Below are 144179 nucleotides of genomic sequence, written 5' to 3'. Positions count from 1 at the left end.
ACCAATTTATTACATTGTTGTTAAGTGTTTGTGCCAAAGCAGTTTGTGATATTAATTGTGCATCAACTGTCAATTTTGATATTAACTGTGCAATTTGAGAAAGCATACTGTTTTAGACAGCAATTTGACACTGCAATTTTGAATGGAAACAGCAATTTGACACAGCAATTTGATACAGCAATTTGACAGCAATTTAGAAAGCAACTGGTTGCAAAATAAAAGAGGCAACTCTTTATGTATTAAAGGAGCTGGCTGCAAAATATTTAGCATCACTCAAAATGAAGGAGCTGACTGTAACATATTTAGCACACCAGCAGCTTGCATAATTTACCAAACTTGTATAATATACATTTATTCATACATCATTACATCATTACACATTAATTCATACATCATACATCATTACACATTAAACTGGCTATTGCCCAGTACATTAAACTCCAATGCTCACCAAACCTGCATAATCACCAAACTGCCCAGCAAAGCTAAAAACCAGCAAATTTGAGTTTAAGCCTTTTAAAAACCAAAGCTAAAAACCAGCAAATCTGAATAATGGAAGCTGAATTATCATAAAAGTGGGAGAATAATTACAAAATATTTAACACCAATGATAGTTTTTGGTGTATCACAATAATTACAAAATATGGGACAAAGTCTACCAAGCACATTCATAAAAAAAAGGACTTGGTCAGCTCATAAACATATGCCAATTGTTCTAGCAGTTACATAAACATATGAAGAGTGCTTCAACATATAACACAACAAAAAAAAAAGGTCCTGCTTCAGTTTGTTATCTTTTAGCAGATCTCATTGCTGCCATATATCTTGCTGCATTCCCAGTTGCATTCAAGGTTTCAGTAGTGACTGCACTTCTCTTCCTCTGTCTTTTTAGTCTTGGATTGGACTGGTTATTAGTGGGGGGTGGAGGTGCACTTGTGGTCACATCATCATTAGAGCTTGGTTGTGCCCTATGTACTGTTGGCTGAGCATCCTTGGCTGCCTGCAAGCACAAGCACAATAACAATTAATAGTTTGCCAACTGAAAAACAAAACAATGAGGATATCTAAGTCAAAGTGTATATTTACCCTCCTAGTGGTCCTACTGGCTTGGGATGCACTCCCAGGCAAGGAGGAGTTCCCTCCTACTTCTCCCTTGCAGCTCCTCTTGTTGTGTCCTAATTTCCCACATAACTTGCATTGTTTTGAGATGCCTAGGCCTCTATTTTTTTTGTGACTTCTAGGTTCATCAGGCTCTAGTGCCCTCTTCTTTTTAGGCCTGCCAGGAGGTCTCCTCTTGATAGGGGGTTGTACAGGTGGCAGTCCACTAGGTCCCCACATATTCTGGCCATTGATGGGCTCTATAATGGGTTCATAGCAATCAATGTAGGTAGTCCTTTTGTAGCAAGCATTGACATACTTTTCAGCATCTTCTCTGTTGAAAAATATACAAGAAATGGCATGGCAACATGGTATGCCAACTATGTCCCACTTCCTACAGCTGCATTTCTTCTCTTCCAAGTCTACAATGAAACTCTCAAGCCCATTCTTCACTTCAAACTTCATACGACCAGCCCAACATGCTATCCACTTGCTGCATGCCAACTTCTCCTTGTACAGCCTCTTCCTTATCTTAGGACACAACTCAGATTCCACCTTCATAATCATTTCTTTGTTTGCTTGAAATCTAGTCATCGGATATAGCCTAATACACTCAAGCTACAAGCACATAGAGAGAAAGGGAGAATTAATCATTCATAAATTACATAGGTCTATGGATCATAATGCACATGAAAGGGAGAATTATGCATACCATGGTGATTATAAGTTTGCTCCTAAACTTAACTATCGTGCTGTTGAAGCTTTCACACATGTTGTTCAAGACTGTGTCACTCTGGCCATCACTTTTGAACATGTGCCTAGCCCAGATAGTTGGTGACTGAGATTGCAGCCATTTGAATGCATCTTCATCCACCTCCTTTAGCTCATTCATTGCCCTCTCAAATGCTTGCCGATAGGTAGCCTTGGCTGCTTTCCAAAAAAGGTCTCTAATAAGGACATCAGGATGATTTTTCCTCAAATTTTGGTATAAATGTCTGCAGTAGATCTTGTGCTCGTACTGTGGCCAATTGTCAACAAAAGTGTTCACCAACCCCTGCAAAGCACAATCATTTAATTCGGCAAGCAATGAAGCTACCATTAACTACAATTAATTCAACAAGCAATAAAGCTACCATCATACCTTCTGCTGGTCAGATATGAACACCCATATCTTGTCATCTCCTATGTCAGCAAGCAATAAATTAAGAAACCAGGTCCAAGTGTCCTTTGTTTCAGCCTTTACTACTGCATATGCGAATGGGAAGTATTCATCATTGGGATCTCTGCCAACAGCACACATCAGCTGACCACCAGTCTTGGTCTTCAGATGGCATGCATCTAGACCAATGATTGGCCTGCACCCTGCCAAGAAGCCCTTCTTGCAACCTTCAAGACAGATGTAGATCCTTTCAAAATATGGCAGCTCGGTTGCCAATCCATGCTCAGCTGCCAAATCACCATCATCATAAGTATGCACCTTCATCAATATTGTGCTCCCAGGACTGCACCTTCTCAACTCATCACAGTACTCCCATAGTTGGTTGAACTGTGCAGTGTGGGTCCCATCAACATCATCTTGAGCTTTCTCTCTAGCCCTACTTGCCTTGCCTACACTTATGTTAACCACATACTTCTCATGCACAGCATCCTGAATATCCTTAAGCTTTATGCCAAGTTGTCTCCTAACCCTCTTCACTAACTTCTTCCCAATGCATGATGCTGTGCACCTTGGATTTCTATAGCTTCTGCTGCATGTGTGTTCCATGTTCAGTGTTTTCAATCTAAAACTCTTCTCCCTTGGCACCTTTGCAAGGTAGGCAACAAACTTGCACCCTGGCTGGCATCGGACTCTCACTCTCACCAAGTCATTTTTCACAAATTTTATACCCCACCCACCATGGACTGCATAATCAGTTATAGCATCTTTAAATTGTTTAGCTGAGATAAACAACATATCCTTTTCAAACCTAAGGTTCTCAGCTTTGGCTACTGGCCTAAAGATTGGGTATTTGCTGCTCCTAATAGAATTGTCAACCTCAGCAACAGGGATGTCATCATCACTTGAATCATCACCACCCTCACTGCTTGATGATGATTCATCAAGGCTAAGCAACTCCTCACTCTCATAGTCAGAATTCATGACACCACCACTCATTTGTCCTGCTTCAACCTCAGCATCTTCAGCTTGATTGTCCCAACTATCAGGACTATCTTCACCAATATTCATTGGTTGCACTTCTGGCTCTTCTTCTAAGTTACTCTTCTCATCCTCACTACCCTCACTGCCCTCACTACTCTCACTACTCTCCTCAACTTGGTCATCAACAACTGGCGCTTTGCCAGCCCTCCTAGCACAAACTTGCTCATCATCTACCTCATATGGCTCACCATGGTCAACATTAACAAATTCAGAATTATCATGACCTCCAAATTGTGAAAAATTAGGTATGTACTCTTCATTATCATACTCACCTACACCTACACCTACACCTACACCTTCTACTTCACTACCAGGTACTCCAGCAGCTAAGGGATCAAAATCCTCCATTGGTAACTCAACTGGTTCATGCACTGGATGCTCCACAAAGACATGAATCTCCCCATATCCCTTCACCAAGTCAGTCATGAACATAGCAGCATCATCATCAACCACCTGATGGAAATTTGACTGCTCTGGGTTCACACCAGGCATTTTATACCATAGCTTATCTACTTTAGAGTAGCCAAAATTCCTACATATACTCTCAATCTCTACTTTTGACCACCTATCTGGGTCACAATTATCCACTATATCAACTGTCCCTCCCACATACACTTGAGGGTTCCACATGAAATGGCCACCATGGTGGACATGCAGAGTAAAAAGCTCATTCATCCTGCATGCAAGTCACGGGAAGAAAACAGAATGAAAATGAAAACAAATATTAATAATACTTTGTTAGGCTAATAAACAAATAAAAAAGTATATAATACCGACAAAGGGATCACATGGACCCAGCCACTTCTTGAAAAGCAAGACACAATACAGACAATCAATGCAAATACCAACACAAAGATTCCATGGTTTATCAAAGGTCAATATAGTGGTCCTTGATAAACAATAGTGACACATAATACAGACAAACAATGCAATTGCCAACAAAAATACAGTCAGTATTGTGGTCCCTGATAAACAAAAGTAAAACAAAAAGTAAAACAAACATAGCCGCAAATAACAAAAGCAACACACAATAGCCAAACAATGCAAATCCCAACAATATTCCACTATCACGGTCAGTATAATGTCCACTACAAAAGCTATAAAGGGAGAGAGGAAGAGAGAGAGTGAGAGTGAGACACAACGAGAGAGAAACAGAGATAGATTGAAATTCCAGAGCAATAACAAAACACAACATCTCAAAATTCCCAAATTCTCAAAACCCAACAACTGAGATTCAAACCCAGAACGATTACCCAGCACTTAAAATGGCATTCATAACATAACGAGAGAGAGAGAGAGAGAGTTGGAGAGAAATACAACCTTCGCAATCTGCTCAGTACAAACACACTAAAGCTTGCCGATTTGTGGGTTTTTTGTGCTTGCCGATTTGTGGGATTTTTGTGCTTGCCGATTTGTGGGTTTTTTGATCGGTCTTGTGATGAGCAATGGGTAAGGTAAGAGATTAGGGATTTTCAGCAAGTTTGCCGTTAGGTCTAATTGGGTGATTTGGGGTTTTGCTTGGGTTAGGGACCGTCACATGAGTGGCACGTGACTACTAAGGGCGGGAATAACTAACAGTAGCAAGTCAGGTTACTGTAGACATTATTTTATTATTGATTATCAATGTCGTTTGCCACATCAGCAATATCCGTTTATGATGTAATGGTAGGGACCAAAATGGAACCGTTTTTCAGGAGAGGGACTAAAAGCGGTAAAAAAAAAACTTAGGGACTAAAACGGGAATCGGCTGAAAATGTAGGGACCAAAATGTGTTTTTCGCCTAAAAATAATTATCTACTAACACATGTCTTTCACTTGTTAGTGGGATATTTATTTTTTGCATGCATATTTCTCACTTATTAGATTTTGATACTGTTAACGTGATATCATTTGATACCAAATACCTTCTCCCAAATTAATCCTTAAGTTATCATTCCACTAGTTTTTTTTAATGAAAATGAAATCGTGTGTCATGCATGTCATAGCATTTACTAAAACATTTTTAAATTAAAATTTACTACACCAATAATTATAATTTTTTTTTTCTTTTGGCCTTTTTACCTACTACTTCCTCGCCTCTTCTCTCCTCACCACCTCACCACAACAAGGGATGACGTGTACATCTATGGATTCCCACCTTGGGTGCATATCATCAAGCACCAAAAGGCAAGAATTACCTCATCGGCATTAACTATTAACTATTAACTATTAACTAGCCTAACTAGCTTTCGAATGACCCAAGGGAGACTATATCTGCCAAAAGGGCTAATTTAGTTACAATGAGACTCCTTGCAGTTGTTAATAAAATTAAGATCAATTTAGTATATGCTCGATGTGAGACTTATTACACACCTACACAATGTACACTTAATTGATATTCAATTAAATTGAGGACATCACAATCTCCACCATTTAAATCCCTAATATCCTTCTTAAGACCCACTTTGTGAGGGTAGTGTATCCTAGCCCACACGAGATTACTGATATAGCTCTAATACCATTTGTAACAACTCAAAGAAAAGTGCCACCACATTTACGCTATACCGATATCCCAAAAAGACTAGTATAGTTACAATAAGGGTCTGTTTGGATACTACTTATTTTGCTGAAAACTGAAAACTTATTACTGAAAACACTATAGCAAAATACTTTTTAAATTATGAATAGTGCCAGGGACCCGATTTACTGCTTATGCGCTTTTTTCACAAGCTTGGCTGGGTCGTGAACAGTGCCGTGGGACTCAGCCAAAAACACAAAACGCAAAATAATTTTTAGGCAAATGTACGCTAAGTCCATATCAACCCACTATATGCTCAATTTGGGACTCATCACACACTCACACAATATACACTTAATCAATATTCAACCAAATTGGGGATATCAAAAACTTACCCATGATTAAACCAACGAGAACAACAATTAAAAATCTCCTCTACAAACTCTAAAGAAAATTAACGTACAAAAAAATAAGGCAAAAAAGACCAGAATGGAAATACTTACGGTCAAAGAAATGTAAGAGGCCCAAATATTGTGAGAACCACGAGAAAAAAATCATAATAGGCCCACTAAGCCAATGTATAGCAAATCTACTTACCAAAAATTAACCCAAATTATAACAATCCAAGAAAAAACACCTTAGACTTTCCAAAGGCATCTTTTAGTGCTTGTTTGGATTAAGGGGGGAGTGAAGGGGAATATAGTAGAGTTGTCCAAAAATTAGGCTAATCTCCAACCAACTCTACTCTTCTTCCCCTTTGATAGGCTAAGAATTTATTGACCCCTTATGATGAATTAACAAATTAATTAGCCAAGTTAATTAATTAATTCAATTTGCATTCAATACACATGGTAGCACAAACAAATCACCAATTAATCTAAATGCAGTAGAAATTAAATTGACACGGTGATTTGTTTATGAATAGGGAAAACTTACACAGCAAAAACCCCACCGGGTGATTTTAAGGTCACTACTCTCGAGAATCTACTATTATCAAAACAAGTGGTTACAAGTAAAGGAATCCCAGTACCTTATACCAACCTACAGTTGAACTCTTATCCCAATACCCAATTGGACTTATTCTGTAGTGACAATCTCTCCTCTTCAATGCACGGCTCCTAGTACGTGACTAACCAATAGATGCACAGATCCCAGTACACGACTTAATCACCGACTTGAGAAAGATGTTGGCTGCAAAGTTCTTCAGTTCATCACACGATGAAAATCACGAAGCTCCTTAGTTATAAAACCCTAAGGTGTACAAACACAGCAGCTTCTTCAAGAGAAAGATGAACTAGAGCAAATTCTGTCTCTAGTCACAATTTGCATGAGCAAAACTTTGCTTCACACTTGTGCAACCTTTGATGGTCCATAAAATAATCCTTATATATGTTTACGGTTTTGAGAAAAGTAAGTCCAAACATATACACACGGATTGGATGAAAATCAGCTCTGAAAAATTGAATTTCATAAACCTCGACAGATAGGGTATCTATCAAGCTTCAGTAGCTTTTTAAACTTCGATATATGCTAGCTGTTGAGCTTTAAAATCCAACACTTCTTCAACTTGTATCTTGGACAGATTTGCATGGTTTTAACACTTGAACTTGAAACCTTATTTTTTGAAGTATTAAACACATTCTAGATCTACCCAATTACAAGTAAAGTGTGTTTTGTAAAAGGATTAACCAATTACATAAAATATTGACATATGTTTCTAACATGATTAACATATGTCCTAACAATCTCCCTTTTTGGCAATCCGTGACAAAACCACAACAGACAAATGAATATATGAGAGAAGTCATAAATCACTCAACTCATACGCACTTCTTGAATACAATAAAATCTATCATAACACAAACTCTTGAAAAACTTTGCAAGAAGAGAGTTTATGGCAAGAAGTGTGATGCCCCAATTTGATTGATTGTGTGATGTGTGTAGGTGTGTGATGAGTCCCACATCGGGTATTTACTAGGTAGATCTGGGCTTTATTAACAACTATAAGGAGCCTCAATTGTGACTAGTCCTTTTGAGGTATAGCGCAGATGTGGCTAGCGCTTTTCCTTGGGTCGTTACATATGGTATCAGAGCCGGCCTGGTAATCCCATGTGGGCTCAGAGACACTACCCCACAAAGTGAGCCCTAACGAGAACGTTAGGTATTTAAGTGGGGGAGATTGTGATACCCCAATTTGATTGATTGTGTGATGTGCGTGGGTGTGTAATGAGTCCCACATTGGGTATTTACTAGGTAGATTTGGGCTTTATTAACAACTAAAAAGAGCCTTAATTGTGACTAGTCCTTTTGAGGTATAGCGCAGATGTGGCTAGCGCTTTTCTTTGGGTTGTTACATATGGTATCAGAGCCGGCCTGGTAATCCCGTGTGGGCTCAGAGACACTACTCCACAAAGTGGGCCCTAACGAGGACGTTAGAGATTTAAGTGGGGGAGATTGTGATGCCCCAATTTGATTGATTGTGTGATGTGTGTGGGTGTGTGATGAGTCCCACATCGGGTATTTACTAGGTAGATCTGGGCTTTATTAACAACTATAAGGAGCCTCAATTGTGACTAATCCTTTTGAGGTATAGCGCAGATGTGGCTAGCGCAGATGTAGCTAGCGCTTTTCCTTGGGTCGTTAACACTGTCACGACCTAAATCCATGGAACATGAATTTTGATGCATGACTAACTTGTTGAACTAATATCACTCAATAAACATGATTAATTTAAACATAATTCAAAACTCCAAATAAACAATGCTATTGATAAATCTCTTACAAAAATCCAAACTCCTCAAATTTAGAATAATCTCCAAAATACAGTGCAATCTAAAGCGGAATAAAAAGAAATAATTAATAATCTTTTAAGGCTTCAAGTATTATTGACTTCGCCTAAAACTCCCACGCTCTACCTTGCACCTTACGAAGCAATCCAAAGGTTTTGTTACCCAACTAAACTTTAATCTGAAAAAAATTGTAATTGATGGGGTGAGCCACACATCCAGTAAGCAATTATACACAATATACAACAGAATAGGGTCAAGCAAAGCACGAGTTTGATTTCACAATTTCACTCAAAATATTCGATATAGTTTTCCAAACATATAAAGAACCACTAAACACATATATATAATCAAATCTTAAAGTTATTCGAAAACACATACAGATGATTGATCAGAGCACAGTATCACATATACACATCACATATTCTCACATACAATCCTGTGAGCGGATACCAACATCTAACCCCTGTTGGTGAAGGATCAACACATATTCTCACATACAATCCTGTGAGCGGATTTCCACACATATCTGATATATCTGATCAATTCTAAAAACACTTATTTAAGTCACATATCACAAAGTAAAGTTTATACAAAATAAAATAATTTACTTGATATTAACAATTTCCTTTCAAATACAGAGGCACATCAAAGATCACAATATTGAATAGAATATAAATCAAAGGATGCTTGACTCTCTTGGTAAACGAATAGTGACTGAGGAGTTTATGTAAATATATTACAATTCTTGAGTAAATATGAAAATTAAATTTTGCTAAAAGAAACATTTTAAATACCATTTGAGAATAGGAATATGACTAAAACTTACTTTGAAACTCGATTATTTTCGGAAAATAGTTTAGTTTAGAAATCATAATTTGAATGAGATTTGGAAATTCAAAACATTATTTCAAATTCGAAGTCTCTCTTTAAAACATTGTCTAAAAGTCGAAGTTTCTCTTTCAATAATGTAAAAATAATGCTTTCAATAAACTTTAGAAAACGTAAGCTTTAAAAACATAACTTTTGAAAACTTTTGACTTCTAAGAACCTAAAGAATAAAACTTGTGCATATTATGCATAATTACTTACCTCTCTTGCTAATACTTCTGAACACAGCTGAACACTTTAATCTTCCGTAAGCTCTAAACAAAAGAATGCTTTAATCAGTAAGCATGAAATCTAACCCTTACAAACCTTTTCTTTCCTACTATCCTACAAAATCAGGTATGAAAACTACTTTCGTATATACCATTGAATTAACCAATTTATTATTCCTTATCAAAGTCCCTCCGCAACAATATTTCCCCAAAACTGGTATGTACTAAAAGAGTTCAAACAAATTTCTATAACCACAATTGATATTCTAGGCCAATAATGCTTCCTTGCATTAGGTCAAATCTCATATTACCATTAGAGAAGCAGCAGCCGAAATACCATAGACCTTGGATTAATATTCCCATTGAAAACGTAAGGATACAAGGCCACCTTTAGGATTTAAGGTTATAATCATGGAATCTATATTCAAATGAAATCGGTGGGCAATTCAATGAAATTGTGTACTCACTTTTAGGAATTAATCTAATATATATAATCCTTCGTTAGACCCAAGGTCCTCAATTTCAACGAGTAACAAATACAAAATACAAAAGTACCATTAACTTATGAGTATTACAATTGGGTCTTTACGTAAATAACGCTTAGATATATAACCATCTTTCCATTGTAATCGATTACTCAAATAGTAGACATAACTGAATCTTATCATGCTGCCAAAATCGTAAATATATCTCAAAATTTATAAACAGTAAAGAAATATTGAGATGAGGTTCTCACCTTGATTTCGTAGCCCAAAACTTGTGCCCCTAAACAATTTTGCCTCCTAAGTGATGAAACCCTACTTATGAAAACCCTAATTTATCTTTTCCTCCTTATATTTTAACATCTCAAAGATATGGGCTTGGTGGGGTAGTGGGCTGGAGTTTAAAACCCACTTAAGCTTATCTCTTTAGTTTCCAAGAGGCCCATAAAACATCTTCGTCTTTTCTTTTTATTTATTTATTTATTTAATTGTCGCACTAAATTGTATGCACTAAAACTTTGATTTTTCTTGCCTATTTGTAGCACCACAAAAATTGTCTACTCCCATCTTGCTGTGCACACACATATACTACCTCAACTCTATAATAAAATTGAAAAGGTACAGTGATAATCATAAAAACAAAAATTGGGGTATTACAAGAAGACTTTGACAACATTGTTATAATGCAAATGAGATGCAATGCATGATGATTTTTAAACATTTTCACAAAAACCAACCCAAAAATTTTGTGAAAAACTCAACAATTTTGAAAACTCCCAAATTTTCAACAAAAAACCCAAAAAGTTAGGTAAAAAATGTGTAATGCATGATGAATGAGTGAAAAAGAGACATATCAGAAGAAAAAAAAGCACACAAAGGCCGAAGAACACTTAGGTTGGATGTTTGGAGTGAGAGAGAGAGGTTTTGGGAGGTGAAGAGACTAAAAGGATCGAGAGAGATCGAGAAAAGTGAATTTGAGATCGCCCTGACCCTTTAAATAGAATTTCATAATTCTCAATGGATCGAGAGCTATTGGGAGCTATCGAGAATTAAAAAGTGAGAAATAGCTATCAAGATAGCTAACGAAGATCTGTCGAGAGGTGTCCACAGCAAAAGGGGCTTGATGGATCTCGGTAGCTATCGAGCATCTAGAAGGTTTCTTGATGGATCGAAGTAGCTATCGAGAGCTATCGAGAATGCGATAAAAAGCAACTGAAGGGTCTCGATAGATAGCCTAGCTGTCGAGAGGTATCGAGAAGCTATCGAGATTGCTTAAAAACAATTTTTCAAGAAGAGAAAAACACAGACATGAATACAATCGAGCATGCTACACAACCAAAGATCCAAACAGCATTTTAAGCTCTCAAAAAGATCTCTCAACAAGAAAAATATTAAACACATAGATCCAAAACACACAAACACACACACACACACACACACTAAACAAGTCTAACCAATTTTATATTTCAAAAACAAGTTAAGACAGTTTAGTGAATATACATTAATACATGTATTTCTTGTGATGACCAAATTATATTGTACCTACACATGTATCAAAAGTAGCAAAGAATTTTGCGTGTTGTATGTGAAAAACATCGCAAGATTGCATAAGTATGTTCATGTTATGACGATTTGAGATATGAGAAAATCACTTTAACTCACACACAATCATAACTGTTTGATAGGGACTATCACCTTCGAGGTACATCCTATAACTCTCACATCTCCTAGAATACATGCTTGCAATCATGTATAAAGCATTTTGATTCTTTTTGCTTTTTGTTGTTCTTTGCATATTTTTCTTTTAAGCAAACCATGCATAGGCATATAAGAGATAGAAAAGAAATACCCAATGATATTAAGCATTTGACATTGCACTTTTGCTATGCCGAAGCATACAAATGTCATTTTATGATTGGCAGATAACAGTGGTGAGATGGTTATTTATGTTTTTTTCTTAGGATTTTCTAGTCATTCCCGTCAAAAAGAGTGATACGAGTGTTAAGCACAAGTGATTACTTAACCTTACTCATTACAAACACGAGCCACAAAACTCACTTGCTTAGTTGTGCATAGAGATGCTCATTTAAACTACAAATGATACAAAGTTTAGAAAACTTTGTTTCAATGGCCATCTAAGGTACACCAGTACCAATGTACATAAACACACACTGTTTTTGTATTTTTCTGATTTTTCAATTTTTTTTTTTAATTTTATATGAAAAAAAACATAAAGCAAAATTGAAAAGTAAACAAACAAAAACATGTTAAACAAAGCAATGTATAAAACTAGATTGACTCAAAACACGAAAGCAAAACACATAAGTAATACAAAAACAAAAACAAGAAGGTGACAGAGAGAAAAAGTGATAGAATCACTTGGAACCTTTTTCCTTCCACACTTTGGAAGAACCTTTCCATTTAGCAAACCCATGATCCGAGGGTGAGGGGGAAGAGTTGAAACCGTTCAAGTTCAAAAGGAACATGAGGGCTTTAAGAAGATCTCTAAAAGGAGCAAAAGAGAATGGAAATTGATTCTGGTTTCCTAACGAAATCATGCTATTGTTTTGTTGAGTGGCTAACCACTTATAGCAATTAAGTCGAGTATGTCTAGTTGCGCCACAGTGATGACAAAAATGCTGCTCTTTCTGTTTGGGCTTTTGAGTATTTCCCTTCTTAGCCTTAGGGTTCTTAATCTCTTTCTTATCAAGCTTAGGGGGTGCTCCCAAGATAGATTTACCCTTGTTTATGTTTTCACTAGCTAATTCATTTTTAACATCATTGTTCTCAGTTTCAATATTATTAGCAAGAGGAACAAAAACAGTAGTACTAGCGGAAGCAATACTAGGAGAAGAGAAATCATACCCTAACCCGGTTCAATCGGAAGCAGATTTCTGAAGACTGAGCATCTCATCAAGCTTTGCACTTGAAGTCCTTTCCAACTGGGCTCTAACTTGAAATAGTTCTGCCTCAAGCTTCTTGGTTTTCTCAGCCAAGAAATTATTCTCAAATCTCAATGCTTTAATGGTCTGATTTGCTTCATCAAACTTTGTAGAGATTTCTTCTTGTTCAAACTCCACTTCGCTAAGCTTCTTGGTGGCCAACCTTGTATAACTTTGCATAGGCTGTGTGGATGTCATCTTGCTCATTCATCTTTTCAAACTTAGACTCCACTAATTCCTCTTCTTCATCCACATCTTCAACAATCCCTTCAGTAGGATTTATCATGGCAGTGAAGGCATTTAAGATTCCATCATCCTCATTATTAGAATCATCCTCAGGCTCAGTGTCGCTCAACATAGTAGTAAGTTCCTTACTCTTCCAAATAGTCTTGAGATACGTAGGGCACTCTTGTTTCATATGACCAAAACCCTGACACCCAAATCATTTTTTTCCTAAGGAAATAGTGTACTGACCGCCATCCCTAGCATCCTTCTTCCCTTTGTCTTGGCTTTTAACCTGCAAAGAATTGGATTGCTTTCGGTCTGTGTCAAATCCTTTCGCGTTGGCATTCTTCATAAACTTCTTGAACTGCCTCGTGATATAGGATTTCATTTTAGAATCTTCATCGTTTGAAGTCTCATCAGTGTCACTGCACTTGGCCTTCAAATCCACGCTTGTGCTCTTGCTTGATTTCTCAATCCTTGTCAAACTCAACTCATAGGTTTGTAGATTGCCAACCAACTCTGTCAAAGGAATTTTGTCAATATCCTTTGATTCCTCAATTGCGGTGATCTTGGCATGAAATCTCTTGGGTAGAGATTTGAGCACATTTCTCACAATGTTGGGTTCAGGAATGGTTTTCCCAAGATTAACAATTGAGTTCACTATGTCCTTGAGCTTAGCATTTTTTAAAGTTGAATTGAAATAAACTTGAATATGATACTCTTAACAATACATTGGCCCTTATATATAAATAAATATATATATATATATATATATATAAACCAACAACAAATCAATTTAAAATAAAATCTAGAAAGAAAAAAAAAAGTAAGTCCAACAACAAAAGTAGATTTGTTTATCTTAAGCTTCAAAAAAAGTCCATTTAGATCTTAATAAATTTGAAAAAGATGTAGCTTATAAAATTGATAATGAAGCTATCCTGCAATGGTTTTAAAATTTTAAAAAGGAAATTGAAACATTTTACTTATTTGAGTTTTTTATACATTTTTTTTATGATGTCAATATATTCAAGTTCTCTTTTGTTTTGATTCTCCACAAAAAAGAAAAAAAATGTTCTCTTTTATTTTAGATTTTGTATAATTTATGTTTCTTACTGACTCCGAGAAAAGAATTCTGGAGTTACTAATAGCTATACACTTGTTTTTCTTGGATATGGATTTATTTTTTTTGAATTTCTTGGATATGCATTCCATCAAAGATAGATACTCACCATGAACGCATCACTTGTGAGGAACAAAAAGGATGAAGGGGAGGACTCGAAACCAATCCACTGTCCATCCTTTGTTTGTATCTCCAATCTAGGGACATGATTTCGATGAAGTATAGTTGTGAAGGACTTGTCAGTGTGTACTGGAAGACCTAGTTTAGTCTCTTTCTCATCCACTTCCCTATATTTGTGCAAAGGAAGACGAGAAATGGTGTCTTCCATGTGATGTGTATGTTTGAACTTTTGAGTTTCTTCCTAACTCGTTGCATTAACTATGCAAAGCCTTTTGTAGAGAGCAAAATTGAGGCCTAAAAGCTTAAAAATGTGTTAAAAACACAAGAGCTTGTTTAGACCCCCAATTAAAATTACGGCTTAGTTGCTTTTACTCTAATTGATCTAAGTGCTGAAACAAGAGTAAATGAAGTGCAATCAACCGATACTACTCTAGCGCATAAACATGAACAATAAGCAATAAAAGTAAGGCACAAGAGTAAGAGAAGAGAGATGCAAATACAAGATAACATGACGATGTGTTATCGAAGAGGAAACCGAAGAACTCGGCGAAAAACCTCTTCGCCACCCTCTAAGCGGTAAATTGATCCACTAGACAATAAGTTAGGATACACGAATAGCAAGAGACCCTCCAAGCCTAATCTACCCAATGTACCTAAGTCCTCCAAGCTCCTACTCCAACAAGGCTTCTCAGAAACGTGTCTTGTCTAACTTTTTGGATCCCGCAATACACTCGATTGCATCTACCAAGCCTTACCGACTTCTTTTGGCAAATCCCTAAAGCTTTCCAAGCTCCAAAACACTCTCTTCACTCTAAAAATGTGTGTTTTGTGTTTGGGAACAAATATCCTCTCAAGGTATGTCAATGGGAGAGGGAATGAGAAGAGGCTACAATGATTTCTCACTAAGAATGAGTAGCTCTCTCTCAAAAAGATAGGTGTGTGTACTGTAGAAAACTTATCTAGGGTTTTTCTCTCTAAATGGCCCCTTCTACATTTGTGGGTAATGAGAGTATATATAGTATGGGTGAAGGGTAAAAAAGTCACACTAAAAAATCCTCCAGGCAGAGAGTCTCGTGGGTATCTCGCAGGAAGGCCTTACCCACGAAATACTTGCAAAATTGACAGCTTGGCACGACTCTTCAGCTTCCAGTCATGTGCTTCTCACATGCCCTTTTCGTGGGAACCTTTCTCGCGAACTTCTTGCAAGCTAGTTACGAAATGCACTGATCTTCATTTAAGCTTGAGTCTTCACCAACTTAATACTAAACCCAATACAATAAAATCCCACAAAGTACAAGGAACAAAATTAAAGCAATTACAATACTTCTTGTTATGTAATAAAACCAACATAAAACATAATTGTAAATCACAACTTTACAAGGCCTTTGGCCCAAATATTTAGTAGGATTGAGGTCTTGCGTTTTGGTTTTTGTTGGAAGATCAAACAAATCCTTTAAGGGCCTAAGGATTTGGTTGTGGAGCTCTAAAGAAACATTGTCATACATGTGAGAGAGTGAAAAATAAAAATGAGACATTTTTCTTTGTTCAAGTTACACCAAGGAAGATAAATTGGTGGGGTTCTCATGGAGTTTTTGAGTGCTACAACCACAGAGAGTTGGAGTATTCAGAGGAAGATTTTGCTACTGGCTTTGTGGTGAGATTGTATTTACTCCTTGATAGGCCAGGAATATATTGACCGCTTGTGATAAATTAACCAATTAATTTAGCCAAGTGACACGGTGATCTGTTTACGAATGGGAAAATCTACACGACAAAAATCCCCATCGGGTGATTTTAAAGTCACCACTTCTGAAAATCCACTATTATCAAAACAAGCGTTAACAAGTAAAGGAATCCCAGTACCTTATACCAACCTACAGTTGAACGCTTACCCCAATACCTAATTAGACTTGTTCTGTAGTAACAATTTCTCCTTTTCAATGTACGGCTCCCAGTACGTGACTAACCAATAGATGTGTGGATCCCAGCATGCGACTTGATCACTAACTTAAGAAAGATGTTGACTATAAATTCTTCAGTTCATCACACGATGAAGATCACAAAGCTCATTGGTCAGAAAACCCTAAGGTGTACAAACACAGCAGCTTCTTCAAGAGAAAGATGAATTAGGGAAAATTCTGTTTCCGGTCACAATTTGCAAGAACACAACTTTGCTTCACACTTGTGCAACCTTTTACGGCCTCTAAAATAATATTTATATATATTTAGGATTGTGAGAAAAGAAAGTCTAAACACATACTCATGGATTGGAGTGAAATCAGCTCTAAAAAACTGAATTTCATAAACCTCGACAGATAGGGTATCTATTGAGCTAATTGTTGAGTTTCGAGCATCACAGCTTTTTAAACCTTGATAGATGCTAGCTATCGAGTTTTAAAATCCAGCACTTCTTCACTTGTTTTTTGAACAGTCTTGCATGGCTTTAACACTTGAACTTGAAACCTTATTCCTTAAAGCATTAAACACATCTTAGATCTACCCAATCACAAGTAAAGTACGTTTTGTCAAAGAATTAGCTAATTACATAAAATATTGACATATGTTCCTAACATCAAATAACATATGTCCTAACAATCTCCCCCTTTGGCAATCCGTGACAAAACCACGACAAAGATATGAACATATGAAGAAGTCATAAATCACTCAACTCATATTCACTTGTTGAATACAATAAAATCTATCCTAATACAAACTCTTGAAAAACTTTGCAAGAAGAGAGTTTACGGCAAGTAGACCTTGACAACCTGTATTTGTGAAACACTTTAAACAAAACTCATCAAGGCATCTTAGTGTGAAACAGAAATATAAGATTATAAACAAGAAATAAGAAACATGTGTGTTAGGTTCTAAATACATTAAATAATGTATTTAGAACTCTAATGTGTAATGTTGGCAAACCATTATCAAAACAGTTGTTAGTCTTGTTTAGACTTGCTCAAAGTGTGTGCGTTATATGTAAAGTTGGAATCGAGTGGCTGCAGAAGTATTAGTGACTTTTGGCTTGGCTCAATCGATCGAAGAACAGGCTTGATCAATCGAATCTCGGACAGAATGTTTTTTCTGCAGATTTTTCCAACTCAGCCCTAGCTTATTAAAACGTGTTAGGTTTTATGTTTTGCCCTAAGTATAAAAGGCAAACCCTAGTCACGTTTTTGAGTTAGCTTTATTTTGCTCTGTGTGTGAATCTCTTGTGAGATCTAGAGGTGGTTGCCTTCACACATGCTTAGGATTATCAAGAAGAAGATTCTATTGAGAGCTTGATGATCATTCAGTTGCTGCACTAAAAAGCTTAAAGAAACACAAGTGGGTGTGCTTGTACTTACTGGAGAATCCAAGAAAGAAGGAGTTCGTGGTCTCGGAGCTTGCACATGGTCGTGTCAGTAAGTTTCTAGTGGTCTAAGTCCTATTGTAAAACTTCGATTCTTTCATAGTGGATTCAAGTTTACCTTGAGGATAGCTAGGTTAAATCTTCCCCAGGTTTTTTCCAGTGTGGTTTCTTGGGTCATCATATCATTGTGTTATTTATATTTCCGCTGCTATGCATGATATGTTTGTTTGATTATGATAGATTTGGAATTTGGACTAAGTAAATAACTTGGTTAATTAACTAGGTTAATCCAATTGTGTTTTAAGGGGTCTAAAAACAAACAAGTGGTATCAAAGCGGGTAGCTCTTTTGTTTTAGATCTTTTGATTTGACAGCTGATCCTTGACCCCTGTTGTCATGGATAATTTGAAGTGTCTTTCTGATCATGTTTCTGCTCATGCTTTTGTTGATTTTATTGATGCCTGTGAAACTCTTTGTAAGGAATTATTGAAATCTATGAAAATTGCTAAGAAATTCAAGGAAGAGTTAAAATTGGCTAATCTTGAAAAAGATGAATTGATTGTTAGATTAGATGAATCAAATAAAAAGAATGAATTTTTGAGAAATCAAATTTCCTTTCAAGATGAGAAGATGAAAAGCTTGGAACAAGAGTTAGTTGAATCTAAAGCTGAAATTGAAAATTTGACTAGTACCAAGCCTGCTGTTGATAACAAAGTGTTTCTGTTTCTCTTAAACCTAAAGCTGAGAAAGTTTATATCCCTCCTTTTAAGAGGAATAATAAAGGAAAGGCTTATCTTGCTAGGTTAGACAAAGGTAAAAGTTCTGATGTAGACGCTGAAATTTCTAAACCTAAGTCTAAACCTACTGTTAGAGAGTATAATAAATCTATTTTTGTGCCTACCTGTCACCTTTGTGGTGTTGTTGGTCATATTAGACCAAATTGTTCTTTGTTGAGGCAAAAATTGAAATCTGAGACTAGATTTGTTGTTAGGAATATTGATATTCCTAAATTTGTTCATGTTTGTCACTTTTGTGGTGTCTCTGGTCACATTCGTCCTAATTGTCATAAACTGAAATTTAAGCATTTTGTGTTTTAGTCTAGGATTTGTGATGATATTTTTTTTGCCATAAGTCCATATAAATTGTTTCATATTCTTTTGAAAAATTTGAGCTTGTTGGCTTGTGAAAGGAATTTGCAGGATTTCAATCTTTCTCAGAAGATTGGTGTAATCCCTCAAATACACTTTGCTTCACATGGATTTTCACCTACAAAGCTGAAGACTCGTGCTATATGGGTGAGAAAAGATTCTTTAAGGTGAGTATTGTTTACTTGTCCCTAATTTAATTCTTTCAATTGTTTATGGACATGTTTTGTTTTTGTTTTTGGTTGTTTTGTTTTTTAAGTTTTTTTTTTTAAATAAAAAAATCCAAAAAACATTGCAATTTTCAAAAGGACAAAAATATTTTATTTTGAGTCTTGTTTTATTTTTCTTGAGGATTACATGAATTATGATATCTCTTTTGACTTAGAACATGCTTGACATTGTGGAGAAACTTGAATAGTATGTGTTATATAAATGCTAAGCTATTTATAATTTGGTATGAGTATGTACTAGTTTGTACATGTGCTCATGGGTTAATTAAGAAATTGATATTTCTTGTTTGTGTACCCTCTATAGCTTAGTTAAGCACTGTCATGCATTGCATTTGCATTGTTCATTTAGCATAATGTGTGCTTTTTAGTTTCGGTCATAAAATTTTTAAACCAAAAAGATTTTTATGTGTTTTGTATTACACATCATGGATTTGAAATCAAGGTTGGCCACTTTATCTTTACTTAACATGTCTATGTACCTTGTTTAGCTTGGATGAGCTTATTTATTGCACTTTACTAGTTTGAACTTTGTAGTGCATGTTGTGTGGGAGATGTTTATAGTTTTTGATTACTTTGTCTTGATCTTGAAGTCATATGTCTTTGACTGTCGGACTTGAACCTTTTGAGAAAGACATAAATAACCATTTTACCACTGTTTACTAGCCAATGATGAACACCTTAATGCATATCGTAAGATTTTGTGCTCAAGAAAGTGTAGCACATGCACAAAAAGAACATAAGGTGTAGTCTTGGTTTAAATGTTAAAATTGGTGTGTACATTATTGGACTTAAAGCTAAATCAAATAAATAAAATTGGTGTATACATTATCCTGACTTTTTAATAAGTTTCTGAACAATTAAAATTTGTGTGTACAATATGAGGCAAAATCAAGAATCTTACATGATTGCAAGCTTATGATCTAGGAGATGTGATAGTTATATGATGTAACTCTTTAGGTGATAGTCTCTTTCAAATCCTATGTGATGAATTTTGTAGACCTTGCAGTTGATTACTATTCACATATTACCTCACATGTATCTCAAACTTTTGCTAGTTGCACACACTACACAAGTTACTATTTGCTAAACATTGTACATGTTATTGTGTGTGTTTGGTCTGACCAACCAAGTTTGTAAATACTTTAAGTTTTTATGCAAAACAGATTTGATACTTGAGAATTTATGGAGAATGTTTGAAAATCTTAATTTTGGGAAAACTGGGTTTAAAATTGTTGTTTTTGAAAAACAATTCATCACATACTCATGCGTTTTGTTCATCAATTTCACTGCTTTGAGGTGTTTTCTAAAATGTGTTTTGTTTTGTTTTTTTTTTTTTTTTTTCTTTTTCAAAAAACTTGTTTTCTCAAAAATTTAGTGAGCCTCTGTCTGTTTCGATTAATCGAAACTGTTTTTCGATCAATCGAAATTTTTAAAAAAAATTTAAGGAAGCCTCTGTTTGTTTCGATCAATCGAAAATCGTGAATCAAGTTTTTTTTTTTTTTTTTTTTTTTTTTTTTTTTTTTTTTTAACTGAGTTTGACTTGTTCAAACTCACTTTTCAAAATTTTTTCAAACTTTTCTCTCTCTCTCCGAATCGGATAAGGCTTACCATCAATTTTTTGTCGTTTTCCTCCGTTCTTTTTGCAAGGTTTTCCTCTCCCAAGGCTGGTATGTCCTTTTTACCCTTCCTTTTGCATTTTATTTCATGTTTCATGCATTAATTCATGATTTATGGGTAAATTTTCGGACCTATGCAAAATTGAGATTTCTGATGATTCAAGCCAAATTTTCTAAAATTGATCAATGAGTTTTTGTTCTTGGATGTTATGAACTTGATCTTGATGGTTTAGTTTGATCAATCTGCTGAATTTTGAGAAATTGAAATTTCTAGGGCTTGTATGTATCCGAATTGGGGATTTTGTTCAATTAGGTCAAAATTGATAAAATTGGCTTGTTGGTTTGATGTATTTGATCATTATAAATTGTATTCTATTATATGTGATGATCAATTGATCAATTTTTTTTTTTTTAAAATTGAACAAGTGGTTCTCTAAAATTTTTGGGGTTTTTGTTAGAAACTCTATGCTCAAGCCAATTTTGTGAATTTGAACTTAATTTCACTGCATTAGAGCATGCATCATGACATTTAACTGTTCATGCATCATATAGATTTTTGTTCTATGTTTTTTTTTGTGCTAACTTGCAGTCTGCCCTTGGTTTTTCTTTCTCTTTTTTTGTTTTTTTGTTTTGTTTTGTTTTTTTTCTGCTTTGTGTCTTTGTCCTTATCCTAGCACCATGCATAGGAAGACTAGAGCCCATAGGACACCCTCCACTTCCTCTGAGTCTCCCTCTAGGAGCGAGTTGTTTCAGAATGACAAAAGCAGAGAGGTTTTTGAGAAGCTGAATAGTAAGAGAAAGATATGGGCTGAGCATTCTGTTGTGTTAGATGAGCTTGATCCTGCCATTAGGGCAAACTTTGAGAGTAGAGGCTGATTGTCTTTGTTGAAGGTAGATCATCCACCCCCAACCGCCCTGATTAGAGAGTTCTTCTTGAACCTCTCTTGCCACATCTATGATTCCAACACCCTTGTTCAGAATTAGATACGAGGTGTTGAGTTCACCATTACCCTTAGGATAATGGCTGAAGCTCTTAGGGTTCCGGTCGTTAGGGAGCTTGTCTATCCTTATGAGGAGTCTCCACCCCTTGATGACATTATGTCATACATCACTGGGTCTCTATCCAGTGGAGTTCTGATCCTCGGATCAAGTTCACTGAGCTTACTGAGACTACCTATCTTTTCTTTAGGATAGCGTGTCATTCTTTGTGACATATTTCTCATCTCCACACCATCCCTCTTGAACAATGTGTGTTTTTGTACGCCTTTGTTTCTGGTGTGTCTATTAGTTTTCCTCATCTGTTTCTTTGTTCTTTGAACGAAGTTCATAGGAGTTCAGCCGTCGCTCATGCTCTTATTCATCCTATTTTTATTCACAGGATTTTTTTGTTTCTTAGTTTAGTTTACTTCCCTGCTAGTGAGCCCGTACATGTTATAGCTCCCATAGGTGCTACCTTCCTTAGGCAAAGGGCTGCTCACTTGAGAGTTGGCTCTACGCATCCTAAAGGTGAGTCTTCTAGTGCTATACCCCCTCCTCCCTCTTCTACAGGTGCTACTACGGCTGAGGCGTCTGGTGCTGCTGCTGCTGATGTTGATGTTCCTCCACTGACTACTTCGGATGATTCAGACATTCGACGTACGTTGGATCATATCTTGACCGTTCAGGCGACTCATGGACAGATTTTGGTGTACGTGCTCAATGAGATCCGTGCCTTGCGAGCAGAGTTGGCACAGTTTTGATGATCCTCACCGCCACCTCCTTTTGATGATGGATTTTGATTGCCCTTTGGCATTCCGTCACAAAAAAGGGGAGTACATTTAGTACATTTGGGACACTTGTAGAGGTTTTTGTTTTCAGGGAGAGAGATTTTTGTTTGTTGGAGCTTGTGGAGATTAGATTGTATCTAGATGCTTCACTTTGTATTTACCTTTTTTAGCTCTTGATGTATTTTTGTTGGGCTATTAATGTTAGGGGGAGATACATTTATTGTTTTATATGTTTCTTGTTTCACTGCTTATTGATTTTATATTTATGAGTTATTCATTGATATATGTCTTTATTTTGTGTTGAGTGATATCAAGAATTTATTTTGTTTACTTGTATTTTCCACACATGTGTTTATGCGTTTTGTTTAGTGTTTCAGGAAATATACAGGTTGATTCAATTGAGCTGCTGTCTACACTTGCAACTAATGGATAGTATTTAGGATTGGATTTGTTATAATGGGCATTTTTTTGTAAAGGGTTTTTCTTTGTAAACTTTGAGCTTTTATATTGTGTTTTGTCACGGATTGCCAAAGAGGGAGTTTGTTAGGTTCTAAAGACTTAGGAACTAATGTATTTAGAACTCTAATGTGTAATGTTGGCAAACCATGATCAAAACAGTTGTTAGTCTTGTTTAAACTTGCTCAAAGTGTGTGCGTTGTATGTAAAGTTGGAATCGAGTGGTTGCAGAAGTATTAGTGACTTTCGGCCTGGCTCGATCGATTGAAGAACAGGCTTAATCGATCGAGTCTCGGGCAGAATGTTTTTTCTACAGATTTTTCCAACTCAGCCCTAGCTTATTAAAGCATGTTGAGTTTTATGTTTTGCCATAAGTATAAAAGGAAAACCCTAGCCACGTTTTTGAGTTAGCTCTATTTTGCTGTGTGTGTGAATCTCTTGTTAGATCTAGAGGTGGTTGCCTTCACACATGCTTAGGATTATCAAGGAGATTCTATTGAGAGCTTGATGATCATTCAGTTGCTACACTAAAAAGCTTAAAGAAAAACAAGCGGGTGTGCTTGTACTTGCTGGAGAATCCAAGAAAGAAGGAGTCCGTGGTCTTGGAGTTTGCACGTGGTCGTGTTAGTAAGTTTCTACTGGTGGGTAGCAATAGGATATTAGTGGTCTAAGTCCTATTGTAAAACTTCAATTCTTTCATAGTAGATTCAGGTTTACCTTGAGGGTAGCTAGGTTAAATCCTCCCCAGGTTTTTATCGGTGTGGTTTCTTGGGTCATCATATCATCATATTATTTATATTTCCGCTGCTATGCATGATATGTTTGTTTGATTGTGATAACTTAGATTTGGAATTTGGACTAAGTAAATAACTTGGCTAATTAACTAGGTTAATCCAATTGTATTTAAAGGGGTCTAAAAACAAACAATGTATATAAAGAGAGAAAAGAAACAACACATGGAAAGATAGGTGAATAACATACATCAATATATATATATATATATATATAAACCAAATATAAGTATAATGTATGTCAAGTGGTCACAAGACCAATGTACAGGAGATAATGTATCTAAAATAGAAAGAAAAGAAAAGATACAAGAATCCTCACTACATCCCTCATATACACACTCCCCCTATCACAAAAACTCCTATACTAACCCTCCCCCTCTGAGTATGACTACTCTCATCTCAAAACTACTCCCTCTTTTTGTCACGAGTGACAAAGGGCAAGTACATCAAGTAGACATCTCATCATCACTGGGTGAGCTAGCACCATCATCCTCACTACAAGAGCCATCGTCACTCTCATCTTTGGACGTCGGTGGAGAAGGAGAAGAATCAACAATGAAACCACCTATGGCAGCCTATCGTTGTGCGATACGATCGACACGGGTGTTCACCTGACACAACTCATCACTAAAAGTGTCAAAGCGAGCATTCATGCACACAAGCTATGCCATGATGGCCAAAGCGTCACTCCACCTGTAGATGACGAAGGGGCGGAGATGGATGGAGCGGTAGAAGCTGGAGGAGCTGTCGTCTGTGTGTGGGGCCGCCTCGATCTGAGTTGTGCCTCGCTTCGTCGAATGATAGCAGTGTCTATGGCACCCATCACGGAAAAATGAGGAGAGACGGGAAAGGGGACGGAAAAATGGCGAAGTATCTACGTGATAGCCAAATGAAACAATAAGCTTATCACAGTTGTATCCCTATAGACATTTATGAGGGATAGAATAAAGTGAGAAGAGAAGTTGATAGAGATATCCTTTAACAGGGACAACAAAAATCGAGCACAAGGCTCTGTAATGGAGTTATAGTGAGACAAAGGATGAAGAACGAATGTCATCACCATGTTAAGGAACCTCGGATCTTTTGTAAAACCCAAGCAAAGGGTGTTTTGACAGTCACCCCAAGAAGAAGGTGTCTCACAAAAGTGAGACGAGAGTTTGTCTTTGGACACTATCCTCAGACGCTCACAGCCAGGGTAGTCAGGATGCGCTACCTTAGGGACGTGTAGTACCTTGGAGACAATCTTCGGAGTAACTATGATGCGCGTACCTCGAACGCGAGAGAAGAAATGAGGTATTGAAGTATCAATTCCGTGCATATTGGATTAAAACTCCTGTATGATTACAGAGGGACAAGTGACCGGGACGCCACACAGTGAATTAATTAAGTTAATTAACATGCAAGGTATGTGGTAACACAAACAAATCACCAATAAACTAAAGTGCAATAAAAATTAAATTGACACGGTTATTTGTTTACGAATGGGGAAAACCTACACGGAAAAAACCCCACCGGGTGATTTTAAGGTCACCACTCCCGAGAATCCACTATTATCAAAACAAGCAGTTACAAGTAAAGGAATTTTAGTACCTTATACCAACCTACAGTTGAACTCTTACCCCAATACCTAATTGGACTTGTTTTGTAGTGACAATCTCTCATTTTTAATGTACGGCTCCAAGTACGTGACTAACCAATAAATGTGCGGATCCTAGTAGGTGACTTAATCACCAACTTGAGAAAGATGTTGGCTGCAAAGTTCTCCAGTTCATCATATGATGAATATCATGAAGCTCCTTGGTCACAAAACCCTAAGATGTACAAACGCAGCAACTTCTTCAAGAGAAAGATGAACTAGGACAAATTCTGTCTCCAATCACAATTTACATGAACACAATTTTACTTCACACTTGCGCAACCTTTTACGGCCCTTATATAATCTTTATATATGGTAAAGTCATCATTGGTCATTAGTCCTTACTGCTTTTTGTTTGAATCCACTTATAGCCTTCTCCCTCTTTATTATACAATGATGGGTAATTTTTGTTTGTTTCAAAATATCAGGTATTGTAGGAATGGTGGGGCTAAACCCCTTTGGCCCATGTCAAGTGGTCAGCCATCGAAAGCTGTTATTCCTAAATGCAATTACTGCGGTGGTCCTCTTTGTTTTGAGTTCCAGGTATGCACATTGCGCCTTTATAAAATTTCCATAAAATGTTTCTTTTACACGTTACAGTCTATCTTTTCACTCGGTCAATTTCTCCAATAAAACTAAATGAAACCTTTGGTTGTTGTCTATTTTGTTGGTGATTTCAGATCTTGCCTCAGCTGCCTTTTTTATTCAGTGTGATTAATGAAGTTGACTCTCTCGATGGGGCAACTATTGCTGCGTATACGTGTGAAGCCTCTTGTGAGGGGGGTGTTGCTTACAAAGAGGAATATGCTTGGGTTCAACTCTCTTCGCCATCTGCTACTGTACCTTGATAGTTATTTATCTTTTGATTTCCTTTTTTGGTTATTTATCTTTTTACAGTTTACCTATTCAGTTCTTTGTTCTTGATATGAGCTTTGAGAAGGGGAAAAAATCTACTTATTTGCTCATCAATACGCATAGATGAATAGTTGGTTAACTTGAGAATCATCATCATAATTCAGATAATTTAAACCGTGTGATTAATAGTTTATTCATGGGCTGCTGTCATGAGGTTAATTCCTGAATGTATTGCGAAATTAATTTCACTAAGTCCTGCCATTAGATCCTTTCTTCAAGTAACATAACATGCACAGTTCTTTCTAAATAATACATCCAGACAGAAAACGCATATAGATAACCGAGTAAAAGTTATTTGTCAACACTTAAAGTGTTTCAAATTATGCTCCACAAATTGTAGTATGTTATGCGTTTGAATTTTTTTTTTTTTTTTTTTTTTAATGTTAAACTTTGGTTACTTTATAGAGAGAGATAGAGATGTGATAGACAATTTTTATTTTTTATGATAGAGATGTGATAGACATTTTTTATTTTTTATTATAGAGATGTGATAGACATTGGTATGGTATAAAGTAAAATACATAAAGTGAGATAAGATTTTTATTTATGGATAATCTTGCTTGGCCTTACGATGAGTTCATAACAGGTACATCAACAAAATTATTCATAATACCACAAAAAGTGAATAATAACTCATTTGTCACACTTATAAACCAACTAGCTCTCAAGGATTCACTACACTACAGTTCTTCCTAATCTCTCCCGAACTTCCTGTAAGCACTTGAATGGCTCCCATCTTCATAATTGATTGAGCAAACTCCGTGAAAAAATTCTGAGAGTTAAGCAGCTCATTGACATTGCAGGTAGCTTCACTGTCAGTTAAAAGTGCAGCATCAGATTGGAAAAGGCCTTCATTTTGCTTCAAGATATTGAAATAATTGTTGTCAAAGGATAGTGGGCTTCCAGGATCCATTGGCACAGTAGTTACATTGTTTGAGAGGCTTTCGCATTGGGTTTTCAAGAAAGCAGCATAGGTTAAGTTTAGAGAAGGATCTTCATCATTTTCATCATTTTTTCCTGTGAAATTGTATAGCCTTGTGCTGAAGAGATTGCAATGCCCAACACCAATTGTATGTCCACCTAACCAAAATTAATTTATAAATCTTTTGGACACAGCTCAAGATATCATTTTGAAAGAAATAGATTGTTACTACTTAAGACTACTAGCAATAGGGCTTAAATTTTACATCTACATTTGTAATATAATAATACTTCGTGAACACAGAATTATTGAAACCATGTTATCATATTACAAGCTTATTATATAAACCTTCCCCCCCCCCCCCCCCCCCCCCCCAAAAAAAATAGAATATTTACCTGATAAAACAACAAGATCATGAACTGTGAGGCATTTGTTAGCAAAAGATTGTTTCAAGGTGGTGAAATTGAAGACTGGTGATGGGATGTTGGCAAGAGCCTCTGACTCGCGTGATATGATTCCATCCCTTCTACCGGTAAGTACATCCCAAATTGGTCTCTGAAACTGCAATCATTTCCACAAGCACTTGATTACCTAATGCTAAAATTCAGTATGTTATTTAAAAAAGAAGACGACAGAAAGAGCTTGAGGTATAGCATCTTGCTAGCAAAATTAATTTATAGAAACTAAAAAGGTAGATTTTCCCTTAAAAGATAACATAAACTAGGTGAACTGGTGCAAAACTCGAAAAGTATCCTCTTCATTTGAAACGGATCAATTTTGTAATTTTAAATAAATATCAGAAATCTATATATATATATATATATATACATGTAGCATCATATCATATAAAATTTTAAATGACATGACATTTTATACACTGTTAGATATATTAGAAATAAAATCTTAATCATGAATTTGGTTAAAAACATCAACTTCACCAGCTTGGCTTGGTTTTTCAAACCAAACACATCCCAGTTGTGCTACTCTTTTGTTTCCAAGTCCCACTAGAATATTTCCAGTACTTACTTGGTAGGAAACCGAGTCTCTAGCAGCCAAAGCAACGATATCTGCACAAGAAACTACTCCAGGACAGGTGTTCTCTAGCTCAGTCTTCACCTCATCTATTATGTCAAATCCTGCCAGAGATAGGTTTGGAACTGCTGCCTTCTCAGCCAAGTTATTTGGGGTAGAGTCTATCAGTACAGAACCATCACAACCCTGACACATTATAACCATTCAAGACATTAAATGTCTGGTAAACATATAACAATGCATGTGTTTCCTAGTATGAGAAATGAATGCTAGCTATGAATGTAACTAACATGACCCGTTATGATTTAAAAAATATCACTTCCACCTAAGTTTATTAGTGACAATACTTTTATCATGTGTCAATTATAAAAAGTCATGTTAATAGTTGTAAAAAATGTTGTATTCTTAGATTTATTATAATTTTAGGACGTGTATCATAAGGAGGGGCATAATTCATGAAAAGAGAGAGAAGGGAGAGAGATGAATTACCCTGACGAAACAATCATGAAAATGCAACCTCAGAAACTTGGCAGGCAAAGTTGAATTGCTTGCCACACGGTTCCATATGATTTCCTTCACAATTTCCTCAGCATGGGGACAGCTCTCCTCATAAAAATGCATTCTCAACTGTCCATGACAAACTCCTAGAAGCCCAAACACTGCTATAAAGATAAAGTAGGAACTCAAATTAGTATTCATCTCTCTCTCTCTCTCTCTCTCTCTCTTTGTTTCTTTGCTCTACTACATACTTTTCCAACACAAGCATTGCATCCTTAAATAGAGGTAATGGTCTTCTTTCTCCGAGTAAATGGTTTCGGTACAGGAAGGTAAAATTAATTTAAATAATGTTCAATCTGCACGTGGTTGATTTTGAGATTTGTGATAGAGAGATTGTTTGACTTGGCTGACCACTTTTTATATATTTCTTTCTTTGTATTAGTTAAAATTACCTAACATAGCAAATAGATTATTTAGGGGAACAACGTCAATTGGTTAGGGCAGTTTTATATATATATATATATATATATATTAATTTCAATCATCAATGTTGTGTATAGATCTACCTTAGACATTACAATGTCGATCTTTCTTTTCCTTATCAAGTATGATGGAAGAAGCTGATAATTTTTAATCAAGAAAGACACATGCCGAAAGACACATGCCGAGAGAAGTATTTTGACATGTTTTTCATGACAGACATGACCGATTCTAAAATTTGAGGACTTAATTGGCTGTTGTTATTGTTACATATGTTCTTACGTACTGTACGTAGTGTAGGGTCAGTGACTCAGTGATTCATTTCTTGGGTGACTTTGTATGCTTTTGGATTTTAATTATAAGCTAGTTTATTTCTTCTTCTTTTTTCTATTATATTTTATTAACAGTACAGCAACAAACTAAATAAATTATTCTCAAACAGTAGTGTGTTCTTCACTAAAAAAATACAATAGGAAGCATAGTCGAACATGCATGCTTTATTCTTGGAAATAAACACACACTAAGTTCTTGTGCATTAAATTAACAATCTGGCTGGTGGGAGCCGTTTAAACTAATTAACGCAAATTTAGTCGAGTTTGTTGCATCCTCTATCAAGGTTTCTTTGCTAGTTGTGCAAGGGATATAGCCTACAAGCCTTTTCTTTTTTCTATGATGTGAAAGTTTACAGAATCTTAGACTAGTGACTAGTCATAGACTACTGTCTCAAATAAGATATATTTCATTTCTTTTGTATCTTTTATTTGGGTTTTATTAATGTGTACCTTTAGAACATATATTAGCAAATTATTTTATGAAAATTTTTATAGAAAAATTTAAAAAAAATGACTAACTTTTTTGACAAATTTCTTAATTTGATGATAATTTTAATTTATTTTATATGGATTCGGTTAATATATGTCTTTAAAGCAAACATTAATAATTCATTTTAGAAACATTTTTTTATAGGGAATTGAAAAAGTTCTAAAAAAGAATTTGTAAACTTTTATTTTTTCCATAAAAAATTTCATAAAATACTTTACTATTGTATGCCTTAAGGGCACATGTTAGTAAAACTCATTTTATATAATCATATTTATAAAAATACTTGTATCATGTTATCTATTTCATACTACATTTATTAAAATATCATTTTTTTTATCAATTTATTTATTACTCTCTCTCTTCCTCTTTTTCTCTTTGCATATGAGTAAAAAAGTATTAAAAATTAGATTTGTATATTAATAATAATAGTGTATATTTACAAGATTATGTGGCAACAATTCAAATTTACAGAAGTTTACATAGATTGATATGGATGATTTTTTGGAGTTTGATGAGCATAATTTACCCTTTATAATATTATACATTAACTAATATGAGTGCTCTTATGCTTAATATGAAACTTTTTGATATTCAAATCTGACTATGGGTGAGTTTGGTTCAGCTTTTTGAAAAAGTGCATAATGAAAAAGTGGAGTTTTGTAAAAGTGCATAATGAAAAAGTGGAGTTTCAAAAAGCTGAGTATTTGGTAAAAACTGTTAAAAAGTGCATAATGAAAAAGCTAAGTGTTTGGCTAGCACTTATAAAAGTGGCTTTTTGAGGGGTAAATGACCAAAAAGGACAATGTATATATAAGGGAATTTATTTCATACTTTTTTTTTTTTTTTTTATGTGAGTTTGTTTCATACTTAAATCAATTACTTCATCATACTTAAATCAATTTTTCTCTTTCTAAAAAAATTATTTTTTTCTTACCAATATTAGCTAATAATAATCTACCACTTAAGATTTATTGTGAAAGTATTGTAAAAATATTGTGATAAAAATTGATACTAATTTTAATTTGAACGTACTATTAAAATTATTTTTTTCTCTTTCTAAAAAAATTATTTTTTCCGACAAGTGTTAGCTAATAATAACCTACTACTTAATATTTATTGTGAAAATATTGTGATAATATTTCATTCTTTTTCATTTTTTTTCTCCTCCACTCACTTACCGCATTTTCTTCTTTTTTTTCTTTTTCTTTTTCCCTCTTTTTTTCCAGTCCACACACGTACCCACTGGCCACTCTTTTCCTTTATTTCCTTCTTTCCTTTCTTTTTCCATTTCACTTCTCCAAGTTTCCAGAACGTCCCAGAGAGCTCTCCTACTTCCTCTCTTTTTTTTTTTTTTTTTCTTCTTAGCTCTTCGTCTGCATGATTCTTTCTCTTTTTTTTTTTTTTTTTTTTTTTTTTTTTTTCAATCCTTCTTTCCTCCTTTCTTTATTCCTTCCTTGCCATTTCTCCAAAACACCAGAACATCTTCTTCGTCTCTTTTTTTTTTTTTTTTTTTCTTTCTTCCTTTTTTAATCCTTCTTTCCTCCTTTCTTTATTCCTTCCCTGCCATTTCTCCAAACACCAAAACATTCTCCTTCTTCGTGGCTGAGAGGGAAGGGCTTGGAGATCGAAAATGGGGTCGGAGTCAAAGTCATCCGGGTTTGATTGGGTGGTGTTCGCCGATTTGATCGAACCCAGAGCTCGGTGTTTTTGACGCTTCGACTTCGATTTTGTCCTGTAATTCTCTATGCTATATTCTGATTTTTTTTTTTTTTTTCCATTTTGAGGAATCCTAATTTGCAAGGGATTGATTTTTTTTTTTTCCTTAACTGATTTGGGAATTTGTTATAGATTTTTTTGTGTTTGGATATGGAAATTTGTTGGGAGAGCAGAGAGATGAGATGAGAGCTGATGATTTATCAAGAGTAATTTGGTTATTTTTGGAAGAGCCCAACGGATCAATTTGAAAACGCGCATGAGCTTTTTGTTTATGGACCTCCTGAGCTCCATAAACTCAAACGCGCGTTTCTTCACAAATCTAAAACGCAACTTTTTCCAAAAAGTTGCGTTTATTACTTACCAAACACTATTTTTGGGCTGGCTTTTTTGAAAACGCGCGTTTTGGGTTTCAAACGCTGAACCAAACGGGCACTATTTCTCCCATGATGGGTCTTATATACTAATAAGAATTTTTTGACATGGTAGGAAGCATAGAACTTTTCAGATTAAAGCCAATACCTAACCTTGTTGATAAGCTTTTTAGACTTAATTTGCTATCTTTTATGATACATTATTCAAATAATTAGTTGTACAGCCGATGTGGACAATAGACACCTACAAAAAAATAAAATAAATAAATTATATATGGCCATTGATGTAATAGCGCTCATCATTGAACATCCGATGATTAAATCAATAAATATTATTTTGAAATAAAGAAATATTTTCTGGGATTCAAATATCACATCTATGTTGTTTTCTTTCGTTTATGTAAGATCTTTTTATGGCTATTTTTCTAAATCTTTGTCATCATGGACAGTTGTAATTATTGACCTGATTTTTTTTAATATATATGATTAATTAATTAGTTGATTGGTGTTTGGGTAGATTAAGATGAAATCATCACCGCTTTTGCTTGGTTGCTCAAGCTAGGTTGTCTGAGATGGATTGGTGACTGGACCGAGTAACCGTGTTAAGGTTGAATTCAGCTGATAAAAAAAATCAAATGTGACTAAATCTATATTATTTTGTATTGACTTTTTAGTTAATCCCCAAGATATATTCATGTTTACATGGTTTAATATATATGATTAATTAATGAGTTGATTGGTGTTTCCGTAGGTTAAGATGAAATCATCACCGCCTTTGCTTGGTTGCTCAAGCTGGGCTGTCTGAGATGGATTGGTGGCTAGACCGAGTAACTGTGTTAAGGTTGAATTCAGCTAATGAAAAAGATCAAATGTGACTTGAGAGCTCGAAAATTTGTTAAAACACAAGAGCTATTTAGACCCCTAAACTAAAAATTATGGCTTAATAGATTTTACTCTAACTTATACTAAGTGCGGAATAGAGTAAATGCAAGCAGATAAACAAAAAAACTACTCTAAGTCATATTCAATATAAAACAGCAATAATATGAAAGATAAAAGAGTAGAGAAGAAGAAAGTAAACATAAGATAACACGCCGATGTGTTATCGAAGAGGAAACCGAAGTACTCGGCGTAAAACCTCTTCGCTGCCCTCAAAGTGGTAGTCGATCCACTAGGCAATCAGTTGGGATACATGGGTTAACAAGAGACCCTCCAAGCCTAATCTACCTGATGCACCTAAGCCATCCAAGCTCCTACTCCAATAAGGCTTCTCGAAACCATGTGTTGTCTAACTCTCTAGATCCCACAATACGCCTGATTGCATCCGCCAAAGCTTGGCTTCTTCCAATGCTTCCTAGCAGCACCAAAACCTCACTGAACACTCTAAAATGGTGTGGTAAGTGTTTGGACTATCAACCTCTCAATGGTATGGAAATGGAGAGGTAGGAGTTGAGGAAAATCCACAAGTAATTGTGTAAAGAATTATGGGTATAACAATCTCTAACTCTCAAGGTTTGTGGCTAGAGTTTTCTCTCAGAAGCACTCCTTAACATCTGTGGGTAATGTGTGTATATATAGTGTGGGTACAGATAGTGTGTATCAGAAATGACAATCTAGCAAAACATAATGTTTCGCGGATGTCTCGTGGGAAAGCCTTACCAGCGAGACAATCGTGAAAACCAGTTGTCTCTATCCTATCCTAACTCTTCGTATTCCAGTCATGTGTAGGGCACATGCATTACTTCGCGGGAAGCTTACTCGCGAGATACCTGCGAAAACACTTCAATCTTCAATTTGCCTTGAGTCTTCACACACACACACTCTCTCTCTCACACACACATCCCTTACAAATAAAATCTCACAAATAATACATGGTACATAAGATTGAATATAATTACAATCAAATTTGGCACGGAATTAAAGCCAACAAAAATAGAGTTGTAAATTACAACTTTACAATCTTCCTCTTTGGCTATTTTGTGACAAAACTCCTAAAACAGACTTTAGACTTAAATGTGAGTTTGGGAATAGTGGCAAAACTCACTCACACCTAATCTAGAAGCTGTGAAGCACTTGCACGTATATACCTGTAACCTGAAACACTCGCACACAAACAAAACTTTCATTAAGCTTATGACAAGTTGAATACATGGTACGTACATGAGCAAGTAAAGTGCGATCAAGTTTGTAAACAATATAAAACATATAAGCGTATCTTGATCAAACAAGGTCAGTCATTAAAGAATGACTACAATGAACATTTAGCTAGTAAATGATCATCCAGACATGCAAATCAATAATGACTAATCACAATGATCAATTGCATGTCTAACACACAACCAATGCAAAATACACGAAGTATTTGCATTTAGGATACAAGATCCTACTAGGGTACAAGTGTGAGGTACTTAAGACATATTAGCAATATCTTAAAAGTACAAAAATTGCTACAAAGCAATGAAGTAAACACAAGTACAGAATATTAAGCTGAAATATAAAAACAGAGTACTTAAGCTTTAAAGAAAAGTAATAAAACAACTATCCAGGAGTTATAAAAACTAAAACAGTTTAAACTAAACAAAAATAATGCTAAACCGCCTAAAATGAACCAAAATCTGTGGTCTAAGCTATGCTCCCCCTCAACTGTGCAAGCTTCCCCTTAAAATTTTCTCCCCTTTTTTAATCGGAATGGTCAAAAAGGCTAGAACTGATCTGACTCTGAATCGAATCCTTGTGCCATCGACATGTCGTCAATCTGTGAGGATAATGCGGTAATCTGACCCTGGATGTATGAAAACTGGTCTGTGATGTGCTGCACATGAGAGTCAAGCATGCTAAACATCTGGTCTACTCTATTAATGAGGCGATCAAGTCTATTGGGTCCCCATGCTTGTGCTTGAGAGGATGGCTAAGCAGAATTCTCTAATGTAGAGGTGAATCTCTCAATCTCCTCCTCTATATCTCCACTCTCTTCCTCAACTCGATCCCTTGGTATTTGAGACACACCGGTTTTGGATCCTTTGATGTGAGCTGTGCTTTGAGTCATTGTGTGTGCTCCAATAGGGTAATCTCTATGTTCCACGGTGAGACCACTTGAAAGTTTGAGCCTCGCCTTTGCAATGAGGCCCATAATGAGAGAGGGGAATGGCATGATTGTCCTTGAGTTCCTTTTAGTGATGCTCTTGGTCAAGAGGTGGAAGAGGTGTCCACAAATGTCAATCTCCTTATGAGTGAAGAGATCGTACAAGAAGATTTTCCTTGGATGGATAATGTTGTCAGGTTGGTGACTAGATACAGATTGTGGATCATCACATAAGCTAAAGTCCTCACCTCCGGATTGAATGGAATTGTGTTCATGGAGGACTTCTTAAGTGTACCACCAAGAATGGTCACCATCTCCTCTATAGATTCCAAGCGATCATCATATTGCATAGTGATTGGCTATGAAGGAGGACGAATTGCCAAGAACTCTTGTATGCTTTCCCTTGTGATAACAAACTCTTTGTGTCTCACCCAGCAGTTTATATGATTTCCTTCCACACTAGCATTCGAGAAGAATTCTTTAATGATTTTAGAGTACATAACTCCACTCGGATTCAGCAGCTTTGTCCATGTCCTTTCCTTGAACACTTTAGGTATGCAAGTGTCCTCAAGGGTATCAAATTTAACAACCCTTTCCATAATAATCGTGGCTCACTTGTAGCAGTCATTATAAGCCATGTTTGCTTCAACAGACTTAAAGTTGTTAGAATCCGTGCAAGCACGCTTGGAGGATTTCCTGGACACTAAATGCTGGGTGGGAGACATCTGCACATGTACACAGAGAACAGAGAAAGGAAACAGGTGCACAAACACAAAAACAGAGCACAAACATGATTAGTTTCATGTTAGTCCAAAAGAAAAGTAAAAATACTCAAACAGAACACAAACAATGTTAAAACATCATGCTATAAGTGCTAAAACATGTAAACCTTAACAAAATGCAAGAAATAAGCAACTATGCATGTGTGTGCATCTAATGTGCATGAGGTGATGCATTGTGTGTGCCTAGTGTGTGCCTAGGTGGTGCATGGCATGGCATTATAAGGCACAAATTGGGCAAAGTGTGTAAAACACACACCCAATGATCAAAAATTGGAACTCATTTGAGTCCAAATCAATACAAAAATGTCACTTGAGCATTTTGACAAACACTTGGCATGCAACACTGCACTACATGAATGGGCAATGCATGAACACATAGAAAAATGCCTCAGTATAAGTTTAAAATGCCACAAGGGGCCAACATAGATACACACAGGTGAAATCGGACACAACCCAATCAAAATTTTGAAAACATTTTGCTTAAAAATCATGAACCCAACCCCTTTTTTGAAAATCCCCAATTTTAAAACCCTCAATTAATTTCTGCATAATCTAAGACAAAAATGAAACGAATGTTTAAGAAAACATACCTTGAAGTTGATTTTGCAGAAAATAAGCTTGAAAATAATGGGGTTTTGAGAGAAAAATAGATTTGGGTTAAGAGAGGTTTGAGAGAGGCAGTACGAGGGAAATAGAGAGTGTTTAAAAGACTGTCACATCAGCCTTATAAAACTGAAAACACGCGTTTCTCACGGGTTAAATAGTCGTGAAAAACATCACTGAAGCACAGAAGCTTTCACGAGAAGCTTTTAGTCACGAAACACTCGCGAGATAGTCACGATAGCCTCCGTATGAAACTTGCGTTTTTCCAGTTTTTGCCTAAAAATCATTTCGCAGGAAGTGCTTGGTCGTGAAATAGTCATGATACAGTCGCAATACTCTCTGTATGAAAATAAGATTTTTAGTTTTCCCTTAAACTCTTTTTGTAGGAAGCTCTTAGTCACGAGCTTCTCATGAAAATGCCTCTGAACAAGTTTTGAGGAACAACACAAAAATGCATTTTGAACAAAAACTTAAAGCACGAGAGTATAAAATCACTTTCAAAAACAAATAAAATACACAAAAATATTTTTGGGTTTGATCGGCAAGCAATTGAGCATACACATCACATTTGAACATGTACAATCACACAAATGAGACAAGCATTAATTGAACTAAGTCTTGTGTGTTGTGGGTGAGTATCAAATGTGGAATAGTCCTTAGACCAGAGTGAAGCTTCAATGATCAATTCAATCAAGTCGTACACAACTGGTACTAAGTCAAGTGGACTATCTCAATTATAGAAATGAGCATATATGACCTCTCATAAGAAAATGATTACAAATTTTAGAAACTTTTCATTTGGCTTTTGCACAAATCATAACATTTGATCATTTTTTGAACAATACATCTCATTTTTTGAGATCGGTGCTTGAAATTTTTTATATTTCAACATTGAGAGTTAGCCTTTAGCTTTTTGAGCACCATACATTTCAATTTAAAATGTCGCTTTCTCTTTTACCTAGTCAAATACTGTAAGGTTGAATTTATTCAACCATCTAATTGGCTTTATTCCGTGCCAAATTTGCTTGTAATTCAGCATTTAGTAACCCTGTATTTAGGTGGGATTGTTGTAAGGGTAGTGAGTGAGATAGAGTGAAGATTGCTTAAGAGTGTGCAAGAAAACAGAGTGTCGCGGCTGGGACTCGCGGGTGGACTCGCGGCTGCAAGTCGCCAGAAGCTGCACACGTGCCAAGCATGCTGGAAGATGAACAGTCATGCTAGCTGGCGCACTACAGGACAAAACAGGACAACTGGCCATACGGTTAACTCGCGACTGGATCTCGCGACTTGGTCAAGCCGCGAGGTCAAGCCGCGAGCCACCCCTGTTTTGGAAAAACCTGACGTTTCACATTCCTCTTCACTCCAGTATAAATACCCTTTTAACCCACGATTGAAAGAGAGCTTCCAGAGAGAATTTTGAGAGAGAAACCCTAAAGAAAAACCAGATTGTTTCACCCACAATCTCTACCTTAGAGTCTCATCAAATTCCCTCACTCTCTTCCTCTCCATTGTCAAATCCTTGAGAGGCATTATACCAAACCTGGTTCTCACCATTATCATCTCTGTGAGACAGTCGTTTGGAGTTCTGGGAAGCAGTTAGGAAGGAGCCAATCTTCATTGGTTGATGCTACGGTGTAGTAGCGAAATCCGGGAAGCTAGAAAAGAAAAAGGTTCAGCGCAACCTCGTTGGAGCAAGAAGCTTGGAGGGCTTAGGTGCATTGGGTAGATTAGGCTTGGAGGGTCTATTGCTGTCCTTGTATCCCAACTGTATTTTCTAGTGGATTGATTACCGCTTGGAGGGCGGCGGAGAGGTTTTTCGCCGAGGTCTTCGGTTTCCTCTTCGATAACACATCGGGTGTTATCTCTGTGTTTGCATCTTCCTTCCTCTCTATCTCTGCCTTTACATTATCTGCTGTGGTTTATTTTGTTATGGCTAAGATAGTTGTTTAACCAATTTCATATCATAGCATATGTTAAGTTTCCGCACACTTGTTGTTTGACATATTGCTTGTGTTGGTTAAGTTGGTTTTTGGGGGTCTAAACGTTCAAAAGTGTTTTTGTACACGTTTTTTAACTTTCAATTGGTATCAGAGCGGGTACACTGCTGTTTGGTTTCATTACCATTTGTGTGATCCTTGACTCCCTTTTTGAGATGGATAGGTCTCAATCCCTTAATGCACCTCCATATTTTGATGGAAGTAATTATGCATTTTGGAAGGTTCGTATGAGAGCTTTTCTATGCTCTATTGATGAATCCGTGTGGGATGCTGTTGAGATTGGTTGGACCAAACCTGAGGCAGCCAAATCCACATGGGATAAGGCAGCACTTGCTGCATCTAATGCTAACAGTAAAGCACTAAATGCTATTTTCTGTGGTGTGTCTCCAGATGAATTTCACAGGATTTCTCACATTACCATTGTCAAAGATGCATGGGAGATTCTGGAAACAACTTATGAAGGCACGAAGAAAGTGAAAGATACCAAGTTACAAATGCTGACCACTCGGTTGGAGGAGCTCAAGATGAGTGAGGATGAGTCTTTTGACTCTTTCTATGGGAAGCTAAATGAAGTGGTTGTCAGTAAGTTTAACTTGGGGGAGAAAATGGAGGACTCAAAGATTGTAAGGAAGATCCTTCGATCATTGCCGGAAAGTTTTCGTGCTAAAGTGACAGCCATTGAAGAGAGCAAGGATCTTGACGACATCAAGGTACAAGAGCTGGTTGGTTCACTACAGACTTATGAGATGTCGCTGCCAAATCAACGGAAGAGTAAATCCCTTACTCTAAAGACCATTAATGAGAAGGTGGAAGATCAAGGCTCATCGGGAGAAGATATGGTGGACAAAGATATAGCCTATCTTGTTAAAAATTTCAGAAAGTTTTTGAAATTCAAAAACAATGGAAAATTTGATGATAAGAGAAAATTCCAAAATTCTGGAAGGGAGAAGAGGGATTTCAAAAAGAAAGATGGAAAAGAATCCCAATCCACACAAGGTGTCACTTGTTTTGAATGTAACGGGCATGGACACTTTAAGAAGGAATGTCCTAATTATTTGGAATCGAAAGGCAAGGTGTATGCCACGACCCTGAGTGACTCAGATTCGTCTGACTCAGAATCTGAAGAAAGCTGTGATGGAGAGGGGAACTATTCAGCTTTCATGACTATTGCTCATGTTGAGTCGTCGGATGAGTTGAATTTGCTTGTACAAGACCTTGGAGAACATAGTGATGATGAATCACTAGGAATTGTTGAAGAATCAGAAGCTGAAGAAGAAGAAAGCACAGCAACTCTTCAAGAAAATTACAACTCACTCTTGGAGAAGTCGGGTGAATACACAAGGGTAGCCAAGGCTGCTGTGAGAAAAATGAAGAAGGCTGAGGAGGACTACAAAAGTCTCCTAATCCGGTATAGGGAGGCCAAATGCGAGATTGAAACTCTGAATGGTGAGCTGTCCGAAGCTTACACTAAAGTGAGATTTCTTGAGAATGAAGTGATGCAAGCAAATGCTAAAATAGAGAGGGTCACCACCAAGAAGCTAGATGATGTTATATCTTCTCAAAAGAGCTTTTCAGACAAATCCGGACTAGGATATACCGGAGGAAGTAGCTCAACTGGAAATGTCACTAAAGAAGTGAAGTTTGTAAAGGCCAAAGATCCAGTTGTAGCTGAACTTACTGGTGTGAAGCTCGAGGTGGAGGAGAAAAAGAATGTGGTGGACCAACGGATGCTGAATCATTGTAATCAGTCTGTGGGCAGGTCTGAATCTCGTGCCAAGTCACGTCCACGACCACAAAGAGGTCCTAGAGGAACGTATGTGTGCCATTATTGCGGACTTCAAGGGCACACTCGACCAAATTGCCAAAAGCTGAGAGCAAAGAACAGTGCAACTCCTCAAAGGTCAGGAGGACCAAGAGTTGATAGGAGAACTTGGGCAGGTGATCAATCTAGAGAGCAACATGGAGATCCCAGAATGATGAACGTGATGAAGATGATTGGTGCATTCACCAACTGCTTGGAAAGCTTCTCACGAAGGTTTGAAAGCCCTAACTCCCGTACCCAATCCTTTAAGGAAATCACCCCAAACGCAAGTGACGTGTGGGTGAAAAGGGGTACTCATGCATAAGCATTACAACATGTCCATGCATTAATACTTCCTATGCTCTGTGACTATGTTTGTGTGGTATGCTTGTTGTTTTTTATTTTGGTTGTTTGCTTGTCTTCTTGTGAATATTTCTTAATTGTGTTTTATCAATCTTTTTGTTTCTTGAGTCAAAAATCCAAAAATTACATAAAAATTTGAAAATCAAAAAGCTTGATTGACTTTGTTGAGTTTTGTCTTAAAACTCGTTTTGCCTTGTACCTTTGTGCTAATGGCTTTGTGCATTGTCGAGCATTACTTGTTTTCATGCACTCATATCACTATGGGAAAAATCTTGAAATCTATGTGATTGTTGTAAATAGATCTTCAAACTTGTCATGAATGATTAGTGAATGGTTATGTTGATCTTGAAACATGCATAGACTTGTGTCTATATATCTTCCCACTTTTTATTTTTTTTGCTAAAAAGAGCTCACCAAATGTAAATCTCCAAATGAAAAGAGATATTGAGCTGCAAAAGCCTGTCGCACATTCTAGTATTTGACTAGGAAAAAGGGTAAGCGACCTTATATTAAAAGTGAATGTCCATTCAAAAAGGCCAAAGGCCTGTTCTTCAAAGAGAAATGTTATATATCCCTCTCACAATGAGAGATGATTGCCTCAAAAGATCAAAAAGATCAAATGTTATGATTGTTAGTGGAGTCAAATGAAAAGCTCCAAGTTATGTTATCAAGATGTGTGGGAGGTCATATATTCATATTTCTATAATTGAGATTGGTCACATGATCTAGTGCTAATTGTGTATGCCTTGGTTGAATTGATCATTGAAGCTTCACATTAGACAAAGGACTATCTCATTGTTGATATCCACACACAACACACAAGTTTATGTTCAATTAATGCCATATTCATTTGTGTGATTGTACTTGATAAAATGTGTTTTCACATGCTCAATCTTTGTTAATTCAAGCACAAAAAGATTTTTGAGTGTTTTAGGTGTTTTTGGAAAGTGTTTTGTTGGAAAAATCTGAAAATTTCAAAAGTTCAGTTTTGCCCTGTTTTGGCAGCTCAGTCGCGGGTATGTCAAGTCGCGAGCTTCAGTCGCTTCTTCGCTGGTCATGTTTGGCGACTTGTTCGCGAGTGGAAGGTCCAGTCGCGAGGATCACTCAGAGATTTTCGCGGCTCAGCTCGCGACTCACTCGCGGGTAGACCTTCCAGTCGCGAAAAACACTTAGAAAAATTTTTCAAAATTTTGTTCTTGAGTGCTTTGGCGGCTTGAGCTGGCGACTGTGTGGCGACTTAATCCAGTCGCGAAAATCGCGTGTTTTGCAGAAACAGGAGCAGTTTTTAAACCTCTCTCAGTTTTCCCTCGAACTTTTGTAAACTGTTCATCTTCTCTTTAAACTGCTTTTCCATTCCAAACACTTCGTGAATCCATTTTTCAAACCCCTTTGTTGCTTCGTTTCTTATCCAAATCATCAAGAAAAGGTATGGGTTTTGCTTTCTCAATCTCATTTTTTTTTTCTTAGCATATTTCTGTTACTGTTTGGTCTGGTATTGTATTCGTTATACTTATCTCTTTGTATAATGGGTATGGAGTGTCGTGTTTGCTATTGTTCTCACCTGTTTTCATGCTGAGCAGTCACAATGTGTTTTTCATTGTTCTGATTTTTGCTTATTATTGAATCTGAGAATCTTTTCTGAAATGGGTTTGGTGTCTATGTGACTTACTCGTTACACTTGCCTGAATATTGATGTTGGTGTTTGGTTTTGGTCACTGAGTTGTTATGATGACATAATGTATGTCTCTCAACCACGTGCTCTAGTGTGGATGTTTGGTTTCTTCATGATTGAAATATTTTCCCCATGTTCATGTCTCTGATGGAGTGATTTATGTTATCTGCTCTAAATGTTCATATGCTGTATCTTATTGCATATCATGGTCATGTTAACCTATCTCAATGACAGTTTTGTCAGTTGTGTTGTCTATATTTGTCTTGGTGCACTTTCACCAAGTTTGATGCACGTATTAGTTTGTGCTTCTGAGTATTGTTGGTAGTTTTGGTTGGGTCTGCACTATCTTCAGTCTGGGTTTTTATATTGAAATATTGTTTACACTGAATCTTGTTGACAATCTTTTGTGGGGTATTGTTGCTTGGTTCTTTTCTGTTGGCCTGTTCTCTTGCAGATGTCTCGTCGATCTTCCAGGGGTAAAGACATTGTTGCTGACGAACCAACAACACCAGTTGCTAAAAGGACTCGTCTATCATCTCAAGCATCTCAAGATCCCAATGAGGATAGATTCAGAGTTCCCCTTAACTCACACGCCTACTCAAATGTGTTTGACAAGTCAACAACTATAGTGGAGCGGGTAGTAGAGTTCAACACCTTAGGGACTACTTTCATCCCTCGAATCTTTGAGAAACGAGACTAGGCAAACTTGTTCGGAAACTTTGATGATCCAATGGATGAGCTGGTCAAAGAATGCTTCTCCAATGCAACTGATCTTGGACCTATCCTCGTCTTCTGGGTCAGAGGAACAGAGTTTAGTGTTACCCCAGACTCCATCGCAAATCTTCTCGGCATCACCAGACCTCAGAATGTGAATTTAACTCCCTATGATGAACGAAATCCAGAGGTTGGAGAAATTTTACAAATCCTAGGACACGATCATGAGGTATCCAGTGCAGGAACTTCCATCAGCACCGCAAAGTTTGCACCTGAGCTGACCACACTGAAGTTGATCATGTTCACCAATCTCTACCCACTGTCCAACACTACATTCATCAATCTTGGGAGAGCTATATTTCTGTGTGATCTCATTACCGGAGCCCCCATTGATATATGTGCTCACATCTACTACAACTTGAGGAAGACCGCGTGTCGATCTACAGCTCGAGGAATCATTCCATTTTGCAGTCTCGTCATGAAACTTATTCTTAGTGCAGGCATTACTCCTCCTGCAGATGGTAAAATGTTGACTCGTCAACGTCCCATTTCTTTGTTCACTCTTCAAGCGAGCAGAAGTCACTCCTCCAAATCACCAAGAAGTGCTCACATCTCTCCGGTTACTTCATCTGCCCCTGACTCAGAGACACCTGCACATACTACATCTGCATCACGTGCTGTTCCTGAAGCTTCACCGGCTGGTATTCCGCAAGCACAAACTGCTTCTCATACTGACAGAGTTGGCAGTGTTCTTGAGCATATTCAGAAACGCGTTGATGAGCTTGTGGCACTTCTCTACTCCACAAACAACCATGTCCAAATGCGCCTCGAGACTATGGAGAATCAGCTAGATGAGATTCAACGAAAGTTGGACGAGAGTCTTTAGCTATTCGTGACAAAAAGGGGGAGAGCATTCAGTAAGGGGGAGAAAAGTTCAAAGGGAAGTGTGCATAGTGATAGGGGGAGTACACACATACTTTTGTCATACTTTTGTTTTTAGTCTTATCTTCTAAACTTATGGTTTTTATGGTTTTGATACACTGTGTTTTGGTGTATAGCTGTGTCTAACTCATTTCATATACTCTTGGTTTAAACTTTAATATATGTTGATGATGTTATTCAGGATATTCTGTGTTTGTACCCATGTGCTTTTGTAAGCTTTTAGGGTTAATGTTTTATGTATAGTTTGTAGGCTTTATGGTATGTACCTTGCTTAAGTGCAGCCTTTATGCTATGTTGAAATCAGTACTTTAATCTAAATGTTCTGCATTTTTGTTTATGTACTGTCACTCTTGTGCCCTTGTAGGATTGTTCCTAGATGCATATGTCTTGTGTGCTATGCATTGGTTAAGTGTTGAGCATACAAGTGTCTTGCCTTGTGCTTGTTAACTTGTATGTCCTTGTGTTCATTCCAAGTGTGAATGAGCACTGTGATCACTACCTTGTGGTGTTCACTTGGTTGATCAAGCCATGGTTTGTTTATTAACTCCATCTTTGCTTGATCTCATATTGCTTGCTTCATATGCATTTATAATTTTCTGCTTACAATGATCATGGTGTATTGTTGTGTTTCAGGAGTTTATGTTCATATGATTCAAGTGCTTCACAGCTTCTAGAGTTAGGTGTGAGTGAGTTTTGTTCAACTGTTCCTAACTCACATGTTAAGTCTAGAGTCTGTTTTAGGGTTTTGTCATGGAATAGCCAAAGGGGGAGATTGTAAGGTTGAATTTATTCAACCATCTAATTGGCTTTATTCCGTGCCAAATTTGCTTGTAATTCAGCATTTAGTAACCCTGTATTTAGGTGGGATTGTTGTAAGGGTAGTGAGTGAGATAGAGTGAAGATTGCTCAAGAGTGTGCAAGAAAACAGAGTGTCCCGGCTGGGACTCGCGGGTGGACTCGCGGCTGCAAGTCACCAGAAGCTGCACACGTGCCAAGCATGCTGGAAGATGAACAGTCATGCTAGCTGGCGCACTACAGGACAAAACAGGACAACTGGCCATACGATTAACTCGCGACTGGATCTCGCGACTTGGTCAAGCCGCGAGGTCAAGCCGCGAGCCACCCCTGTTTTGGAAAAACCTGACGTTTCACATTCCTCTTCACTCCAGTATAAATACCCTTTTAACCCACGATTGAAAGAGAGCTTCCAGAGAGAATTTTGAGAGAGAAACCCTAAAGAAAAACCAGATTGTTTCACCCATAATCTCTACCTTAAAGTCTCATCAAATTCCCTCACTCTCTTCCTCTCCATTGTCAAATCCTTGAGAGGCATTATACCAAACCTGGTTCTCACCATTATCATCTTTGTGAGACAGTCGTTTGGAGTTCTGGGAAGCAGTTAGGAAGGAGCCAATCTTCATTGGTTGATGCTACAGTGTAGTAGCGGAATCCGGGAAGCTAGAAAAGAAAAAGGTTTGGCGCAACCTCGTTGGAGCAAGAAGCTTGGAGGGCTTAGGTGCATTGGGTAGATTAGGCTTGGAGGGTTTATTGCTGTCCTTGTATCCCAACTGTATTTTCTAGTGGATTGATTACCGCTTGGAGGGCGGCGGAGAGGTTTTTCGCCGAGGTCTTCGGTTTCCTCTTCGATAACACATCGGGTGTTATCTCTATGTTTGCATCTTCTTTCCTCTCTATCTCTGCCTTTACATTATCTGCTGTGGTTTATTTTGTTATGGCTTAGATAGTTGTTTAACCAATTTCATATCATAGCATATGTTAAGTTTCCGCACACTTGTTGTTTGACATATTGCTTGTGTTGGTTAAGTTGGTTTTTGGGGGTCTAAACGTTCAAAAGTGTTTTTGTACACGTTTTTGAACTTTCAAATACTAGTATGTGCGACGGCTTTTGCAGCTCATAATCTCTTTTTCATTTTGAGATTTACATTTGATGAGCTCTAATGCAAAAACATAAAAATTAAGTGGGAAGAGATATAGGCACAAGTCTATGCAAGTATCAAGACCATCAAGACCATTGACCAATCATTCATGACAAACTTGAAGATCTATTTACAATAATCACACATAATTTTCAAGATTTCTCCCACAAAGATATATGTGCATACAGAACAAGCTAAGCTCGTAAATGCACTACGCCATTAGTATGAAGATACTAAGCCAAACTTACATGTGATATACACAACACAAGCGATTAAACTTTTTGGAGATTTTTCAATTTTTATGGGTTTTTGAATTTTTTTGAACACACTAAAAAACAGAACAAGTAAAGCAAGATCAACAAAAACAAGTAAAAAACAAAACTTGTAAAAGAAACATGAATTTAACATGTGAGACCTATACCATAAGAATGCAACAATGAACACACAAAGGTCACACAAGTGATGGAGTTCAAGGAATGATATCGACACCAATGGTCTTATGCAAATACTTAAACTTCGGACCATTAAGAGGTATAGTATAGTGAATATATCTGCCTTCTAGTTGTCAGTGTTGATGAACTCTAAACACACAATCTTGTCCACCACCAAGTCTCGAATAAAGTGGTACCGGATCTCGATTTGCTTTGATTTCGAGTGTTGAACTGGATTTTTTGACAGATTTATGGCACTCATGTTATCACAGAACACACACATAGTGTCTTAAGTAATTCCATAATCATGTAAGAGCTTCTTCATCCATAATAGTTATGCACAACAACTCGTCGTTGCAATGTATTCAGCTTCAGCTGTTGATAGAAAGACTGAATTTTGCTTTTTGTTCATCCATAACACCAAGTTATTTCCAAGATAGAAACAACCACCGGAAGTGCTCTTCCTATCGTCAATGCACCCGGCCCAATTAGCATCTGAATATCCAGCCAAGCACTCATTTGAGTTTCTTGAATACCAAATTCCATAGTCAGATGTTCCATTGATATAATGAATAATTTACTTGACTGCTGTCAAGTAGGACTCTTTGGGTGTTGCCAGTAATCGTGCACATACTCCTACACTGAAAGTGATGTCCAGTCTACTCGCAGTGAGATAGAGAAGACTACCGATCATGCTTTGATAAAGTGTTGGATCCACTTCTACACCGGCTGTATCACGGCTTAGTTTTGCTAAGGAACTCATTGGAATGGAAGTGTGTTTCTTAGAATCTAGGCCAAATTTCTTTACAAGATTCTTGGTGTATTTCTCTTGAGAAATAAATATCCCATCTTTTCGTTGTTTCACTTGAAGCCCTAGGAAGTAGTTTAGTTCCCCCACCATGCTCATCTCAAACTCCCCTTTTATTTCTTCCGAAAATTCATGAGATAGATGATCGATTGTGGATCTAAAGACGATGTTATCCACATATACTTGAGCAACAAGAAGAGATTTCACATCTCTTTTGACAAACAGTGTTCGATCAGCTTAACCTCTCTTGAAGCCAAGATCCAATAAGTATGTGGTGAGGCGATCATACCAAGCTCTCGATGCTTGCTTCAACCCATATAGTGCCTTCTTCAGCCTTAGCACATGATCTAGAAAGTGAGGGTCTTGAAACCCTTTTGGTTGCTCAACAAACACTTCTTTGTTTAGATATCCGTTCAAGAAAGCACGCTTCACATCCATTTGGTATAACTTGAAGTTCATAATACAAGCTATAGAGAGAAGAATTTGGATTGACTCTAGTCTTGCCACTGGAGCAAGTGATTCATCAAAGTCTATGCCTTCAACTTGAGTATATCCTTGAGCCACCAATCTAGACTTGTTTCGGACAACTTCACCATCTTCATCGATCTTATTCTTGAAGATCCACTTGGTGCTGATTACATGAGTATCCTTGGGCCTTGGTACCAACTCCCATACATCATTTCTAACAAATTGATGTAGCTCTTAGTGGATGGACTCTACCCAATTCTCATCTTTCAAAGCCTCCTTCACTTTCTTGGGTTCAAATTAAGCAAGATAACAGTTGTACGTTGCATGATTCACACTATAGCTCGGTCCTTTTCTCAAATGAAATCCCTCATTTAAATCACCAATTATATTGCTTGTGGCATGATTGAGAGTTACTCTTGACGATGGTCTCTTGGAAGTGGAAGGTTCCTCATCACGAGAGATTGGAGGTTCGATTTTCGGAAGAGTGAGTGGGCTTGAAGATCCTTGTGTTGATCTAGTCTCTCTTCTTGATATAGGAGGTGTAGACTCCTTTTCTGGTGATTCTTTCTCAGCATCATCACCTTGATACATATTATCATCACCCTCATTCTTCTTAAGGTTTAGTCCCTTACCATCATCATCAATATCCTTTTCTGAGATGGTGTCATCTATGACCACATTTATTGATTCTATCACTGTCTTAGTGCGTTTATTGTACACTCTATATGCTCGGCTATTTGTGAGTATCCTAGGAATATCCCTTCATCACTCTTAGCATCAAATTTTCCAAGATTCTCCCTATCATTGAGAATGTAACACTTACTTCCAAATATTCGGAAATATTTCACCTTCGGCTTCTTTTCTCTCCAAATTTCATATGATGTCTTTTTTGTCCCTGCTCAGAAAAAAATTCTATTCCCAATGTGACACGAAGTATTCACCGCTTCAGCCCAAAACTTCTGTGGAATGTTTTTATTGAGCAACATGACTCTTACCATCTCTTGGATCACCCGGTTCTTCCTTTCAACCACCCCATTCTGTTGTGGAATCTTTGGAGTTGAAAATTCCTTCTTGACACCGTGCTCATTGCAAAAAGCTCCAAATTTTGCATTTTCAAATTTCTTCCCATGATCACTTCTGATTTTGACTATGGGAACTCCCTTTTCATTTTGTAGCCTCTTGCATAACCTTTCCATCTTGTCACATGCTTCTGACTTCTCTCTAAGGTATTCTACCCAAGAGTACCTTGAGAAGTCATCAACTACCACCATAATATAGCGTTTTTTGCCCTTGCTTTTAGATCTCGTTAGACCCATTAGATCCACATGAAGTAACTTCAAAGGACGTGAAGTAGCAACTACATTTACTTTAGGATGGGTTGACTTTGTTTGTTTTCCCATTTGACACGAACCACAAACATTCTTCTCAATTTTTCCAAATTTTGGTAAACCAACCACTGCTTCAAGCTTTAAGACTTTTACCACTTGCTTGTAATTCGCATGCCCAAGTTGTTGATGCCATAACTCCAAAAGGTTCACTCGAGCACTTCGACATGCTATGCTAGGTTTGGGAATAACACCATAACAATTGTCAGTGGTCCTAAGTCCCTTCAAAACTTGTACACCTTCTTCATTTAGGATTAAACACCCTTTCTTTGAAAACTAGACTAAGAAGTCTTCATCGCATATTTGAGTGATACTCAGCAAGTTCACTTTCAATCCTTTAATGTACATCACATCAGTCAACAAAGGCAGTCCCGTCAACGGTTCCCTTTCCAAGAACTTGTGAGTGGCTACCATCTCCAAATGTCACAAAGCCATCTTCCTTCTCCCTAAGAGTTTTGAACAGAGATTTATCTCCAGTCATATGCCTTGAACAACCGCTGTCAAGATACCACAAACACAAATTAAACACTTTCAATGCAGTATGAACAAAAAGACTAGCATGTGATAGGCATTCTTAACCATCAAAGCAAGACTCATCTTTCTTAACTTCATTCATAGAGGAGTGAAGCTTTCTTTTCAAACAATCAAGTTTGTCACACAAATGTCTATTCCTTCTCTTATATTTAGTAATTAGGGAATTCGACTCACACAAGCTATTATGAATATCATGATTCTCATGTACTAAAGATTCTAGCAAGTGTATAAACATTCTAGCATGTTTCTTTGATTTGAATAACTCCAAAAGCTCATTACTAGGATAATCTCCAAATATGCTCATAGAGTCATTATCACAAACACCTTTACTATGCTTCATGCTAGCCTTTGCCATAGCAAGTTAAAGGGTTTAGGATCAGACTTAGGTAATAAAACCACAACAAGTGTGCCTGCTCTTATACCAATTGAGAGCTCGAAAATGTGTTAAAACACAAGAGTTGTTTAGACTCCCAAATTAAAAATTATAGTTTGATAGATTTTACTCTAACTTATACTAAGTGCGGAATAGAGTAAATGTGAGCGGATAAACAAATAAACTACTCTAAGCCATATTCAATATAACATAGTAGTTATATGAAAGCTAAAAGAGTAGGGAAGAAGAATGCAAACACAAGATAACACGCCGATATGTTATCGAAGAGGAAACCCAAGTACTTAACGTAAAACCTCACCGCCGTCCTCCAAGCGGTAATTGATCCACTAGATAATCAGTTGGGATACATAGGTTAGCTAGAGACCCTTAAAGCCTAATCTACCTGATGCACCTAAGCCCTCCAAGCTCCTACTCCAACAAGGCTTCTCAGAACCATGTGTTGTCTAGCTCTACGGATCTCGCAATATGCCCAATTGCATCCACCAAAGCCTGGTTTCTTCCAATACTTCCCAGCAACATCAAAACCTCACTGAACACTCTGAAAGGGTGTGGTAAGTGTTTGGGCTATCAACCTCTCAATGGTATGGAAATGAAGAGGTAGGAGTTAAGGAAAATCCACAGGTAATTATGTAGAAAATTGTGGGTATAACAATCTCTAACTCTCAAGGTTTGTGGCTAGAGTTTTCTCTCAGAAGCACTCTTTAATATCTGTGGGTAATGAGGGTATATATAGTGTGAGTACAGATAGTGTGTATCAGAAATGACAATCCAGCAAAACATAATGTTTCGCAGGTGTCTCGCGGGAAGGCCTTACCCGCGAGACACTCGCGAAAACTAGCTGTCTCCATCCTGTCCTGACTTTTCGCATTCCAATCATGTGCAGGGCACATGTATCACTTTGCGAGAAGCTTACTCGCGATATACCCATGAAAACACTTCACTCTTCAATCTACCTTGAGTCTTCACACTCTCTCTCTCTTTCGCACACAACCCTTACAAATAAAACCCCACAAATAATACAGGGTGATAGGCCAAAAATGAATTGACCCCTTGTGATAAATTAACCAATTAATTTAACCAAGTGAATTAATTAAGTTAATTAACATGCAAATGCATGGTAGCACAAACAAATCACCAACAAACTAATTATATAACGAAAAATAAATAACACGGTGATTTATTTACGAATAGGGAAAACCTAACGACAAAAACCCCACCGGGTGATTTTCATGTCACCACTCCCGAAACTCCACTATTATCACAACAAGCGGTTACAAGTAAAGGAATCTCAAGTACCTTACCAACTTATAGTTGAACCCTTACCCCAATACCCAATTGGACTTGTTCTATAGTGACAGTTTCCCCTTTTGATGCACGGCTCCCAAGTACGTGACTAACTAATTGCACAGATCCCAGTACGTGACTTCAATCACCAACTAAGAAGGTTATTGGCTGCAAAGTTCTTCAGTTCATCCACACGATGAAGATCAAGAAGATGCTTGGTTACAAAACCTTACGGTGCACATACACAGTAACTTCTTCAAGAGAAAGAGATGAACTAGGGAAAGAATTTCGTCTCTGGTCACAATTTGCTTGAACAGAGTTTTCTCAATGCTTGTACAACTTGTAAACTGTTTGACGGCCCTTAAAATAATCCTTTTATATGTCTAGGGTTAGGAGAAAAGAAGGCCCAAAGACACATTAACAGATTCCAAAAAAAAAATAAATAAATAAAACAGATCAGAAATTATATTTTTGTAAACCTCGACAGATAGAAGCTGTCGAGCATCTGTCGAGCTAGCAGTCGAGCCACGGGGCTGAAGTAGCTTCTTAAACCTCAACACATGCTAGTTGTCGAGCTTTAGTAACTCTGCAATTTCAGCTTGTTTTCTTGGACAGGCTTGAAGGCTTCAACACTTGATCTTGAAACATGGTTTTTTGAATTATTTAAACACATCCTAAATCTACCCAAATACAAGTAAAGTGTATTTTGTCAAAGGATAAGCCAATTACATAAAATAGTGACACATGTTCCTAACAAGTGAATCACATATGTCTTAACAATCTCCCCCTTTGGCAATCCGTGACAAAACCACAACAAACAAATAAACATATGAGAGAAGTCATAAATCACTCAACTCATATTCACTTGTTGAATACAATAAAATCCATCCTAACACAAACTCTTGAAAAACTTTGCAAGAAGAGAGTTTATGGCAAGTAGACTTTGACAACCTGTATTTCTAAAACACTTTAAACAAAATTCATCAAGGTATCTTTGTGTGAAACAGAAATAATAGATTGCATACACGTAATAAGAAGCATGTGCATAAAGAGAGAAAAGAAACAACACATGTAAGGGGTAGGTGAAAGAAAAACATACACCAACATATATAAAAAAGATAAGTACAATGTATGTCAAAAAATGATCACAAGACCTAAAGTACAAGAACAATGTATCTATAAAAGAAAGAAAAGAAAAGATACATAAAATCCTCACTACATCCTTCATATTAACACTCCCCCTAACAAAATGTCCTATACCAACTCTCCCCCTAAGAATGACTATTCTCAATATCCAAAACTACTTCCCCTTTTTGTCACGAGTGACAAAGGGTAAGAGTGTCAAGTAGACATCTTATCAGTAGAGCTAGCATCTCCATCATCATCATCCTCAGAAGCATCATCGTCATCACCATCATCATCATCAGAATCAGAATCAACAGAAGGTGGTGAAGGAGTAGCCTCGGGAGCAAATCCACCCATGGTCCCCTGCCGTCGAGCAATACGGCCAACATGAACATTCAACTGATACAACTCCGTAAAGAGAGTATCAAGGCGAGCAGCCATGCACTGCAGCTGCGCCATGATGTCTCCTAGTGACACATCACTCGTAGAAGAGGTGGGAGCGGATATGGATCGAGCAGATCAAGATGGAGTCGGATGGGTGGAAGGTGCTGAATCCGTCTATCGCGACCTAAACTGAGCCTTGCTATGTTTAATGGTAGTGTAATCTATGGCACACATGAAGGTGAAAGGGTCGAACGCTGGAAGAGGAAAGGAAAAATGGCGCAAGATCCTCGCAATAGTAGAAGGAAAGATGAGCTTATCACGAGACACTGAATCTAAATGAACATGATGGAAAGAATAAAATGAGAAGGGAAATCAATCGTAACATGCTCAAGAAGGAACAACAGAAATCAAGCACGATGCTCAGTGATAAAGTTATAATGAGAGAGAGGATGGAGTACAAAGGTCATCATCATGTTCAAAAACTACGGGCCTTTTGCAAAGGCCGAACAGTAAGTAAACTGGCGCTTACTGCACTTGGAAGGACACTAACAAAAAGCTGATTTAAGCTCATCCTTGGACGCAGTCTGCAGACGCTCACAACTAGGATATTCAAGAAACTCTACCCTAGAAACCCTAAGCGCATCCGCAACAAGCTGCGGTGTGACAAGAATGCGCGTACCTCGAATGCGAGTAAAGAAAAAAGGTACTGAATGATCAATCTCATGTATGTTGGAGTAAAACTACTGAATAAGCATGAGAGGACATATGACTGGGATGTCACACAGTGACTCCCATCCCCAACTGTGAATGACAGTGGGAAGGCTGGTGTCGGTAAAGTCCGCCAGAATGACTTGGCGTTCAGAATGAATGCCATGTCTAGAAATGTTCTCCGAGAATGCCTTGTGGGCATCATCATCACAGAACTGAAGAGAGAGAGGAGCAGAATCAAAAGACGAAGAGGCACTAGAACGAAGAGTGTACTGGGCCGGAGTGGACTTATGCTTAGGTGCCATAGACACAACTAACGTAAACAAAAATAGAGAGGGGGAAGAAAGAAACAATTAGAAAAGCTCCAAAACAGTACAAATATAACAAGTATATTGAAAAGTAGAGAACGTATGCATAGGAAATGCCTAAACATGTGACATGCAAAAGAAATTGCATCATGGGCTCAGCCCAATCTAATCCTAACAACACACAAACAAATTGCACACATCTAAATGCATGATAATACTGTTATAATGCAAATGTGATTCAATGCATGAAATTTTTAATATCAAATCTTCAAAACCTATTCCAAAATTTCAACAAAAAACTCAACAATTTTTGAAAAACCCTAAATCCTTAAAAAACCCCAAATCCTAGGTTTCAAAACATGAAATGCATGAATATGAGAGATTAGAAGCTTACCAAGTGAAGAAAGACTTGAAAAAGCTTGAAGAAACCTTGAGGAAGAAGATTGGAATGAGTGAGAGAGGTTTGGGAGATGAAAAGACAAAGGTATCAAGAGAGAGATAGACATAAATGAGCTGTGGATCACACGAGAAGAATATATAGGCCATTAATAAATCTCAACAGATGAAGGTGTCAAGAGGTATTGAGAAATCTATAGAGGTAGGTGTCGAGAAAAAGGTCGTCAACAGATGCAGGTGTCGAGCATGTGCCGAAGAACAAACCACGATATCAAGAATAGAAGCTTGATCGATTAACCTAGCTGTCGAGAAGCTATCAAGGAGATAGGAACATTCTCGATCGATCCACCAGGTGTCGAGGAGGTGTTGAGATTGCGATAAGAAAAAAACTTGGAAGCTCGACAGATAGCCAGGTGTCGAGGAGGTGTCTAGGAGGTGTCGAGCAAGATTTTAAAAATAGTTTTTCGAGTAGGGAAAAACACAGATATGAATGCAATCAAACATGCAACACAACCAATGATCCAAACACCATATAAACCTCTCAAAATCATCTCTCAACAGCAATTTTAAGCACGTGGATCCCAAAAACACACACACAAACACTAAACAAGTCTAACCAACTTTTATATTTCAAAAAACAAATCAAGACAATTTAGTGAACATACATTAACATATGTAAAACATTGTGATGGCCAAATCACATTGTACCTACACATGTATCAAGAGTAGCAAAGAATATTGTTTGTTGTGTGTGAAAAACATAGCAAAATTGCATAAGTGTATACATGTTATGATGATTTGAGATATGAGAAAATCATTTTAACTCACACACAATCATAACTGCTTGATAGGGACTATCACCTTCGAGGTACATCCTATAACTCCCACATCTCCTAGAATACACGCTTGCAATAATATTTAAAGTATTTTTGATCTTTTTGCTTTTTATTTTCTTTGCATATTTTTCTTTTAAGCAAATCATGCATGGGCATATAAGGGATAGAAAAGAAATACCTAATGATGTTAAGTATTTGATATTCCAATTTTGCTATGCTGAAGCACACAAATGTCATTGACACTGCACTTTTGCTATGCCAAAGTATATAGGTGTCATATTATGATTGGCGGGCAACAGTGGTGAGATGGTTATTTATGCATTTTTTTTAGGATTTTTTAATCCTTCCTGTCAAAAAGAGTGATACGAGTGTTAAGTATAAGAGATAACTTAATCTTACTCATCACAAATAACAGGCACAAAGCTCACTTGCTTAGTTGTGCATAGAGATGCTCATCTAAACTTTGTTTTAATGGCCATCCAAGATACACAAAACACACAATATTTTTGTATTTTTCTGATTTTTCAATTTTTTAAAAAAAAATTTTATATGAAAAACAAAACAAAGTAAAACTGAAAAATAACCAAACAAAAACATTTTAAGCTAAGCAAAGCATAAAAACTAGATTGACTTAAAACTTAAAAGCAAAACACACAAGTAATGCACACACAAAAACAAGAAGAGAGAAGAAGAATCACTTGGATCCCTTTTCCTTTCATACCCTGGAAAAACCTTTCCTTTTATTAAACCCTTGAACCGGCGATGAGGGAGAAGAATTAAAACCGTTCAAGTTCGAAAGGAACATAAGAGCTTTGAGAAGATCTCCAAAGGGAGCAAGAGAGGATTGAAGCTGATTCTGGCTTCCAGATGCTATCATGTTGTTGCTCTATTAAGTGGCAAGCCACTTATAGCAATTTGGTCGAGTATAACCGGCAATTCCATAATGATGACAAAAATGATGCTTCTTTTATTTAGGCTTTTGAGAGTTAGCCTTCTTAGCCCTAGGGTTCTTAGCTTCCTTCTTATCTTGCTTAGGGGGTGCTCCTAAGATGGATTTACCTTTGTCTAAATTCTCACTAGCTAAATCAGTTTTAACATCATTGTTCTCAATTTCAACATTATTGCTAGGAGAATCAAAAACAGTAGTACTAGTAGAAGCAGTATTAGAGGAAGAGAAATCATACCCTAAACCTATTTGATCAGAAGCAGATTTCTGAAGACTGAGCATCTCATCAAGCGTTGCACTTGAAGTCCTCTCCAATTGAGCTCTGACTTGAAACAGCTGCGCTTCAAGTTTCTTGGTCTTCTTAACCAAGAAATTGTTCTCGAACCTCAGTGCTCCAATAGTCTGATTAGCCTCATCAAACTTTGTGGAAAGCTCTTCACGATCAAGTTCCATTATCACTGAGCTTTTTGGTGGTCAGCCTATATAGTTTCTCATGCTTCTCAGAAAGTTTGTACAATTTCTCATAGGCTATATGGATGTCATTCTGATCATCCATCTTCTCAAACTTGGACTTCACCAATTCCTCTTCTTCAACCACATCTTCAATAATCCCATCAGTAGGATTAACAGTGGCAGTGAAGGCATTCAAGATTCCATCATCCTCATTGTCAGAATCATCCTTGCTCTTCCCAGTGCTCTTAAGATATGTAGGACACTCGTGTTTCATGTGACCGAAGTCTTGACACCCAAAGCACTTAGGTCTTGCGGGAATAGTGTACTGACCGCCATCCCTTGCATCCTTCTTCCCTTTATCTTAGTTATTGAATTGAGAAGAATTGGATTGCCTACAGTCCTTGTCAAAGCCCTTCCCATTGGCATTCTTCATGAATTTCTTGAATTGCCTGGTGATGTAGGACTTCATCTTAGAATCTTCATCATCTGAAGACTCATCTATCTCACTGCTCTTGCCTTTACCCATCTTGCCAATCCTTGATAACCCTAACTCGTAGGTCTGCCGATTACCAACCAACTCTATTAAAGGAATCTTGTCAATATCCTTTTATTCCTCAATTGCAGTGATCTTGGCATGGAATCTTTTGGGTAGAGTTCTGAGCACTTTTCTCACAAGCTTGAGTTCAAGAATGGTTTCCCCAAGATTGAAAGCAGAGTTCACTATGTCCTTCAGCTTGGCATAGAACTCATCAAACGACTCATCCTCCTCCATCTTAATCTCTTCAAAGCTTGTAATGAGCCTCTGTAGCTTTGAATCCTTGACAGCCTTGGTTCCTTCATAGGTTGTCTGGCGGATGGTCCATGCTTCCTTAGCAGTTTCAGTGGAGGATATCTTTTTGAACTCCTCATTGGTGACTACACTAAATAAGGTATTCAATGCTCTGCTTTTGAAGTTTGCCACCTTGATCTTGGCATCATCACAGTCGGCTAGTGCTTCCTTCAGCTTGGTCCAACCTATCTCAACAACTAGCCACACTTTCTCATCTAAAGACTACAAGAAAGCTCTCATGCGTACTTTCCAGTATGCATAGTTAGTGCCATTAAATAAAGGAGGTATGATTAAAGACTGTCCTCTATCCATGACAAACAGGATTCAATGGATCAACACAACAAAGATTAAAACCTAATCAGAGTGTGCCCGCTCTGATATCATTTGATAGGCCAAAAACGAATTGACCCCTTGTGATAAATTAATCAATTAATTTAACAAAGTGAATTAATTAAGTTAATTAACATGCAAATGCGTGGTAACACAAAAAAATCACCAATAAACTAATTACGCAATGGAAAATAAGTAACATGGTGATTTGTTTACGAATGGGGAAAACCTAACGGCAAAAACCCTACCGGGTGATTTTTAGGTCACCACTCCCGAAACTCCACTATTATCATAACAAGCAGTCACACGTAAAGGAATCCCAAGTACCTTACCAATCTACAGTTGAACCTTTACCCCAATACCCAATTGGACTTGTCCTGTAGTAACAGTTTCCCCTTTTGATGCATGGCTCCCAAGTACGTAACTAACCAATTGCGCGGATCCCAGTACGCGACTTCAATCACCAACTAAGAAGTTTGTTTGCTGCAAAATTCTTTAGTTCATCCACACGATGAAGATCAAGAAGATGCTTGGTTACAAAACATTATGATGCACATACACAGCAACTTTTTCAAGAGAAAGAGATGAACTAGGGCAAGAACTTCGTCTCCGGTCACAATTTGCTTGAACAGAGTTTGCTCAATGCTTGTGCAACTTGTGAACTATTTGACAGTCCTTAAAATAATCCTTTTATATGTCTAGGGTTAGGAGAAAAAAAGGCCCAAAGACACGTTCACGGATTCCAAAAAAAAAAAAAAAAAAAAAAAAACAGAACAGAAATTCTATTTTTGTAAACCTTGACAGATAGAAGCTGTCGAGCATCTGTCGAGCTAGCTGTCGAGCCACGGGGCTAAAACAGCTTCTCAAACCTTGACACGTGCTAGTTGTCAAGCTATAGTAACTCTGCACTTTCAGCTTGTTTTCTTGGACAGACTTGAAGGCTTCAACACTTGACATTGAAACATGGTTTCTTGATGTATTTAAACACATTCTAAATCTACCTAAATACAAGTAAAGTGTATTTTGTCAAAGAATAAGTCAATTACATAAAATAGTGACACATGTTCCTAACAAGTGAATCACATATGTCCTAACACAGGGTATATAAGATTGAATATAATTACAATCAAATTTGGCACAAAATTAAAGCCAACAAAAACATAGTTATAAATTACAACTTTACATGACTAAATCCATATTATTTTGTATTGACTTTTTAGTTAATGCCTAAGATATATTCATGCTTACACAGTTTAATATATATGATTAATTAATGAGTTGATTGGTTTTTGGGTAGGTTAAGATGAAATCATCACCACCTTTGTTTGGTTGCTTAAGCTAGCTGTCCAAGATGGATTAGTGGCTAATCCGAGTAACTGTGTTAAGGTTGAATTCCGCTGATGAAAAAAATCAAATGTGACTAAATCCATATTAATTCGTATTGACCATTTAGTTAATGCCCAAGATATATTCTTGCTTACACGGTTTAATATATATGATTAATTAATGAATTGTTGGTCTTTGGGTAGGTTAAGAAGAAATCATCATCGCCTTTGCTTGGTTGCTCAAGCTAGGCTGTCCAAGATGGATTGGTGGCTGGATCGAGTAATCGTGTTAAGGTTGAATTCAGTTGATGAAAAAGATCAAATGTGACTAAATCCATATTATTTTGTATTGACTTTTTAGTTAATCCCCAAGATATATTCATGCTTACACGGTTTAATATATATGATTAATTAATGAGTTGATTGGTGTTTGGGTAGGTTAAGAAGAAATCATCACTGCCTTTGCTTGGTTGCTCAAGCTGGGTTGTCCGAGATGGATTGGTGGCTGGACCAAGTAATCGTGTTAAGGTTGAATTTAGCTAATGAAAAAGATCAAATGTGACTAAATCCATACTATTTTGTATTGAATTTTTAGTTAATGCCTAAGATATATTCATGCTTACACAGTTTAATATATATGATTAATTAATGAGTTGATTGGTCTTTAGGTAGGTTAAGATGAAATCATGACCGCCTTTGCTTAGTTGCTCAAGCTGGGCTATCCGAGATGGATTGGTGGCTGGACCGAGTAATTGCGTTAAGGTTGAATTCAGCTGATTAAAAAGATCAAATGTGACTAAATCCATATTATTTTGTATTGACTTTTTAGTTAATGCCTAAGATATATTCATGCTTACACGGTTTAATATATATGATTAATTAATGAGTTGATTGGTCTTTAGGTAGGTTAAGAAGAAATCATCATCGCCTTTGCTTGGTTGCTCAAGCTAGGCTGTCCAAGATGGATTGGTGGCTGGATCGAGTAATCGTGTTAAGGTTGAATTCAGCTGATGAAAAAGATCAAATGTGACTAAATCCATATTATTTTGTATTGACTTTTTAGTTAATGCGCAAGATATATTCATGCTTACACGGTTTGATATATTTGACTAATTAATGAGTTGATTGGTCTTTAGGTAGATTAAGAAGAAATCATCACCACCTTTGCTTGGTTGCTTAAGCTGGGCTGTCCAAGATGGATTGGTGGCTGGACCGAGTAATTGCGTTAAGGTTGAATTCAACTAATGAAAAAGATCAAATGTGACTAAATCCATATTATTTTGTATTGACTTTTTAGTTAATGTCCATATTACACGGTTTCACCTCTATGTTTAATAGATTTAAATAGCTAAGAGCATCTCCAGCAACTTATCTAAATTTTTGTACTATTTGGACAATGAACAGTGACATTTAACTTTTACCTACATACTTTTTCAAATACGTTTTCCAACAGATTCTCTATCATTTTCTCCATCTCATTTAATTATTATTTTTTCATTCATTCTTTATTCTTTTTTTAATCAACATTTATTCTTCCTATGTTCATTCCCAACAACTATATTTTTAAAATTTTTAACAACTATATTTAAAAATTAAAAAAAAAAAAAAAAAAAAAAAAAAAAACTTCTTCAAAATTTTCAATAATCAAATTTCTCAAATGGTAATATTTCTTAAGGGATTTTTATTTTTATGAGTAATGCTACAGTTATAAATTATTTTAAAACATTTTTATAAACTATTGATGTGGCTAGCTTTTTATTGGTTTTCATCTAAACCTACCATTAACACCACATTTTTATTTACCAATAACTACTCTCTATTCCATTAAAATATTATTTCTTCATTATTTCTTTAATACTTTTTTTAATATTTCTTAATTCATCTATATTTTTCAAATTCCAAACAACATTAACGATTTTTTTTTAATGAGAAATGTTGTGTCTATAACATTTTTTCGCAATACTTTCACAACAAAATCTTATATGGTAAGTGTTACTAGTTCTAATTTGAACCCATTATTTAAATTATTTTTTTACTCAACCAATATCAACTAATAATAATCTGTCACTTAAACTTTGTTGTGAAAATATCGTAGTAATGTTACTCAATTTTGACTTCTTATTTCTTATATTATTTTTCATTTCTTTCTTTAGTTTTTTTTTTCATCCATACGTTTTTTCTTTCTTTTTTTCTCTTGTTTTTTCTCCTCCACACACTTACACCTACCCCTATATCTACCTTCACTCTTTTTTTGACTTTTTGTTTTTCTAGTTCTTGAGCTCCAGACTCCAGAACATAACCACTTCTCCCTCTCTCTTTCTTTCTCTCTCTTACACACACACACACACACACACACACAAATTTCTCTCCCTCTATCTCACACAAACAAATTCTCTCTCATACACACATAGATCACCGGCAGAGAAATGGAGATCGGTGTTCTACACAGATCGGTGTTCTACAATTTTTTTTTAAGTTTTGGTTTGATTAGTTTTATTTTATTGTTCAGATTTCATTAGGCTTATGAGAAAAATTGTTTTTGTGTTTCAAATCTTTCGATTGGGTTTTGTGTTTTTGTTTTGATTGTGGTATGTTTTAGTTTGTAACCGTTGAGATAGAGAAGCACAAGAGAGTGAAGAACAAAAGAGAAAAGGAATGAGAGAGAAAGAATTTTTATTTTATTCAATTGGGTATTATTTCAAGGGAGAATATTGTTTAGGGTTGCTACAGTGTTTTCTATATCTAGAGAAGCACTGTAGCAACTTTAAAAAATATTTGGAAAAATTTTACATTTAGAGAATCTATTGGAGTGTGAAAAGTGGGATTTTTTTCTCCAAAAAATAGATATAGATAAATTATTGGTGATACTCTAAGAACATGTACTATGACTTTCTCAAAAAAAAAAAATAAATAAAACAACATGTACTACAACTAACTTTTTGGTGCAATTAAATTGTTTGCTTAAATAAATAAATATATAATTTTTTAGTAATGCTAGAAATACAATTATTTTTTATAAAAAATTTTACAAGTTATGCTTGACAGCTTTACCCAACTTTTACTACTAAGAGCATTCACATCAGGAAATGCCATCCTATCCTATTTTACCATCCCAAAAAACTACTTTATCAATTATACAATACCATTTTACAATACACCCAGCATCCCAACTTTTATTTTACAATACCACACATTAAAATAATATAAATTATACAATCAAATAAAAAAAAAATTATATCCTCTCTAATTTCTATCTCTCTGCCACTCTCACCACACAGCAACCATCCTCTCAACCACACCACCTCCAAACATCCACCACCGTGATGCCAAAATCAATAGCAAAATCAAAACTCAAAATTCATAGCAAAATCAAAACCCGATCCACCGATCTCCGCCACGCCAATCTCTCCACCATGCCGATCTCCACCGTTGTCAACACCCACACCGATCTTGTCAAAACCCACGCCGATCTCCACTGTCGTCAAAACCCACAACCCACCATCAACAAAACCCACGACCCACCATCATCAAAACCCACGCCGACCCACGCCCACGTCAATCACAAACCCACCACCACCACCACAGAGAGAGATAGAGAAACCCACAACCACCAGATGAGAGAGAGAAAGGCTCATCGAAGAGAGCACGAGGTCTTGGGTTTGAAGAGAGCAAAGAGTAGATGAGAAAGAGAGAAGGAAGAGAGAGAAAAGAAGAGAAATAATGAGAGAGGAGAGAGAAATTTCGGGTTTAAAAAGGAGGAGAGAGAGTATTAAAAACTATTATTTTGTTTTAGAATTAAGCTACAGTGCAATTCTAAAGGTAGAATTGCACTATACCACTATTGCAAAAATTTTTACAATAGTTGATTTTTAGAAGTCCGGATGAAGCTTGGTTTTTGTGTGAAAATGGTAAAATTTTCCTACATATGAAAAACAACCCACTGTTTTTGTATATTTTTTTTTCTAATTTTTCAATTTTTTTTATATGAAAAACAAAATAAAGCAAAACTGAAAAAAAAAAAAAACAAAAAAAAAAAAAAAACATGTTAAACAAAGCAATGCATAAAACTAGATGCAAATACATGAAGAAGGAGGAGAAGAAAAGATCAATCTATGGAGATAACACCAATGTTTTGGTGAAGGAATTCAAACCATTTGCTATCAAGAGGTTTGGTGAACAAGTCATCCTTCTGATCATTAGTGTGAATGAATTCAAGAGTGAGCGTACCATCTTCAAAAAGTTCTCGAATGAAGTGATGTTGAATCTCTATGTGTTTGGTTCAAGAATGTTGAACCAAGTTCTTAGAGATGTTGATGGCACTGGTATTGTCACAGTAGATAGTAATATGTTCTTGACAAATACCATAATCATGGAAAAGTTTTTGTATCCATAGAAGTTGGGTGCAACAACTTTCAGCAACGATGTACTCAACCTCTGCAGTGGATAATGAGATGGAATTCTGCTTTTTTCTTATCCAGAAGACAAGATTATTACCCACATAGAAACAACCCCCGATGTACTCTTTCTATCATCAACATTCCCATCTCAGTCAACATTAGAATACCTAGCTAAGACATCATTTGTTTCCTTGCTGTAACACACCAAAGTCGGCAGTGGTTTTAACATACTTTATGATTCTTTTCAAAACAATCATATAAGACTCTTTGGGATTACCCTAATATCTAGCACACATTCCTACACTGTAACTAATGTCAAGTCTACTAGCAATAAGGTAAAGAAGACTACCTATCATGTTTTTATAAAGAGATGAATCTACAGTTTTACCTAACAAGTCAATAGTGAGTTTAACATTTGGGCTCATAGGGGTTCTAACAGAACTAGCAGATTCCAAACCAAACTTTTTCACAAGATTTCTTGCATATTTAGATTGAGATAGAAATATACCTGAATCTTGTTGATGAATCTGCAAGCCAAGGAAGTGAGTCAACTCTCTAAGTCAACTCTCTAATCATGCTCATCTCAAACTCTCCTTGCATAAGTTTTGAGAAACTATGAGCAAGTTCATCCTTAGTCAACCCAAAGATGATATCATCAACATACACTTGAGCAACTATCAACTCGCCATCTTCCCTTTTAATGAAGAGAGTTTGATCAGCCTTTCCTCTTGTGAACCCATGTGACACCAAATATTGTGTGAGCCAATCATACCAAGCTCTAGGGGCTTGTTTTAAACCATAAAGTGCCTTCTTGAGGTACAACACATGATCCGAAAAGTGTGAATCAATGAATCCTTTTGGTTTAGCCATAAAGACATCTTCTTTAAGGAACCCGTTTAAGAAAGTAGTCTTTACGTCCATTTGGTACAGCTTGAAGTTCAAGTGACATGCTAGGGCTAGGAGAATTCTGATGGACTCCATGCAGGCTACTAGGGCAAATGTCTCATTATAGTATACTTCTTCCATCTGATAATATTCTTGAGCTACAAGACGAGCCTTGTTGTGGATCACATTACCCTTCTCATCAGTCTTATTGCAGAATATCCACTTTGTGTTGATGATGTGCTCACCCTCCGATCTAGGTACTACAGTGCAAACATCATTCCTTTGAAACTGAAGCAGTTCATCATGCATAGTTTTAACCCAGCTTTCATCCTGAAGAGCTTCCTCAACTTTAGTGGGTTCAACCTGTGACAAGTAACAAGAATAAGACACAAAGTTAGCAACGCATTTATCAACTGTACACTTCCTTAGTGTAAGTTCATTCATGTTTCCCAGAATAACTTCAGGATGATGATTTAATTTAATCCTGGAGGAATGTCCTTTCTCTTCATGGGTTTCAAAATCGAGTGAAGTAGATATGTCTGTTGAATTTTCTACAACATTTGAAGTATGGGGAGTACTAGGGGACACGGGCTCTTGTTCAACGATTTCTTGAACTTCCCTGGGCTCGAGAGGAAGAATCTCTTTAGGGATTTCCTCACTAAATTTCTCAGAACTAGAATCCGAAGATTCATCAATAACAACATTTACTGTTTCCATTATCTTCATGGTTCTTTTGTTGTATACCTGATAAGCCTTGCTTGTAAAGGAGTATCCCAGAAATATTCCTTCATCGCTTTGTGAGTCAAATTTCCCCACATTCTCTCTATCCTTGAGAATGAAACAAGTACTTCCAAAAATTCTGAAATACTTCACATTTGGCTTTCTTCCTTTCCATAACTCATATGGAGTCTTCTTGGTGCCAGGTCTAAAATACACCTTATTTATCGTATGACATACAGTGTTAACGGCTTCTCCCCACAAGTTTCTAGCCACATCCTTGTTGTGCAACATAGCTCTAGCCATCTCTTGAATAACCCTGTTCTTCCTTTCTACTACACCATTCTATTGAGGAGTAATAAGAGCAAAGAATGCTTGAGATATACCTGAACTCATATATGGAGTCCTTTTGCATGAGATCAGGTATATATGAGTTCTCAAGTGTACCTAGTGAAGTCATCTACCAAAAAAATGATATATCTTTTTCCACCAAGAGACTCAGTTTTAGTTAGACCCATAAGATCTAGATGTAGTAGCTCCAATGGTCTAGATGTAGCAGATGTCTGAGTGCCTAGATGTTTAGCTTTCGTCTATTTCCCAAGCTGACATGGTCTGTATACCACATTGCTCACTCTACTGAGTTTTGGCATCCCCAAAAACTGACTCGTGCTTAGATACAATTGAAAGATGTTTATAACTAGTATGTCCCATCCTTTAGTGCCATAGATCTTCATTAGGTAAACGAATGCTATTGCACACAATATCAATATTAGGAACCAAGCCATAACAATTGTCTAGAGTGCGAACACCATTTATGAGTTTCTTTCTAGACTCATCCATGACAAGGAATTTTCCTTTTGAGAATAGTATCAGGAAGTCTTGATTGCATATCTGACTTATGCTTAACATGTTCACTTTCATACCTTCTACATATAGAACATTTGCAATGTCTGACAGTCCAGGTAGAGAGATGATTCCCTTTCCTTTAATATGTGATTTGCTCTCATCACCAAAAGTGACATTACCACCTTTCTTAGACTCAAAAACCTTGAAGAGAGATCAGTCTCCAGTCATGTATCTTGAGTAACTGCTATCAAGGTACCACAAACACATGTCCATAACCTTAAATGCGGACTTCATCATGAAGCACACTTCGTGCTTAGATAACTGATCAATGGGAATGGTGTTTTCTCTCATCTGCCTTTTATGAACTAAACCTCTAACTTTCACTCTTCTCAGATGAACTCCTTTGCACATTTTCATTCTGAGACAGTCTAGTTTCTTCTTTGTCAAGCTGAGATATTTTCCGATAGTCATCATAATAGAATGCAAATAACTTTTAGCCTTTCATTTTCTGATACACTAAAACAAGTAGAGATTAGAAAAACAAAATGTATTTGAAAGCAAAGATCTCTTCAAGCCAGTAGTAGCCATGACAACAGGCGTCAATAGATCACACAGAAAATATTAAAACTTAATCAGAGTGTGTCTGCTCTGATACCACTTGATAGGCCAAGAATGTATTGACCCCTTGTGATAAATTAACCAATTAATTTAGCCAAGTGAATTAATTAAGTTAATTAACATGCAATGCGCGTGGTAGCACAAACAAATCACCAATAAACTAAAGTGTAGCAGAAATTAAATTAACACGGTGATTTGTTTACAAATGGGGAAAACCAACACCGCAAAAAACCCACTAAGTGATTTTAAGGTTACCACTCCCAAGAATTCAATATTATCAAAACAAGCGGTTACAAGTGAAGGAATCCCAGTACCTTATACCAATCTACAGTTGAACCCTTATCCCAATACCCAATTGGACTTGTTCTATAGTGACAATCTCTCATTTTCAATACACGGCTCCCAGTACGTGACTAACCAATAGACGCGTAGATCTAGTAGACTTTATCACCAACTTGAGAAAGATGTTGGCTGCAAAGTTCTTCAGTTCATCACACAATGAAGATCACAAAACTCCTTGGTCACAAAACCCTAAGGTGTACAAATACAGCAACTTCTTCAAGAGAAAAATGAACTAGGGAAAATTGTCTCTGGTCACAATTTGTATGAACACAACTTTGCTTCACACTTACGCAACCTTTTACGGCCCTTAAAATAATCTTTATATATGTTTAGGGTTGTGATAAAAGAAAGCCTAAACGCATACTCACGTTTTGGAGTGAAATCAGCTCTGAAAAACTGAATTTCATAAACCTCGACAGATAGGGTATCTATCAAGCTAGCTGTCGAGTTTCGGGCTTCAAAGCTTTTTAAACCTCGATAGATACTAGCTGTCGAGTTTTAAAATCCAACACTTCTTCACTTATTTCTTGAACAGACTTGCATGGTTTTAGCACTTGAACTTGAAACCTTGTTCCTTGAAACATTAAACACATCCTAGATCTACCCAATTACAAGTAAAGTGCATATTGTCAAGTGATATGGTTCTGTCTCTTCTTTCAAGGAACACATTCCACAATGATTTCTTATACTACAATCATTTCCATTAACAGTTAAACATTAAGCTTAACTGAGTCTCAAGCAAAATATATAGAAAACCTTAAAAGTTGTTAGAAAAAGGAAAAAGAGCTCCACTAATACCAAAATAGTCATTAGTGTAAGTATCTAATTGATCAAGCCAACAATTCGTTGTTTGTGTTTTGAAGATTACTAAATTTTTTTTTCCAAAACTTACTTCGAATGAAACTGAGTCCCTAGCAGCTAAGGCAACAATGTCAGCACAAGATACAACTTCAGGGCAAACCCTCTCTACTGTAGCTTTGATATCTGCTATAACGTCGAATCCTTCAAGGATTAAGTTTGGAATTGCATCATTTTCATCAATATTATTTGCTGTGGAGACAATCAGTAAAGTGCATATTGTGATCAAGTGATATGGTTCTGTCTCTTCTTTCAAGGAACACATTCCACAATGATTTCTTATACTGCAATCATTTCCATTAACAGTTAAACATTAAGCTTAACTGAGTCTCAAGCAAAATAGAAAACCTTAAAAGTTGTTAGAAAAAGGAAAAAGAGCTCCACTAATACCAAAATAGTCATTAGTGTAAGTATCTAATTGATCAAGCCAACAATTCGTTGTTTGTGTTTTGAAGATTACTAAATTTTTTTTTCCAAAACTTACTTCGAATGAAACTGAGTCCCTAGCAGCTAAGGCAACAATGTCAGCACAAGATACAACTTCAGGGCAAACCCTCTCTACTGTAGCTTTGATATCTGCTATAACGTCGAATCCTTCAAGGATTAAGTTTGGAATTGCATCATTTTCATCAATATTATTTGCTGTGGAGACAATCAGTATCGAGGCATCACAACCCTAACATATAATTCACCAGATATATATACTTCAGAAACATAGAAGACATAAATGTGATATGAAAGATATTGCTACACATTTTGAATTTCAAAGCTCAAATACATTTATGTCGGAGGACCCATAATATATCTTTTGCAAATTCAAGAAAGAAAGAAAAAAAAAAAAAAAGTGGAAATTTATTCCATATGTCCTGTTGAATTGTAAGAAAGTTTTTTAGTTTTTTAGTTTATTTTATTTTATTTACAATGTAAGATAGTAAGACGAGTACATACTTGAATATATGTCAGCTTTTATCATACAGAAATATTAGAGCATGAATTATACATAAAAGAAAAAAATGAATTACCTAATGAAACAATCATGAAAATGCGGCCTCAGTAATGGGGCTGCCACAGTTAAATCCTGGGCAACATGTTTCCATGTAACCTCTCTCACAATGTCAAGGGCCTGAGGACAAGTGTCCACGTAATAGTCTACACTCAACTTTCCTCCATGGCTAACTCCTAGAAGTCCAAACAGGACTGCTATTGAGATCAGGAACTCTAGTAAGACGAGTACATACTTGAATATATGTCAGCTTTTATCATACAGAAATATTAGAGCATGAATTATACATAAAAGAAAAAAATGAATTACCTAATGAAACAATCATGAAAATGCGGCCTCAGTAATGGGGCTGCCACAGTTAAATCCTGGGCAACATGTTTCCATGTAACCTCTCTCACAATGTCAAGGGCCTGAGGACAAGTGTCCACGTAATAGTCTACACTCAACTTTCCTCCATGGCTAACTCCTAGAAGTCCAAACAGGACTGCTATTGAGATCAGGAACTCTCTCTCTCTCTCTCTCTCTCTCTCTCTCTCTCTCTCTCTCTCTCTCTCTCTCTCTCTCTCTCTCTCTCTCTCTCTCTCTCTCTCTCTGTGCTAATCATACATTGCATCCTTATTTATATATATAGAGAGAAAGCAAGGTATCTTACTTCCCTATGAACAGTTTAGCAAGCATTGTTTGAAGTAATCGTTGATTTTTTGTATTAGTTAGTACCATAAAAAAGAGGAGGAATAATCAGTGATTGTCCACAATCCATTACAATAGAGGTCAATGGATCACACAACAAATATTATAACCTAATTAGAGTGTACTTGCTCTAATACCATTTGTTGGGTTATAGATTGACTCTAGTTAATTAATTTAATTACCCGAGTTGATTATTTAGGTCAAATTATATGCAAATCGTGAAGGCACCAACAAATCACCATATAAAGTAAGTGTCGTGAAAATTAAATAACACTGTGATTTGTTGACGAATCAAATTACATGCAAAAAATTACATTATAATTTTATGCTACTTATCCTTCTAATTGCATTCTAATTCTAAGAAGTGTCTTAATATTTTAAATATACTCTAATTTCTGCCAAGTGTCCTTCTAATTACAATGAAATTTTGTGTCAAGTATATTTACATGTAAATTCATACATTTAAACATTAAATATATATCTATATATATATATATATATATAAAAGAAGATTCAATTAAAATTTATTGTACTTCAATCTAATACTATAAATGAGCAACCACTAAAGAACAAGAAAATTAATTTCTCAAATCACACTTACAAACGATAAGCCTTTATTTTCTCACAAATCCTATGGTTTCACTTTGTGCTCAAATAGACCACAATTCTTCACAATTCAATAAAACTAAAAATAGAAATCTCCATATAAATAAAACACACATTCTCTCATTATTAAATCAAACAACTCTTAAGAATTCAATTCACCACCCTACAATTTTTTCTTATCTATCCCTCAGTTCCTGTAAGCACTTGAATTTCTCCCATCTTCTTCATAGAGTAAGCAAACTTCTCTAAGAAATACTTGAAGGAAAGCAATTTTTTGACTTCTTCTAAAGATCCTTGGTCAGTTAGAAGTGCAGCACCTGATTGAAAAGGACCTTCATTTTCTAGCAAGATCTTGTAGTAATGAGTATCAAAAGATAGAGAGCTTGTAGGATCCATTGGTACTTTAGTTGTGTTGTCTGAGAGATTCTTGCATTTGGTTTCACTACAACAAAATGTAACTATAGTGACAAATTTTAGTGAGGAAAATTTTTTCGTCACAAAAAAGTACCATATAGTGACGAAATTTATATTTCGTCACTATATATATAAAAAAATAGTAACATTTAGTGATGAAATCTAAATTTCGTCACTATAGGGTGTGCTAAATTCAAGGCGCCAAACAAAAGTAGAGGTGGGAAACCAAATTGATCTACAGTGACGAATTATTTTGTCACTAAAAGTTTAAGTTTTTTGTGACGAAAACTTTCGTCACTAAAGGTGATGCTAAGAACACTATTAGTGACGAAAGACATTTCGTCACTGAATGTGACAAATAGTGACAAAAATAAGTCGTCACTACAAACAAAATGACAAGAATCAGTATTATTATCGGTGTATAAAAAAAAAAGTATTATTATCAGCGACGAATCTAATTTCCGTCGCTATAGGTAGCCAACAGTGACGACATATAAGTCGTCACTATAAGTTTGAGACTGAATAAGTTTTATTTTTTGTTACACTTCCTCACTCATCACATTTAGTTCTAAGTCTCTCCCTCACTCTCTCCATTTCTTAGACAAACCGTCGCCTGAGCTCGTCGACGCAGGAATCGACGTCACCTGAGCTCGCTGACGCAGGAATCGACGTCGCTTGAGCTTGCCGACACAGGAATCGACGTCGCTTGAGCTTGCGACGCAAGAATCAACGTCGCCTGAGCTCGCCGACGTCGCCTGAGCAAAACCCACACAAAATCCCAACGATTCAAATGGCGATAGTGACGATTCAGATGCCGTTCGCAACGATCTAGATGCCATTCGCAACGATTCAGACTCCGGTTGCGACGATTCAGGCGCCGATCGCGACACTTCAGACTTTGGTTGCGACGATTCAAACGTCGTTCTTTCGTGACGATTCAAACTCCGATTGCGACGATTCAAGCGCCGTTCGCGACGCTTCAGACGCCATTTGCAACGATTCAGACTCTGTTCGTTCGCGACAATTCAGACGCCGTTCGTTCGCAACGATTCAGACGCCATTCGCGACGCTTCAGTTCACCGATCGTTGGCAATGCTTCAGTTCCCAACGCTTCCAGCGATGTGTAATGGGTAATTTTTTTTTTTTTCCTTTTAAGTTAATTTTTTTGTTAATTTTTGTTTAATGATTCTAAATGATTGATGTTAATTTTTGTTTAATGATTCTAAATGCTTGATGTTAGTTTTTTTTTTTTTTTTTTTTTTTTTCTTGTTTGGGATTTGTTCTCTGTGGTGGGACGGTTTGTCTAAGTTGTGAATCCCATATAGAAACCGTTCTCATTTTGTATAGATTGTTTTGGGTGAGGGCTGTGTTGTTGTTGTTTGTGAACTGGAATTGTGGTTGTGGTTGTGGAATGGTGATTGTTATAGCATTTTGGAGACTTTGATGGTACCATTAAATTATATATAATGGAAAGAGATGTGACTAAACTTAATATTTTTCTATTATGATTTTGTTGTTTCCTCTAATCAGACAGGTTAATGCTAGTGTTAGTTTAAGACCTCGGTCTCAGGTCCCAAGTAGACTGATTCTTTATTACTTTTTATAAAAATAAAAATAAAATACTTTGATTCAAAAGAATCAAAACCCTTCTAGTGTTTGACATGGTTGTTGTTAAGCACATGTTAGCTTCGAATAATCAGTCTGCATGAAAATGATATCATTGGACTAATCTAACTTTTAGAGAAGCATTATCAGGTGGCTAGGTTATATACTTTTAAAAAAAAAAAAAAATCTGAATTATTATTAATGGGTTTCTTTTCCTACCAACTATATTGATTGGTAGTTTATTTAATTTTCATTTTGGTGCCTGAGAGTGGGATCTATGAATTTGGGTCCATGTAAAAAATGTACTTTATATGATTGCTTACGGTGGCTGTGTGAATGGGCTCACCATGTTAACCCTAAGGGGCTTGATTTGTTGTGGGCCATAACCATCTTGGGGATATAGTGAATACCATGATGGTATTGGTATGACATTATTTTTAACATAGAGTTGAATCACAACCAAACCAAACATAACCAAATTGATGTAGTTTGGTTAGTGTGATCTAAGTCTGGTTTGGGTGGGTTCTTATTTGGAAAGTTGAAAATGCTAGTTCAGGCTTTCTAATACAAACCATACAACATATAATGAGGGGAACCAAAGGTTTGGTGGCTAGAGAAATATCCCATTTGCTACAATGTCAAATGGCCAAAATCTTGAACTATTTCTATTTCTCTCTCTCTCTCTCTCTCTCTCTCTCTCTCTTCAGAAAGAAATTTGACTACAATCTAACTGCAGACATCTTTTATTGGATAACAAGCCTCCAAATCGATGAAGGTGAGCTGCTTTTCTAGCAACAATTATTAAGCCACCGCTGACCAAATAATTGATGGCCAACTAGATTAGTCATGATGTACACTTATACTTGCATTAGTGATAAATCATGCATGTATTTTTTTTTTTTTTTCCAGTAAGGTGTAATTATTAGAATGTACGTGGTATTCTAACAAGATAACTATTATTTTTGGGTTAGCTGAAATTGTTGTGAAATGTTTTTGGGTCTTAGTTGTGAAATTGTTGTGAAATGTTGATAAAGCCAGAGATGTTTACTATAAACTTATTAGAGCTTTGGGTCTTCAAATGGGTAATATTTGGTGTAATATTTGAGCTGTGTTTAGATTCTAAGAAATTTTTGTTTGGTTTAGGTGAGAAATTTGATTGAGAAATGATAGATAGGTAGTTGTCATTGTGAATAAGAGGAGAAATTATATGGGTTCTGAGAAAAAAATTGTTTGCTATGATGCTTGTGTTAGAATTCTAAGAAAATTTTTTGGTTTATAGTTAGTTCTTTATTTTTTATTTCTCTCTATTTTATGGTTTAGTTAGTTATTTTAGATTATTGTTTGGGTTCCTCAATTTTCAATTTTGTTTCTCTTTATGCAGGAAAGCATTTCAACAGTAAGTGTCCCTTTGGCAAAAACTAGTGATTGATCACTCCTGGCTTGGTGCCTTCGCTTCTTCTTTTTATTATGAGAGGATCATTTTCAAGACTGAAGTATTTATAAATTTAATTTTTCTTTTGCAGGCTAAATACACATTGTTTGCAAATAACCTCGGATTTTTTTTTTAAAGTTGTAAGCTTAGCTTGAGCAAAGTAAGTAAATTTTAATTAAAAACTTATAAAACTCTATACTTGTGATATTGGAAATTGGATTTGTGGTGGTATGTTGTGTTGGAGCAAGCGGATGACTTGCATGGTATTATAAGGTAGTTTAAATACATATTAGGAGTTTTTTTTTTTTTAATTCTTGCAAATGTGAATGAGTATTGTTAATTAGATGTGATGAATATTATTTTATTAGATTTCAATACTTGTAAACTCTATATTTGTGATGTTGGAAATTAGATTTGTGGTGGATTGTTGTGTTAGAGCAAGCGGGTGGCTTGCATGGTGTTATAAGGTGGTTTAAATTCATATTGGGAATGTGTTGAGTTTCTTGCAAATGTGAATGGATCTTATTGATTAAATGTAATGAATAGTACTTTAATTGATGATGAATAGTATTTTAATTGATTTCAATACTTAGAATACTCTTAATGCATTGTTAGAAATGTTTCTTATAACATAGTTAATGTTTTTACTTTACGATTTTAACGAAGTATTGTTTTTATATTTGTGCAGATTTCTTATTGGTGGCTTTTAGGGGATTTACTTTTGGCATTACTTGAAGACATTTGAGAACATCTTTCATTAGTTCTAAAATAGGGTTTAAGTAGAGTTATTGTATGTATTGCAAACAATTATTGTATGGAAGGAGTTTGAATTGAATACTTGTTTTTATTTTTTACTTGTGGAATGTATGGATCTTTTTTTATAAATGTGTTGTTGAAATAAATGTGTTATTCAAATATGAGGTTTTAATAATGTAATAACAGGTTACATGTTAATATCAAAGTCATAAAAAAAAAATAGAAAATAAGTTTTAGTGACGAATTTTTTCGTCACAAATATAGCAACAAAAAATTGTTAATATAGCAAAATTTTGTAAGAAATGATTTTAGTGACGAAAATTTTTGTCACTATATGTGCATGGATTTTCTTAAAAATAGTTTTAGTGAAGAATTTTTTCATCAGTATATGTACCGAACATAGTTTTAGTGACAAAATTATTCGTCACTAAATATGATCTAGTAAACTAAAGTGTTTTTAGTGACGAAATATTTTCGTCACTGAATAGTGTTTTTAGTGAGGAAAACATTTAGTGATGAAACGTTTTCGTCACTAAAAGTTTTTTTTTTAAAATCAAATCAGACTTTTAGTGACGAAATTTTTCGTCACCAGGGCTTTTAGTGATGGGGCTACAGTGACGAAATGAGTTTCGTCACTAAAAGTCCAATTTCGTCACTAAAGGTCCTTAGTGACGAATTTTTTCGTCACTGAAAATACATTTTGTTGTAGTGAATTTTCAAATAATCGGCATATGATGAATTTAGAGTAGGATCCTGACCATAACCTTTTCCCGTAAAATTATATAATCTATTGTCGAAAGAAGGGCAATGTAAATCTCCAATGAAACTTGTAATAATGGTATGGTCTATAGCCGAGCAACAAGGCTAAAAGTGAGCTTGGTTCAGTTTTTTGTAAAAGTGTATAATGAAAAAGTGGAGTTTTCAGAAAGTGCATAATGAAAAAGTGTATTTTCAAAAAGCTGAGTATTTGGTAAAAGCTGTTAAAAAGTGCTTTTTAAAAAAGTTGAGTGTTTGGCTAGCACTTATAAAAGTGGCAGTTTGAGGGATAAATTACCAAAAATAACAATATATATATATAAGAGCATCTCCAGCATGTTAGACAAATTTTTGTACTGTTTAGACAATTAACAGTGACATTTATCTTTTGCCTACTCACTTTTTTAATCTTTATTTTTTAATCAAATTTATTCTTTTTTAATATTTATTTTTTCATTTTCTATTCATTCTCAACAATTATATTTTTCAACAAAAAGTGTTACATCCACAATATTTTTTGCAATATACTTTCACAAGAATCATAACAAAATCTTATATGGAAAGTTGTTACTAGTTCTAATTTGAACCCACCACTGAAATTATATTTTTACTCACCAATATTAACCAATTACTTAAAATTTATTGTGAAAATATTGTGGTAGTATTTTTAAATTGTGATTTCTAATTCTTTGCCTTTCTTTCATCCATACGTTTCCTTTTGCTTTTTCTTTTTTTTTCTTTTTTTTTTCTCTTGCATTTTGTCCACCACACACGTATACCCATAGGATTCCATCATCATTTTTTTCCTTTACATTCCACTTAATTCCAGAGCCTTCCTTTCTCCTTATTTCTCCAGCTCTCCCATTCTCTGCTCTCTCTTTTTTTTTTTTTTTTTCTTTTTCTACTTGATTCCATAAATTCTCTAGCTCTCTCTGTGATACTTGATTCCATAATCTTGCTTGCCTTTTGGTGTCATTATCTTCAAAGTTCAAACACACACAGACACGCATGGAGAGAGGAGAAATTGTCTTTGCTCCACCACACCGCCACCACTGCTCTCCTCCTCACTGCGGAGTGCATGCAACCAGGGGTCATATCGACTTCTTTTTCTTCTTTTTCTTGATCATTTATTGTTGTTCTAATTTTTTTTGTTTTCCTATTCTTGATCTGCTGTTGTTGTTGTTTTGATTTTAGATTTGTTGTTTAAATTATATCAGTTTTATGAGAGCAAGAATTTTTTTGCTTTTATTGTTGTGGTTTGATTAATTTTAAGATTATGTTTTTGAGTTTGTATTTTGATTATGCTTGAGATGAGAGGCGTGAGAGTGAGCTTCAGGGCAAAGGGAGAGCAGAGAGATGAGATGAGAGGCGTGAGAGTGAGCTTCAGGCGTGAGAACTGAGGACTTTTATCAAGGGTAATTTGGTAATTGAAGGAAGAGCCAACAGATAGTTACAAACACGCGTTGGACTTTTTGTTTTATGGACCTCCTCAGCTCCATAAGGTTTGCGCGTTATCAGCCTTGGCCCAAAACGCAACTTTTTCCAAAAAGTTGCGTTTTGGGCTGAACCAAACGCAAAGTTGCTCCAACTTTTTGCAAAACGTGCTTTTTGGGCTCAAAACGCCCAAACAAACGAGCACTAAATGAAACTTGAAACCTCTATTTAATAGCTGGACTTTAAGTCAGCCTTAGCCTGACTCACAATATGATCATCTCCATTTCAAATCCATTTTACACTTAAAATTTTATTATTTAAATCTAACAATCTATAAACTATCATGTCATTTAAAAATTTAAATAATTTGACCGTTTATTTACTTGTAAATTATAATAGTTAATTTGAATTATAAATGAATTTATTTCAAATTAAAATGATATTTTTCTATCAGACTCAGCTTAGGTCAAACATCATGGCACTTAATTAGGCTACTATGTCAGAAAAACAAACAAACAAAACTATATATATATATATATATATATATATATATGCAAATCTCACAATACTCATACAAAAATAGACGTTCCAATTTTCTATTACTTCTTTTTTGTGTTACATGCATATTTGATCTTCACGTTGACTTTTGTTTCAAATTTGTTTTTATATATTATTATTGTTATTTGATAAATGAAAAATAATGACATAACAAACAGAATTCATGAAACCAAGGTCAATTTGATGACGTGGTATGAATTATGTTTGTTAGATATTATTCCATATATAAGAAGCTGATAGAAAAGTATACATTAAATTTAAAGTAAGAGGATGGTTTGAAACAAAGGTCAAAGGTTGATAACAAAATGTGCCAATTAACTCCTCCACATCCCACAGCCACCCAACCCAACCCCCAACACCCCCCCCCCCCCCCCCCCCCCCGGCGGGCCCCTTTTTCTTTCTATGTTCTTTACCTGATAAAAACTACAAGATCAAGAACGTCGAGGCCTTTGCTAGCGAAATTTTGCTTGAGTTGTACAAAATTGAAAGTTGGTGGAGGGAGGTTGTCAATGGCTTCTGAAGCAAGTGATATGGTTCCGTCTCTTCTTCCAAGCGGCACTTCCCACAATAATCTCTTATATTGCAGCCATATCCATAGCAATTAAACTTAACAATTTTGTTGTACCATATATATTAGAAAAACTAAAAAGAATAGTGTTAAATAAAAAAATAAACAAAACTTGCACTCCATTTAAATATTGATCAAGTAGAGATTTCATTGTTTGTGTGTATAAGATTATATTAAAATATTTTTCAAAAATTATTTGGAATGAAACTGAGTCTCTAGCAGCTAAGGCCACGATATCAGCACATGCATGAGACAAATCTAGGACATTGCTTCTCTACTTCAGCTTTGATATCGTCTACAATGTTGAATCCTCCCAAGGTTAGATCTGGAGGTGAATCCTTTTCAGCTGCATTATTTGGTGTAGAGTCGAGCAATACTGAGGCATCACAACCCTAACATATAACATTCACCAAACTTGCTTTAGAAATATTGTCAAATTAAGTAAGTATCATGGTTTAAATAAATGTGATAGGAAGGATTCTACAAATTTTGACTTTCTAATGTAAAATTTACATCTGATTATCTTTTGTAAAATTAAGAAAAAATGAGGTAATTTATTTTATATGTCCTGTTTAAATTGTTGCAAGCATATATTATTTTTTTAACTATGTAATATTCACATGTGCATCATATGTGATGATTTCTTGATTTTTTTTTATGAGAAAAGAGGATTGAGGTAATAAAAGAGTAATAAATCTGGTGACATAAAACTTTAACAATCATTTTTCACTTAAGTTGAGGTGGTAAATTATGATAGGTATACAATAAAAATGTTACTGATATGAGTTCATATATAAGTGATATTGCACAATAACAACCACACGCCTTAACAAATTGTGAAATTTGGTTGTTAAAAAAGTACCCTAACATTGCAAAATAACAAAACATTGGAAAGTTAAAAGTTAATAAAATGTCTATACTGTTTAAAAGAATGTAGTATCTAGTGTTTTGGATTCATGCATGTACCATCATAATATGCAGGTCCTATAAGTGAGTGGACTCATATATTATGAGTGTTATCTCATGAGTTAATATAAAACTAAAAGCATGAATTATAAAAGAAAAAGGCATGAATTACCCTAACAAAACAATCATGAAAATGTAGCCTCAGTAATGGGGTAGCCAAAGTCAAATCTTGAGCAACATATTTCCAAGTGACCTTCCTGACAATGTCTTCGACATTTGCACAACTATCCTTGTAATAATCTTGCGTCAATGGTTCTCCATGGCAAGCTTCTTGAATTGCAAACACTGTTATAATAATCAAGAAGGAACTCAAGCTAATGATTTTCATCTCTCTCTCTCTGAGTGAATTTCTTTTTCCTTTCTTTCAACTGCACTGCAATGCTATCACTCATTGCATCCTTATATAGGGAGCTAGCGACCTTCTTCTTTGGCAAACAATTCATTGTTTAATCAATGATAGAAAACAGCTAAGCCTACAACAGTAATAAATTTTAACACTAAATGCAAGAGAGTTTCAGATTGACTTGGTTTGTAACTTGATTTCTCTCTAGACTATTTGGTTAGTACTTTTAATTAGCTCAATGATGAATTAAGTATGAAATTACGTGAAGGTGATTACTGGTTAGGATTTGACTGTAATATTTAGAACGTGCATGCATGGCATGTTTGGTCACTTATTGGGATGCCCTTTTCAGTGCATGAAAAGATTTTGGAACACCTAGTGATGCCTTTTCTGTCATCGTTTCATCTGGGTCAACACCAAATATGCAACATGCCAATGTGAAACAAAAGTGCAAAATTTGAAGATGCTTTATTGGGAAGATTTTGGTCACAACTTTAATTCTCTTTTATTATATATATAATATGAACTAAAAGGGAATCCATTCTCTTGTTGTCGTATAGTGTTTGAACTAATCATTCCAATGCACCAAATGCTAGTACATCTTATTTAGCTAGCCCTATAAAAGAAATCACGGAGATTTGGGCTCTATACAGAAGTCAAAATTCAAACAATTTTTTTTTTTTTTTAAAGAAATACACACAAAAGAGAAGGAAAAAAAAAAGTTAAAAAACAAAATATACCATAAACTCACTCAAAAGTAATGAGGTAAGTTATACTATACACATGCAATACACATTGTTAAGCAAAGTGAGACAATTATCTCTTCATTTTTGAGAAACAAACATGTGTTAGGTTCTAAGACTTTAGGTTTAAATGTATTAAAACTTCATTATATAATATTGGCAAATCATGATCAAAACATTTAATCTTGTTTTAAACTTGCTCAAAGTGTATTTGTGTAAAGTTGGAATCGAGTGTACTGCAGGATTTATTGTGTAAATCTGTAAGGCTCGATCGATTGAAAATTAGACTCAATCGATCAAAACTCATGCAGATTGTTTTTCTGCAGAATTTTCAACTCAACCCAAGCCCATATAACGTGTAGGGTTTTATGTTTTACCTTAAGTATAAAAGGAAAAAACCCTAATCACGTTTTATTGTTGTTGTTTATGCTGTGTATAAATCTCTTGTGAGATCTAGAGGTGTTTGCCTTCATACATACTTAGAATTATCAAGAATCAAGATTCATGTCGAGAGTTTGATGATCGTTTCAATTGCTGCCCAAAGAGCTTAAAGAAAAACACAAGTGGGAGTACTTGTGGTTGCTGTGAATTCAAGAAAGAAGTAGTACGTAGACTCAGAGCTATCACGTGGTCATGGTAGTAAGTTTCCTACTCAAAGTAGCAATAAGATGTTAGTAGTCTAAGTCGTTATTGTGTAAACTTTAATTCTTTCATAGTGGATCTATTTTACCTTGAGGATGACTAGGTTAAATTTTTTCCAGGTTTTTTACCAGCTTGGTTTTCCTAAATTATCATATCTTTGTGTTCTTTATTTTCTGCACTGTTTCAATGATATAATTTATCTATGTTAACCTAGATCTGCATAATTTACCTAAGTTAATCACTTGACTAAATAACTAGGTTAATCTGTTTGTGTTTAAGGGGTCTAAAAATGTATAACATTCAAGAGAAATGGTAAATTCAAACAATATACACGGTTAGTAATTGTTTGAAGAGAAAATTATATTAAAGTTTGTATTAATTTTATTTTAAAATATTTATAAACTATGTGATAATTAATATATATATTTATTTATTTAAAGTCAAAACTGAGAAAAAATCCAATTAGAATCCAAATTAGATTCCAATTTAAATCTAATTTTGTATCAAGTGTCCAATTGAACTTTCTTAATTTTGCTAAACCACAATAATGCCATTGCTTTAATTTCAATATAATACTTATTACTCAACTATTCTTGAGATGAGAACCATACAAATATGTTTTTCTCATTCATTATTCGAATCTATCTATTTGTGTGCTATTCATTGTTCATATATGTGTCACATAGGAAAATGACCCAGTGTAATACATAGTTCCTTAAAGAATAACAAAAATGTCGTTATATGCTTCCAATTGATGTCAATTGGCCTCGAACCATAGATCTTCGTTTGATAGTTGTGTTTTACATCCAAGGTTAGATCTACACTTTTTTATTTCTGTGTTTCATACTTCATACCCGAAGTACCGTTACAATTAAACATATCCGCGTGTAAGCACGGGTTAAAAGCTAATAAATATAATTGATGAATTTCAACTTTCTAATAGAAGAAATGTTACTATAAATTCTATCATATAATATTTGAATGAATATTTTTTTTTTTTTGGTCATTATTATATATAGAAAATTTTGTAGTATTTCAGTAAATTATTTCTCACGTAGTGACTGTGGCCCGTGGGCACACTCAAGCGTACGTGTGTGTATCACACGCCTTTATAAATTTTTTATTCTTGCTTTTGATAACGTGCTCACTGCTCATGCAATACGTGACCAAAGGAGCATAGACTTCTTTTTTTTGTTTGTTTGTTTTGGAAATCGTAGTTCGTAGACTTCTTCAGTTCTAAAGGTTTTTAAATCTTCTTCATTCCGTAATCCTAATCCGGCAATTCCTCGATGAAAGAGAATATGGGTTAATAACTCAATATACTCAATATATTATTATGTATTATTTTCCTAGTTCTTTGATTCTTTCTCCATTTCTAACAAATGATTCAAATCCAACCAGTCTTGGCCGGTCAACTTGTCTATCAACACCGACATTGACTTAATCAATACATTAAATAGCGCATCACATCATAATTTTATGCTTATTTTGTGGAGTTTATTTAATTTTTAATATAGCTATACTTTTATATATCCCATTAAGTGAATAAGCAAACCCAAACCACCATCACATGTTTGTAATCAACGGAAATTTTTGCTCAATTAATAAAGGATCTTGGAAACAAACCAAGAGGCAACCCTGATGATCTTTTAAAAAATATAGGCTCAATTTGTAACATCCCAGGTTATATGTATCGTATTACATTGAATTTTATAAATGTGTATTATGCAAGCGTGTGTTGTATCTCACATCATGCATATACTAGATTGATTTCGACTATATAAACAATTATAATGAACATTTAATTATAACTTGATTAATTCTTTTAAGATATATAGATCAAAGACTAATTTGATTCATGTCACTGCATGAGCACTATTCGTTTTACCAGTGCTCTAAGTTCTAACTCATGAGATTCTCTTTTTGGATTTGATGTGTCATTTACCCTCAAGATCAAGATCCTCTCCATTTGCAATAAAATAGAGAGGATTAACTTATGATTCAAATTCAGTTTCTTTAACATAATTTTTAATTTTATTCCCACCAAGTAAGAAATGATAATTGAATTTAAATATTGTGACATTATATTTATTATAGATATAGCTTGTATCTAGTGCTTTTTTTACATTAGACACACTACGCTGCGGACACGTATCCGAATCATAGTGTGTCCAATACAAAAAGACACTAGACACAAGCTTCACTCATTTATCATCTAAGATTTGTTAACTATACCTAATCCTTATAATGAAATGGAATTTCCTTATTTCAAAACAAGTGGAAAAGATCATTTTCTTTATCTTCATAGAACTATATCAAGTTTTATCCTAAAGCCTCTTGCTATGTCACCACTACTTAATTATCTCTTGTGAAAAATTTATTGAACACGGATTGAACGTGGTGATCATTTGCATAAGTTTGGTTTATTAAATTATTATTGATTCCATTTCATTTTAGTCGGAGTGGTCGAAAAATACCATATTGGTAAGCAAACCCGAAGAAGGAACTCCCTCGTTCCACCTCGAAAAAAATTATGGGTCATTTCATTTCGGCCAATACTTGCTCGTATTTGGATTTCAGCTAGAATGCAAGTTGCCTTTGTTTTGAATTTTTTTTGTCCAAACAATTATGGATCACAAATTATTTATCATAATTAAGAGAATGGAAAATATACATATCCATATAAATAAATTATACATTCCATCACTCATAAACCAAACTCACCACACTGCAGTTTTTTCTTATCTGTCCCTCATTTCCTGTAAGCACTTGAATTTCTCCCATCTTCTTTATGGAGTGAGCAAACTTCTCTAAGAAATATTCGAAGACAATCAATTTTTTAACTTCTTTAAAAGACTTTTTATCTGTTAGAAGTGCAGCATCGGATTGGAAAAGGCCTTTATGTTTTAACAAGATTTTGTAGTAATGGGTATCAAAAGATAGAGAGCTTTTAGGGTCCATTGGCAACGAAGTTGTGTTGTCTGAGAGGTTCTTGCATTTGGTTTTCAGGTAAGTTGCATAGATTGGATTAAGCGAAGGATCCTGACCATAGCCTTTTCCCGTAAAATTGTATAGTCTATTGCTGAAAGAAAAGCAATGTGAATCGCCAATGGTGTGCGCACCTGACCATATAGAGAGTTTCTTTTTAGTTTTTGGGCAAAATTAGGATTGGGGAAAAAAGAAAGAAAGAGAAAGATCATTAGATTATAGTAATATCAATAACAACAAGAACAATAATGCTTAATTTGTCCTGATAATTGCCTTCCATAGCTCATTTTGACGAATAGTTTATTGTCTCATTATCTTATGCTAATTAGTTCATGATATGCACATCTTCTATTAGATTATTACATCAAAGCTACGTTATAATGGGGCATTAATTATTTAGTGTTAGTTAAAAGTAAGGAGGAGGACATATTTTGTGCACTTTGTATATACATCTTCACTTGCAACAACATGTGAATCATATTACTCCTATAGTCAAATGAGACCCACACATATATTACGAGAGAATATATATATGTCTGATTCATGAAATTAATAATTACTGTTCAAATAAGGCTAAACGAAACTCGAACCAATATTTTAATGTTTGAGCTTTGAAATTCTCATGAATGCCAACCTCATAAAACTAACACAAATATAGATGTTCCAATTTCTTATCACTACCTTTTTCCATATACATTGACATTGTTTACCTGATAAAACCACAAGATCGAAAACGTCGAGGCCTTTGCTAGCGAATCTTTGTTTGAGTTGATCAAAATTGAAAGTTGGTGGAGCGAGGTTCACAAGGGCATCCGAAGCATGTGATATGGTTCCGTCTCTTCTTCCAAGGAACACTTTCCACAATGATTTCTTATACTGCAATCATTTCCATAAACAATTAAACATTAAGCATAACTGAGTCTTGAGCAAAAAAAAAAAAAAACCTTAAAAGTTGTTAGATAAAGGAAAAAAAGCTCCACTAATACCAAAATAGTCATTAGTAGCGTAAGTATCTAATTGATCAAGCCAACAATTCGTTGTTTTTGTTTTGAAGATTACTAAATTTTTTCCAAAACTTACTTGGAATGAAACTGAGTCTCTAGCAGCTAGGGCAACAATGTCAGCACAAGATACAACTCCAGGGCAAACCTTCTCTACTGCAGCTTTGATATCTGCTATAACGTCGAATCCTCCAAGGGTTAGGTTTGGAATTGCATCCTTTTCAGCTGTATTATTTGCTGTGGAGTCGATCAGTATCGAGGCATCACAACCCTAACATATAATTCAACGGATATATATACTTCAGAAACATAGAAGACATAAATATGATATGAAAGATATTGCTACACATTTTGAATTTCAAAGGTCAAATACATTTATGTCAGAGGACCCATAATACATATTTTGCAAATTCAAGAAAAAAAGTGGAAATTTATTCCATATGTCCTGTTGAATTGCAAGAAAGTTTTTAGTTTTTTTTTTTTTACAATGTAAGATAGTAAGACGAGTACGTACTTGAATATATGTCAGCTTTTATCATACAGATATATTTGAGCATGAATTATGTATAAAAGAAAAAACATGAATTACCCTAATGAAGCAATCATGAAAATGCAGCCTCAGTAATGGGGCTGCCACAGTCAAATCCTGTTCAACATGTTTCCAAGTGACCTCTCTCACAATGTCAAGGGCCTGAGGACAAGTATCCTTATAATAGTCTAGACTCAACTTTCCTCCATGGCTAACTCCTAGAAGTCCAAACAGGACTGCTATTGAGACCAGGAAGGAACTCAATTTTACATTCATCTTTCTCTCTTTCTCTCTCTCTCTCTGCTGCTATATTGCTTTGCCACTCATACATTGCATCCTTATATAGAGAGAGAGCAAATAGGAATCTTATTTCCCTATGAATAGTTCAGCAAGCACTGTTTGAAGTAACCGTTGATTTTTTTTGTATTAGTACTAAAATATGTCTTTCTAGACGTGCAAGTTAAGATTGTCTGGGAATAATAAATATAATTATGAATATAAACTGGTTTAGGTCTACCTGTTTTAGTCTCATCAATGATTTATAGTTAGTATAGCTTATTTTCAGTCTCTTATCAGAATGTCACGATCGGCTTTATGCCATTGGATTACATGTGGCACATTCAGTGTTCAATTGGGTTTTCTTCTTGTTTTTGACTCATTCATTCTAACAATTGTTAGAATGAATGAGTCAAAAACAAGAAGAAAACAAATGCAATATATGGAAAAACGAAAAAAAAAAAACACAATGAAACATCTAGTGGTGACTCTATCTGTGTTGAGTACTCCACCTTTTATGCACTTACCTTAAGGCTTAAACTCAGGGATAAAACACAATGAAAATTAAACTCAAGTTGAAGTTAGAGTATATAACACACCCTCTTTTCCTTTTCTGATGACTGAGGCACATGCCATTTGCATCAATCATTACACCAGCAATTCTTGAAGTAGTCAAGTTCATTGGCCCTTAGAATAGTTAAAGGTTTATATATTTTGTTAAACAGTTATGTGAATAATTTTTCTTATCTATTATGTCTGACTTTTGTATTACTCGTCAACCACATTTCACCAGGTATATATGAAAGACGTGCACGCATTCCTTCTCAACAAGGCAAATATATATATATATATATATATATATATATAAAGAGTTTATAAAATGAGTTTAACTTGCCTTCGATACTTTAAAAACATGACAAATGTCCGAAAATAGCAATATATTACTCGCATGTTCCATATAATACATAAATTGTGGCAAAATATGGAATGGAAATTTATCATTTTATTTGAATTTGATATTTTTATTTAAATTCTTTGACTACTTAATAGTTAATACTCGATCAAACCTCTTTTTTGAGGTAGTCTTCGCTTCTAAGTACTAGTCCTTACCTACTCAACAAAAATAAAAGTACTGGTCCTTATTTTGACTAGTCCCACACCCATATAAAATAAATTTATTTCCTCTTTTTAATTTTTTCATATTTTTTTTAGTAAATAGGCAATCAGCAAATTGCATATATATAAATGCACTTTAAATTTTTATTGAAATTAAAGATGAATTATTATGAGTTAATTTCAATCAATCATAAATACTGACTCATGATTTCTCGAATCATAAGTTATCTATAACTGTTGAAATATTTCTTTTAAGTATCACATGCTCCTTAAAGAGGAAGAAGCACCAAAAAAAAAAAGATAAATTATGGGTTAACTTCAATCAATCATAAGTACTAACTCGTGATTTCTCGTATAAAAAGTTATTTATAATTGTAGGTATAAAAAGTTATCTATAACTGTAGAAATCTTTCTTTTTAAGTATCACATGCTCCTTAAAGAAGAAGCCCCAAAAAAAACCCTCAAAATTCGTATAAAACATGTTCCTTTCTTGGCCTAGATTGATTATATTTTCCTAAAATTAATCACCATCCAACAAGCTCTCCCAACTGTTGAGAAAACCCAAAAATTTCAGGCATCAACACATCATTTCAAATTATGCATTTTTACAATAAATGTTTAATTCCTTTGCTTCCTATAAAATAAAATAAAAAATAAAAACTTCGTATATTATTGCTTGGTAAAATATTGTGTTTTAGCTAAGAGTCATGTAGGTATCATTTTTTTAATGAAGATATCCAAAGTTTAAATCTTTTAAAATCAATGTGAATCAATAAAGGACAATCAACTCAATGGTGGTTGGGTGGCCCAAATAGCCTCACCTATCAAGGTTATTTTTTACGACTAGATTTAAAGGGCTCTAACCCGTGAACTCCACCAGGACCATAACTGACTCTTTTCCTGGTTCTATGTTCTATTTCTATGATTCTATATTTCTATCTAGCCTAGTAGTATTTTACTATTTGCTTTTTACAGTTAACTCCGCAGTATTTGTTTTTTACGGCTAGTTCTATGTTCTATATTCTATGATTCTATATTTCTATCTAGCCTAGTAGTATTTTACTATTTGTTTTTTACAGTTAACTCTGCAGTATTTGTTTTTTACGGTGCTTGTGAGACTGATTGGCCTTGAAGAGGTAGAAGCTCGAGTGAATAGGAACGACCTGAAGAATGAGATGGTATTGGGATATCTGTAGCTTAGTCCGACAGTAGTGCAACTTATTATTAGTTTTCTCCAATTTAATAACTTTTATCGAGAATCTTGTATCTTAATTAATTGACACTTGTTCAACAAAGACATTCAGGATTCAAATCCCTCAATCCCAATTATTGATATATAAAAAAAATTATTTCAATAATTTGTCTTGTAAAAAATTGTAATATTTAATTATTTTATAGACAAAATAGAAAGACACTAAGAGTAGTGTAGTGATTTGATCATATTATATATATATATATATATATATATCTGTGTGTGTTTGTGTGTGTTTACAAATTGAAAATTGCATGATATAGTGGTTAATATAGATAGGCATGTGTGTGTGTGGAACTAACATATATATTACATGTCACTAAAAGGTGTTAGGAAATTTAAATGGTTAAGATAATTTTAGTGAATTCACAAATATTTAATTTTTTATGGCTTTTGCATCAATTGTTTTCAAAGAAACTAAACATGAGGAAGGATGTCATATTCTAAATTTTTTTTAATTATTCCAACTAAAAATTATTTCTTGTATAGAGTTGATAAAAAGAGTTTTACTAACATATGCCCTTAGGACATACATTCCTAAATCATTTTAGAAAACCTTTTATGGAAAAATAAAAAAGTGACTGACTTTTTTTTTTAACTTTTTCAATTTTTCATAAAATGTTTCCTAAAATAGATTATTAGAACATACATTAGGCGGACCCTTATAGAAATAATCATATAAATTCATTTAATATAAATAATTAATGCACAACTATAGATAATTAATATATGCACTTATTCTATTGATAAAAATGCAAATTTTGTTGATTTAAAAGCCTAAATAAAGAGTATTTCAAAGCATGCACCACATGGCACAACCTTATGTTCTCTAACATGAAATCCTTGCTTTTATATATGATATTGATTGATTATGGATTAACTTCGATCAATCATAAGTACTGAATTATAATTCTTGTATCTAGAGTTCTTTGTAATTGATGAAGTCTTTCCTTCAAGTATTACGTGCTCTTTAAAGAAGAAGCCCAAAAAAACCCTCAAAACTCATATGAAAAATGCTCTTTTTGTCTCTTAGATTAATTATATTTTCGTAAAATTAATTAGCGGGGCGAAGTTGTTTTGTACTCCATCAACACCATCCAACAAGGGTCTCTCCAGCTATTGAACACTCGTAAAGATTTCAAGCATCAACGCATCATTTTAAAATTTGCAATTTTTATGAAAAATGATTAATTATTCATTTACTTTCTCCAAAAAAAAAAAAAAAAAAGTTTCGTATATTATTGCTTGGTTAAATTGTATTATGTTGATGCCCATTTTTGCGAATCCATATCCAAAAGCCCATGAGGAAGAAAGCCCAATAAAAATCAAGGTTCAAATACCCACCAAGAAGACCGAAGAGCAAGAAAGGTCCAAAGAAAAAAGTGCAAGGAAAAGCGATCTACAGCAAAACGCAAATTTACAGCAAATTACAAATCTGTAACAGAATACATATCTGCTGCAGAATACAGTTCTTCGGTAGAATAGCTTCGGCAAATAAAGACAAATTGGACCCAAGACCCTTTTGATCCAATCAACATTATTTGGCCCACAAAGACCCAAATCCTTTTGTATAAAAAGATAGGAGTGAAAACTACTATGAAAAAGCACGATGAAAAGAAACAAGGAACAGTAGGAAGTGTTAGCAGTGGGAATCACGTGAAGGAAAGAAAAACCAAACCAAAGGAAAATGACAAACGTAGCAGGAAACGCATGAAGAAATAAGACAAAAACACACAGCAGAACGAAACAAAACTAATCTGCTACGATGAAAACAACGTGGGAACGAAAGAAGACAAAAATAGAAGACAATGAAGCAAGCACAAAAAGGCCGGAGCACCATCAACCTGTACCCAGCCAATACAAGGGAGGTGGGCCCATGATCAAGGGGATTCAAAGGGTGTGGTTTGATGGTGGGGGGAAAATGGGGTCTATATTTGGTTTCCAACCATGACTTCTTTTTGGGAATATACCTTGTTAGGATGGTATTTTACCCAAAAGAAGTAATAGATGGTTGGGACCATTTGATGCATGCTATAGAGCTAGGCAGGGAAATAGCCCAATCCTTATTGGTTAGTCACCTAGAGGTAGAGGTATACAGCAAGAACAAACAAAAGGAAATTTTGTCATGAAATGAGTAATGGTGCAACTGACGTATTCTGAGCAGAAGTAGTAGCCGAGCAACCAATGGGTTGGTGGGTAGTCCTAAAGGGATGCCCACAACAAGCCAAAAATAGTTGATGAAATCCTAGAGGTAAAAAGGAGAAATCTCATTGAATTAGCTCACTATAAAAGGAAGAGTTAACCATGGCAAAAAGGGGGGAGACTTAATGGGGGGGAAGCACCTAAGGGAGGCACTTAGAAAGAGAAAGGGACCCAAGAAAAGAAAAGACCAAAGGGGGAACAACCCACGGCAAGAGAGTAGTAAGCAACTAAGTGTAAAAAGAACGGAGAGAAAGAAAGAAAGAAAGTGATAAAAAGAAGAGAGAAAACACAGCAGGAATAGGGGCATGCATCAATAGACCATCTTTTCCCTCCCTCTTAGCAAACCCACTCTTTGAAGTCCCCAAAAGTAATAGTTAGTAGCCATTTAGGCCTATTCTCCAAAATGCACAACTTTGATGGCAAAAGCCTATGACAAGGTTGTTCAAGTTGGGGTTTGGATTCCTTCTTGGTTTACTTATTTTATGAGAAAATTCAATACTTGATTTTGATTGCAAATATATTTGATTTCACTCGTTATAACTTATATCTGCTGTATTTAGTCATTCTATCATAGCACGTTTTTATCACATTTGCTGCATCAGTTGTCCTGCTATGGAATCTTTACTTGATTTACTAGTTATTCTGCTGTAATACCTTTTTATTATATTTACCGTGTTAGCTATTATACTATCTAAACCTTTTCGGTTGAAGCTTTCTTATTTCTTTGTTATTATGTGTTTTACTTTTGACACGAACTAATTATTATCCTGCCATAAGTATATATACATATACCTTGTAGCTTATGCTCTGCCATATATTTTATAGAAGTATATGTGAATACGTATAAGTATATTTACGAATATGTGTATGTATATATTTGAGAATATGCTAACCCATGTAAGGTAACATTTGCTTGATTGATATTTTCTTTGGGTTTTAGATTTGTTTATATGTAAGAAGTAGAAAAGTATTTCTACAGTAAAAAATGAAGAGTAGTCATTCACATTGCAAAAGGCTTTACTGCACGGCAGAAGGCTTTACTGCACAGTAGAAGGCTTTACTGCACAACAAACAGCTTTAATGCACAATAAAAACTTTTACTGCACAGCAGGAAGCTTTATTACACAGCAAAAAGTTTTACTGCACAGCAGACGGTTTTACTGCTCGGCAAAAAGTTTTGCTGCATAGCAAAAAAGTCAGACCTATGGCAGAAACTGGAGAAAGGTTCCTTCTGCAGCAAAAATAGAGGATAAGCTCACTTTGCAGTGTCTTCCCTTGGACTTTGGACTCAACGTTTACACACAAACTGGCAGCGACAGAATGATACTTTGGAACCCATTCTACGGAGCACCAGGCCCAACTTCCTTCTTAGAAAAAGTATAGACTAAGCGTTTTTCAATAACATCAAGACGCGTGTCTAAGGTACAAGAAATATAAAAAGAACCCTTGACATATTATATGTCATTTTTCTATGTCAAATCATTATCGACTTACATGTGTATGCTTCCTCTTTGCTTCCTAGTCCACCATCCCATTATCAAGCAAATAATGAAATTGAATGTAATGTCATAAGAACGTCCCCAAGTTTTAGTCCTCTCTAAGACTTAAAATATTGTAGCTTAGCCAAGAGCTATGTAGCTCTAGTTTTTCTAATGAAGATATCCAAGGCTTAAATTTTCATTCCTCAATTATTGAATTTTATAGGTATATATATATATATATATATATATTAAATGTTTTTTATTTCATGATCTAGGTAGTACTATTTATATGCGGGTAAAAGGGTTCCTCATGATTTTAGACACTAAACATATAGTATCCATTTATTCTTGTTGGCAAGCTTTTCATGTGACTAGAGAGGTCTAAAATCAATTGATGTTTTGGTATGATGATAAAAAAACTATCATTAGAAACAGATATCATAAGTTAAAACTCTCTAAAAGAGAAAAAGAGAGAGAGAGAGAGAATTAATGTTTTGGCTCACTCTATTGTTAATTGGGCTTGGGCCGTTTATGTTGTGGAACTGGGAAGGATTCCAATCTCCATTCCTAGTTTTGTTTTCACTGCTCTAATAAGGGAAGATGAAGGTAGCGTTCCTCTTCTGTTTCTATTTAATTACAGTGCTTCATAATCTAAAACAAAATTTAATTACAGTGCTTGTCATTTCTGTCATCCGCAAAACAAATCACTATTCAAGAATCTTGTATGTCACTAGAAAAGATAGGTGCATGCCAAAAAAACAAAAACAAAAAGATGATAATCAAGTCATCCTCTTGCAATACAATTCTTATTATCCAGAATTGAACACTTGTAATCAAGATTTCTCATAATAATATAATGAATCAGGTTTAAAATAGCAGTAATTGACATTCATCATATCTTAAATTGATCATATTGTGTCAATGGCTCATTCCAATGCTCCCACCTTTTTATTTTGTTCATCTTTCATTCTCTAATTTTCATTGTTTTGTCTTTTCCTTTGACCAAGGGGCTTTAGGGGTAGCCCACTTAATTGAAAATGGATGGAATGGTAGTATCAAATGGAAAAGTGTTACGGTAGCCATGAAAATGGAACACCAAGTGGAAAACAGATGTAAGTTAAAAGATTGTAATGAAAGCAATTGAAACTACAAAGAAGAAAATGAAAACAAACCAAACTTAACGACGGTAAGAGTTTAATTTGTAATTTAGCCTCAGATTTAAACTTTGGCTTAACCTTACCATCACTGCCTTTCTACCAAAAAGAGATTCAGATTACAATTGACTGATCAGTTATAACAGAGCACACGTACAAAAATATTTCTTAATTGGGAAAACACTCTTGTACACACTACAAAGTGTGTAACACACACTTGAGTTTTTAATTTTATAACTGAAAACGTGGTTTAAAGTCACGTTATCAGTTTATAAAAACACAGTATGACACAGGTGTGAAATAAGCACCACTCTCCATAACACCAAGTCTTTATAGCCAGCTTTGATGGCCAGCATCAAGATATCTTTAGTATTCTGTATATCCCCCAATGAGAAATCCCAATTCCCAAAGACCAAATAAAATGATCTTAGTTTGCCAACCATGACACCAACTATCGGAATCACTGCAAACCAATGTATGCCAAAGGCCGATATTCAGGGTAACATCACAAGGACAGTTGTTCCATACTACAGATATAAAGCAGATATATTCCACCTCTTAATTGTATTTTGCCACCTTTCAAACAAAGCAACATGGAGTAATTGAATAATAAATAGAAATTTCTAAAAAAGAACTGGTTAAAATTTGGCCAACCAAACAAAACCACCTCAAGCTGAATGTTGCAACTAAAATAACTTTCTGTAGAAAACATGGTCATTGAGAAAACAAAGGATGCCAAAAACAAACTTACTTTAAAATACACCTCAATAGAAAGGTTGTCAAAACACTAATTACATAAAAAGGTATGAAATTGGGCTAACTCATATGACTAGCCATTGGAGTTATGGGGACATTTCAAAAGTTACAAACTCTAACAATGAGCATGCTCTTCTGGACAAAATTTTAAGATGACTACCATTAAACCAAAAAACAAATTGTGGCATAATAACTCCTAACTTCTACTGTTTCAATCCCACTATGGTTAACCTAGCACCAGCACCACTTCATGCCACATCTAAGCAGTAAACTACTCATGCCACCACAAGCATCTGCCTTTAATCTTAAAAATATTACTTACCCAAAAACTACTCATGCCACAAGGCCATATCCAAACAAAGCTAGGCTCTTCCTCTCCTCTCCCAACAGCTTACTAGAAAACCACCATTTCAAACCATAGGTAGCTCCCAATGCCTAGTATGCCCACTCTTATCAATTGAAGGGGGTCCCCTAATCCACCTCATGTACAGAGGCTGTGTACACAAAGTACCCCACTCTTGTAACTTTGGCCAATTGCTCCAATATCTAGGGAAGGCTATAGAACTTTTTCCTTTTTCAAAGGAAAATAAAAATAAATATTGAGAGAAAGATACAAGGGATCGGGTAGAGATCTCCAAAAGAGAAAAGGTAGATAAAAGACAACCCAAAAAAGAAAAAAACACAATGAACAAACAAACAACTAGATGACCAAAATCAAAACTAAGAACATATCAAAAAGAGGGGAAAACTTAGGCAAGCCTTATTCCTAAAAATTTATAAAAATGAGAAGTTGATTGAGCACCTATAATAGCCAAATAATCAGCCTACTCAGTAACTGATAGGGGAATCCACCCCAACGACCTATAGAGCTAGAATCATGTGAGTAAACCTCCACCACCACCCTACTGTGGTTCTGCTTATTAACCCACACTGACATCATTGCCATATTTCTCTACAAGAGGCAGCTTCTACTTTTAGCTCCTATAAGCTAAAGTTGAAGTTGCCTACATTTCCATGTACACCTAAACAACCCACAATAACTAAGAAAATTACTTGTCAACATCCACTAAACAACAGGTTCTAATCACCCACAATCTCGCAATCATTATACCCCATGTTATCCTGAGATACCCAGCTCCAATAGTCATATATTGTGAGAAGTTGAAAAATGTTTTCAGTCCAAAGAAAGCTACTATACTTTAAATAGCAACTGTGTAATGGAAAAGGGTTTAGTGGTAAATGCTAGGTTTTATAGGAGAAGGATTTAATATTGTCATCAATTAAAACCAAAAAAATTAATGAACCAAACAGCAAGAAAAATTAGATCTTAGGTGCTCAAGTTATACCTGAATTAGTGCTGATAAATAGAGGGGGGGGGGGGGGGGGGGGGGAGAGAATGAGAGATAGCTCTGCCGCTTCTCCCACCTATTGGAACCCATAATGCATATCTAAACATTTGAATTATCAACAGAGATATCTAGGGTTCTAATCTGCCCACTCCAAACCATTGATTTATCAAAAAACATTTGAATAATGCATTATGTCTCTTAGTGATCTTCATTTGAAGTTTTAGAAGTTATGTAATTCTTTCTGCTATTAAAGTGATTGGTTGGTTACAGTATACATGTTCTTTTCTAATTGAATGTCTATTTATTTGGTGTACTGGGATGAGGTAGTAAGGACTTGATGGAAAAATGTTGGTTGAGGACTTCAAAAACCATGTGGACAATTTGATTTCTAAGGTTTGAGGATTTTGGGATTAGATGTTTGCTTTTGCTTGGTTGATTGCCTTATTACTATGAGCTGCATTTCTCTAAATGCAAAACTTTTCACCTGCAGTTGCCAATTCACACCCATTAAACAACCAGGATGTAGCATTGGTACATTCGTGATAATGAGAATTGTAGATAAAATTCCATCTTGAATTGAAGCTTGTCCATTTCTATGTTGCCAAGGAGAAGCTTCAATTCAAGATGGATTTTTTTTTTTTTTTTTTTTTGATAAGTCTATTCAAGATGGAATTCTTTCTATAATTCTCAAAATTAACTGAACAGTAAAGTTAGAGCAGAATGCAGATAAATAAGGGGGAAAGAATGAGAGATAGCTCTACCGCTTCTCCCACCTATGTGAACTCATAATGCATATCTAGACATTTGAAACCATTTCAAAATTACAATATAAAAGAATAGCCCTATTGGCACATCAACCTCTTATAACCCACGATTCACATATTCATTATTTCCATGCACTCATAACGTGGATGGGAAAAGCTACTAGTCAAGTACCAATAGCCTACCCTACAAAAACTACTAATTAGGGAACCATAACTACCACAGTGATTACAACTTTTGAAACCATAGTGTTCTAACAAACAAAAGAAATCTAGAAAAGAAACATATTATCAATTTGAAAACCAAATATAGGTGATAAACATGCAATTAAAAGTTATAACTCACTACAACCTAGAAACATCACGTAACAAAGTGTTAGCCTAAGGTACATGTAGGCACATAAAACTCCATGTACTCTTAACACCAAAAATTCTAAGGTTCCCAATTCAATCAATGGAGGGGCTGGAGGCTAATGAACAATGTTAACACACAGAACCATCTACAGGTTTAAGACTTTTACATAAGTTGATTTTCGTCAATAGACAAGGCCGATTATTTAGAGTGAAGAATATTATTCTTCCACAATTCCATGACATAAGCAAATTTCAATCACAACAAAATCTTACCATTAATCAATATAGCTAAAATATTGTGAACTGATGCTTAAAGATGAACATATTATGTTGCAAATACCAGCATCACCAACATCAGTAATAGACTAGGGTGTATGCAATTGAAAATGCATTATCTTTGAAAAAGCTGCCAAACCAATCATCAATCTATTTCTTACAAAACTGTCCTGTTCAGTTTGTAAAAAGATTTATTTCAAATGGTATTGTTTTGGTTCACAATATAAAGTTATTCTTCATTGTCAAATTTAAACTTTAGCTACCCAAAGGAAATACAAGGCATAATTTAACTGAACTAGAAATGAAGCAAAATTCCACTAGAAGCTGAAGAAATAAGATATACAGTGCTCAAGAATGAATGCACTCTTATCTCATCTCACTAATCATTACAAGAAAAGGCATTTATACTAGCAGTTTTTATATAAACTGTAACCTACCGATCAAATGAAGATCACGAAGAGACATCGTTCACATTACAACAAGCATTCTTAACTATACAACAACCAATTCAAAAGAGAAATCACACGCCATACAAGCGTTTGTGTTACAAACCATTTCTCCAAATTTCCTCAAATAAAAAAAATACAAAAGTACACAACAAGACCTGAATCCTTTATAACTGTCAATCCAGAAATAAAATTTTTAAAACTTACAAAAAAACAATCACTGAGAACTACAAACACTAATATATATTGGCATACAGCAATAACCTACATAAATTAAATTTTCGACTGCTTCAACTTTTAACTATACAACAACAACCATTACCTGCAAAACTGCGACATTCCCAATCACTTGGAAACCAATAGGATTTCCGGTTTCTTAGCCTTGCTTGGAGTGTTGGAATTCGAAGATGCATTTGCTGCAGCTGCTGCTGCTTCTGCCTCCATCTTAGCAGCCGCGCGCGCCCTCTTATCAAGCTGAATAAGGCTCCTCGTGGCCAAGATCGCCTGCGGAACCAGATCATGAGAAGCTCTGGCGTATAAACACCTCACGGCCACCGCGGCTTCGTCCTTTACGTCTTGTGGATTCAACGGAGCCAACAAGCAATGCCCTAAAATCCTCAATGCCGGTTGCAATAGCTCCCAAGGTAACGGAATTCTAATCCCCTTAGGTTTTTCGGAATTTTCATCATCGTTATCACCAGCCTTGTATTTCTGGATCCCTAATTTGTTCATCTCTTCAACCACACCTTCAATCTCAATCTCACATCCATTCTCGATTGCTCTAGAATCCGAAAACGACGTGCAGTTTTCGAATTCGTCGTCGAACTCTCTTTTACAAGGACAGTCCTGGCCGGCCCAGGCAGCGACGGATCGGCAAAATTCGAGCTTAGACCAACTCGGCATCTGCGAGATCTGCTTGTAATAGCAATCGAGAGCGACGCCGACGATGCAAGCTCGTTTCGTGGATTTAACGGCGATCTGCGGCTCTAAAGGCAGCGACAAAATTCCAACGGAAGGCCGATTGTTAGCGGCGGGGGTGGTGCGGCGAGGAGTGTGGTAGAGCGAGGGCTGAGAGAGGTCAGGGATTTGGATGAGAATCGGCTTTCCGTTGCGGGATTTGGTTTCGGAAGCGTAGAGAGCGAGGAGTACGGCTTCGAATCCGGCGAGGGAAGGGAGGGAGAGAGAGTCGTCGGAGTGGATGCGAGAGAGGTAGAGGGCGGAGATGAGAGGGAGGAAAGAAAGGACGACGAGTTGCAAGTGAGGGTCGGAGGAGAGGTAGGTGTCGTAGAGCCATTGGCAGAGCGGGTCGGATCCGGATCCGGAGAGAGGGGAGGAGAGGGCGGAGGAGATGAGGGAGTAGGCGGTGGGGGAGGAGAGGAGGGAGAGGGCGGGGCGGTCGGAGTCGGCGAGGGAAGAGAAGGAGAAGGAAGAGGAGGAAGGGGAGGAATTGGAGAGGAGAGAAGAGAGAGCGTGGATTCGAGAACGGGCTTTGGATACGGATTCCCACCAGGAGTGCATCGGGTCAGAGGCGGCGGTGGTGGTGGTAGTTGTGGTGGTGGTGGTGGTGGTTGTGGTGGGAGGGTTTGGAGTGTAAGAGGAGGTGGAGGAGGCGGAGGAGGAGGGAGAGCGAGTAGCGCGGTGGTTCGAGTGGTAGTCCATTGTGTGTGTGTGTGTGTGAGAGAGTGTGTGTGTGAGAGTGTGAGAAGTGAGTGAAATTCGGTAAGAACGAAGATATGGGAGCAGGGAAGGGAAATGGGGAGCTATAAATATAACGTTAATCGTTACATTTTTTGGATCTGGTGAGCTCAACTGCTAAAAAGTGTACAATCCCGGTTAGCTCAACTCCTTTACTCAGTTATCCGTACTCAAATAAAAGATGTGGAATCAAATCCATCCTAACCAAAATAAATAAATAAATTTTTTTTTGTTTTTTTTAGTTTCAATTTATGATATCTTTTTTTATGATAAATTTTTATTATTAAACTAAAACATTAATCAATTTTTGGTTAGATAGCAATTGAATTTCAAATTTCTTATTCAACTATTAAAGATTTTATCAGTTGAACTGACTGAAACTTACTAAGATTAATACTCTTGTTTATGGCAAAAACCAATTGATTTATTTTTTTTAGTGGAAACAATTTGATTGATATTTTAGACACCAATCATCATGAAATAGACCTTAAAGCATTCATATCAATGTAGTTATTTTAATATTTCAATAAATATATAACTAAAGTCTCCAAAAAAGCCACGTATATTCTCAAAAAAAAAAAAAAAAAGCCACGTATTAGTCTCACCAAACTAGTGCAAAATATTTAGCTAAGAGAAGTGCCTGCCACACCCAGTGAGGACATTGTCATCACTATTGTATAAAAAATCATTTTTATTCTTTCTATCTATTGGCATCTGATGTCTATCTCCATCTCTTCTTCTAAAAAAAAATTCTCCATCTCCTCTCTCTCTCTCTCTCTCTCTCTCTCTCTCAAGGCATTTTCCCTCTCTTCTCTCTAATTTTAGTGCCACTCTCTTTCCTGATCTTCTCCATAACCTTCTCTTCCTTCCCAATCATAGGCCCCACCTAAGCCGCCTCCGCTCAGAAGCTGACACAACACCACTCTAACCCCGACCTCAATGCAGTCACTCTTCGCCGCAACCTCTTGCGCCTTCAACACCTCTACAGCCTCCTCACCAATGTGAATATTAAGAAATAATATTATTTAATTGTAAAAGTAGCGAGGTTGATGTATGAATATAAAAATATTGATAACTAAATTAGAAAAAACAGTATTTTTTTGAGTTAGTTTGGTAAAAAATTTGAGGAGATCGACATGAATGTTCTTATGACCAAGATCAAAATTTTACCATATCTACAATTAAAATGATAAAGTTTGGCTATAAACTTGATGACTTCACTTAATATCATTTTTATCATATGTGAATTTTGACAAATCTACCATTAAATTACATTTTTTTTTCTTTTATATCATCAATCAAATGTTTAAGTTTTGAGTTCTTGCAATATAAAATTATCCATTAATATAAATTTATAGATAAAATAGTAAATAACATATGATTGGTACAAAATTTGACATGCATGTTAAGAATTTAAAAATCATGCAATCTAACAATTAAATTTTTAAAATTTGTAGCTGTACGGCACCGAGATCCCAAGACCTATCTAGGCCCTTGGGCCCAGGCCCAACGGGAACAGCCCCATTGCCCTAAGCCCTTCTTAGATCTGCCTTAGCGTAAAAACTAATTTAGGACCTTGAATTCTGATATGTGCTCGGCATAAGCTTTTCCGAACAAGCGTATTAACCGTGTCCGGGTAAATCATGATATGCTCAGTAAACTGCATTACCGAACACTATCAACTAAGCTGGAACCAAGTTCCAAGGCCATAATTGTTACACCCCACTCTCACCTAAAAACCCACTTAAATCAGATAATACTGGACCTTCAATAGCACTAACAGAAGCTGAAATCGTAATCTCACCACTAACCTTGGCTATAAATAGCAGAAGTTTGGGAGAAAGAAGGGGTTCAGAAAAATATAAAGAAAACAGTGAAGTGAGAAGGAGAGACTAAGTGTTGCTTTGAGTTTCTCTGCCGAGAACGATCCGGAGTAGGAAATCCTCAAGCCCACTACAAATAAATTGTGAGCAAGTGAGTGAAGACCCAACAGCCTTATACCTGGTTCCCACAGTAGCCATGTTAATTTTTGTTAAGAATACTATTTTGGTACTTAAACTTTACCAACAATTTATTTTTCACCTCTAAACTTTAAAAAGTTCGGTTTATATCCATAAATTATTAAAAAATTTGTTTTTCATCTCTAAACTACTGTTAAAAATGTTTTACTCTCTATCCTTAAACTTTAAAAAAGATCTTCTACTTTTTCATTCTTAAACTATCGAAAAAAAAAATATTTTTCATTATTATTTTTGTCTCTAAACTATTAAAAACTCTTTACAAAGTTCAAAGTTAAAAAATGAAAAAAAAAAAAAAAAAAGTTTAGGGATAAAAATAATCTTTTGATCAAATTTAAGAAGAGAACTAACTTCTGAGCACTCGTACATCAATTCAGCGAATTTTACAGCCAATGTGAAAAGGGTTGGATGGGTTTTTGGGCTTTTGGGTTAATTTAAAAAACTACCAACTGAAGTAAAGCCCAACATCTCTGGTCTCGTCTTGCCCAGAACTGGCTTCTACTTCTTAAATTTTTTAAGCAGCCAACGGCCATGGTTCGCCTCTCAAGTTCAAACCTAAGGACACGTAGCAGCAGCAGCCTTAAAACGCACCGTAAAAGTAAAACCCTAAACCCTTAGCTCGCCGAAGAAAGGTGAACAACTACATTACAATACAATACAAAACTGCGCAGCTCACTCGAATCTCCGTATCCTCCAAAATTCATAAGAAAATTGAATCCAAAAATGTCTCAGGAGGGAGACTCTATGGAAAAGCTAAAAGGCCTTCAAATCACTTCCCTCGACGACGATGAAGAAGGAGTAGAAGATTACGATATGAACGAAGAAGAAGACGATGACGATGAAGATGAAGATGAAGAAGAAGAATTCGTTACCTTAGGTTTCGTTGAGAAGCCTAAGAATCCTTGGTCTCTTCTCCGTCAATTATTTCCTAGCAAAGCCGGAAGCGTACCGGTACTATTTGATTTATTTGTTTCTCTACAAAAGCTTACGATTTAGTTATTGATAATGCTATTTTATTTGTGGTTGTAGGCTTGGCTAGATCCGGTGAATTTGCCGTCTGGAAAAGCTTGTGTTTGTGATATATGTGGAGAGCCTTTGCAGTTTGTGCTTCAGGTATTGCATATTTTGAGTTCGATTTTAAAAATTTTCTGATTGAATACTTGGCTGCTTCAAGTTGTTTGTTTTGTGATGAGTTAGAATTTAATTCAATTCGAAGTAGATAGTAAAACAAGGAGCTGAATTAGGTGCCAATAAAAGATAACAACTAAACTATGCGACAATAGTTAGCGGAATTAGACCATGATCGTGTTGATCATACTAAACTAAACAAGCAGCTTACAGATTATGGCGTTTTGATCATGCTGTATATGATATGTACCAAAGCGAGCTAGAAAAGTATTAATTTCAGGCCTTTGCTTTTCAATCTAGTGACTGCCAAGTGCCTAGTTTAATTCGTTATTCACGTCGTTAGCAGCTCTATTTATCTTGCACTTTTGCTACACCTCTTGCCATATTCTTTTTGCAAAAGAGCACGAGAAAAATAAAAGGATGGTCTTTGCTTCTAGTTGAGAGCCTTTTTTTATTATCTGTTAGTTGTAATTTAATGGCAAGATACTACTTAAAAGCATGCTTTGAAATTGCTTGACAAAACCAAATTAACTTGAAACAATTTAGTCCTAACAGCTTCTGTAGTTTCTAAACTTGTATAATGGAAGCCAACTCACACATTCCCTTTGAGGTTTTTTTTGACTTCAGGTAACTTGCTTTGAGTCACAACTAGCTCGTCAGACCATGCCGGAGGCTATTTCCACTCACATTTGTTCAAGAAACTTGAAACTTTTGCAACATCAGAACCAACTGCAATCTTCTAGCAAAAGACCAATGCTATACATTCCACCAAACTGATCCTAGCTGCGGTTTTGTTCATGATAGAGGCTTATAATTAGTAAAAATAGCTTTCTAGAAATTAAATTCAGTCCCAGATAATTCACTAGTAACATTTCTTTTTGAAAATGTTACTCTAGTAGGATCTGGGCTTTTAACTAAGTCTGTAACTCTAGCAAAATAAACTTCCTGCTTGAATTTGCTGCTAGGCCTGATATTAATCTGAATTTTCTGAAATCTGTAAGGAGATATCTGTGTATCTGTATCACATTTTTTCATCTCTTTATCTGTTATTTTCCTCTTCTCCTTTTACTTATCAAAAAGAAATATGGACAAATTGTTTATGTGCCTTGAGTTTATAGGTTGATCACCAGTTGATGATAACAATCTCTCACCTTTGATTTTCTAGGTTTATGCACCAATTGAGAAAGAATATGCGTTTCATCGGATGTTGTTTGTTTTCATGTGTTCATCAATGAGCTGTCTTCTTCGGGATCAACATGAGCAATGGAAACGCCATCCAGAGAAACCGTCTAGAAGGTATAGTCAACTATTGCTTTGAGTTGTATGTTCTATAAAGTTTAAACAATGAAAATTTCTAGTTATAATTAAAATTTTAAATTAAAAAATAAAACTAATGACATTTTCTCATTCCTCAAACTTACAGTGTGAAGATTTTCCGTTGCCAATTGCCTCGCTTTAATCCTTTTTACCCAAGCGAGCCCCCAAGATGCGATGGGACTGACAAACCTTCTGGAACTGGAGGTAGTTCATGGTTTCTTTCATTGCCTATATAGATTATTGTTCTTCATATTATGCGCAACTCTTCAGACTCTTCATCTCAACTTCTTGGGTTGGCTACATTTTTTTTTTCCTCATATGGGCCTCAGTACAAAATTATTGGTGGTATAAAACACCTCAGAGGAACTATAATATTTATATGCCTACAATTTAGAAATTCAAGTCCCATATTTCCATCCTCACATCCATATGCAACATCATAGGCTTCACATTGGCTCTTTGTCTAGGCAAATCTCCTCCTTTTTTCTGGTTTATTAGAAGAAATAGATTTTAGCACAGCATGCGAATTTTCATATTGCATTTATTTCTACTCAAAAGAAAAGGACAAGATGCTTATTTTTGGCCACATCCAGTTTTCTTCTTTTTTTAATTTTATAGACAAGATGAATTTTTCATGCATTCTTTAGGTGAAGCTTTGGCATACCATGCTGTATATCTGGGCATCTCCACTTTTCCCATAAAAATTCTTTATTTAAAAATAAAATAAAATAAAATCTAGCCTGAAAACAAAAAACAAAAAAAGATTTTTTTACTTATAAAAAAAAAAAAACAAAAACTATTATTTTTATTTTTTCCTGATTTCTTTGACATTGCATGCTATTGCTTCATAACTTTCTCACTCCCACCCAGGCAGACCTGTGTGATTCTATTTTAATTTTCCAATTTATGTTATAGTTTTCAAGTTCATAAGATTATTTAATGCGTTAAAGTATGATTTATGGTTGATAAATGGAAGCTAGCATGAATGCTCAATAGTAAACCGGTTATGTTTGTTACCAATATCAATATGACATCCTCTGATTTATGTTTAGCGGATTTGTGAAAAACTAAGAGGACTGCATTTATGAAAACACATTATTTCAAGGACCATAAATATTCCTCTTAGAAGGGCGTCCACATCTCCAAATTATGTTTTTTGTTTTTAAATTTTTTAATTACTATTTCTTTTAAATTATGCAATTTGATCAGCCCAAGTGATCAATTGAAAGATCAGAATCAATACACAAGTACTGTGGGTTTGCATAGCTAGCAAGGGCCTGAAAATGTGTTTGGATGTATTTGTGCACTTCCAGTTACATATAAAATGAGTACTTTCAAAAGCTCTAACACTTAATTACTGTGGGTTTGCATAGCTAGCAGGGGCCCAAAAATATGTTTGGATATATTCATGCACTTTCTGTTACATATAAATTGATGTACTTTAATAAATCTCTGATGGTATTGATGTTTGCTTGTGTTAGCTGCACTTTGTACTTGGTGTGGTACCTGGAAAGGAGATAAACTCTGTAGTAGTTGCAGGACAGCTCGTTATTGCTCAGAGAAACACCAGGTAATTGAGCCTTTTAGGTTCTTTAGTTTCCTCATGCCAATGAGCTCTAGCTCAAACTGTGCTTTCTCTCCCTATAAGAACAAGTGGAGGGTGAGTTCTACGGGTTCAAGACCCACAAGTTGCATGTATTTATAACTTACTAAAAAAAGGGTTATTTCCTCAACACCAACATAAAAAGGTTCCTACTATCCTTTTCTGTTTGCAGGCAATGCACTGGCGCTCTGGTCATAAGATTGATTGTCAACGGATGAGCATTTCTTCTCAATCATCTGATTGCCCCAATAAAAACGGAACTACTTCAGCAAATTTACAAAAAGGTCAGTAAAGTAGATGGTTTCTATTACAGTGTTAAATATGTAAAAAAAGTAGTGCATATTTACATGTATATTTGCTGTTGGAATATAAAAGTTTGTCAGCTACATCTTAGATGGCATCAATGACATCTTATGACAATGGTAACTTACTTATGTCTTATCCATCTTTATCTAAAAACTTGACCTTGAATATTAAAGATACAGGAGTAGGGTTTGATTTATTTATATATTTATTTTTTTGCTGAATAGAAATAAAAGTGGTTAATGTTTGTAGAACATGACTTAGATACTATATGTGTATTGTATATGCTTTGTATATTTACTCCTGGGAAAATATTTATTAACATGTGGTTTATTAATAGAGTAATTGTCAATACTTAAATTAGTATTTTACACCTGAAATATCTTGCATTTGCACACAGTTGCAAGCAAAACTCTGTGGCCAGAATATGAGATGATAATTGAGAATGAAAGTGAACCCAGCACAGAAATGTCTGAGGATAAAGCCTGTACCAGTTCATTGGTCTCTAAGGAAAAAGTTGATGACACAATGAACTCACTGATGGACAGTTTTGAGGTACTTGTTGTTTGCGTTGCTGTATTCAAATTTTTTTGTTTCCTTGTTCTAGACTCTTAGTTGCTTATTTCTTTGTTGATGAACAGGGTGATGATGACAGAAAAAGTTGGGCCTCTTTCCAAGAACGCATAGGCAAGGCCCCTGAACAGGTGTTAAGGTGATTGATATTTCTAATTGTGGATACAAACTTCCACATGTCAAGGCACTTGAAGTATACAAGCATTGGTGCCCTGCAACTATATAGTATGGTTTTAATATTCTGGGTACTCAGGGGGCCTTAATCACCCCATGGTGTTTGTGGCCCTCATATGGAGAATGGCAAAATGAAAGTAAGGAGGCCTCAGTTCTAACTATTTTTGGGGCCTTCTTATTTTCAGAAAAATGCAAAAAGTTTTCTAAATTTTCTGCAACATGTATAAAATTTTTTAATCTTGCTCTGGAAGCTAACAACACTAATATATATATATGTCGGTACTCGTTTGAAGATGGTAACCTAAAATTCAATGAGATCCATGTTATATAAATCATCGTTGCTTTGTATGTAACTTACCAATAAATATATGAAAAAAGCATTAATTCTACATGCATGTTGCTTCTTCAACATCTATCAAATATCTTATTTCAAATATTTATGTTGTAATTTGCCCTTAACTTTATAAGTTGGCCCCAAGTCACTTAAACTAGTAATTTATTTTTGTTAGTTACATGGTATATTCTGCGTTTATTATATGCTACATATTACTGACTTTGGTACCTGATTCTTGTCCATTCAGAGCTAGCCTAAGAAATAAGAACATTGTAGAGTCATCATTAGTCATTAGTCCTTGCTGCTTTTTGTTTGAATCCACTTATAGCCTTCTCCCTCTTTATTATACAATGACGGGTAATTTTGTTTGTTTCAAAATATCAGGTATTGTAGGAATGGTGGGGCTAAACCCCTCTGGCCCATGTCAAGTGGTCAGCCATCGAAAGCTGATATTCCTAAATGCAATTACTGCGGTGGTCCTCTTTGTTTTGAGTTCCAGGTATGCACATTGCATCTTTATAAAATCTCCGTAAAATGTTTCTTTTACATTTTACAGTCTATCTTTTCACTCGGTCAATTTCTCCAATTAAACTAAATGAAACCTTTGGTTGGTGTCTATTTTGTTGGTGATTTCAGATCTTGCCTCAGCTGCTTTATTACTTTAGTGTGAATAATGAAGTTGACTCTCTCGATTGGGCAACTATTGTTGTGTATACGTGTGAAGCCTCTTGTGCGGGGGGTGTTGCTTACAAAGAGGAATATGTTTGGGTTCAACTCCCTTCGCCATCTGCTACTGTACCTTGATAGTTATTTATCTTTTGATTTCTTTTTTTGGTTATTTATCTTTTTACAGTTGACCTATTCAGTTCTTTTTTCTTGATATGAGCTTTGAGAAGGGGAAAAATCTACTTATTTGCTCATCAATACGCATAGATGAATAGTTGGTTAACTTGAGAATCATCATCATAATTCAGATAATTTAAACCTTTTGATTAATAGTTTATTCATGGGCTACTGTCATGAGGTTAATTCCCGATTGTATTACGAAATTAATTTCACTAAGTCTTGCCATTAGATCCTTTCCTCAAATAACATAAAATGCACGGTACTTTCTAAATAAAACATCCAGACAGAAAACACATATAGATAACCGAGTAAAAGTTATTTGTCGACACTCAATAGTGTTTCAAATTATGCTCTACAAATTGTAGTATGTGATCCTTTCCTCAAATAACATAAAATGCACGGTACTTTCTAAATAATACATCCAGACAGAAAACGCATATAGATAACCGAGTAAAAGTTATTTGTCGACACTCAATAGTGTTTCAAATTATGCTCTACAAATTGTAGTATGTTATGCGTTTGAATTTTTTTTTTTTTTTTTTTTTTTTTTTTTTTTTAATGTTAAACTTTGGTTACTTTATAGAGAGAGATAGAGATGTGATAGAGAATTTTTATTTTTTATGATAGAGATGTGATAGACATTTTTTAATTTTTATTATAGAGATGTGATAGACATTGGTGTGGTATAAAGTAAAATACATAAAGTGAGATAAGATTTTTATTGATAGATAATCTTGCTTGGCCTTACGATGAGTCCATAACAAGTACATCAACAAAATTATTCATTTTTTTTTTTTTTTTTTTTTTTTGGTTTCCCAACCGGTATCCGAACCCACTGGGCCGACTAATCCGGTTTCGGAGCGGGTCCCGGGGTTAAGGTTTTAAACTCCTCCCAACGGGCTTGCGGGGGATCGAACCGTAGTTCTCCCTACCAAGTGAATAATAACTTATTTGTCACACTTACAAACCAATAACAAGTACATCAACAAAATTATTCATAATACCACAAAAAGTGAATAATAACTTATTTGTCACACTTATAAACCAACTAGCTCTCAAGGATTCACCACACTACACTTCTTCCTAATTTCTCCTGAACTTCCTGTAAGCACTTGAATGGCTCCCATCCTCATAATCGATTGAGCAAACTCCGTGAAAAAATTCTGAGAGTTAAGCAGCTCATTGACATTGTAGGTAGCTTCACTGTCGGTTAAAAGTGCAGCATCAGATTGGAAAAGACCTTCCTTTTGCTTCAAGATGTTGAAATAATTGTTGTCAAAGGATAGGGGGCTTCCAGGATCCATTGGCACAAAAGTTACATTGTTTGAGAGGCTTTTGCATTGGGTTTTCAAGAAAGCAGCATAGGTTGAGTTTAGAGAAGGATCTTCATCATTTTCATCATTTTTTCCTGTGAAATTGTATAGCCTGTTGCTGAAGAAATTGCAATGCCCAACACCAATTGTATGTCCACCTAACCAAAATTAATTTATAAATCTTCTGGACACAGCTCAAGATATCATTTTGAAAGAAACTAGATTGTTACTACTTAAGACTACTAGCAATAGGTCTTAAATTTTACATCTACATAATAATACTTCGTGAACACTGAATCTTTACCTGATAAAACAACAAGATCATGAACTGTGAGGCTTTTGTTAGCAAAAGATTGTTTCAGGGTGGCGAAATTAAAGAATGGTGATGGGATGTTGGCAAGGGCCTCTGACTGGCGCGATATGATTCCATCCCTTCTACCGGTAAGTACATCCCAAATTGGCCTCTGAAACTGCAATCATTTCCACAAGTACTTGATTACCTAATGCTAAATTCAATACGTTATTTAAAAAAGAAGAAGACACAAAGAGCTTGAGGTATAGCAATTTGCTAGCAAAATTAATTTATAGAAACAAAAAAGGTAGATTTTTCCCTAAAAGATAACATAAACTGGTGAACTGGTGCAAAACTCTAAAAGCATCCTCTTCATTTGAAACAGATCAGTTTTGTAATTTTAAATAAGAGATTAAATTATGGAAGGATGTGGTGTAAAACTCATGTTTTACCCCTCTACTCCTAATATGCCACATCATCTTATCACATATTTAAGAATAAGTATAATCACACTCAATCAATTCTAATACCCATATATAAATCCAATCAAATTGAGAATTTATTGAGATGTTATTTGGTGTGGTAGGATGTATTAAATTTTAAGTAATATACTTACACCTCATCCTTACCAAAATCGGACTCTTTAAAAAAATATCATATATATATAGCGTCATATTATATAAAATTTTAAATGACGTGACATTCTATACACTCTTAGATATATTAAAAATAAAATCTTAATCGTGAATTTGGTCAAAAACATCAACTTCACCAGCTTGGTTTTTCAAACCAAACACATCCCACTTGTGCTACTCTTTTGTTTCCAAGTCACACTAGAATATTTTCAGTACTTACTTGGTAGGAAACTGAGTCTCTAGCAGCCAAAGCAACGATATCTGCACAAGAAACTACTCCAGGACAAGTCTTCTCTAACTCTGTCTTCACCTCATCTATTACATCGAATCCTCCCAGAGATAGGTTTGGAATTGCTGCCTTCTCAGCCTGGTTATTTGGGGTAGAGTCTATCAGTACAGAGCCATCACAACCCTGACACATTATAACCATTCAAGACCTTAGATGTCTGGTAAACATATAACAAGGCATGTGTTTCCTAGTATGAGAAATGAATGCTAGCTATGAATGTAACTAACATGACCCATTATGATTTAAAAAATATCACTTCCACCTAAGTTTACTAGTGACAATACTTTTATCATGTGTCAATTATAAGAAGTCATGTTAATAGTTGTAAAAAATGTTATATTTTTAGATTTATTGTAATTTTAGGACGTGTATCATAAGGAGGGGCGTAATTCATGAAAAGAGAAAGAAGGGAGAGAGATGAATTACCCTGACGAAACAATCATGAAAATGCATCCTCAGAAACTTGGCAGGCAAAGTTGAATTGCTTGCCACACGGTTCCATATGATTTCCTTCACAATTTCCTCAGCATGGGGACAACACTCCTCATAAAAATGCATTCTCAACTGTCCATGACAAACTCCTAGAAGCCCAAACACTGCTATAAAGATAAAGAAGGAACTCAAATTAGTATTCATCTCTCTCTCTTTGTTTCTTTGCTCTACTACATACTTTTCCAACACAAGCATTGCATCCTTAAATAGAGGTAATGGTCTTCTTTCTCCGAGTAAATGGTTTCATTACAGGAAGGTAAAATTAATTTAAATAATGTTCAATCTGTACTTGATTTTGAGATTTGTGATAGGGAGAGATTGTTTGACTTGGCTTACCACTTTTTATATATTTCTTTCTTTGTATTAGTTAAAATTACCTAACATAGCAAATAGATTATTTAGGGGAACAACATCAATTGGTTAGAGCAGTTTTATGTATATTAATTTCAATTATCAATGTTGTGTATAGATTTCGATCGAGTCTACTTAGACATTACAATGTCTTCTTTCTTTTCATTATCAAGTATGATGGAAGATGATGATAATTTTTAATCGAGAAAGACACATGCAGAGAGTATATATGGATATTGTGACATGTTTTTCATGACAGACATGACCGATTCTAAAATTTTGAGGACTTAATCGGTTGTTGTTATTATTACATATGTTCTTACGTACTGTAGTGTAGGGTCAGTGACTCAGTGCTTCATTTCTTAATTTGCTGACGTTGTATGCATTTGGATTTTAATTATAAGCTAGTTTTTTTTTTTTTTTTTAATTATATTTTATTAACATTACAATCAATAACTAAATAAACTATTCCCAAACAGTCATTTGTTGTTGACTAAAAAATATAATAGGAAGCATAGTCGAACATGCATGCTTTTACAAACAAACAAAACATGCATGCTTTATTCTTAAAAATAAACACAGACTAAGTTCTTCTGCATTAAATTAACAATATGGCTGGTGGGAGCCGTTTGAATTAATTATTCCTACCAAACGCCGACACAAATTGAAAACAAACTGAATTTAACGCAAATTTAGTCGAATTTGTTGCATCCTCCATCGAGGTTTCTTTGCCAGTTGTGCAAGGGATACAGCCTACATGCCTTTTCTTTTTTCAAGTGACTAGTCAAAGACTACTGTCTCAGATAAGATATATTGCATTTCTTTTTTATCTTTTATTTGGGTTTTATTCGGTGGTGGCTTTAGAAACTTTTTTTTAGGATGGTCCTTAAAAAATAAATTATCACAATATTTTTTTGGTATCATTTTTTAAAGAAAAATGAAATTATAAATTTTTTTTATTGAATAGGTTGAACAATTATAAATTTTATCTTTTTGTTTTATAATAAGCTTTTTGTTGAATAATTTTATCACTTGTTGTTGCTTGGTCTTGTCTTGTTTTTGTTTGGTTTATGTTTGTTGTTATTTGAGTTAATATTTATTGTTGTTATTTAAGCTTTTAAAAAAAACAAGGATTAAGAATTATGTTTGAAGACAGAATTAATTTGGAGTAATGCTACGTCCACAATATTTTTACAATAAATCTTATACAAAAAGTTGTTATTAGTGGGTAAAAAAAAAATATTAATATTTGACCAAAATTAGAATCAGTAACAACTTACTACATTAGATTTGTTATAGAATTATTGTTAAAGTATTATGAATGTAGTAGCACTACTCTTATTTTTTTTTAACCCAAATTTTTATAATTCTCAAGTCAGGGTGTTCATAATTTTATTAGAATAGTCATAGTAGGTTAGTTTAGCATATAATATGTTTTTGACAAGTGTATATATACATTTTTTTGCAAGTCAGGGAGGTCACAGTTTTATTAGAATAGTCATAGTAGGTTAGTTTAGCATATAATATATTTTTGACAAGTGTATATATACATTTTTTTGCAAGTTAGGGTGGTCCTGTGACCACCCTGACTTGCATGTAGAGCCGCCACTGGTTTTATTAATGTATATCTTTAGGACATATGTTAGCAAACTATTTTATGGAACTTTTATAGAAAAATGAAAAAAAATGGCTAATTAACTTTTTTGACAAATTTCTTAATTTTTCATAAAACCTTTTCTAAAATATGTTAATCAGACTTTTTTTTTTCTTTTATCTCTCCTACAGCCTCACATAATACATTTTTCAGTACCATCTTTTGTTCGCTATTCTGCATGGGACCACCCTGACTTGCATGTAGAGCCGTCACTGGTTTTATTAATGTATATCTTTAGGACATATGTTAGCAAACTATTTTATGGAACTCTTATAGAAAAATGAAAAAAAAATGGCTAATTAACTTTTTTGACAAATTTCTTAATTTTTCATAAAACCTTTTCTAAAATATATTAATCAGACTTTTTTTTTTCTTTTATCTCTCCTACAGCCTCACATAATACATTTTTCAGTACCATCTTTTGTTCGCTACTCTGCATGGTATATAGTGTACATATATTCTTCCACAGTTCTATGCAAGGACACAATATTTCCTCTTTTTCATGACATTTTAGTCATAGTTGTACACTTAATTATCTGGGCACGCTCAAATGGAAATTAATGTCAATGCAGCAGAAGATAACCGGAATGGCAGGATGTTAGACGTGCACATCAGAATGTCAACTTGACAAGATGTTTGATGAATATATCTACAGACAAAAAGATAATGTGTGGGTTTAGATACAAGTCTGCGTTTTAAGTTTTGTTTTTTTTTTTTTTTAACTTCAGCCGTGGTTGTTGACCTAGTTAGCAATGAACAGTATATTTGTGCATTGTTCACAAGTCTCACAAATTTTACTTTTTAATAACTTTTTCATTAAAAATGAGTCCTACGGCACTATTCAATCATTTAAAAATTATTTTGCTACAGTATTTTCAGTTTTCAGTTTTCAATATCAACAAAATAAGTTCTATCCAAACGAACCCAATGTAATTCACGCAGCGGAGGATCTTGATGCTTGATGATAACTTTCATTTATTTTATATGAATCCAGTTAATATATACTTTTAGAGTTTACATTAATTATTTATTTTGAAACATTTTATAGGAAATTGAAAAAATTCTAAAAAAAAGTTCTTAACTTTTTCATAAAAAGTTTCATAAAGTAGTTTACTATTATATGGCCTAAAGACACACGTTAGTAACTATTGTATGCCCTAAGAGCACAAGTTAACAAAACTCATTTTATATAATCATATTTATAAAAATACTTGTATCATGTTATCTATTTCATACTACATTGATTAAAATATCATTTTTTATTAATTTATTTATTACTCCTTCAAATCATTTTTTTTTTCTCTCTCTCTTTTTCTCTCTGCATATGAGTAAAAAAGGTATTAAAAATTAGATTTGTATATTAATAATAATAGTGTATATATATTTACACGACTATGTAGTAACAATTCAAATTTACACAAATTTACATAGATTGATGTGGATGGTTTTTGGAGTTTGATGAGCATAATTTACTCTTTATTATAATATCATACATTAACTAATATGAGTGCTCATATGCTTAATATGAAACTTTATGATATTCAAATCTGACTATTTCTCCCATGATGGGTCTTATACTAATTGATGATGCCGAAAATATCACCAATAGATTACACAGCACTCGCGACTCAAAGCGAACCTGCACAACAAAATAACAGAAGACCTTAGGGAGCACCGGTGTGGTGCCAGCCAAATACCCTCCGAAGGTCAAGTTAGAATTATTCTCACAACTCTAGAGTGTTAGAGAGGGTAAAATTATGCGTACCTTGATTTGCGAGGGTATTAGGGCTTTTATAGTAGTAGATCAAGTCGGCTTTTCCTTCTTGGTGTAGAAGTCTTTTCCTTATGGGACTCTACTTCGAGTCTTTCCGAGCGCGGTGAGCAAGGTTTTTCCTTGTAGAGGAGATCTACTTTCAATGTGCGTAACTCCTAGAATCACCCTTGTGCTCGGATTTCCATATTGGGATTCTAGGGCATTTTAGGCAATGAGCGATAGAGACCTTTGATCAAGGACCCTTACTGTGTCCTTCAACAATGGGCCTTCAATAAGCGTTGGATCATCTCTATATCGGCCCATCAATTCCAATCTGGCAGGCCCATTACCGCAGGCCCGTCAGGCTTATATTTTATCCTCTTCACTAATAAGAACTTTTTTGACATAGTAGGAAGCATACAACTTTTCAGATTAAAGCCAATACCTAACCTTGTTGATAAGCTTTTCAGACTTAATTTGCTATTTTTTATGATACATTATTCAATTAATTAATTGTCCAGCCGATGTGGGCAATAGACACCTACAAACAAACAAACAAACAAAATTATATATGGCCATTGATGTAGCGCTCGTCAATGAACATCCGACGATTAAGTCATTAAATATTATTTTGAAATAAAGAAATATTTTCCGCGATTCAAATATCACATCTATGTTGTTTTTCTTTCATTTATGTAAGATCTTTTATGGCTGTTTTCTAAATCTTTGTCATCACGGACTGTTGTAATTATTGAAATGGTTTTTTTTTTAATATATATGATTAATTAATGAGTTAATTGGTGTTTGGGTAGGTTAGGATGAAATCATCATCGCCTTTGCTTGGTTGCTCAAGCTGGGCCATCCGAGATGGATTGGTGGCTGGACCGAGTAACCGTGTTAAGGTTGAATTCAAATGATGAAAATTATTAAATGTGTGACTAAATCCATATTATTTTGTATTGACTTTATACTTAATGCCCAAGACATATTCGTGCTTACACGGTTTCGCCTCCATGTTTAATCAATTTAAGGGGGTGTTTGGTACATGCACTTAAAAACATGTATTTTGTTATTTGAAAACATGTGTGAATGTTGTATAAAAACTGAAAACATGTATTTGAGTTGCCATACCAAACAGGGCCTAAATAGCTAAGAACGCGTACTACAACTAATTGTTTGGTGCAATCAAATTGTTTGCTTAAATAAATAAATAAATATATATATATATATAATTTTTTTATTAATGCTAAATATACAAATATTTTTACAAAATTTTTTACAAACCGTTAATGTGGTGAGTAGTTATTATTAAATGAAAAAAAAATTATGTTAATGGTGGGTTTAGATGAAGACCAATAAGAAATTGGCAACATCAACAATTTGTAAAAATATTGTAAAATAATTTGTGGCGGTAGCATTACTCATAATTTTTTTTTTCCTATAAAAAAAAATGTCTCCATCACTAGGAACTTTGATTATATCTAGTCAAAGGAACATGGGGTAGTTGTTTGCCAAATCCCAAATTTTTTTAGTGTGATGATTTTTCTGTTATAGAAGAATTTTACAATAATGTCAAAGTCAATGATGTTTTATTAAACTATTGATAAAATTAATAATGCTATGTTATTAAGTACACACAAATAAGATGTGATTCTCAAGCCATTGTATTAACCTCAATAATGATCAGCTAATAAGTAAATTTTTCTTTCAAACCTTGTGGAGGTGGAGAACAGCACAAAACAATTTGGCAAGTCAGCATAATCGGTACTTTAGAAAGTAAATATTAACAAGAAAGCCTAGATTAAGTGTTTGACACATGCTAGCGTCCACCTCCAGAGTCCAATCCCCTCTCTTATTTATTGAATCATAAAAAATAAAAAATAAAAAGAAACAAATATTACCTTTATGGAAAAAAATTTTCCTCTAAACCAATTTAGAAGAATTTTCCTCCAATCCACTACATGACTGTTAAAAAAACCACATTCATATATAATTTTAGTCACATGACATTTTTAATAAGTTATATAACTTGTTTAAATAATACACATGGTCCATGCATATTCTTACCTTTATAGTGTGCAGGAAGCAAAAATTAAAAACAAAAACTAATTATTGTCAAGTTCAACACTATTACAAATATACTCTGGCATCCAAAATTTCACATTCTATAAGAAAGTAAGAATGTCTTTCAATTAGCCTAGACCAAAAAGGAGACTTATTGTTACAGTACCATTCGGGAGTTCTAATATCTAACTGCCTTTAAGCAGAATTCAATTGAACACAGTAATCACAAGGAGACTAACAAATGTGTGCTTTGAAAAAGGGATGCCATCAGGAAGATTAGTTTTCATTTTGTTGCCCCAACAGTCAATAGATATATTGTTCTTTGCTTCCATTAGATTTCTAGTTAACGGGTGCTCTTAAAATATTTGTTAATGGACCATTTTAAAAAAGTTTTAATACCACTTTTATGATAAATATAAAAAGTTATTAAAATTTTAATTACTTTTTTCTTTTCCCATAAAAAATTTGAAAAAAATATTTTCTAACCTAATGTTCTTAGGACATTCGTTAACTTTTTTTTTTTTTTTGGTACTATCTAGAATATGTATTATTTAATGTACGAATCGAATTTTCCTTTCTCTCTCTCACCAGCTCTCGAACCCAAGACCTGATACTCATTATAAGTAGTCAAACCATTGAGTTGCTATGAGAGCCGGTGAAGGGAATGAACTTAGCCTACCTAAAAAAAACCTACTATTGAATACAACGTGGACATAGATTTTTTTTTTATTAAACTGGGGAAGATTCGGTCATAGTCTTATTTAGGAGGTTGAATTATGATACTGATATACTAGTAAAGAAAAATTCAAACCACATAATTATATACATTTACATGTCCTTCTCAAAAAAAAAAAAAAAAATATATATATATATATATATACATTTACATGTGTATGCATTAATATAAAATGAATATTAGATTAAGTCATAACTTATAAATGGAACCTCCATTTGAAACTTAATTAAAGCTATCCCCGATAAGTGGATTGATCATATTTACTGCGAAACTAACCAATGTGCTGATGCATTAGTAAGACTTTGGATCGGGAACTATCTCTTCTTTTGTAATATTTTTGGAACCACTACCTATGAGGGAAAAACTAGTAGATTTTGATAAAGTTAGTGTAGTATGTAACAGACTTATTAATTCCTAATCTATGCATATCTTCTATTTATGCCCAAAAAAAAAAAAAAAAAAATTTAAGGGAACTTATTTTTATAAATTATTCATAATGACACAAAAAGTAAAAAAAATACAACTTATTTGTCACACTTATAAACCAACTAACTCTCAAGAATTAACCACATTACACTTCTTCCTAATCTCTCCCGAACTTCCTGTAAGCACATGAATGGCTCCCATCCTCTTCATCGATTGACCAAACTCCGTGAAAAAATCTTGAGAGTCAAGCAGCTCATCGACAGTATTGGTAGCTTCATTGTTGGTTAAAAGTGCAGCATCAGATTGGAAAAGACCTTGATTCAGCTTCAAGTTTTTGAAGTAGTTGTTGTCAAAGGATAGGGGGCTTCCAGGATCCATTGGTACGATAGTTATTTTGTTTGAGAGGCTTTTGCATTGGGTTTTCAAGAAAGCAGCATAGGTCGAGTTTAGAGAAGGATCTGCATCATTTTTTCCTGTGAAATTGTATAGCCTGTTGCTGAAGAAATTGCAATGCCCAACACCAATTGTATGTCCACCTAACCAAAACTAATTTGTCAATAACTTGGGCACAACTTAAGATATCATTTTGAAAGAAATAGACTGTTACTGCTTAAGGCTAGCAATAGGGCACAGATTTTTACATCTACATACGCGATATGTTTATGTAAAAGACCTTGATTTAGTGAAACAGTGTTATCATATTACAAGCTTATATAAAGCTTTTTCCCCCATATAGAATCTTTACCTGATAAAACAACAAGATCATGAACTGTGAGACCTTTGTTAGCAAAAGATTGTTTTAGGCTACTGAAATCGAAGAGTGGTGATGGGATATTGTTGGCGCGGACCTCTGAGTCTGACTTATGTGATATGCTTCCATCCCTTCTTCCGGTAAGTACTTCCCAGATTGGCCTCTGAAACTGCAATAATTTCCACAAGCATTTGATTACATAATGCTAAACTCAAGATGTTGATGAAAAAAAAAAAAAGGAAAGAGAAAGATCTCGAGGTATTGCATTTTGCAGGCAGAATTGATTTATAGGAACAGAAAAGGTAGTGTTATTTTGATAATGGTGTGTGTATTTATACTTGAAAGAGAAACATAAACCAGGTGAAGGTGTAGAACTAGTAAAGGAGATTAGTTTCATTGTGCGGATTAATTTTTTTCAAATCTAAAAGTATATTTCGTGTCACATTATTTAAATAATATAACATAACATTCTATACACTATTAGATGTTAGAAATAAAATCTTAATCATGAAAGTGATTCTTTTCGTTTCTGTTTCATTTGAAATGGAAAGGAATTTGGTCAAAAAAATCAACTTCACTGCCTTGGCATGGTTTTTCAGACCAGACACATCCAACTAATGCTATTTGTTTCCAAGTCACACTAAAATATTTCCAATACTTACTTGGTAGGAAACCGAGTCTCTAGCAGCCAAAGCAATGATATCTGCACAAGAAACTACTCCAGGACAGGTCTTCTCTAACTCTGTCTTCACCTCATCTATTACATCGAATCCTCCCAGAGATAGGTTTGGAATTGCTGCCTTCTCAGCCTGGTTATTTGCTGTAGAGTCTAGCAATATAGAGGCATCGCAACCCTGATACATTATAGCCATTTAAGACCTTAGGTGTCCAGTAAACATATAACAGTGCATGTGTTTCATGGTTTGAGAAATGAATGTTAGCTATGAACGTTGTTGATATGACCTATGTTATGATTAGGATAATATCACTTTCATTTAAGTCTACCACTAACAATATTTTATTATGCGCCAATCACAACAAGCTATGTCAAACATTGTAAAAAATATTATATTCCTAAAAATTGTAATTTTAGGACATCAATGATAAGTAGGAATGTAATGCATGGGGAGAGATAGAAAGATAAAAGATGTGAATTACCCTGACAAAACAATCATGAAAATGCATCCTCAGAAACTTGGCAGGCAAAGTTGAATTGCTTGCCACACGTTTCCAAATGATTTCCTTCACAATGTCCTCAGCCAGGGGACAACTATCCTTGTAAAAATGTTTTCTCAACTCCCCTCCATGACAAACTCCTAGAAGTGATCCAAAGACTACTATAGAGATCAAGAAGGAACTCAAATTAGTATTCATCTCTCTCTTTGTTTCTCTCTTTTCTCCACTACCTTGCTAACACACACATTGCATCCTTAAATAATAGTGGTAGTGGTCTTTTTTCTCCGAGTAAATAGTTCATTACAGGAAGGTCAAATTTATTTTAATAATGTTAAATCTTTAGTTGATGTTGAGATTTGAGAGAGAGAGAGAGAGAGTCTTTGACTTGTCTTAACACTTTTTATATTTTTCTTTCTTTGTGTTAGACATAGCAAATAGATTATTGAAGGGAACAACGTACGTCAATTGGTTAGTACGGTTTTATATATGTTAATTTCAATTATCAATATTTTGTATAGAGCTCGAGTCTAGCTGCTCAGACATGATAATATCTTTCTTTCTTTTTCCTTATCAAGTATAAATGTATGATGGAAGCAGCTGATACTTATTAATCGAGAAAGACACATACGGAGAGTAGTAATGGATGTGGCATGTTTTTCAAAACAGACATGATCGACTCTAAAATTTTGAGGACTTGATTGTTGTTATTGTTACATATGTTCTTACTGTAGGGTCAGTGCACTGACCCTGCAGTGGCTTCATTTCTTTGATCGACTCCATTTAGTTCTTCACTCAAAATACAATGGGAAACATAGTCAAACATGGATGCTTTATTCTTGGAAATAAACACACACTAATTTCTTCTGCATTAAATAAACAATTTGATTGGTAGAGGCCGTTTGAACCAATTATTCCTACCAAATGTTGAAATAAACACACACTAATTTCGTCGAATTTGTTGCATCCTCCATCGAGGTTAATTTCTTTGCTACTTGTACAAGGGATATAATGGCCTCTAAGCCCTTTCTTTTTCTTATGATGTGAAAGTTTCACAGAATCTTAGACTATTCAAAGACTATTCTCTCAAAAGACTAGTCAAATATCGCATTTCTTCCTATTTTTTATTTTTTCCTTTTCTCTCTCTTCGTGCCTCATGATACATTATTAAGTACCATATATAGTTAATTCACTACCATGCATAGTATATACTATATAGTACATTGCATGCATGCAAGGACCTACAATTTCCTTTTCTCTCTCCTTGTGCGCCATGATACATTTTTTAAGTACTATAGTTCATTTCCATGCATAGTATGTAGTACATATGTTGCATGCATGCGAGGACCCAATATTTCCCTTTTTCCATGACATTTTAGTCTTAGTTGTATCTTTACTTATCTGGGCCAGCTCAAAAGAAAATTTGAATGCAGCAAAAGCTAACGGAAATGGCACGGTGTTGGAAATTAATGTATTAGATTGTCAACTTGAAATGCACGTTTGAGCTGTTTGGATGTAACTTCTGTGAAAATTAAAGAGATAATGTAATTCATGGGTAGAGATAATTACTTGATGCCTGAAAATTGTCATTGTAGTTAAAATGAATCTTCATGATCGATATTCAGTCAGGAAGTACTTCTCCCATGATAGATCTTATATTAATAGGAACTTTATTGACATCGTAGGAAGCATAAAACTTTTTGGATTAAAGCCAATATTAATAACCTTGTACATAAGTCTTTTAGAGTTAATTTGCTATCTTTTGTGATAAATTAAATTAATTGGTTGCACAGCTTACATAGACTATGGACACCAATGTAGTGCTGGTCATATTGATCATCGAATGATTAAGTCAATAAATATTCTTTTTTAATTTTTTTAAAGAAATTTTTTGGCAGTTCAAATGTCATACCTACGGGGTTTTTCTTTCTTTTATGAGATCACTTTTATGAAAGATCTTGACGTGTTTTTTTTTTTTGTTTTTTTTTTTAAATCTGAGATGAAATTTTACTATAGTCTAATCTAAATATATGTGTGTGTAAACCTCCTTTTTAGAAGTAATTCTTAGGTACTATTAGAGTACTGAAAATGATACTCCATCATTTCACATTTATGATGAAGTTCACTTATTAAATTTATGATGTGGTTCACCATGAATATGAGAGGAGGAAGCATTATTTTTCCATACTCCAAAAGTATATCTAAGAATTGAACCCCGGTCTATGTTATTGTGGTTAATGGGAAGTAATGGCTGTAACTTGTAATTATTGAGATGATTTTTCTATATTAATTATATGATTAATTAATGAGTTGAGTGGTCTTTGGATAGGCTAACATGAAGTCATCCTCGCCTTTGTTTGGTTGCTCAAGCTGGGTTGTCCGAGATGGATAAGTGAGATAAGTCTCTGGACTGAGTAAACGTTAAGGGTCGAATTGAGCAGATGAGATAGATCAAATGTGACTACATAGATATCATTTTGTATTAAGTTTTACTTAATGCCAAGATATGCATGCATGGTTTAATAGATTTATATAGCTGAGAACGTGTCAAATTGTCTGCAATCAAATTGTCTGCTAAACTTTTTGGATGCAATCAAATTGTCTGCTAAACTTTGTCAAAGGAATATAGAGTTGTTTGCCAAACCTGAAAGTTTGGGTGCGACGTTTGTTCATATTTTGAGCAAACCAATCTTTCTTGTTTTTCTGTTCTAGAAGAATTTTAAAATGTCAAAGTCAATGATGTTTGATGAAATTCTTAATAAAAATTAATAATACTATATTATTAAAGATGTGATTCTCAAGCGATTATATTAACCTTGATAATGAGTAAATTAATATTAAGTAAATTTTGCTTTCAAGCCTTGTGGATAACAGCACAAAACAATTTGGCAAGTCGGCATAGTCATTACTTTAGAAAGCAAACATTACCAACTTATTCTATGCTTGATGTTGAAGCCAAAAATAAAATTAAAAACTAAGGACAAGCTGAACACTATTACAAATATTCAGGAATTCGAAATTTCACATCCTATAAAAAATTTCTTCCAATTAGCCTAAACCAAATGGTGACTTATTGAGCCATAAACAAGTAGTGGGTAGGAACTAGGAAGTTCAGCTTCAATTCCAACTTATTAAACAAGAGGGAAAATGTGGAAAGCAATAGATGAATATTCAATCAAACTAATCAAGATAGAAATTCACAATCAAATCATAGATAGGGTTGTTGACAACTGAACGAACAACGAAACTGCTTAAGCAGAATTCAATTGAAAACAGTCACAAGGAGACAAATTACAAATGTGTGCTTTGGAAAAGAGATGCCATCTGGAAGATTAGTTTTTCATTTTTGTTGCCCCAATAGTCAACATTATTCTTTGTTTCCACTGGATTTCTAGAATATATATATATATATATATATATGTGTGTATTTTTGCTGATATCTAGAATATGTATTATTTACTGTACAAATCCTGTTTTTTCTATAAATAAACAACCGACCCTCCCATAATTAAGTAGCCCGCGTGGTGATGGGGATGCATTAGCCGAATCTAGAATCCCCTAAAAATAACAATAAAAATAAAAATAAAAATAGATTAAATTCTATAAGGACGTAGTATAAAACTCATGTTTTACCCCTTTAATTCTAATATGTCACATCATCTTATTACATATTTTAAAAAAAAAAATAACTACACCCAATCAATTCTAATACTCATATATAAATTCAACTAAATTGGGAATTTATTAAGATGTTATTAGGTGAAGTAAGTAGCCTGCATGGTGATGGGGATGCGTTAGCCGAATCTAGAATCCCCTAAAAATAACAATAAAAATAAAAATAAAAATAAAAAGAGATTAAATTCTATAAGGACGTAGTGTAAAATTCATGTTTTACCCCTCTAATTCTAATATGTCACATCATCTTATCACATATTTAAAAATAAACATAACTACACCCAATCAATTCTAATACTCATATATAAATTCAACCAAATTGGAAATTTATTAAGATGTTATTAGGTGAAGTAAGATGTATTGAATTTTAATTAAAATGCTAGTGTGGCAATCACTTATTGGATGGTGTAAAACGTGAGTTTTACAATGTCAAAGTTTAATTGACTGTACAGATAAGAAACAGTTGGAGAAGACAGATGCAATAAATTCAAGCTAATTGGGTTGAAGAATGTTTAGAGACATAGGCTCGAGCAGAGAGGCGGAGCATTAGAACAGAGCATTGGAAGAATTGTGGATGAGCTTGCTAAACGATTGTTGTAGCAGATACGACCTGTAGTTTAGGCTTAGATCAATTAGAAGCTATGTATATAAACACGTGTAATATAGTGATTGGTTGTAGGTGTTGGATCCGTATAGTGTGGAGTTAGTTATTCCATTCTTGTGTTAGTCTTGGTATATAAACCTCTTGTACATTTAGTTTGATAATTAATGCAATTAACAAAAATTTCTTCATTCTTGATCTTCTCTCTAGCTTGTTATCAATTTCTCTCTTTCCTAGCTCTCTGTTTTCTTATATGGTATCAAAGCTTTGTGCTTCTGTCAATGGCAAACCAAGATCAAGCTTCGCAATCTTCTTCTTCTCAATCCACTGCTCATCGTGAGCTTTCTCCAATGGAGGATTCGAGAAGTCCATTTTTCTAGCATCATGGAGAGTCACCAGGTGCAATTCTCGTCACTCAACTCTTGACAGAAGACAATTACCCTAATTGGGCTAGGGCTATGCATGGCATTGGATGCGAAGAGCAAGCTAGGCTTTGTGGATGGTTCCATAACAGATTCCATGGCAATTACTCCTCTGGAAAAGATTACCTAGTCAAAGAACAATTCCATGATTTCTTCATGGATCTTGAATTCAATCTCTCCTCACATCACTACAAGTGTGATTTATAGAAACACTGCAATGGAGGTTTGGAATTCACTTAGGAATCGTTTCTCACAAGCTAATGGTCCACGGATTTCACAGCTTTAGAAAATGATTTCAACAATTATGCAAGGAGATACAACAGTGACTACTTTCTTCACTGATCTTTAAGCTTCTTGGGATCAATTGCTTAATCTCAAGCCTTTACTATGTTGTTCTTGTGGTAAATGTGTATGTGGAGTGAATGACAAGATCACATCCTTTCATCATCAAGATTCTTTGATGCAATTCCTTAATGGCTTGAATGAAGTCTATTCATAAGTCAGAACTCAGATTCTGATGATGGAGCCAAGTCCCTCAATTGACAAGGCTTTCTCTTTGGGGACACAAGAGGAAAGGCAGAGAGCTTTAGGTTTCAATGGAGGAACTTCAGTTGATTCAACTGCTCTTGTAGTCAAGACTCAAGGGTTCAATCAAGTTGGGAAGAACACAAAAGGAAAGGGCAGACCTGTATGCAGTCATTGTGGCAAAGTTGGTCATTTCATTGAGAAGTGCTACAAACTAGTTGGATTTCCACCAGGGTACAAGCAAAAGAGCAAGGTGTCTATGGCTAAACAAGTGACTCGTGATGGTGAACCTGGTCAATTCGAGGCTACATCACAATCAGCATATTTCCCTTTCACATCTAAACAATGCCAATAGTTGTTGTCAATGCTGAGTTCTCATGCATCTTCTTCTGGCACCAATGATGCTATTCACTTAGTAAATTCAGCTCTCTCAAGTATTTCTTGTGCCTTTTTCCAGGATTCTGTTTGTCTTAATTTGAAGAATTTAGTTTTTACTGAAAATCCTTCAAACAAAATAGCTTACAATGAGGAAACTTGGGTTCTTGATACAGGGGCCACTGACCATATTATCCATTCCACTTCATTGTTTACTAAGATTACTAGTTCAATCTTTTCTTTTGTGCATTTGCCTAATGGTGAAAAGGTTCTTGTCACACACATAGGCATAGTTCAGGTCACTTCAAACTTAATTCTTGAGGATATGATTTATGTCCTAGCCTTTACTTTCAATCTGATTTCAGTAAGCAAATTAACCAAGTCCTTGTCATGTTGTTTGGTTTTCCTCTCCAATTATTGTTTCATACAGGACCTTACCTACTGGAATATGATTGGATTGGGTAAGCTTCATAGCAATCTGTACCTGTTGCAAACTTCAGAGAATTGCAAGTTTATCTCAGAAGCTACTACTGTCCTAGAGTCAGTTTTACAATCCTTTGTTCATTCTGTTTCTCATGTTTCTATTGTTACTAAGCCTTACTTGTGGCATCTTAGATTAGGACATGTCTCTGATGACAAACTTCATCATTGTATATATGGGATATCTTCCTTTCATTCCAATAAAGAATGTGTTGTTTGTCCCATTGCAAAGCATAAAAGATTGCATTTTCCTAATTTTAAATACTTGTTTGATCATGCTTTTGATTTAATCCACTGTGATGTATGGGGACCCTTTGATAAAACAAGTCATGATGGCTTTAAATACTTTCTTACCATTGTAGACGATGCTACAAGGTCCACATGGGTTTACCTCATGAAATCTAAAACAGATACTAGGCCTTTATTGATTTCATTTTGCAAAATGATATTCACTCAATTTCAAAACAACATCAAAGTAATTAGAGCTGACAATGCCTAAGAGTTTTTCCTCAAAGAATTTTATGCTCAACATGGGATTATCCATCAACACTCCTGTGTTGCTACTCCACAACAGAATTCAGTTGTGGAGAGAAAGCATCAACATATTCTAAACATTGCAAGGGCATTGAAATTTCAGTCTAACATACCACTTTGTTATTGGGGAGATTGTGTTTTGACAGTAGTTTACATCATAAATAGGCTGCCTAGTACTATTTTAGACCATAAAACTCCTTTTGAGAAGCTTTATAGCAAGATTCCTTCTTATCATCACTTAAAAGTTTTTGGATGTCTTTGCTTTGCCTCTACATTAGCTCACAATAGGTCTAAGTTTGCTTGTAGATCTATTCCTTGTGTTTATCTTGGTTACCATTTTGGTGTTAAGGGTTACAAGTTGTTAAACTTGGTCACAAGGCAAATTTTTATTTCAAGGGATGTTTCTTTTCATGAAACTACTTTCCCATTCATTTCTTCTGCCACTTTACCTCACTCCTCTATTTCCCTTCCTCTTATTTGTCCTAATGTGGCTACTCCACATGATTCCATGTTTTTAGAACCTGTTATTCCTTCACCAGGTATTCCATCTTCTAATTCTGGTCCTATTCAGGTTTCTAGCCAATTTTTTAGACTCTTCTCTTCCTGTCATCTCAGATTCTACAATACCAGATTCTGCCATACCAGATCCTGTCATTACAGATTCTGCAGAAGCTGGTTCATTGCCCCTTGTTCAAGGGCATGCTGTTGTTCCACATGCTTCCCTTCCTTCTTTAAGAAGATCCTCTAGGCCTATGAAACCCCCTTCCTACTTGCAAGACTATAAGTGCAGCACTATCATTTCCAATGAGCTTACACAGTCTAATCCTATCATAAGCAAGTCAGGTGCTTCCTCAATCACTCAAGGTACCAAATACCCTCTTTTGGACTATCTTGATTCATCACATCTCTCTCCTTCCTATGCCAATTTTTGTTCTCTTATTACTTCTAAACCTAAACCAAGATTCTATCATGAGGCTGTTAAGGATCCTAAATCGCAAGAGGCCATGAATGCTAAGATTGTAGTCTTGGTTTCTAATAATACTTGGACTCTTACTCCCTTGCCTTCAAACAAAAAGGCAATTGGATGTAAATGGGTCTATAGGGTGAAGTACAAGGCTGATGGTTCTGTGGAGAGATATAAAGCAAGGCTAATTGCTAAGAGGTTTACTCAACAAGAAGGGTTGGATTTACCAACACATTCTCACCAGTTGCAAAGTTGACCACTGTCAAGACTCTTCTTGCCATATCTGCTATGAAAGGATGGCATTTAGTCCAATTAGATGTCAATAATGCATTCTTAAATGGGGATCTTCATGAGAAAGTGTATATGCAACTCCCTCAGGGCTTTCACAGCAAATGGGGGAATGTTGTTTGCAAATTAAATAAGTCTTTGTATGGGCTTAAACAGGCATCAAGGTAGTGGAATGCAAAGTTTTGTTCTGTTATCAAGCAACATGGTTTTAAGCAATCTAAAGCTGACTACTCATTATTTACAAAGAAGTTCAATGATTCTTTCATAGCTTTGGTGGTTTATATTGATGATATTCTCATAGCTAGCAACAATGTTCAAGCAATTGAAGAACTTAAGGTTTCTTTAGATCAACATTTCAAACTTAAAGACCTTGGAGGTTTAAAGTATTTTCTTGGTCTTGAGGTAGCTAGATCAGACAAAGGAATTACTTTGTGTCAACGAAAATATGCTTTAGAGATCTTGAAGGATGCAGGAATGTCAGCTTGCAAGCCTAGCAAAGTACCAAATGAGCAGAATTTGAAGTTAAGCAAGTTTCAAGGTAAATTTCTATCTGATCCTGGAGTGTACAGAAGGTTGGTGGGCAGGTTGTTGTATCTGACTATCACTAGACCAGATATAGCATATCCTGTTCAAAAACTAAGCCAATTCATGTCCAAACCCAGGAAGCCTCATCTACATGCTACTTATAAGGTGCTGCAGTACATAAAGGGTTGTCCTAGTCAAGGAATTTTTTTGTCTGCTTCATCAGATTTTCATTTGAAGGCTTACACAGATGCTGATTGGGCATCTTGCATTGATACCAGAAGGTCAACTACAGGGTACTGCATATTTTTAGGTGATTCTCTAATATCTTGGAAGTCCAAAAACAGTCCATAGTGTCTAGATCTTCTGCTGAAGCAAAACATAGGGCTATGGCTGTTACTGTTTGTGAGATGACTTTGTTATTGGCCTTATTAAAGGATTTGTAGATCTATCATCCTCAACCTGCACTACTGTTTTGTGACAATCAAGCTGCTATTTACATTGGAGAAAATCCAATGTTTCATGAAAGAACCAAACACATAGAAGTGGACTGTCATTTAGTCAGAGATAAGGTGCAAGACAATGTAGTTAGACTATTCTTTACTCCCACACATTCACAATTGGTAGACTTGCTTACAAAAGCTCTTAACAGTCAACAATTGAAGTACTTATTAGGCAAGATGAGTTTTGTGAACATCCACAGTTCAGCTTCTCATCTTGAGGGGGAATGTCAAAGTTTAGTTGACTGTACAGATAAAAAATAGAAGGAGAAGACAGATGTAAGCAATTTAAGCTATTGAAGACATAGGCTCAAGCAGAGAGGCAGAGCATTAGAACAAAGCATTGGAAGAATTGTGGATGAGCTTGCTAAACGATTGTTGTAGCATATATGACATGTAGTTTAGGCTTAGATCAATTAGAAGCTATGTATATAAACACGTGTAATATAGTGATTGGTTGTAGGTGTTGGATCCGTATAGTGTGGAGTTAGTTAGGAGTTAATTATTCCATTCTTGTGTTAGTCCTGGTATATAAACCTCTTGTACATTCAGTTTGATAATTAATGCAATTAACATAAAGTTTCTTCAATCTTGATCTTCTTTCTAGCTTGTTATCAATTTCTCTCTTTCCAAGCTCTCTATTTTCTTATAGGTGAAAATGCACTTTTTGTCCCTACATTTTGGGCCAATTCTCATTTTAGTCCCAAAATTGATTTCTTTGCAAATTTCATCCCTAAAATTTGAAAATCATTTTTAAAATCATCCTTCTCGTCAACCAACAGACGGAACCCTCCTACATGGCAAACGGATATCCGTGTGTCCAGCCCACCTATTAAAATAATAATATATAAACCAACGTGGCAAGCCCACTCACCCTAAAACGCACATGCCCCTCACGTGAAGGACACCTCAGTTTCCACCTCAACTTCCCGCGCTCCTAGCCCTCCCAGACCTTCCACGTGACCCTACCTGACCCCAGCTCTCCAACTACCTCAGTCATCACACATAAAAATCCCCAAATTTCGCAAAAAACCCTAAAATCCTCTCGTTATCTTCCTCAGCCTGATCCCCAAAATCAAACCCAGAACGACACGAACAGACCGAGGGAAGCTTGAGGAGAAAGAAGAATGGAAGCTAGCTCTGCATGTGCCTCTGCATCATCGGAGGGAAGCTTGAGGAGGAGAGCACCACGCATGTGCTACTGCCCTTCCCCTCAGAAGCCCGTGCTAGTGGTTTCCTAAATAGATAACAATCCAAGGAGAAGGTTCTATGGGTGTCCCAATTACTGGGTAAGTGAAGTTCAAGTTAGGTTTGTTCATTGTGTTTTTTATTCATTTTGTTCACTTGGGTTTGTACATTTGGGTTTGTTGTTTGTTCATTTTGTTTTGAATTTGGGTTTGATTTCAGATTGGTAAGAAGTGCAAGTTCTTCCAATGGGTTGATGATGAGATTTGTGAGCGTGGGAAGGTGCTTATCCCAGAAATAAGGCAGAGAATTCTCAAACTCCAAGTCGAGGTATCAACATGCAAGAAGAGAGAGAAGTGGCTGACAGTGTGTTTGATATTGGCACTGTTGCTGTGTGAGATATGTCTTTGTGTGATTCTAGTTTTGGTGGGTTAGATGGGTGAGGTAGTATGTTTTGGACAATGTGGGTGTAGGCAAGGTTAGGACAATGTGGTGTAGATGATGATGTTGTTATCCTCTGTATCCCATTGATTTCAGTATGAATGAAATATGGAATGACAGAGTTCATTTTCTTAATTTGGTTTGTAATGTGGGTTAATGATGATGTTGTTATCCTCTGTATCCCATTAATTTCAGTATGAATGAAATATGGAATGACAGGGTTCATTTTGTTAATTATCTTACTTGATTGCAATTAGATTACAATTTACCAAATTTGTAATATTAGTAAGCTAACCATTGTAAATTTACCAAACTTGCAAAATTGATATACACAAGTTTACCAATTATGTTTGTGTATTGCAATTATGTGCTGCAATTAGTTTACCAAGTTTCCCAAGTTTACCTAGTTTACACAAGTTTACCAATTTTGCAATACACCAGTTATGTTTAAACAATTTGCAATGCACAACACAACAAGTTTACCAAACATGCAAATACTGCATATACACAATTCTACATATATTGCAATTCACAATTCACAATTCTACAAATTCTGCAATACACAAATTTGCATTCTGCAAATTCAGCAGTTCACAATACACAATTCTACATGTACTGCAATTCATAATTCACAATTCTGCAAATTCTGCAATTCACAATTAACATATACTACAGCTCACAATTTTGCATTACACAAATCTGCAATTCACAATTCACAATTACACAAATCATAATTACACATATCTGCATTACACAAATCTGCAATTCACAAATACTGCAATTCACAATTCACAAATATGCAATACACAAATCTACATCACACAATTCTGCAATTCATAGATTTGTATTAATAAGTCATTCATAAATATGCAATACCAACATAGGCCAATTACACATGTCTGCCATAATTCAAGCAGTGACTTTAAACCTAAGTAAACCAAAAAATAGGCCATGTCTACCATGTTTCAAGCAGTGAATTTAAACCAAAGTAAACCCACATATAGGCAATGTCTGCCAATTACAAAAATATCAAAGTAAACCCAAAAATAGGCAATGTCTACCAATTACAAAAAATAGGTAATGTCTGCCAATAACAAAAAATAGGCCATGTCCACTAGCCTATCCCCTTGGACCATGCACAGATGCCTGGCTACCAACACCCCTCAGTGCCTCCCTGTACCTTAATGCATTTCTTGAGGCAGTCAGAGTTTCATTTGTCACAGTCCCCCTCCTTGTCTTCCTTGGATTGGTGCTAGTTAGATTGCTTGGATTGGTGCTGGTTAGATTGCTGCTTATAAGGTTACTGCTACTTGCAGGGTGATTGCTACTTGCAGGGTGGCTGGTTGATGGTTGCTGGTTTGATTGTCTTGTGCCTTACTGGCTGCTTCTAGGTTGCAACTTTTATGGCCTAGTGCCTTATTAGTTAGTCCTGGGTTGTTGGCTTGATGGCATACTTGTAGCATTTGGTTGCTCTTTGGCCATTGTCATTTGTCTTCAAGCAGTAGCAAATACAACTAAGTTAGAACATTAATTTTCATTTCAAAATATGCAGAATTAAAAAACACTAGTTTTACCTGCATTGGTCTATGTTTCCTTTGGTTTTGGGCACCAGGCAGTAAAGAATTACCTCCAACCTTACCCTTACAGCTTCTTTTGTTGTGGCCTATCTTCCCACAGGACTTGCACCTCTTGGCAATACCCAAGCCTTTGTAGTGACCCCTCCTTGGTTCATTGGGTTCTAAGATTCTCTTCTTCTTAGACCTGCCTGGTGGCCTTTTCTTTACGGGAGGCTGCACAAGGGGGAGACCAGTTGAGGTCCACATATTGGCACCATTCAGTGGATCAATGGTGTACTCATAACATGCTTTGTATGTGTTGGTGTGGTAGCAGGCATTAGTGTATTTCTCAGCTTGCTCTCTGTTGAAGAATATGCACGAAACTGCATAACAACATGGGATACCAATGATATCCCATTTCCTACAGCTGCACACCCCCTTAGCTAGGTCTACAATAAAGCTTTGCAATCCATTCTTTACCTCGAATTTGGTGTCAGAAGCCCAACAAGCTAACCACCTACCACTGCCTACCTTCTTCCTATGTAGCCTTTTACAGATTTTAGGGCAAAGCTCAGATTCCACCCTCATAATACTGTTTCTATTTAGCTAGAATCTGCTCATTAGGTATAACCTTATGTTCTCAAGCTGCAAACAAGAAAAACCCACAAGTCAGTGCATGCAACAAGGTATACAGCTAACCAAACTATGCAAATTCCACCTACCAAAATCCAAAAATATTCATACCATGCTAAAGATGGGTTTCCCCCTAAATTTCAGTATCTTGCTATTGAAACTCTCACACATGTTGTTGATGACAGTGCCACTCAATGCATCAGTTCTGAACATGTGTCTAGCCCATACTGTTGTGGTATGTCCTTTCAACTAATTATATGCACCCTCATCAATGTCCTTCATCTCATTCATTATCCTTTCAAATTCATGTGCATATGTGGCTTTAGTTGCTTTCCAAAACAACTCCCTAATCATTATGCTAAGATGCCACTTCCTCAAATTGTTGTACAAGTGTCTACAACAAATTCTATACTCATACTGTGGCCATTTGTCTGCAAATGCCTGCACCAACCCCTGCCAAGAAAATCAACAATGTTTAACATATATACATATTTCACTACTTCTTCAATGTAGTTAAGTTAAAAAATGAGTATGTTCTATAGTGATACCTTTTGCTGGTCTGATATAAATGTCCACATCTTCTCATCACCAATGTTTGCTAGCAGCAAATTTATAAACCAAATTCATGAGTCCTTGGTTTCTGCTTCCACCACTGCAACTGCTAGAGGGAAATATTCTTCATTGGGGTCTCTAGCAATTACAACCATCAATTAGCCCCCTATCTTGGTCTTTAGGTGACAAGCATCCAACCCAATTATTGGCCTACAACCTACCCTGAACCCTTGCTTACACCCAGACCAGCATATGTAAAGTCTCTCAAAATAAGGTAGACCAGCCTATAAGTCCATCTCAACTGCTAACTCTCCTTCATTGAATGTGTGTGTCTTCATTAGACCTGTACTACCAAGGCTGGACCTCCTCAGTTCTACACAGTAATCCCACAATTGATTGTACTACTCTACATAGGACCCATCAACAAACTCCTAGGCCTTTTCCCTAGCCCTGCTAGCTTTTCTTGCACTGATATTTACAACATACTTCTCATGCACAACCTCTCGAATGTCCCTTAGCTTAATATCAGGTTCTCTCCTCACCTTCTTCATCAACTTCTTTGCAAGGAAGTTGGCAGAACACCTAGGGTTTTTGTAGCTCCTAGTGCATGTGTGCTCCATGTTCAAAGTCTTCAGTTGCCAGCTCATCTCCCTTGGCAGTTTTGCAAGGTAAGCTGTAAATTTACAGGGAGGTTGGCATTTGGCTCTAACCCTAAATTTGTCATTCTTCACAAACTTCACCCCCCATCCACCTTTCACTGCATACTCAATAATGGCCTCCTTGAACTGCTTAGCCAAGGTAAATAACATATGCTTCTCAAATACCAAGTCATCAGGATTGGACACAGGTCTAAACACAAGAAATGTCTTCCTCCTTCTTCTGACATTGTCCACAACTGTTTCATTGACAGTATCATCACTTTCACTGTCATAAATTTCATCACCCTGAAAGCCACCATCAGATGATGACTCACTTAGGCTCAACAGCTCCTCAGTAGTGTAGTCAAAGTTCATTACCCCATCCCTTTTCTGTTCACACATATGCATCAGCTCCTCACTGTCACTGCTTGCACTATCTTCACCCATATATCTCTAGTTAGGGTTCATTGATCTTGCCCGTTCTACATCACTATCCTCAGAACTGTCATTACTGTCAGTGGTGACAACCCTATCTTGTTATGGTTCCTCTACAATTGGTTCCTTCCCTAGTCTCCTGCACTCAAGTATTTCCACTTCATCATCACTATCATCATTCCTATCACCTGCATCCCTTGCACCACCACTGCCAAATTCACCACCATCCCTGCCACCATCCCTACCACTACCACTGCCACCAGCACTGCCACCATCCCAGTGAGCATCACCACCATCCCAGTGAGCAAAAAATTCACCCCAATGATCATTACCATCATCCGAGTCATCATCATCCTCAAAATTATCACCAATACTGGCATAATAGCCCTGTCCATTATAATAACCATCAAAAAAACGTTCAAGCTCACTAGAGCTACAACTCTCAGAATCACTAACAACAAAAGGGTCATCATGATCAGGCCCTACAACAATATCTATAGGCACACCATTACCATCATTAATAAGTATAGATTCATAAACTGGGTACATGAATCTATCCATGACCCCTCACCAACTTAGTCATTGTCATTGCATCATGATCATCCTTAATTAGTTGGAACACCCCATCCTCCTCATTATCCTTAGGGCTTCTGTACCATAACCTACTCACATGTGTATACCCAAACTCTCTACAGATGGACTCAATTTTTACCTTAGACCACTTGTCAGGATCACAATCATCTACTACCCCCACCTCACCCCCCACATACTTCTGAGGATTTACATCAAAATATCCACCATGATGCACATACAAAGTAAAGAGCTCGTCCATTCTGCATGCATGAGATATATAGTCAACATTATTTAAATAATCAACTACTCAGAAAACCAAACTAAACAGTCAACATTATTTAATTAAACCACTAAAGGCCACATCTTAAAACTACATCTTAATACAAACAGAGGGAACACATGGACCACCTTGCTCCCTTAATGCAAATAGTGATAAAGTCATAAACAACCAATTAAATAGTGGTCCCTACGCATATTGAGTGTGTGAAAAAAGTTAGAGAGAGACATATATAATGTGCAAAAGATACAAAGAGAGACAGAGTGACAAAGATACATGCACAGAGAGAGAGATAAAGTGGATAGAGCTACCTTTTCGAGCTTCAACCCACTGCTACAATCTTGAAACTGCTGTAGATTTTGGATTAAAGCTCCAACCCACGACATTCTCCCTCATTTTCTTCAATTCTCAATGCTACAATCTTGAAACTGTTGTAGAGAAATTGATTTTTCTAGGGATTTCATTGTTTTAGGGGTGTCTATTCATGTCGCACTTCAGAGATTTTAGGGATTGGGCTGAGGAAGACAACGAGAGGATTTTAGGGTTTTCTGTGAAATTTGGAGATTTTAATGTGTGATGACTGAGGTAGTTGGCAAGTTGGGGAGAGTTGGGGTCACATGGGAGGTCTGGGAGGGTTGGGAGCGCAGGAAGCTGAGGTGTCCCTCACGTGAGGGGCATGTGCGTTTTAGGGTGAGTGGGCTTGCCACGTTGGTTTATATATTATTATTTTAATAGGTGGGCTTGACACGTGGATATCCGTCTGCCACGTAGAAGGGTTTCCTCTGTACGTTAACGGGAATGACTATTTTAAAAACAATTTTCAAATTTTAGGGATGAAATTTGCAAAGAAATCAATTTTGGGACCAAAATGGGAATTGACCCAAAATGTAGGGACAAAAAGTGCATTTTCGCCTTTCTTATATACACCACATCCTTACCAAATTCGGACTCATATAAAAAACCTACTAGTGAATGCAATGTGGACCTATAATTATATTGGACAGGGACAGAGTCAATCATTTTTTTTTTTTTTTTGGGAAGCCGAATTATGATATTGATAAACTAGTTAAGAAATATTCAAACCATTTACGTACATTTACATGTATTTGCATTAATTTGATTTAGCTTGGGACTTAAACAAATTAAATACCCTTTTTGTTAGGCAAACCATTTTGCAAATCCCTTCCCTACCCCCACTAATGTCCCAGATTAAATTTTTTGGACCCCTACTAGCCATAATGAGTTCACGGTTAAATCAGCCTACCTTTTGGATCATTTTCAAATATTAAAAGACTCTATACCTTTATCAAAACAGGATTGGAATTATTTGTGGAAGCTCAAAATACATGAAAGACTAAAACTCTTGCTTTGGAAAATTGCATGGGATATTCTCCCCACTAAAGTGGTTCTAAATAGAAGATGGCCTCAGCATGATCTTCATTGTGTTCTCTGTAACCATTATGATGAGTCCATTGAGCATATTCTAATATCTTGCCCATATACTTCAATTATTTGGTTTCTATCTATTTGGCTAATCATCACTGCTTCTCTTGACCATTTATCTCCTTATGACATTGTGAAATATGCAATTATTCCATCATAAGCATTTGCAGGTTTCTTTAGAAAATAGATATATGATCACTCTATTTTGTTCAATCTTCTTTGACAACATTTGGAGAATTAGTAATCAAACAATATTTGCAAATTACATGCCTAGTCTTAGAAAAGATGCTAATATAATTAACAGAGCTTGTTTAGAACATATTGCAACCGGGACATCTCACCTAGCACATCCAACATTAAATTGGTTTCCTCCTCAACTCGGTTGGATTAAAATAAATTTCAATGTTGCTATTAGACCTCATGCCACTATTATTGCTGCTATTGGGAGAAATGAATTTAAAGATGTCTTATTTGCTCATTCAAATCTCTTCCCTCCTTATGATCAGACTCTTGGTGAAATTAATACAAACTGCTTTCCAAGCCATCAAGCTTGCAGTCTACAACAAGTACTCATTTGTTCTCTTTGAAGGTGATTCCAAATGAGTTATTGAGGCTTTGCAGAACATCAACTCATCTCCTCCTTGGTTCCTTGCATCATTTCTCTCAGATGTCATAGCTGTTTTTTTTTTTTTTCTTTTTTTTCTTTTTTTTTTCTTTTTCTCTAGGGATGTTAATTTCCTTTCCCACAACTTGGCCCATTAGCCTGCTTTTTGTATTTGGGATTGTACCATTTCCATCTCTTTTCTTCCCCCAAGGGTTTTTTTTTTCCCCAAAAGATTGAGATGAGTTGAGTCCTTCCTTTTGCTCTCTTTCTATATATTTATCCTTATTCATCAAAAAAAAAAATTTCATAACTTAAAAATAATAATTTTTTAAGAGAACTTATTTTTATAATTTTTTATGACTATACACAAGTTACCTTATTTTCCATAGACATATTAAAAAAAGACCATTATTTTATAATAAATTTTTAATATCTCTCTTACTTTTTTATCATTTATAAGATTAAATCTCCCATGTTTAGATATTTATTTAAATATAATTAAACATTTTGGAATTTCAATAAACCATTAAAAAACAGTTGGAAACTCATCAATAATAAAAACAACAACAACAAAATTTTAGTCCCAATAAAAAATACATCTATACTTCCATATCTTATACGTCAACAAATCAAACTTATATTCATGAGTCATAACTCATAAGCAAATAAAAACAAATTTTCAAATAGACACAATCAAGTCCTCAAAGGTCAAAGCCACAAATGATTTAAAGTTAAAAGGTGCAAGAATTTTTTTTTTTTTTATTATGATTAAAAATTCTATATTTGGACTAACAACCAAAACTCATTTGTCAAAAAAGGAAAAATCTGAGAAAAGTATTCTAAAAATTTCTAAAATTACCTTTTTTGTGTTAAAAGAGGGAGAGTTTTAAAAAAATAGAAACATTATTCTAACGTTATTGTGAGCAAATCCTATCCCAATTGTATATTATGATCATTAGAGACTATAGAAGCATTAAACTTTTTTAGGGCCTGTTTGACCTAGCTTATAAGTCAGCTTATTTGATTTATGTATAATTATTAAAACCTCACTTTTTCTTATGAAAAATTATATTTTAGCAAAATAAGACAATGAAAAAAAAAAAAAAAAAAAAAAAAAAACTCATCCAAATCACTATTAAAGTTTTATATATATACCCCAATTTGTACCAGTAAATATGCCAAAGCAATATTTAGATAGGTCCATAATAACTAAGCAATTACTTCGGTATGTCTCTCTCAATCCAAACTTGAAACATATTGAAAGTTCAAGAGATTGAATCTATGAAAGATGAAAAAACAATCTTCTTTATTTACAGCTAATTGCTATTTACAAAGTTTTATCTTAAAATGTTTTAACCGTTTACATGGATTGCGTTAGAGTAGGTTTAAAAAATTTAATTTTCAACTCAACCCAACCTCTTTGGGTTGAAAATCTCCAACCCAACCTAACACAATAGCTCTAAAACCAACTCAACCCAATCCATTGGGCTGAGTTGCAAGCATTCTGTCAAGCCTAAAAAAACATGGGAGAACTTCTTTGGCCCAAAACTTCTAAAAAGAATTAAAATATATATACTTATACCTCAAGTCTCAACCATTCAAAACAATTAGGATTTATTTTGACCCATAGAGAACTTTTTTCCATACAAAAGGCATCTTTTCTAGGGGGATCTTTTTTTCTTGAAAATAAAATTCCCAAAGGTGGTTCTTTTTCAAAGAGAAACTTTTCTGGAGGGGAAAAAAATCATAGAGAAGAATTGAGAGCATGGCCATGGGTTTCCTAGACATTCTCCTTCCTCTTTCTACTTTTTTTAATTGAAAATCGGTTTTAATATTATTCTTGTGATATTCAACACTTAGATGATTCAAGCATCAAAGAACAAAATAAGCAATTTCTCATTGTTTGACGGGCCTCCCAAAATGATTTTTTTAATTTATTTTTTGATAATTTGATAGTTACAATAATAGAGAGGGGGGATTTGATTTTTTTTATTTTTTATTTTTTCCTTCTAATAAAGGAGAGTAGACTATACCATTGATTTGAGCTACAAGATTCTTATTAGCAAAATGACATGTTTATTTGAATTGAGTTGTCTATTATTTGAAGGATGCAAATTTATAATTATAATTATATTTATGATATTTTGCTCGAAGTCCTTGATATTTGGAAATTAAGTGGTTGTACACTTGTACATTGTTAGAGTTGCATGTTATTTTCTATTTATAATTAGCAAGCAGAATGTTTATTATAGGTCTCATATATATATTATAGGTCGAAGATTGGTTTTTTTTTTTTTTTTTTTCAAATAAGAATATGCATGGTTAAAGTGAGGGTTCCATAGAAAATAACATAACCATGTTAGGATAGGTACAAAGTTAACTTGCTGTTAGGATCTGCCTATCTTTAATTTTTAAATGTTTTGTCACTGATTGGGTTTGAATTATGATGAAACTGACATGATTGAGGGTTTTTGCTGTTAGGATCTGCCTATCTTTAATTTTTAAATGTTTTGTCACTGATTGGGTTTGAATTATGATGAAACTGACATGATTGAGGGTTTTTCTTCTTCTTCTTCTTCTTTTTTTGGTCTAATGCACGTGTTTTGGATGTCTCAAAATAAAATTATGACTTCTTCTTCTTTTTTTGGTCTAATGCACGTGTTTTGGATGTCTCAAAATAAAATTATGATATACATACTAATCAAAGGTCCAATTTATCACAAAATCTTATTTCGATCGTCTGCCTTTTATTTGTGTTCGATTAAAAAAAAAAAAAAAACCATGTTCGGTTGAATCTTTTACATGTCCAATTAATGTGATTTTTGGTCATGGTATGTGTTCTTTAATGTAGTTCTAAATCCAACAGAACTTGATTTGAAATTGCGTAAAAAACTATAATAAAATGAAAGAAACAGTAGGTTGAGTATCGCAAAAAATTTATTAGATTGTGATGCAATATTGTGGGACGGTTTAAGGACAATTTCAATAAATTTTAGGCTAAATAAAATATGCCTTTGAATGAAATTTGAGCTAGTTTTTCAGTAAACCTTATCATGTATTATTCCGAATTTTCTTTTTGTTTTGTTATAAATTTTATGTATTATTCAGTGTATCAATACATTGCACTATCCTTGTCATTGAACTATTGGATGACTGGTCCAATTCTTCATGCTTACACAAAGGCATCCCATGTGCAATATTCTTATGTAGATTAATACCGACAAACATTCAATATTTACATGACATTAAAGCTCAAGCTCTAAGAAAATTCTCTTCTTCCTTTTTAGTGTCCTTCCTCATCAGCACTGCTCTTAGACAATGTTCCTGACTTCATGTTAACATTTCAACCTATTTCTTGTGAGATCTAGGTTGTCCAAGTATCGATTTGAGTCAAAAAAAGGGACAGGAAACCACCCAAATTGAGAGATCAGAGTATAAACAATAAAACATTGCCAGAATTAGCCAAAACAGCTTTCACAAGCGCCCACACACACTAATTGAAATTAAAGATACCATTTCAACCTATATTGTGTGTGGAACATGGTACAATAGAGAGCTTTATACAGGTTAAATATGTATGAAGTACAAGTAATACGAGGATACTACGTGTGCGTTTGATTTCAAATTAAAAAAACTTGTTTATTTTACTATTTAGTTTATTTTTACTACTATTTATAGGTTTCATTGTACTTTTTGGTACTATTTATAAGTTTTACAGTTTTATTTTAATTAGTTTTTACTTTTATCTACGTAATTTTTAGTAAAAAAATTTCAATTTCTACCTGATAAATGAATCTCAAACAAAAAACAAAACCTACAAGTACAATACGCCGGGCTAAGCAAAGACTGACTTATATATTAACATTAGCCTATACGCCAAAAAGTAAAACTACACACATTCTACCATATGTCACAACTCGCAACCAGGTGCTGCCAAGTTAGTCCCATCAAAGCACCACTTCACATGCCATATTAGCATACGAAGCTATTGTTCGTTAATGATTGACTTTGACTTTGACTTTGATCAAGTGCACCTTACCTAATTTTCTGTGCAGATTTTATCTTATTATTATTATTATTATTTTTTTTTTTTTTTTTGCGTTTGATTCTTTAAATGGCATAAAATGATATCTCTTATCTCATCCACATGGTTCTTGATGATGATAATTACACTCTTTAGGCTCAAGCTATGTGTAGTTTCCTCAAAGACCACATATTTTAGCTTTATGTCATTGGAAAGCATAAGGCTATCACTAAGGGAATGAGATTGATGATGACTTCACTATCTTGCCTTAAAGATTCGGAGACCACCAACCATCAAATTATCACGTAGCTCCCCACACACACTTCTTCTCCATCCATCAACATGGAATTTGGGGGTTATGACACAACTAAGAAGTATGGTGTTGTTAGAACTTTAAAGCAACCACATTAGTTTTTGCATAAGTTTGCAAAATACAAAAAGATGTTAGTCTTACATATTTTAACCAAAAAAACACCCCTATAAGTGAGTGAATAAGTTTGTATATATCCAAAAATGCTACAATAATTGTACGTATATCTTTTTTTTTTTTTTTTTGGTAAACTGGAAATATTATTCAACTAACAAGAAACGGAAAGCTCAGGGTAGAGCTTGTTACACCAAACACCATGACAATCAGCCTCAATAGAGGGAATCAAGCTCACGGGTGGAACAGAATGCAAAATAAAATCTACAGATTGTGAATGGCCAGAATTAGCTAACCAATCCACACATTTATTCGCCTTGCGATAGACATGTTTTATACAAACTTGTGGAATTTGCAAAATCAGATGCTTGCAGTCATCAAATGTAGGAGAGATCACTAAGTTTTTGTAGGAAGGATTGTTAAAAGCATCAACCAAGGCCTTTGCGTCAATCTCAGCAATAACAGCAGGAAGCTTCCTTTGAAGGCATAACAACAAGCCATCATGAAAAGCCCACACTTCAGCAATAAAACTGTTTGCACTCCCCAATTTCCTTGCAAGTCCAACCACATAGTTACCCCAACTATCTCTAATCAAACCTCTTCCTGCTGCCGAAACCAACGTTGCATTCCAAGACCCATCAGTGTTGAGCTTCAACCACCCCTACTCTGGTTTCTCCTATCTTATTTGTTTAATCACCATCCAGTTGTGATGCCTCGGTTGGGAAGCACACAAAAGGAATTCCTAGGCTTGCAAAGCAATAGACTTGCCTAGGTTCAGATTTGCCCCCCTGTTAGTAAAGATAATTTGGTTTCGCTGTTTCCAAACCAACCAAAAAGTAAAAGAAAAGAGAATATTCCAGGGGATGCCCACATCATTTTGGGAGGATTTGAGACTAGAATTAATGGTTAACCATTCTCTGATGTCCTGGGAGAAAAAAGTGGAGTACAAATAGTGTGTTCCCAATTGGTACCATATGGATTTAACCAAGCTGCAATCTCGGAGAGCATGCATGATAGATTCAGCTTCTAGGTGACACAACCAGCAGGTGGTTTCTAGAGGAATCCCTCTACTGGCTAAGCATTCCTTAACACCTATGCTCTGCTGCATACACTTCCAAATAAACATTTGAATTCTAGGCAAGGATGGTAGCTTCCAAATCCAAGAACCAGAGAAGGATTCATTACCCGAAGAGTTAATGGCAAGGCGATAGGCACTTCTCATATCAAAATCCCCTTTAGGAGAGAACTTCCAGGCCAATTTATCACTGCACCTAGCCACAATAGGAATGGGGACAACTTGAATCTTAGCTTTAACTTCGGGGGGAAGCTCAAAAGGGATATTAGACCAGTCCCATCCAAATGGAGAGATCACATCTTTGACTTGCAAATTAACAGAGGCTTGCAGAAGTGGGCCTTGAATATGAGGCCTAATGGGACCAATGTTTAACCAACAATTAGACCAGAAATTAAGACTGCCTTCATGGCCTAGAATCCATTTAACCCCTTTTTTGAAGATTTCCTTGCCTCTTTTCATCCCTTTCCAAACCGGAGACATTGGGAGTTTTGCTTCATTCCTTGAATTTATTCTTTGTATAGTGCAGTACTTGAACTTAAGAACCTTAACCCAAGGGGCATTCTTCTCTGTAAGAAACCTCCAATTGAGCTTGGCCAGGAGAGCCGTGCTCCTACCTTTAGCAGATTGTAACCCCAAACCTCCTGCCTCCTTTGGTTTAGTCACTTCAGCCCAATTAACCCAGTGCATCTTCTTAGCATGATCCGTTGTACACTAAAGGAAGTTCCTATTGACCCTGTCAATACCCTTAAGAATTTTACTTGGAAGAGGAGCATACTGCATCACATAGTTTGGGATGGTTGAGGAGGAAGCATGGATGAGAACCACTCGACCAACCATAGAGAGTAAGTTGGCTTTGCACCCTGCCAACTTTTTCTTGACTCTATCAAGAACAAAATCAAAATCATGTTTGCGGTCTCCTGCATGCTTCAAGGGAAACCCCAGGTACTTTCCAAGATTGGGAGTTGAATTATACCCGAGAATACTAGAAAGGATATCTCTTTAATTCGGCTCCATATTGGGGGAGAAGAAAACACGAGACTTGGCTTCACTCACACTCTGCCCAGATCTTAAGCAAAATTCATTGAGCACAGCCTTTATGGTATGACAATTATCCGAATCCGCACTTGCAAAAAGGACCAAGTCATCCGTGAAAAATAAATGCGAGAAGGAAGGCCCACTCCTAGAAGCTTTCACTGGAGACCAAAGCTTAGCATCACATTTCTCTTGAATCAGATATCCCAAAAACTCCATACACAAAATAAAGAGGTAGGGAGACAAGGGGTCCCCTTGTCTAATACCTCGAGTGGGGCAAAAGGAGTCAAGGTAGCCACCATTAAAGAGAAGGGATGTCGACACCAAGGAAACGCAGCTCATAATAAGATCAATAAGGTTGGCAGGGAAGTTGAACTTGAGAAGCATTTCCCTAATGAAGCTCCATTCAATTTTATCGTAAGTTTTTTCAAGGTCAAGCTTGATAGTCATATACCCTTTGCGGCCTTTGATTCTACCAATAGTATGGATCAGCTCTTGAACAATAATAACATTATCGGCTACTCTTCTGCCCGGCACAAAAGTCATTTGGTACTGTGAGACAAGGTGCTCCAAATGCAGTCTAATCTAAGCAACAATGATCTTTGAGATGATCTTGTAAATAGTATTACAAAGATTAATTGGTCTATAATTTCCAATGGTTTCTAGGCCTTGGATTTTAGGAATAAGCATAATGAGGGTTTTGTTAAGATAATCGGGGACTTTCCTTTTGATGAAAACTCTCCTAACTTCCTCCTTAACAGATTCCCCAACTACAAGCCAAAAACATTGAAAAAATCCAGCATGAAGACCATCCGAACCCGGAGCCTTATATGGTTTCATGGACCATAAAGTATCTTTAATTTCCTCTAAAGTGACCATGGCACCAATAGAATCCTTAGCTTGCTCGGGCAATTGCACCTGCCAAGATACTTCATAACTTGGAACCCGAGAGGCCGCCTCAAAATAAGTGGTATACAGGGAGACAAAACCACTTCTAAAGTGCTCCATGACTTCTCTCTCATCAGTTAACCACAACCCCCTCTCATCTTTGACTGAGTCAATATGGTTCCTTTTCCTTCTTGCTAAGGTAGACACATGATAAAATGATGTATTACGGTTTCCCTGGACCAACCAATTAATTCTAGATTTCAACATCCAAAGATCCCTCTCTTGATCTAGAACAGCCTCCAGTTCCTGATGTAGTTGGTTCTTAAGATTAATGAGGGAGGAGCTTAGACAGATGGAAAGAGCTTTTTGGGCACCATAGATTCTAGCCATGATTCTCCTCTTCTTCTGGTGGATGTTCCCAAAATGGTCCCTGTTCCAAATGGTTGCTTCCTTAGAGAAAACCTCAATAGATTCAGCTAAGTTCTTGTCCCTACTCCAAACACTAGGAACAATATTGGGAAAGGACAAGTCCAAAAGCTAAAACTCTTGAAATTTGAAGGGTCTGTTGAGACAAACCGCTCTACTAGGAAAGGTCTCCATCAAAACCGAGCAATGGTCAGAGAACTTTTGCTTCAGGATAGAGAACTCACCAATTCGGGTTCATGAAAAATCTGGCAATCCTTTCCAAAATGAGATTGTTAATATCCCGTTTGTTAGTCCAGGTATACCTTGGACCAGAAAAGCCCATATCAACCATACTGCATAAATCTAAGCAATCTTTGAATGCTAGAGACCTATTCACACTAACACCACTGCCTCCAAATTTATCCTCATTCACAATAGGTTCATTAAAATCGTTCGCCATAATCCATGGCTTATTATGCAATTCTGCAACCTTAGATAAATTGCTCCAAAGAATGCATCTTTCCTCATTCTTAGGACTAGCATATATGGCAGAGAAAATCCATGAGAGATTTGAGGCACGTACCTTTACTTCTACATGAATTTCCTGCTCTGTTTTAGCTAGCTCCTGAATCTCCACTTGGTCCTCATTCCACAGCAACCACAACCCACCAGTGAGACAAATCGTCTCCGTATGGATGGCTCCATCAAATGGCAGCCTATCAGTAACTTCTTTGGCTTTGTTACCACCCAATTTAGTCTCCATAACTACCAGAATAGCCGGATCATGCCGCTGAGCTTACTCATGAACATAAGTCTGAAATGAGGGTTTTAAAGCTCCTCTACTGTTCCAAATCAGTATATTCATTGTAAAACATAACAGAATTAGAGAAACCAAATCAATCAAAAGGAGGGACTCC

The 144179-nt window shown here is 35.4% G+C and overlaps 9 protein-coding genes and 1 pseudogene across 9 annotated transcripts; 4 read left to right on the top strand and 6 right to left on the bottom strand.

Annotated features, from left to right (window-relative positions):
* Positions 1-26981: 26981 nt before the first annotated feature.
* On the bottom strand, positions 26982-102645 carry LOC126689191 (peroxidase 3-like). The gene is made up of 5 exons (XM_050384269.1): positions 102642-102645; positions 28917-29138; positions 28422-28613; positions 27791-27956; positions 26982-27553 (listed from the first exon to the last, which is right to left on the bottom strand). Exons 2-5 carry the CDS (start codon positions 29124-29126, stop codon positions 27138-27140), a joined length of 984 nt encoding a protein of 327 aa, XP_050240226.1. The 5' UTR covers positions 29127-29138; positions 102642-102645; the 3' UTR covers positions 26982-27137.
* LOC126689192 (uncharacterized) lies at positions 71095-73722 on the top strand. Its single transcript, XM_050384270.1, has 3 exons — positions 71095-71657; positions 73514-73528; positions 73656-73722. The coding sequence occupies exons 1-3, from the start codon at positions 71360-71362 to the stop codon at positions 73658-73660; spliced, it is 318 nt and encodes a 105-aa protein (XP_050240227.1). The 5' UTR covers positions 71095-71359; the 3' UTR covers positions 73661-73722.
* On the bottom strand, positions 77478-79045 carry LOC126690311 (peroxidase 1-like; annotated as a pseudogene).
* LOC126689190 (peroxidase 3-like) lies at positions 82960-85148 on the bottom strand. The gene is made up of 4 exons (XM_050384268.1): positions 84909-85148; positions 84399-84590; positions 84029-84194; positions 82960-83452 (listed from the first exon to the last, which is right to left on the bottom strand). The coding sequence occupies exons 1-4, from the start codon at positions 85122-85124 to the stop codon at positions 83034-83036; spliced, it is 993 nt and encodes a 330-aa protein (XP_050240225.1). The 5' UTR covers positions 85125-85148; the 3' UTR covers positions 82960-83033.
* LOC126689188 (A-agglutinin anchorage subunit) lies at positions 96277-98134 on the bottom strand. The gene has a single exon (XM_050384266.1). The coding sequence runs from the start codon at positions 97928-97930 to the stop codon at positions 96617-96619; it is 1314 nt and encodes a 437-aa protein (XP_050240223.1). The 5' UTR covers positions 97931-98134; the 3' UTR covers positions 96277-96616.
* Positions 100467-106412, top strand: LOC126689189 (uncharacterized). Its single transcript, XM_050384267.1, has 10 exons — positions 100467-100935; positions 101014-101097; positions 102278-102408; positions 102536-102633; positions 103911-103999; positions 104205-104316; positions 104736-104890; positions 104977-105047; positions 105801-105915; positions 106053-106412. Exons 1-10 carry the CDS (start codon positions 100708-100710, stop codon positions 106218-106220), a joined length of 1251 nt encoding a protein of 416 aa, XP_050240224.1. The 5' UTR covers positions 100467-100707; the 3' UTR covers positions 106221-106412.
* Positions 106413-106958: 546 nt separating this feature from the next.
* Positions 106959-118407, bottom strand: LOC126690310 (uncharacterized). Its single transcript, XM_050385424.1, has 8 exons — positions 118177-118407; positions 117681-117872; positions 117013-117187; positions 116400-116803; positions 109218-109523; positions 108723-108914; positions 107880-108045; positions 106959-107733 (listed from the first exon to the last, which is right to left on the bottom strand). The coding sequence occupies exons 1-8, from the start codon at positions 118390-118392 to the stop codon at positions 107318-107320; spliced, it is 2067 nt and encodes a 688-aa protein (XP_050241381.1). The 5' UTR covers positions 118393-118407; the 3' UTR covers positions 106959-107317.
* Positions 118408-123409: 5002 nt separating this feature from the next.
* On the top strand, positions 123410-126023 carry LOC126690309 (uncharacterized). The gene is made up of 4 exons (XM_050385423.1): positions 123410-123733; positions 123872-124087; positions 124220-124366; positions 125343-126023. The coding sequence occupies exons 1-4, from the start codon at positions 123410-123412 to the stop codon at positions 126021-126023; spliced, it is 1368 nt and encodes a 455-aa protein (XP_050241380.1).
* A 506-nt stretch (positions 126024-126529) lies between these two features.
* On the top strand, positions 126530-126931 carry LOC126690307 (uncharacterized mitochondrial protein AtMg00240-like). The gene has a single exon (XM_050385422.1). It carries the CDS (start codon positions 126530-126532, stop codon positions 126929-126931), a length of 402 nt encoding a protein of 133 aa, XP_050241379.1.
* A 15623-nt stretch (positions 126932-142554) lies between these two features.
* LOC126690306 (uncharacterized) lies at positions 142555-144025 on the bottom strand. Its single transcript, XM_050385421.1, has 2 exons — positions 143508-144025; positions 142555-143359 (listed from the first exon to the last, which is right to left on the bottom strand). Exons 1-2 carry the CDS (start codon positions 144023-144025, stop codon positions 142555-142557), a joined length of 1323 nt encoding a protein of 440 aa, XP_050241378.1.
* Between the last annotated feature and the right edge of the window lie 154 nt (positions 144026-144179).

The sequence above is a fragment of the Quercus robur genome, chromosome 6, assembly GCF_932294415.1.
Source record: "Quercus robur chromosome 6, dhQueRobu3.1, whole genome shotgun sequence".
In the NCBI taxonomy this organism is placed as follows: domain Eukaryota; kingdom Viridiplantae; phylum Streptophyta; class Magnoliopsida; order Fagales; family Fagaceae; genus Quercus; species Quercus robur.
Note: the sequence above shows the minus strand (reverse complement) of the source record. Positions and strands in the feature narration are given on the sequence as shown.

What these genes read in the sequence shown, in the direction of transcription:
- LOC126689191 (XM_050384269.1), bottom strand. Translation starts at nt 29,126, where the DNA reads ATGAATACTAATTTGAGTTCCTACTTTATCTTTATAGCAGTGTTTGGG. An exon ending in TTCATGATTGTTTCGTCAGG is followed by an intron (nt 28,614 to 28,916) that starts GTAATTCATCTC and finishes ATAATGTGTCAG; the next exon opens with GGTTGTGATGGTTCTGTACT. An exon ending in GAGACTCGGTTTCCTACCAA is followed by an intron (nt 27,957 to 28,421) that starts GTAAGTACTGGA and finishes AAATGATTGCAG; the next exon opens with TTTCAGAGACCAATTTGGGA.
- LOC126689192 (XM_050384270.1), top strand. Translation starts at nt 71,360, where the DNA reads ATGCCATTCGCAACGATTCAGACTCCGGTTGCGACGATTCAGGCGCCG.
- LOC126689190 (XM_050384268.1), bottom strand. Translation starts at nt 85,124, where the DNA reads ATGAATGTAAAATTGAGTTCCTTCCTGGTCTCAATAGCAGTCCTGTTT. An exon ending in TTCATGATTGCTTCATTAGG is followed by an intron (nt 84,591 to 84,908) that starts GTAATTCATGTT and finishes ATTATATGTTAG; the next exon opens with GGTTGTGATGCCTCGATACT. An exon ending in CGATCTTGTGGTTTTATCAG is followed by an intron (nt 83,453 to 84,028) that starts GTAAACAATGTC and finishes CTATATGGTCAG; the next exon opens with GTGCGCACACCATTGGCGAT.
- LOC126689188 (XM_050384266.1), bottom strand. Translation starts at nt 97,930, where the DNA reads ATGGACTACCACTCGAACCACCGCGCTACTCGCTCTCCCTCCTCCTCC.
- LOC126689189 (XM_050384267.1), top strand. Translation starts at nt 100,708, where the DNA reads ATGTCTCAGGAGGGAGACTCTATGGAAAAGCTAAAAGGCCTTCAAATC. An exon ending in CTTTGCAGTTTGTGCTTCAG is followed by an intron (nt 101,098 to 102,277) that starts GTATTGCATATT and finishes TTGATTTTCTAG; the next exon opens with GTTTATGCACCAATTGAGAA. An exon ending in TTCAGCAAATTTACAAAAAG is followed by an intron (nt 104,317 to 104,735) that starts GTCAGTAAAGTA and finishes ATTTGCACACAG; the next exon opens with TTGCAAGCAAAACTCTGTGG.
- LOC126690310 (XM_050385424.1), bottom strand. Translation starts at nt 118,392, where the DNA reads ATGAATACTAATTTGAGTTCCTTCTTGATCTCTATAGTAGTCTTTGGA. An exon ending in GAGACTCAGTTTCCTACCAA is followed by an intron (nt 108,046 to 108,722) that starts GTAAGTACTGAA and finishes AAATGATTGCAG; the next exon opens with TTTCAGAGGCCAATTTGGGA. An exon ending in TGATCTTGTTGTTTTATCAG is followed by an intron (nt 107,734 to 107,879) that starts GTAAAGATTCAG and finishes AATTTTGGTTAG; the next exon opens with GTGGACATACAATTGGTGTT.
- LOC126690309 (XM_050385423.1), top strand. Translation starts at nt 123,410, where the DNA reads ATGGAGCCAAGTCCCTCAATTGACAAGGCTTTCTCTTTGGGGACACAA. An exon ending in CACACATAGGCATAGTTCAG is followed by an intron (nt 124,088 to 124,219) that starts GTCACTTCAAAC and finishes TGTTTCATACAG; the next exon opens with GACCTTACCTACTGGAATAT. An exon ending in TTGTTCATTCTGTTTCTCAT is followed by an intron (nt 124,367 to 125,342) that starts GTTTCTATTGTT and finishes TTCCTTCACCAG; the next exon opens with GTATTCCATCTTCTAATTCT.
- LOC126690307 (XM_050385422.1), top strand. Translation starts at nt 126,530, where the DNA reads ATGTCAGCTTGCAAGCCTAGCAAAGTACCAAATGAGCAGAATTTGAAG.
- LOC126690306 (XM_050385421.1), bottom strand. Translation starts at nt 144,025, where the DNA reads ATGGAGACTAAATTGGGTGGTAACAAAGCCAAAGAAGTTACTGATAGG. An exon ending in TTTTTCATGAACCCGAATTG is followed by an intron (nt 143,360 to 143,507) that starts GTGAGTTCTCTA and finishes TATTGTTCCTAG; the next exon opens with TGTTTGGAGTAGGGACAAGA.